The 114692-nt window shown below is 40.7% G+C and overlaps 7 protein-coding genes across 14 annotated transcripts in view; 2 read left to right on the forward strand and 5 right to left on the reverse strand.

Moving 5' to 3' along the window:
- Positions 1-10788, reverse strand: part of LOC139649247 (phospholemman-like) — a 16792-nt gene extending 6004 nt beyond the window's left edge. For both annotated transcript variants that reach the window (XM_071525596.1, XM_071525595.1), the window contains exons 1-2: positions 10631-10788; positions 1-2 (exon numbers count right to left, since the gene is read on the reverse strand). The exon at positions 1-2 is cut by the window's left edge and continues 55 nt beyond it. The gene's annotated coding sequence lies outside the window, so the exon portion shown is untranslated. The remainder of the gene's footprint in view (positions 3-10630) is intronic.
- Positions 10789-25358: 14570 nt separating this feature from the next.
- LOC139649243 (uncharacterized) lies at positions 25359-31787 on the reverse strand. The gene is made up of 6 exons (XM_071525591.1): positions 31527-31787; positions 30829-30993; positions 28901-29133; positions 27170-27317; positions 25825-25947; positions 25359-25518 (listed from the first exon to the last, which is right to left on the reverse strand). The coding sequence occupies exons 2-6, from the start codon at positions 30953-30955 to the stop codon at positions 25469-25471; spliced, it is 681 nt and encodes a 226-aa protein (XP_071381692.1). The 5' UTR covers positions 30956-30993; positions 31527-31787; the 3' UTR covers positions 25359-25468.
- A 786-nt stretch (positions 31788-32573) lies between these two features.
- Positions 32574-40592, forward strand: LOC139649232 (B-cell receptor CD22-like). 2 transcript variants are annotated; one of them, XM_071525574.1, is made up of 9 exons: positions 32574-32853; positions 33365-33712; positions 33810-34034; positions 35370-35660; positions 36295-36519; positions 37169-37459; positions 37991-38072; positions 38285-38312; positions 38396-40592. In XM_071525574.1, exons 1-9 carry the CDS (start codon positions 32769-32771, stop codon positions 38480-38482), a joined length of 1662 nt encoding a protein of 553 aa, XP_071381675.1. In that variant the 5' UTR covers positions 32574-32768; the 3' UTR covers positions 38483-40592. The 2 variants fall into 2 exon arrangements, with proteins under 2 accessions (XP_071381675.1, XP_071381676.1); XM_071525575.1 differs by having other exon boundaries at positions 38029-38072.
- On the reverse strand, positions 40047-55064 carry LOC139649235 (limbic system-associated membrane protein-like). Of its 4 annotated transcripts, XM_071525579.1 has the most exons (10): positions 54857-55064; positions 51271-51410; positions 50427-50648; positions 49221-49363; positions 48732-48823; positions 48405-48610; positions 44166-44426; positions 43591-43902; positions 42335-42437; positions 40047-41718 (listed from the first exon to the last, which is right to left on the reverse strand). In XM_071525579.1, exons 3-10 carry the CDS (start codon positions 50479-50481, stop codon positions 41652-41654), a joined length of 1239 nt encoding a protein of 412 aa, XP_071381680.1. In that variant the 5' UTR covers positions 50482-50648; positions 51271-51410; positions 54857-55064; the 3' UTR covers positions 40047-41651. The 4 variants fall into 4 exon arrangements, with proteins under 4 accessions (XP_071381680.1, XP_071381682.1, XP_071381683.1 ...); XM_071525581.1 differs by lacking the exon at positions 51271-51410; XM_071525582.1 differs by lacking the exons at positions 51271-51410; positions 54857-55064 and adding an exon at positions 52890-52975.
- Positions 53607-68224, forward strand: hpn (hepsin). Its single transcript, XM_071525584.1, has 12 exons — positions 53607-53643; positions 61240-61347; positions 61862-61903; positions 62230-62359; positions 62488-62607; positions 63399-63439; positions 63816-63981; positions 64730-64920; positions 66915-67010; positions 67229-67371; positions 67678-67842; positions 68107-68224. The coding sequence occupies exons 1-12, from the start codon at positions 53607-53609 to the stop codon at positions 68149-68151; spliced, it is 1284 nt and encodes a 427-aa protein (XP_071381685.1). The 3' UTR covers positions 68152-68224.
- Positions 68225-73128: 4904 nt separating this feature from the next.
- Positions 73129-79742, reverse strand: LOC139649233 (B-cell receptor CD22-like). 3 transcript variants are annotated; one of them, XM_071525577.1, is made up of 11 exons: positions 79657-79742; positions 79365-79418; positions 78563-78889; positions 78225-78446; positions 77051-77335; positions 76033-76317; positions 75635-75716; positions 75238-75265; positions 74512-74682; positions 74186-74295; positions 73129-73730 (listed from the first exon to the last, which is right to left on the reverse strand). In XM_071525577.1, exons 2-11 carry the CDS (start codon positions 79402-79404, stop codon positions 73667-73669), a joined length of 1614 nt encoding a protein of 537 aa, XP_071381678.1. In that variant the 5' UTR covers positions 79405-79418; positions 79657-79742; the 3' UTR covers positions 73129-73666. The 3 variants fall into 3 exon arrangements, with proteins under 3 accessions (XP_071381678.1, XP_071381679.1, XP_071381677.1); XM_071525578.1 differs by having other exon boundaries at positions 74539-74685; XM_071525576.1 differs by having other exon boundaries at positions 74512-74685.
- A 2866-nt stretch (positions 79743-82608) lies between these two features.
- On the reverse strand, positions 82609-94276 carry LOC139649253 (B-cell receptor CD22). The gene is made up of 14 exons (XM_071525610.1): positions 94194-94276; positions 93882-94018; positions 92957-93079; positions 92358-92504; positions 91636-91741; positions 90755-90846; positions 89228-89377; positions 87066-87197; positions 85510-85591; positions 85099-85147; positions 84614-84700; positions 84218-84351; positions 83276-83400; positions 82609-82882 (listed from the first exon to the last, which is right to left on the reverse strand). The coding sequence occupies exons 1-13, from the start codon at positions 94274-94276 to the stop codon at positions 83298-83300; spliced, it is 1425 nt and encodes a 474-aa protein (XP_071381711.1). The 3' UTR covers positions 82609-82882; positions 83276-83297.
- Between the last annotated feature and the right edge of the window lie 20416 nt (positions 94277-114692).

Consider the following 114692-nt stretch of genomic DNA (forward strand, 5'->3'; position numbering starts at 1 on the left):
ACCTGAGGAGAAAAGGTGTGTAAATATCCAAATACAGACACGTATGACATCAACAATAATAACACCAACGTTGTATGGTCAAATAAGTGTAATAGAAAGTATTGAATACCGTCATTTAGGCCTAAATGACAGAGTTTTGTTCTGAAATGAGATATCTATCATTTGAAAAACATGTCACATAATGTTACAAAATAAGTGATAGCACAAAATTAGAACATATATATGAGACTTTAAGGACAGAGGTCAGGTAAGGTAAATGATGAATTTATTGTTTTCTGTATTTTAAAGATACTGAATGATGAACTTGAGGTACTGGTTCTTTCCCCAAAATGTGTAAATGTAGTTTGGAAGAGGTTCTTCATATTATGTTATATGTCATAGCTGTAATCACAAATATAGTTGTTATCAAACTCTCATTTACAACATATAACTGGAATGCTTTGGCATGACAACAAAGCAAAGTTCTCCAGTTAGAAGTGGTACAACGTCTGTCTTCCACTCAGGAAATTACAAAATAACTAAATAGCTCTAGCTATAGTTTCCACTAATGCATGCACACTGCAGATTGTAAATGTTAAGAATTGTCTGTAAAGCATTGACTGGCCACATGAACAAGACTCTGGTTGTACCAACGCTGGGCTTAATAACATTATCTGCTGTCCCAATGGCACAGATGATCAGATTTAAACTGCTGCAAGGCCAGTGTGTGTGTGTGTGTGTGTGTGAGAGAGAGAGAGAGAGAGAGAGAGAGAGAGAGAATGACAGAGTACTGTATGCAATTGAGAGAGAACTGAGAGAACGAGTGTTATGAACTATACACAGGAAAAAGAGAGTGAGTTTGAGTGTTGTGTGTTTGCTGTATGCAAACAAGATAGAGAAACTGAGAGAGACTGGGTGTGTGTGTGTGTGTGTGTGTGTGTGTGTGTGTGTGTGTGTGTGTGTGTGCGTGCGCGTACGTGCGTGTGTGTGTGTGTGTGTGTGTTAGAGAGCCTTTTCTGGTGCTCCAGACTGGCTCGTACCAGCCAACAGAGTCAACAGAGGCCTGATGCAACATTTAGTCTTTCTCTGTTGTCTGATGGATTCTGAATGGACTTTTACACACAGACAAACGCTCATCACTCATACACATAGCTCTCTCTCTCTCTCTCTCTCTCTCTCTCTCACACACACACACACACACACACACAAAGACATCTGATCTAATTTAGATGGCCACCAAGTGGTTTCTCTTTCTCTCTTTTATACTCACAGCAGAGACACACACACACACACACAGACATCTGATCTGATGTTGATGTGTAGAAAGTGCTCTAATGGGGCCTGAAGAGGAGAACAAAATCTGTCTGGCTAATGCATTACACTGCTGCTACTTCAAAGCTTCATAGCTTCACTTTTCTCTTTTATGTTATTTAAATATCATCTTTTTGTTTATTACAGGCTTATTACGCCATATATAAGCTGCTGTTACACATAGGTTACAGAGTAGTGTGCGTTCATACAGGAACACACATGTTGCGGCCCTCCTGAAGTGACTACAGAATTTTTTTAAATTATTTTGTTTACTTCCTCTTGCAAAGAAATCCATGAAAATATTATTAATGTGCACTCACCATCCCAGAGCTATTTCTGTCTGTAATGTAATTCTAATCTCATAACTACAGTATAGCCAGTGGGCAATTTGTGCTCCTTGCTCCCTTCTGAAATGCTCCAAGTTGATGGAGTTATTGGCGTTAATATTGAGATGTATGGTCTTTAATGACTGGACTTAATAGTGTAAAAACTCAGAAAGGGTCTCTTATCTGAAAACTGTCCATTCAGATATCTGTCTGATGCAGAATTTACAATATTCACACTGATGCTATTCTTAATGAGTAAGGTAATTTCCTGACAACTGCAGTAACTTCCCATGCACTGTCTGAGTTGCCTGATCTGCATGCTGCAATAACTGCCATGTTGTTGTGTTTCCTGGAGGCAGCAGCAGCAGCGGCAGCAGCGGTGTCGTGGGCAGAGACAGGAGACACGCCTTCAGTAACTGAGCAGTGATTTTCCACTTACTGCACTTTTCCACTTAGAGCAATTCGAAGTGAAGAGCAAACACACCCATGTCCACTGCAAACAGGCATTTACACACAGTCACACATGCATGAATGCTCCCCACGCACGCACACATGCACACACACATTCATAGTTTGGTTGAACTCGTATTCATGTTGTGACCACAGACTGATTATTCCACAAGGATATACATAAGAAGCCTGATTAAATCTTTGTGTTGGTATCTGAGAGGTGATCTGAACACATCCTGCCCTGGTCTTGTGCATTATGGAAATATCTAGTCAAATCAGCTGGTTAGCTGGACCGGTCCAAAGCTCTCCCGAACTCCTCCCTCCTCTCAACCCAGCCAGCTAGAGTTTAGCCGTTACAGCAGTGTTGCATATGACCAATCATTCTATCCAATCATACTTTGCTCAAAGCTTGTGACTGATTGGTTGGGAAATTATTTGAATGCAAACACTGACATGTGATGTCCCGTCGGCTCTTTTGGAAAACTGACATACCTTTATGAAATCAACAAACATGACCTGTGATTACTTGATTTTGAAAAATAGCTGCTCTAATCAGAACAAAGCCGACCTCCTTATTACTGGCTTTGTGTTATTGGCTACATCAAAGTAGCTTTGTAGACTCTGTAGTAAAAGACGCCAGTCAGGATGTACTACTCCCTCTCCTTGAAGTGGTAAAATCCTTAATGTACATGGCAAGAGAGGGAAGCATCTTAAATCTTAATCTTCTCCTACTTTAAAAGACAGCAGAAAGAGAAGGCCAAACAACAAGAGATACTGTGGAGGCTAAAGGCACAAGTTAGAAGACATACGATGAAGAACCCAAATAAGATTTTAAAGACTCAGCTCCTGGAATCTGTGTCTGAAAGGCAAACTGAAAGGAATCCAACAGTGACTTTATAGACTCAGGGATCACAACACAATAAGAAGCAACTAAAACAAGGTGGATGCCTCCTCTGCTGCTGGTATTCGGAGCTTGGCAGAGAGCGAGAGAGAGAAAGAGAGAGAGAGAGAGAGAGAGAGAGAGAGAGAGAGAGAGAGAGAGAGAGAGAGAGAGAGAAGAGCAGGGCGTGGGTTTCTCTCCTGGTGCCTCTCCACAGCAACCCAACGGGAGGCAGGGGGAATGTAGAGGATGGGAAACCGGCCAACAACCACTAGAGGATGGTTTACCTCACGAGAAAGGCCCATAGAGGGAGAAGAGAGAGGGGACAGACAGAGGGAAGAGACAGAGGGGAACGGACAGAAACAGGAGAGAGAAACAGAGTCGCAGAGACAGACGAGACACAGAGGGCAAACTGAAGGAGCGGGACAAAGGAGACAAAGAGGGTGAGGAAAGGACAGCAGGAGAGAATAAAAGCTCCTATTTGAAGATCATATTCTAAAGCAAATGTTAGCGTAGGGCGGAGCCAGGCTTAGTGCTGGAGGTGTGTATTCATGGTGTCGTATTTATGGTTGTTCAAGAGGACAAACGCAGTGTCAAGAATGCTAAAACTAGCCTCCAAAACGTTTCAAGGCATGTCATCCATTTCTCTTTCCCCTGTCACTCTTTACCTTACACTATTGAATAAATTATAAATGCAATAAAATGTTCAAAGCTGACAATGTATACAATGAGCAATCGCTTACGAAAAAGTATACTCAATCGTTTCATGAAAACACAAGATTCAATATCCTGTACCACCAAAACAAGTTCTTAGGCCATAAGGGAAACTTTTTTATGCAAGAGGGAATGTACTTTCCGTTATAATTGATATAGAAGCCTTTTACAAAAATACATATTCTATTGGCACCAAAAGCTTTCATATAACACCACCTCCTATGATTATGGCCCCAGAGCCATTTCTCTTTAAGGGTAGTCTCTCTCTCCCCTGGCCACAGTTTCCCTGCGGTGCCACTTTTCCAGTCCCGCTTGGTCCAGAGATAAAGAACGCTCTGTTCTGGCCCTGTCATGCTACTCTGCCTGCCTCTGACTGTCTCTTCCTCTGTTTTTTTTATTGCATCTCTCTCTTTCTTTGACTTGTCTCTGCATGTCTCTCTCTCTCTCTATCTCTCTTCCTTTCTGTCTTTGGGACTGTTCTTCCTCTCTCTTTCTGTCTTTGGGACGGTTCTCGCTCTTTCTCCTTCTCTCTAACAGTCTCTCTTTCCTCGCTGCTTCTTTCATTCTCTCTTTGTCTCTCTCTCTCTTTCTTTGAAGGATGTCTCTCTCTCTGATACCCCCCGCCACTTCCGTGAGACTCTTAGAAGAATTGCCCATTTGTTTGAAATCACTGTTCCCCTGCTCTTCTTTTGCTATTTCCATCTCTCATCTCCTCTCTTCTTCTCTCTCTTGCCCCTTTTCTTTTAAACCTCTTCTCCCTTATTCCCCTTTTCTGCCACATTTTCCCCTTTCCTTGCCCCCTCACCCCTCTCCTCTTCTTTCATCGCCGCTTTTCCACTCACTTATCCATTCCTCTGCTCATTTCCTCCACTTAAGTCTTTCTAGGCTCTATGCCCATCTCATGTACACTGTCACTTTCTCATTTTTCCATCCTGCTCTTCCTGTCCTTCCTATCCACTAATGAGATTACACAATAAACTAGAGCGCTGTCAGAATAGCTGAGTCACTTTCAAAACTCTTTATCTATACAGTATATCAGTCAGTCAGTCAGTCAGATGGTCACTCACTCCTGTCTTTGACTCAGCCAGGCACCCACCCACTTACTCACTTACTCTCTAAATATGTTTTTATTTTCGAGTCAAGCTGCATATTCAAAATTCCCAAGATTTCAAAAATTGATGATCACAAGGTTAGGGTTAGGCTGTGAGGTTTTCCAGTGAACTTGAGTTAAGGAATAGGGTGTATCATCAACTTTTTATGTCTAAATTATGATGAATTCTGGGTTTGCTGCTTGACCGGAAATTAACCACCCACTGAACACAACCTAAAGAATTTATGATACTAACCCACATGTTTCCACATGTTTACTCCCTTCCATCCTCACTCACTGTATCTCTCTAGTCCTCAAACAGTCCTAAGTGTGGCCACCTGATGACTGTTTACTTAAGAATTTTTTTTTTTTTTTTACAATACTACTTTAGTGAAGCGACAAAACACGCCCATGCTTTAAGGAGACAAACACTCAAGCCCAAAAACAGCAGCTGGTTAGATGAGTTTATCTCTAGGCCAGTGGGTCCTAAAATGGGATCTGGGTGATAATCCAGTGTATAGGAGCTCAAGTCTTTTTGAATATGCTATGTAGGGCGCTGGATCCCAAGAAAGACATAATCCATGAACAATGGACAGCACTTCTTTTACATATTTAAATTACAATGTGCAAGTTTTACACTGCATGGGATGTTTCGGCAAATACCTTCCTCAGCGCGCTAGTGTGTTTAAAACATTTTCAGTAGAAGTTGGCTAACTGAGAAAATGTATAAGAATATCTGTTTTGATCCATGGTTTATCCACTGTCATCCCACCTATACTTTAAATAATAAAGCAAACACACACACACACACACACACACGCACACACACATACCCAGGACACCCTGACCTGCTGCTTTTTATCCATCCAGAGGAAAGAAAGCTTGACTGAGGGGAAAAAGAGATCTGTTGTTGTAGAATGTCAAACACTTCAGAGAGAGAGAGAGAGAGAGAGAGCGAGAGAGAGAGAGAGAGAGAGAGAGAGAGAGACCAAAGACAGAGAGAGAGACCAGAGACAGAGAAAGGCCACCAGCTAGCTTTAAAAGTGAGAGACATAAGTATTTACTGCCTTTTGACTAATCTAGGTGAACAGACACATACAAATACATTCATGCTTGCGTACACACACACACACAGACACACACACACACACACACACACACACACACACACACACACACACAGAGACAGGCTGCCCTTTGTGTCACTAACATTTGTCTCTTCAAATTGTCACGATAGGAAGCAAAGCCTCCCCCCTCAACAGCTGAGCAAGTGTGAGGTGATATGAGGTATGAGCTGTATGTGTGTGTGCTAAATATGGCCCACATTCCCCATAAACTACTCTACAATCCACATCCTGTATTGTGTGTGTGTGTGTGTGTGTCTAGTGTAGGATGGGCCAGTATGTATGTGTGCTTTGATCCCGGTTTCTATTTTCTAACACTCCCCCCGTCCCACCCATTTGAGTTGTACATTGATGTGTGTATGTGTGTGTGTGTGTGTGTGTGTTCCTGTATAGCACTACAAAGGCAGCTGCCTATTCTCAGTGGCATGTTTTATTCCTAAATTAGCAGCACTGGATTCCTGTGTCCAGCACCAGCAACACATCATTTATGAGCCACACACACACACACACACACAGGAAGGTCTCCGGTGCAGGAGCGTAAACAGTGTACAGTATAAACCTGCTCTGGACTCTGATGAATAATGTTCTTTTATCTCAGCTGAAACATCTGAAAACTGAAGTGCAACTCTTTCCTATCTTCACATCACCAGTCCCTGCAGGAATTTACCATTTTATGATTCTTTATTTCTAGAATCAAACACCTGGATATTTGTCTGATCAACCACATGACCCTCAGATGTATTCATAAGTTATTACAGACTGGATGGCAACAGCTACTGACAACAGAGGAGTTTCAACTGACGCAACGAATGTGTTCCATTCATTACTGTATACAGGAAAAATAAGCGACAGAGTCAGGAAGGAAGAGACAGAGGGCGGGGATAGTGAGCAGAGGCAGTGGAATGATGAAGGAAAGGAGCGAGGGAAGGAGACAGAGGGAGGAAGAAAGGAAAGTAGGGCTGAAGAGAAGGAGGGGAGCTGAGGGACATGAAGTGAGAAATGAATGAAATCAGAGAAAGAAGAAAGAAAAGAAAGAGAGGGAGTGGGTGAAGGAGACAAGCGAAGGTCTGAGGGAGGGAAAGAGGGAGGGAAGGAGAAGTGGGAGCGTGCGGTTGATAAAGAGAAGGAGAGGAGGGACGAAAGGAAAGAGAGAGAGAGAGAAAGAGGGAGTGGAGCATACTAGAGCCATGAGTCACACATGGTAACCACAAGGTTAGCAGCGAGCAGCTAGCAACAGCCTTCATGCTGCCCACTCCGAGGCCGAGAGCAGCTCAAACGATGCCTGACTGGATCAGACTCAGCAGGAGTGACGGTGGAGCAGTCATTTCATAATTGCGTTTTCAAAAGAGATACCACTGCCTCCCACCTGCAGCCAAACAGACTGTCAGGTACACAAATTTTAGAAGCCCATCTTTGACTATGGATATCCAGGTGGCTGCATAAAACTTCCACTCAATGGCATAAATTATAATATAAAATTAAACTGGTACTACAAAGTAGACTATTTCTGTTGAATACAATAATACGACAGATTGAACACCTACACTGCTAGTTATGAATGAGTGTTTCAGTGGCCTCAAAGATAGTTTTCCTCCTCCTTTCCATCCTTTGTTCTTTCATTTCTGACCTTCATTCATGCATTTTTTTTCCCTTCTTGCATTTGTCCGTGTCTTTCATTCCTCCCTCCTTCCTTCCTTTCTCTCTCCCTTTGTTCCTTCCCTCCTTCCTTCATGTCTCCCTTCCTTCCTTCTGTCCTTCCTTCCAAAAAACTCTATTAATCTTGGACTGATTGTGTGGTAAAAGCTTTTTAGAATACTATATAATAGACTTAATACATTTACAATTTAATGCCATATCACTTGCACCCTGGAGATGATTGAAGCTTTAGAGTATTGAACTGTAAGTACATTCGCTGTCAGCCAAAAAATAAATAAGGATAAGGATATGCTGGATTGGATTAAGACAAAGGTTTAGCTCCATCTCCGATTGAGCTGTAAATGAAAGTATTGTGTTTGTAAAAGAAGTGAAGGTCTGATATAAAATCAATGACTTGTTGTTGCAGTTTCTAAATTTGTGTTTGTGAACTGCCAAAGTCACAGTCATGTGAGGTTAAGTGTAAGTCTGTCTCACCTGAGAGAGAGTGCCGTCTCGCTTTGTCACTTTCCCCCTTCTGTCTCTCTCTCTACCGTTTCCCTCGCTCGCTCCCCCTGTCTTTTTTTAAGAATTGTGGTCATGTGAGGAAAGCTGATGAGAACAAGCTAAGTCTGTCTCACCTGAGAAAGGAAAGACAACTCTCTGTCGCTGTCACCCTCCCCTACTCTCTCCATCTGTGTCTCTCTCTCTGTAACCTTCTCCTCTGTCTGTAGGCTCTGCTCTCTCTCTCTTTTAAGAGTTATGGTCATATGAGCAGAGTTCAGGTGCATTTGAATCAGTTAAATGAACAATATTACACGGCTGGAGATGTGCGAGGAGGATGTGTGAAGGTCTCTCTCTCCATTCATGGCTCTCTCCCTTTGTGCATTTGTATGAAAGTGTCCGTCTATGAGTCTTTACAGATATGTCTGTCTCTGTACTTTATATCTGGCCTCTAAACTTAAAGGGGTATTTTGTCATTTTGAGATTTACCTTGTCACCAAGCAGGGAAAAAATCCTGTATGGAGGTTTTTTGGGTGTTTAAATCATTCACAGTGTTCCCAAAAAGTAGCACAATATCCAAAAATACAGTAATTCTTGGTAGTTGGAGGATAAATTCTGACAATCTGAAATCAAAACTGGTCTTCACCAAGAATATTCATGCCTTGCATGGCACCATACATGCTGCCAACAAAGACAATTTTTCATTGACATGTTGCTAAGTAACCCACAAGGGAGCATTAATCCAGAATGTGAGCATCTTTTTTATCGTCCTGTCATCAGGCACCTGGTCAGGTTTCTGGATTCTTACACTGCTACCTTGCTGCACATCCGTGGGTGCAAAGCCGGCTCAATGGAAAAATCCACTCTCAGATACTCTTACATAATTCATACTTAATAATTATTTACTTTTTTGTCATAACCACTTTTTCTCAACCTGCTTCATCTACCTCTACATTTCCCAGAATGCCTTTCAACACCCCCCATGAGTATTGGTGTGTGTCTATGATCACGGCCGCACCCCTTATTCAACATGCAGCAGGTCGTTCGGTGGAGAAATTGGCATCTCTGCCTCTTCTACGGTGGGTTTCTCCCTGTATGTAAATGTGGAGTCTAGAAACTTCTGAGGGACTGACACCAAAACCTGATGCTTACCATCACACACAGGGTCTTCAGAAAGACACAGACTGATAAAGGTATAGTAAGGCCTATATCCTATTTATTTATTGTTATTTTGATGTGAGAAGGTTGCATATTGCAGCTTAAGCTCTTTCAATCTACAGTTTTTTAATTGTTTTAATCGCTCAAAGCATTTTTATCAGACTATTGTGCTTCAACAAACAGCAGTGAAACAGCATAGAATCAGTGACACTGCGCTCCATTATCCAGCACATTTTATTGGACAGCATCTGTATCTGTCCTTGCCCCCATAGTCACCTATCTGTCCTTGTGCCACATAGTAGCAAACTCTTATCGCCACAGCCCTTATCAGCTGGCCTTTCACACACACACACACACACACACACACACACTACAGCAGCTTAGAGTATGTCAGCATCAACGTTGACGCAATCTACACTATTTTTTCATGAGAACGCAGCCATTTAGTCACTCAAAAAATTTACACATGGAAGTATTGCAAAATACTGTACGTTAAAATGGTAAGATGATGATACAACAGGTGATATTACCAACAGCAACAGGTCTTCACGGGCTGAGAAAGCCCTGGTGAGATCATGTGTGCTAAGGGAGTGCTAAGGGAGTCATGTGTGCTAAGGGAGTCATCGCCTCTACTATCTAACAATCTTTCCTAAAGAATATAAGGTAAGCTTTCCTAGAGAACCTAAAGAACCGATGAAAAGGCTTATTCTACACCAGCAGGCCGCCATTCCTATAAGTCCCACAAGCAGGCAACATCATGGACCTCATTTGTCCTCCTCATAGGTTCAACAGAAGAGGGAATACAGTTTTTCTTAGTTTATCTCTGCACCATATGTTAGGCCTGAAGATAGACCGAAGATATAAGCACACACAGTTACTTCATATCGAACTCCAAGCCTACTAGACTTTAATGAAATTGATTAAAATGTGTGATCAAAGCCCGTGACGCAAGACTATCTTGGGCCATTACGCACACTGGCCCGCGGGCGCGTGCCGTTCCATTGTCTTGGCACTGGTGGGCTCGAGGAGAAAAGCCATTCGTTGTGGACCGGATGACATTATAGCCTTTTGATGTGCCGTTATATACTTACATATTATCACATATTTCTACAAATGACAGATATTGCTCTAAAAGAATTAGCAGCTAAAACGCTGTAGCCTTTTTGAACACTATTGATTTTTAAGCAATGGGGTGTATGGGCCAGCTGAAGAAATACAGTGACCTACAAAGGAATGTTTTTTTCTACTCAAATAAACATGTTTAGATAGCACTTTGTGTCCAAAGTTAAAGATAGCCTAGCTATATTGCGCTCCTGTAGCCTAAAAAGATGCGCAGGAGCTTATATTTGGAAAAACCGAACGCCCTAAAGCAATTTCCTAAAGTTTTAAATATAAAGTAAAAAGTTGAGGAGACATTATAAATCTTCAGTGTTGTATGGACTCACTATTTTTGAACACTTACCTCCGACACGCGTTGAATCCGAATACGGGCAGGGAGAAAAACGAAGAAATCTCGCACACAGACGGATATCTGACTCAGGACCAGCGACTTTTCTCCACACTGTGCGCCAACACCCTTCCACTAGTCACACTCAACAGGTTGGCTTGGTTTTGGAAAGGGGGCTGAGTTTAAAACACTGGAGTTACAGTGTAGGAGTGAGTCCTGATCCGGGGTCGGTTTGTGCTGTCTAAGTAGCAACAGTTGAGCGCTGGAGAACCGGGGCGTGGAGGCTGATCCTGAGTCAGGGCTGCGATCCGAGAGGAGGAGTAGAGGCGAGGATTAATCTTTGCTTGTCGAGAACGAAGATGTTGAAATTTGCTGAGTTGGGCTGATTTTCTTCCATTTTGAGGTTTATATCAGCAGACAGCAATAACAAAATGACGCCACGTCTATAAGGATGGATAGGCTGCCATTACCAATGATAAATAAATAAATAAATGAATAACTGTAAGTGTACTGTTTAAACTCTAAGATCAATAATTGCCCTGTGAAGTGATGGAAACTAAGATCATCAACACTGTTGAAGGTTGTACAGCTGCTTACACATGCATAAAGTTCAGAACTGCACAATGCCCCTGTGGTCAGTAAATAAATGTAGATCTGGTTATAAAGTACAAAGCTGCCACAAACTCTGTTGTGAGAGTTAAGCTTAAAAATTACAATGCAGTAATGTCATTGGTCACTTAATTTTAAATAAAATCATTCACTCTCTATACCTGTGAAAAAACACCACTAAAATATAAAAATAATGTTTAGAATAGTAACATTTATTTGGATTTTGGATATGCACACAATTTTCTTTTCTAAAATAGAAGATTGCTGTTGTTCTAATCTTCTCAAAGTTGAAATGTCTGACCACAGTGATAATCTAACTCTACAATCCACCAGACAGTAAAACATGCTATGAAAACAGCAGGCGATTATGATTGAACAACACATCATGTTCTTGATAATGCACCATACTACTACTGCATCATCATGAAAATAACAATACTAAGCAGCATATTACATACAGACTAACTATATTGTCCAACCTCATCCTAAATGCATTTACAGGGATACAAGGCTACTACATGTGTCTTAAATCTACTTGGTGAATATAAATGATCCTGATTCACAAATCAATACATATCTGGGCAAAATCAATACACTTTGAATACATGAAAAACATGAGGCGAGCTTGATTTATTTTGTCTCACACATGACATGCCCACTTATGAGGCTGCTTAAACATCTGGTAAGATAAAACAAGCGCACCTCACAGGCACTTCAGCTGTTTTTGTTTTTTAAATGATGCCTATTTTTTGCAGAGGTCTGTACAGGTGTGATCATGTGAGCTAGTGTGTTTCCTTCAAACCCCCCGCCACCCGCCCGACCTCCCCCACCTCTCCGCCTGTCATCTCTTCTTCCAGGCAGAAACCGGTTTGTCAGACAGGATATCAGATTTCACTGTTGTCATCCTCCACTTTTCTACAATGGAAGGTGAGAGTGGAGGGCGGGGCGGGGCGGAGGTTGGGATGGGGGAGAGAGAGAGAGAAGGTAAGAGGGGAAGGAAGTCAGTTCAAATTGTGCTCACACACACACACACACACACACACACACACACACACACACACACACACACACACACACACACACTCAATAGAGCCAGTGAGTCAGAAAGAAAAAAACAAATATCCTTACTTGTTCCTCTGGGAGCACTTGTTATCTGTTAAGGAAACCCAGGAAGTGTTACCGTGGTTACACACACTTCAATGCACAGTTCAGTATCTTCCACATGTCTAGCTTAAGTCTTTATTACCAATCCGATTATAAAACTGGCCTAGTCCTGTAAATGTGATATCTGGGTTATTCAGCAACAAATTATTAAAAACAGCAAACTTCAGTTATGGTTGAGACAAGATCAGGGCTGAAAAACAAACTCCATCACAAGTAAAATGTTTTCTTCATGGGCTTTATCATAACCTGTAAGCCCCAGTTATATATGTCCATACACTATAAACCCCTGCTGATGTTAGGCCTATATACTGTATCTGTGTGGTTGTAACACTTACACAGTACAACGCCGACTCCTCCAATCATCAACAAGCACGCGCAGATCAGGCCCGCGATTCGTAGCCTCTCATAGTCTGGGAAACAGTAAAGTTAGAGGTTATTATTTTTTTTTAGGTCTGTATTACATACTTTCTCATAAAGCAAACACACCCTAAAATTAACCGGAAAAATAAACATCTCCTTTTTTTATTAGATACACTCTTAACCTGAATGATCACATCCAAATGCTAATGAACTATAGAATCAAGAATCAGAATCACTTCACTGTGAAGGAGAGCCAGCTGTCTTTTTTATTTTAATTTCTTATGAATCCATTCAGAAGAAAAGTATTTTTCTTGAGCATGCAATCACATTTGCAGTGGCTACTTTGTTACCAGGCAGACCTTGACCAGTGACTCATCAAGGTGTTTCTTTATGTGAAGAGTCAGAGTGAATGAATGAAATTCACCACTAATCTGTTTGTCATCTGGTTTCATCAGTATGGATAAGTGAGATAGATAGATAGATAGATAGATAGATAGATAGATAGATAGATAGATAGATAGATAGATAGATAGATAGATAGATAGATAGATAGGTAGATAGATAGATAGATAGGAATTAGGAGTTAAGAATCTGTAAGTTTCTGTACTTACTGTAAACAAATGGATCTGTAGACCAAACAGAGAGGGATTACAGTAAGGAGAGAGAGAGAGTGGGTGGGAGAAGAGAGGGGTGATGTGAGGAAAAAGGGAGGAGGAACAAGGGAGGGGGAGAAAAATAATTAGTGACAAACACACTAAGCACTTGTTGGTCCACATTGCCAAGTATTGGAGCAGAGAGTTAATCATATTTAAAGCATAAGTATTGGGAGGAGGAGTTAAATTTGGTCTTTTTAAAGCTGAAATTCTGGGATGGTGGCCTAAAATTTGCCCTTTTGACATCTTATTATCAACAGTGGATACATTTAACATTAAAAAATCAAAATAAAAGGCATATAAACAAACTTGAATATGGGTCTCTGTTGGCCTGCTTGTCAGAGCAATGTCATGCTAAAAAGACACACTGAGGTTCACTATCCCAATACTGCTGACAAAAGACAAACTGTTTTGCTGATGAAGGTGGATTTATGCACATGATCAGGCTTTTGTTATGGAGACACAGAAGTCTGACAACGTGTCTGCTGTCTTGACAAACCGGTTCCACAGCAAACCTATCTCAGAACAAGATGAGATGAGAGCAGAGCTTTGGTCTTACTTGCTTCAGTTTCCGTGATAAGGGCAAAGAGCACTGGAGGACAAAGAGACAGAAATAAAACAAGTTATTTCACAGAGAGTGTGAGTCGCCTTCTTTGACGATGTATTATCAAAGGTTTTGCTTGGTCCCTGGGTCATGAAATGTTTTCCTCAATTACAATAGAGAAAAAAAGCTAAATCTGGAAATGTTTGCAGATTTTTGCAAATATAAGATTTTTGGAGGTGTGTGTGGTCTGGGAGAGTGTCGAGTGTCAAGCATCACTGTGGTGTAAATTGAATTATAATCAGGGATGTAGTGAATTGTAAACCCACCTAAACTCAGTTAATCCACACTTTTCAGATGACATAAATTTACATGATAGAAATTCACAGTAGACAGTAGCACCTGTCTCATGTAAGTTACATGAAAATAGGGTCTTTTCAGGACAACAAAGTAAATATATTTTTAATATTTCAAAATCTACCTGTCTTTTTTATTTTGGCCTACATTATATCATCTTATCATTAAGGATATATTATAGTTGTAGAACCTATTTTTTATATAATTGGTGTTCTGTCAAAATGTCATATCTCCAACTTTTTTTTTCTGACAGCTGCATTGTCTCCCAGAGAACAGGAAATGATTCATGACCTTGAGACCAAGCCAAACCAATGGTTAGAGTATTATAAACCACCCAGTGTTTCTCAATTGCTGAAAAACTGACTTTTTAAATGTTTCTGCAGGACACTGATAACATGAAATGATGTATATTTGTATGGTATCTGTTCTTGCTTTTATTTACCTGCCATCAGAGCCACAACAGTGAAGTGTCCCATCTTCAACACAACTGAGAGAGACAGAGACAGAGAGAGAGAGAGAGAGAGAGAGAGAGAGAGAGAGAGAGAGAGAGAGAGAGAAAATGAGTATGAGGGAGAGTGAAAGAGGAAATGGGAGAAGGGGAGATATTTAGTGTGATTTTCTCATGTTCAGACTAAAAGTTGGACAACTTCCCCAAATGCTTGTTCATGACTTGCTGAACTGATCATTGCAGACGGAAGCATTGACCTTAAACAGTCTTCACCTCCTAGTCTCTTAATCAGATGACCTGACGTCCTTCTTTTCCCCTCAAACTCACTCTTTCTCCTCTCTTCTCTTCCCTGATTCCTTCCTTTTTCGTTTCCTCATGTTTTCCCCTTTCTTTTGTCTCACTCCCTTCCTCCACCATTGTCCTTCTTCCGTCCTTTCCTCTCCTCCTTCCTCCCTGCCCCCCTCCCTCAGCCCCCAACAGGCACACACACACACACACACACACACACACACACACACATACAACACAAACTTCGCCCTCTCCCCAGGAAGAATGTCCTTGCGGTGTGAGGGAGGTCAGTATCTCCTCAGCAGGGATGCATTCTGGGTGTTTGGAGAGTAAACAGCGGATCATTTTTTGTCATGGGGTGAAACCCTTCCAGAAAGCTTTAGAGAAACCTCTGTGGATCTGTCAGTTAACTTCATCACATCGGGCTAAATGGTATCATGTTCTTTCGATAAAGATGTTTAGTTTAACTCAAGCGCTCAAGCGTTTTTATTTCTTTCACATTCAGCTGTTCATGATCAGCTGACTTTGCCACAACCACCGTACAACTTTTATATAACATCTACACCATTGTAATACAACACATTTTTGATACTTTTTATACAAATGCATTATAAATTGTTTTTAAAAATGTAATGTGTATAGCTATAATACTTTTTTATTTATTATTTATTATTAAATTGTTAAATGTAACAACATTCTCTGTTTGGTTGGTTTCATGGTTTATCATGAAGGTCAATAAAGACCCATAATCAGAAACCGACAGTTTGTTCTTTTGCCTTTTTCTTATCCATGGATGTGAGATCCATATTATAGCCATAGATACAGTATATATGTAGTAACATATAATAATAAGTAATATATATATATACCTACATACCATAGATTAGACTACAGCATAAAGACAGTACTTTGTCAACTGATGTACTCATTGTTCCTTCTTATGTAACTAACCAAATAAAAAAAAACATATTTTTAAATCATTTTTTATTTCTGAATTTAGAATATATACTAAGTGTATGGGAAAATTGGATGAGTGTAAAAGGATAGCGTTTTCCATAAACAAGCTCTGCACAACATCCAGCCAACTTCTCAACAACCTCTTTGTAACTCCTAACTAACCTTGGGCGCCCTTGGGCCTGTTAGATCCACTGTGTTTTGGAAATCTAATGCTTGTCCCGTCTCATCTGCTCTGCTTCATTCTGGCTAGAACTAGTTTTCCTTCCCCAGATATTTTTTTTCCCCTGTCTGTTATTGAAACCCAGCTGTCTAATAAAGAGGGAACAAGAGTCCTGGTTTGTTCTTTTACATGCTTGATAAGTCTGAATAGAAGATGAAATACTTGCTAGATACTTTGTTACAATGTTTCTGCATTAATCTGTTTTCTATATTAATCTGTTTTCTATATTCATACGGCGATGAACTAATCCTCAACCATTAATCATCCTTTGTCATCCCTTGGGAGGTTTCCAATAATAAGACGTTAATGGACATTAAACTGAAACAAAGATAAAGAAGAGACTATTTATCATTCTGTTGTTGGTACAAATCTTCCTCCATTGCCTCTGTCCTTGGCAAAAGAAACTAAAGGTCATTGTAGCTATCAGTGTGTATGACATCAGTCAAGGTCAAACTGGCTGCCGACCATTTCCCACCTCTCTCATGGCACAACTGCAGCTTTAGGAGACAGTGCTGACAGGCAATTTTACAGACAACTACGAACTACAACATATTTTCGTAATAACTGTGTTTATTATAGCCAACTTTGTTATTCAAAGTAATTTACCTAAAAATGTGGCTTTGTATTGTCAACTGAGCAGCTCTAACTTGACACCTCAATCATTTTTCTTCGCCAGGTGCTTGCATTATTATGAGGAAATGTTTCTACATTTGTTAAAAATATCAAAGTATTATATTATGTCATCAACAAAACTGCCACTTTGCCTCAAAAGCAGGTCACTGTGTGCATGTCATCGGTCAGGGTCAAAACTGGTAGAGTCCAATGTCCTTCAACCCTCACCAATGTCCCTTCAAACCACTCTGCCTACTTTACTCTCCCATTAGCTGTAACACATAACAGAGCGGAGTTGGAGTTCTTTAACGTTTTTTTTTTTTTTTTAACTCAATTTGATACAATTTAAAAAATGTTCTCTTGTCTTGCGAACCAGGCTTATTAAAAGATAATAAAATACTGCTCTTGCTATGTCAGGACCGCTGCATAGAGAGAATACAATGGAACATATATAACACAAAAATAGAAACCCTATTGAGTGGATTGAACATTGCCTGATGCTGTACAAATGTACAGAGAGATAAATTGGATCAATATGACTCACTTCTCATCAGTCTCTTCAATCTTAATTCATCAACACAACCATATTGGATATTGGACATGCTTTAATTCTAGATAGCCAGGAAGCCTCCAAAGCAATTTAACAACTCCATTAAAACTCAATTTATGGTAAATTCATCAAATGACCTCTACAACCCACAGAAATTATATTTTTGTCAACTTCAACTTCAATCCAAAACGTTATGAACTCTGAAATCTGAAAATGTTCTACATGAATACTGACTTAATGAGAATTTGGGCCCTTACACCCAAGTGTTACAAAGTGACCTTAACCCCATCCTCCCCTGCCCCACCCTACCTGTTCTTACCTGATCTGCAGGTTCAGGTGTGGAAGTTTGTGAGAGAGAGAGCAACGTCCAGCGAAAGTGCTGCTTAAAACTATCTCTTTATTCTTTTACCTGGATAGGTAGTGCCTGCTCCTCCTCTTTGTTTAGGGTATAAACTTTTGTGTGTGTGTGTATGTGTGTACTGTATGAGTTTGTGAGTGTGTGTGTAGTGGTTGCAGGGGGTGGCGTGTGTGTGTATGTTTAGGAGACCAGTGGCACTGTATGTTATTCCATAAACATTAGCGTGTGTGTGTGTGTGTGTGTGTGTGGTGTGTGAGGGAGGGAGAACTCATTTTTATTGCTATAGGGAAGCCACACTTTACAACTTGATAGTTGTGTTACATACTTAATTCACACACTGACAGGCCAAATCAGATCAAAAGTTAACCGTTGCTCGTTTGCTCCATATTCATCTTTTATTGTTAAATTCATATTACGCTACTTATGATTCAACAGCAAAAAAAATGTTAACTTTCACTCACTGTTCCAACACTAAGAATATTGACAGTACATAACGTTTTTTACACAAACAAAGTCAGTGTCACGCATTGTCTCTGTTGGTACTTCTGCAAGGCCAGAAGCCAGAGGGATATCAGTAAGAAGAGGCGAATAACTAAGATAAGATGAGATGTTCTATCTCTGAAGAGTCCTGAACAGATAAAGTAAATACATCTCTCTTTTTTCCTAGGCGCAGCCGAGGACATCTGGAGGCAAATTCAGGTCAGTCAGTCAGTCAGTCAGTCAGTCAGGTAACGCTTAGTGAGATGATGCGCTTCGTCAGATGGCCTCTAGAGGGTGTTTTGACTGTGAGATCGATCTCTAATGCACCTGATGTCTCATCACGTCATATCTGTAATTTGGAGATGTACAGACAGCAGACCAGCAGCATTGAACTCAATCCATAGAGTCTCCAGTGTGAAAACAAAAGTGAAACTTAACAATCCACAGTCAGTAATGGCGATTGGCAGACAGTAACTCGTCTTCGCTGCCCTACAGACTTTAACGGTAGGTGACGTCATCTTGTGGTTAAGTAACAGTGGAATTAATAGTTTAACTGTGTCGCAGTGCTTTCTGGACAGGATCTGTGCTTGTTTTACACAAGAAGAGCTGGGCGAGAGAGAGAGGGAGAGAGAGAGAGAGAGAGAGAGAGAGAGAGAGAGAGAGAGAGAGAGAATGAAGAGGTCAAAGCGTGTGTGTGTGTGTGTGTGTGAGAGAGAGAGAGAGATGCAGGAAACAAGAGCATATGGACTCCAGCCTATAAATTCTTTCTGTCTCTTTCTCACTCCTTCCTCCATCTCTCTTCCTTCACTTTCTTTCTCTCGCTCTCTACTGACTTCCTACCCCCCCCCCCCCCCCCTCTCTCTCTCAATTCCATTCAATTCAATTCAATTCAATTCAATTCAATTCAATTCAATTCAATTCAATTCAATTCAATTCAATTCAATTCAAGGAGCTTTATTGGCATGACGTACATGTGCACATGTTGCCAAAGCATAGATTCAAACATAAATGATGTCTCCCCCCCAACCACCATCTCTCCCCCCCCCCCCCCCCCCTCTCTCTCTCCAGGTATCCCAGGTATCCTCCACCTCTCCTGTCCCTCCAGAGTAGAGAGCTGTGTGTTAGTTTGACGGCTGACAGTCCTTGTCCTTTTACTAAACCCAGGCAGGAGGGAGGGATTTTATTTGTCTCTCATGACTGTGATTCATTCTAACTGATGACCTTGGCTGATTGGGATACTTTTTTGAATTTTAGTCTTTTAGTCTTTTTTCTTCACATTATATTATGCTTGTGTGTGTGTGTGTGTGTGTGTGTGTGTGTGTGTGTGTGTGTGTGTGTGTGTGTGTGTGTGTGCGTGTGTGTGTGTGTGTGTGGGGGGGGGGTATATGTGTGTGGGTATCTGGGCAGATTTGTAGGTGTTTCTCCTATGTGCACATGTACGTGTAATGCATGTGTGCATAAATGTGCTCGTGAATGTATGTGTGTGTGCATGTGTGTGTTATCGCCACAGTGGTGATGTGTTGCTATCTGTGACTATTTATACCTTTTCCAGTCACACAGTGGCAGAGCTGCAGCATATATCAACCTCTTCACACATAATACTGTAATGAGAGAGGAGATAGAGAATGGCAGAGATAGAAGAAACTGAGACATAGTTCAAGGAGTGTGTGTGTGTGTTTGTGTGTGTAAGATAAGTGATAATACAATAATGTGAGAACAGATAGAGAGGCATGTGTGTGTGTGAGAGAGAGAGAGAGAGAGAGAGAGAGAGAGAAGAGACAATGTCTGTAGCTTTGTGGTTTTATGGATTTATGTCTGTATGTTTGTGCCGGTGTCTGTCGATGTAAAACACCAGTTGCCTGTAACATTGTTTATGTGAGGTTAAGTATGGGTCACATTGTTCCATGTCAGTGGCGTGACACACAAGAATAGATAGAGAGTGTACTCGCTGTGGTATTTCTTTCAGTATATCTAAGATGGCTGCCAGAGAAATTTGATGCTGTTGTGATGGAGAAGAAGCATTTTCTGATTTGTGGACAGTGCATGACACAAACTGCCACTGCAGCACTCACTGAAATGGCACCTTTTCCATGGCAACACATCATCTCATCTGCGCCAATGAGCATTTCCATGACAACATTATCAGGCATTTTACGACATTCATCTTTAAATGTACCAGTCGAATGACCCTGGGCCAATATAATGTATTACTATTCTCGTCACACGGGGACCCAGCAGCAGCAGGCTGAAAGCCCATTCGAAGCCCTGACACACAGTTTAGGAAACAGGAGTCTTAAGTGATACAGTTAAACTAAGTTAAAAACTGATAAAATTAAAATTAAAGTGGACTAAACAGCTTTAAAATGTAACTAGGCCTAGTACCTGTTACATTGGCTTGTATCGCCTATGAAACAGATTGACATGACAAAGACCAGATTTACACATGAACTGTTGCCATTAACATGCATGTTAAGGATTTAGAATTTATTTCTATAAGTAAGGTTTAATCTAATAAAAATCCTAAAGTCTAAATGAAGCTAGAATACAATGAAAACGGATAGCAATCCAATCATCCAAATCTCCTGAGGACATTGAAACCAAAGTGTAAATGTAACAATGTTAGTAGTCCACATAGAACAAATACATAAGTGGAAACAAACATCTTATAAGTCATTTGGGTTGTTGTTTGCTTTTTGGCACTTATCATATTTATATGTGGCTCTCCCTGTTTAGACAGTGAGATGAAGATCTATGCTGCAAGGAGTTAAAAATGTTGTGTGTTATGTAAATTAAGCTTTTCTCTCATTGGTCCACTATGGATGTGGAAAGTTTGGTTTTTGGGCAGTTAAACTAATCCTGTTGTTATTATCTCCACTGTCACTGATTTAACTTAACATGTTCAACTTGTAAGTCTTTAACTTTTATCGTAACAGTTTAACCTCGGTTTTGTCCGGTATTGATAAGTATAGAATGTCAAACTGATTCGGTGTTAGCTAAAGGTCATCTTGAGAACACAAACCTCACAATGTAGGTTATCAGTGGACACACACGCATGCACGCACGCACACCCACACACGCGCACGCACACACACACACACACATTCAGCAACACACGCCTGTCTATTGTGGTGGTTTTCAGTGTGTTTGTCCCTAAACAGCAGGACTAAAGGGCTGAGAACAGGTTAGCTTACATAGCAATGTGGTGAAATCCAATCACTCGGTAGATAAGAGATTTTTACCAAGATATTAAAAGATTTTAAGAAGTTACTCTAACGTTTAGAAGGTAAGTGAGCTCTCTATAGTTCGCTGTGATTCAAAACACTTGACACTTGTGTTCTGGCTGCTCCCTTAGAACGTCATATCTGGCATGTAGGGCCTGGTTTATTCTGGTTACTATGGGTTCGGTTGGCCCAAAATGAAACAGGTCGGTTTCTGGTTGGTCCCCACATGACAAGAGTGTCAGTATGATCCATTTAGACAAAGTTACAGGACTGGTCTTAATTTCTTGTTTGGGTCCCAGGGAAAGGGTGACTTCTATACACCATATTATTTTCTAATGCAAGTTAATAAACTGGCGCACTAAATGTGACCCAACATGTACCCATCATTGTAACGCTTCATATTCAGCTGTATAGCAGAACCATGAGGCGAGCAGTGAACTGAGGAGTAGCTCTGCAGCTGAGTCAACACATTGCTCCATACCACCTCTGTTGTAACAACTAAAAGACGAGAGAGAATTCTCTCCTGCTGATTACCCTGTCTGTGTGTGTGTATGTGTGTGTGTGTGTGTGTGCCTGTGCCTCTTGCTGGCTGTCCATGCTGTTCTAACAGGTGTCACAACACACAGTCAACCAGAGGACGAGGACCCGTTAAAAGGAACACTAAAGTCCAAGGCAGTCAAATTGTCATGTGACATTTTTCAGAGCTTAATTAGTTGAATTCTGATAAAAAGTAGATTGTGTTCATTAATAGCATTTCTTATTTAATCCTGCAGGGTCAGCTTCAGCCTGTTACTGTAAATGAGCGGGGAAAATGTCAGGTTTTAAAGTGCAAAAGGATCAGATCTCATGCACTGGTAAAAGCCGTTGTTCAGTTGACAATCAAAGGGATTATTCTAGGGAAAAAATACAAAAACTTGAAAGATGAGATTCATCTAGACATTAAGACATCTAAGATTTATCCACACTCAGTTCCTGGTTTGACATTCAACTTTTATTCGGTCAGGGGAAACACGCTGAGAACAAGCTCTTATTATACAGGTGTCACTGTGAACAGGGTGAACAGACAAACAAGGAAACAAGAACAAACAAGAAACAAGAACACACTGATATATACTTTATACATGTATAAGATACTTCATCATTAAAAGTCAAGAATTTAAAGGAAAGCACGGGAAAAGCAGATATCAAAAAACATTAGGAACAATATAAAACACAAACTCAGAGTTTATATTTAGTAACTGTGACTGAAGCAGTAACTGAACTATGACCTACTTTGCCTCTATGTAAAGACAATTGACTTTCTAACCACAACAGCATTAGGACCACAATTAATCATTGTATGCATGGAAACCAAGGCTGGTCACTTCCCTTCCAATTCAATCAATTGAAGATGACAATTTAATTGATTACACTGAAAGTGAATTAAGCTCTGATGGAAACTAAATGCAGCTGTAACAGACAAGGTAAAAAAAAAAAAAAGTAAATTATCCTTCATAGAAATTTGTTGTAGGTCTATATGTTTCTTTTACGTAAAGTGAATGCTTTGCTCCATGAGGTTACAGTGGTCGACTGGCTTGTCATCTCCTCTTTAAGTGCTTCCCTCCAGTGGACAAACTGTGGAACTGCCTAAATGGGCATGATGAGCATGGTTGGCACCCCAATGTGCGTATTTTTCCTCCTCTAATTTGTTGAGTACAGTTGTACAAATTTGTTAACCACAGGTAACAGCAGAAAGAAAACACATTCAGGTATATGGAAAAACAAAGCAATTAAACTATTCTTCATTGTACTGGGGATCTGCTGGGATTCCCTCAAAGACCCATGCTTCCCTAAGTTGCACTTTCAGAACAATCAATAGCATAACCTGCAGGAACACCTCACATTTTCAGCTAACCTTTTATAATATGCGGCCAAAAGCTATAGAACATTAAGTTAGAGAAATTGTTCCAACTTTACAGACTACAATTACAATTACAATTTCACATTTGGCAGACGCTTTTATCCAAAGCGACTTACACATGAGATTTGCATACAACACAAGCAAGTATCTAGATAGGAGAGAACAACGAGAGTAAGTGCTATAGAGCTAAGTTCTGGTCCAACAGGACAAAGGTGCTACGAGACAGTGCAACAAGCGAAGTTCTGGTCCAACAGGACATAGGTGCTACGAGGGAGTGCTACAAGGCAGTGCTATGAGGTAATGCATAGAGTGCATCAAATCTTTTTTTTATTTTTTTTTTTATTTTTATTTTTTTTATGAAAGGAGGTACTCACTAAAGAGCTGGGTCTTTAGCCTTTTCTTAAGGATAGAGAGGGATTCTGCGGATCGAATGGAGTTTGGCAACTCGTTCCACCATCGGGGAACCACAGAAGAGAAGAGTCTGGCTAGAGACTTAGGGCCTTGCTGTGGTGGCAGCACCAGGCGCCGCTCCATGGCAGAGCGTAGTGAGCGGGAGGGAGCATAGACCTGAATGAGGGAGTTCAGGTAGGTCGGAGCCGTTTTGGTTATTGTTTTGTAGGCGAGCATCAAGGACTTGAACTTGATGCGGGCAGCAACTGGGAGCCAGTGGAGGGATATGAATAGCGGAGTGACATGTGCTCTTTAGACTAATTCTACACCTCAAATCCTTCCTTTTTAAAACTAAATACAGTATCTTGCTATATGCACAAATTGATTGACATACAGAAAACATAAACAATTTACACCTAAAATTAATTTTCATTCACAACCTATAGCAATACAAACAATTTTACATATTATATACAAGACATTTAAGGGTAGTGCAAGGGCAGCCACTGCATGGATTCACACAGGGACAGACAATCAGATTTTTAACGCTAAATGACCCCAGATAAAATCTTTTCACTACTGACTGAAAACTCATTAGATTTTGGTCACATTTATCTCGCTCACACCTAGCCTGGTGCACTAAACTGGCAGAAGTGGGGATGGCAGGATTAAAAAATGCAAGTATCTGATGTAATAATTTTTGAATGTCAATACTTGACCAATACTATGTGTCATACTGTAAGGCTGTGTGACCGGTGTGTGCAAGGTAAGCTGGGCCAATTAATGAGGGCAGAGCAAAGAACTGAAGATGTTTGGGGTCACAGTGGATGAAAATCAAATGTTTGCTGTACCTGTGTATCCAGCCTCTGTCAAAAATGTCATCTCCAGGCAGGCTCGAATTAACACAGTGTGGTGCCCTAGGGTGACGTCACTTGAAGTGCCCCCCTCCGTCCACTTGACACGCAAAAAAGTTAAATTTACTATGCCAATAAAGATCATAAATTTACAGTAACTTAAACAGTACAGGCACAACACACATACTGCAGACAAATGTAAGACAATGTACTAACCAACAAATTACTTTACACCATAGATTGACTTGAGCCTACAAATGCCATTTTAGGCTTTACACACAGAGCTATACTGTATCAAATTTGAATGCAACTCATATCAAAGACACCATGCTAAAATCATTGTTTCCACCATACATTTTTAAAGGCCTGAATGAAGACTAAATGCCAAACCATTACAGAGCATGACTAAAAAAAATCATAATACAAAAAATAAAAAAAATCATTACACAGACATCTAATGCAACTTCAGCACCACAGACAAGGCCCCACATACCACAAAATAAGGCAAGCTCAATGTAGCAAAGAATCCCTTCAGGTGAGTTGATGTGACAGTGGGAACTGCAGAAGGTGAAAGGAGCAGCACATTGAGACAATGGGATGGACCTGGACTTTTGTCCAGACCAGCCCACCACAATCACACAACCTGTCAGCTCCGTGGCTCTGACTAAACTGTGCCGGTTATTTGATGTGAGTTTGTTTAATGTGGCCCGGCTTCCCGGTTGGGTGGGGCTCGCGTTTTTAAGCACTGCAAACCAATCACGATTCTTTCTCTTTATGCATATTCTTTTTTTAGTATCTTTTTTAGTATTTTAGTAATTAAAAAATTACAAAGCATCATCTTCATCATCTGCTGTGATCAAATCAAAGTCTCTCTCAGCTTTGCCTCTCTTTTTAGTCCTTTGTTACTATTGTGATAACATCATCGTCTTCTTCTTTTCCTCCTAAAGGCACAAAGAGATCATACATCACTTTTCTATTTTCAATCTCTGTTCAATCTATTTATCTCAGCTTTACATTTCTACACAAGAATAACTATTACTGTGTGATTCTTTGTCATGAATGGCTTGGTTTCAAGATAATACAAATCTTATAAAGATTATATGCAAAGATGATAAGCTGGAACTACCAAACTGGAACTACCAATCGGTTTTAACGAGGAAAGATAAGAATGCTCACAACGGAAACAAAAATAACTGAATACATTTCAAAATATTAAGGTATCCTTTTAAAAGTGAAGCACTACTTACCGAAACACCTCTGGAGTCTCTCAGATTTCCGCAGCACAGTGTAAGATAAACCGAAGACCAACAGGATTCCAAAGAAGCCTCCGATGGCACAGCCAATGAGAGTGGCAAAGTTATTGCCATCATCTAGGACAGGAGGAAATAGGACAGAGGGGGAAGGAGAGAAGTGAGGGAGATGAGGAGGAAAGGGTCAAAATGCTCAAAATGCATGCTGACGTAAGTAATGCTAGCATGGCAGCATGATCACATCATTTTTAGTATCCTATTCATATCCTAATTAATATTCTAGGTCAATATTAAATGAATGTAAATATGTTAATATTCCCATGAAATACTTAGGCCTATAGATTCAAAATGTTATTTTATAATGTTAGGAGTGTGAACTGGTCAAGATGAGCTCTAAGACTGCTGGTAGCTGAAGTTCTTCCTCAGTGTTATGAGGAGTTTTACAGGTCTTTGAATGATTGATGTGTCCTGGGACACATACAAAAATGTATTATACTAGCAAAAGAAAAAAAAAAAGTAGTAGTTTCGAATCAAAAGTAGTTTCTTATGTCTATAGAGGTTTATTAAAAAGGTTTATTAAAAGTTTTTAACAGAAAAAATGTATCAATCAATTTATAATACTCATATTTGCCCAAAATCGCACTCACGCCCCTTTGGCTCCAAGCCCTCGATATGTGCTTTGCATGAGAGAGATTATTTTATCCATTAAATAAAGGATATATTCACCATTATCAGAGGTAAAACAAAACTCTTAAGTGAGAAAACATTTACCAATTTAATTTTTCATTTAATTCAAATCAAACTATCTTCCATCCACATGTTTATCTAGATATAACTGAGCCAAATGTGACCAAAAGGTAGAGGTACGGCTGGAAGACTATGTGTTGATATGTACTAGAAAAAAACTGTATTTCATTCATAGAGGAGCATTTCCAAAGATGTTTTGGTAGGCTTGCAAAACCTGAGAGACCTGCTTGTACCAACGTCATAATGACAAACAGTAACTAAAGCTGTGTCTTGGCGATTGCTATTGTATGCTATCCTGTGAGTATTTACTGTCCATGGGTTTCACTCAGAGAAATGTATGTATATTAAAATGGACACATGGAAACGCAATGTGGCTAATGTAAACTGGCTGCACTGAAATGAATTTGTGTGCTGTATCATCAGCCTGTTCCAGGTTGATGTCCTGTGGTTTCAGGCAGTTCTGATCATGATGCCAGGTGAGGACAATGGTAAGTCAGTCACACTTTAGTTTCAAAGCTTTGCCTTTATTGCTTCTAGGATTCAATGTTGTTAAATTTTGATATGAAGCAGAGGAAGGGGATAAAGGAGTCGTCACCATAAACATGCAGGAAGGCGACGGGTGCATCCGGGTGGCCCGGCCGCCTACATACGACTCGTGTGGAGTTGTCAGAGAAGGAGGTTCCCCTGATGGTCCACACAGCCAGCAACTGTCCATTCTCCTCCGTACAACTCCCATGGACAGCCTGGAGAGAGGGAGAGGAGGGAGGCAGAGATGAAGAGGGGGAGGAAGGAGAGGGGAAGAGGGACAGAGAAATGTAGAGAGAGACAGAGAAGGGAATGGAGAAGGGGGAACAAGAGGAGAGGACGAGGGGGAGAAAAGAGAATAAAATGAATATAGAAGAAAAGAAAGAGGAGAGGAAATCAAATCAAATCAAATCCTTGTTCTAAACCACAGACCAAGCCAGGTAGCACAATAGACAATGTACATTAAATTAGATTATTGGCTTGGGTCTTATATATTATGATACACTATACCCTCTATGTGATTCAGGGTCACCTGGGACAGATTTTAGAGAAATCTGACTCTTAAGTACAGGCTCACCTCAGCATGGTTGGCTGATAATGTTGTATAATGTTGCTGCTGCTGTCTGTACGTCGGTTTGGTTTTTAGTAATTAAGAAAAAAGAAAGCCTTATGTTCACATAACACACCCTTCATTTTTTGAGTTATGAATAAGTTACATAGCCCCCAGAAGCATGAAACTTGCTCTACCAATAAAGGACCATGTACAATTCAAGTAAAATCATTGAACCCATGAAACATGCAACAACAACAGCTCTTTCTAGTGTGATGGTCAGAGGGCAGTTAAGAGCTGGTGTATGTATGTGTGTGTGACCAGAGATGGGCAAAAATACAGTAAAATGTATCTAGATACAAAATACAAATACATGACCATTAAATGTATCAAAATAAATGACAAGTTACTGGTGTGAGCAAATGTATTTAATTAAAATTAAAAAATACCTGTCATTTGTATTTTCAAATACAAAAATACATAGGCCTACACTGAAACATAATTGTCATTTTCCTTTAGGTGTCTATTTGACAACAAATAATAAATCAAGCATGAAGCCCCAAACAGCTGCCTTGCATAAAAGAAAAAGGACAACTAAACCTTATTTATCTAAATATTTAGTAATCTTTTTTGCCTCTTAGTGAACATGATTAATGAACAAATATTAAGTATTTAAGTATTTTTATTTTTAAGTGTGTACTTTTCCTTAGATTTCAACAGTTAGCAAATCACTGTTTACTCGCTTTCCGTTTCTTTTTAGTTGCTTTTGAGTACAACTAATTTAACTCATGTAGTCACTCCCAGCTGGCACATGCATCAAGCAAGTCATGTGACACATGTCCATAGGATCAGTCAAAACAGGGCTGCATCTCAAAACTTATGGAAATCTAAATATTTGAACTCCCCATTTCATTTAGTCTTACATATAAAAAAAAGTTATTTAAGTATTTTAAATACAAAGATTCTACGCCTAAAAGTATCTTGCTACAAATTGCATTTTGTTTTTTTTTCACTCAGGTCAAATACAAATTACAAAATACTAAAAAGTAATTAAAATACATATTTCAAATACATGTAATTTAAATACTGCCCATCGCTGTGTGTGGCAGTAAGACAGTGTCACCAAGGGAGAGAGGAGGAGAGAGGAAGATAAAAAAGAAGAAGAGCTAGAGTGAAATACAGAGAGAGAGAGAGAGAGAGAGAGAGAGAGAGAGAGAGAGAGAATGAAGAGGTCAAAGGTCACCGTCTCACCTGTGGGATATCCTCCGCTGCACCTCCAGGGCAGGTGACACTGTGGTTGCCATGACTCCCATAGAGCGTGAGTGTGAGTTCGGACGAGGTGGGTGACACTCCGCAGCGAAACACCGCAGGCTCCCCGACCGCCACGGTGATGTCAGCCGGGAGTGTGCTGTAACTGAGAGCTGCAGGGCTCGGTGATGAAGCGTCGGTGGTGTTGTTAGGGGAAGTGCTGGTGTTGTTCTGGGCTGAAAAAGTGATTGGGTATTGTGTTGTTGTTGTTGTTGTTATGTGTGATAAAGAGATGGAGGAAGGGGGAGGGAGGGGGGATGTAGGGACCAGAGGTTTAGACAAAAGAGCGCAAAGAGTTGAATCAAATAAATGACACAATAGACATAACATTGCATACATTCACAGATCATCAAAAGCACCATTATTACCCAGTGTAGTTGCTGCCACTGAATGAATTAAAAGAGCCAAAGTTATGAATTGGAATGTAGCTTGAAACAAAATGTCTACATAGGTCTGTTTTATGAGTTAAGTTTTGTGATCTTCTCCTCAACAATCACCTATCACAGGATTTACACAAAGATCTGATTTTTAACCTATTAACCTATTGCCTTCCAATACAACTTTTATCATCTGGTCATCATGCCAGGATGCATTAAGTGACTGGTCTAGACACACAGAGTTTCCTCACATTGCTATTGGGTCGTCAAAACCAGATACTGAAGTGGTTCGCATTGTGATCAGAATCCCACATAGCCAGGAAGCAATCCAGCCACAATGTGCATACAAGCAATGCAAAGAGGAGAAGGAGAGGCAGAGTGGGAACACACAGATTTAAATTACGTAATATTGAAGACACATAGCAACCATTTCCAGGCCAAACAAAAGCATACAGTATTCTGATGTGATCTCATGACATCCGACCTTTAGAATGAGATCTCAGAAATCCAAATGACGCGCGTAACCGTAGCCAGACAGAACCCACGTGGAATCTGATCTTTCCCTTGTTAAGACAGCCATGAAAAGATCAGATAGAGGCAAACAGGTAAATCTGAGTTTCTCCCCGTGGGTAAAGGTAGCCTCAGACCTCAACAGGTCGTATCAATGACCTAGACATTGTCTACAACATACTTGGGTGATGAAGAGCTGAGCTTTTGTTACATGCTGTACCAAAAACAGATACCCGTCCTTGTTGTGTAGTGTTCAGAAATCAGGATCGCCACCTGAGACTCAAGCATTCACTAGCTTTCCTCAGTGACCGTAGGCAAAGTTCCTCCACTCTCTTCTAAACATTTGAATATTCTAATGACTGGCTACGAGTGTTTCCCCCAGACAATTTTCTTGATAGGATGGAAAGACTACAGAAAGAGGAAGTAGACCATGAAACACTAAAATTCTCAATTTCAACAACTGGGATGGTGTGCATCCATCTTTTCCTCTTATTTGCTCATAGATTTGAGGTGGAAAATATCTAAAAATGGCATAATGGAGAATGCAGGGTCAAGCCTAAGGATATCCAATAGATAGTGTCCTCTAATTCTTGCATTTTTTACTTTGTGTTTACTGTAATTAATAGATTACATTGCTTCCTCAATGGTAGAAAATGTTCCATCACCCTGGGATTAAGCCAAACCAAAGATATCATATTGTAAAATGTCACAAAAAGACAAGAGCATCAATGAAATTTCAGAAATGACAAAGATGTTTCCAGAATTGATGAGGATAAGTTAATACACAGGACATTATAATAGCCGCTGGAAAAAAGTCTTTTCGTTTTTTAATGGTACCCCTTTTTTTTAGGTCAGCGGTATGTGGATGTTTGAATTTTGGGATCTTGTATTTAATGTGAATATGCACTGAGACAATTCCTTTCAAACTTTGAGCAAAATAGAAACAATAAATGTTGAATCTTAAATCTTGAGTCGTTCTCTTACCTGAGGTGGGTGTGGTGAGCTGGAGCAGAGCCAGCAGCAGCATGCAGAAATCAGAGAACTTCCTCTTCACCTCTCCTTTCCTCCTCTTCTCCATCCGCTCTGCACTCCTCTCCCCATTCTCTGCCATTCTTCTCTCTCTCCTATTCCATAGGTTTACTTTGTAGTCTGATAAAGTTTAACCAATAAAACTTTACTTCGGGCAACTATAAAGGACTACAATACATGTAACAGTGTATGGGTGATTACGTCATGTGTCCTAGATTTCCTTTACAGATTGAAACAGTGAGATCGAATCTAAAATCTGTTGCCAGCACCAATCTGAAGGCATTTAAACTGCAGTATTTCCACTATATACAGGCTATAGTGGCGCCCCCTCGCAGCAAGGTTCTCCTCACCAACCACAACAATAAACAGAGATTATATGCATTGAGTACCTTTGAGTAACTTTGTAGGATAACAGCCAGTAATGTCTGTGTTTTAAAAGGGGCAGCACCGCAAACTCCTTTGAGCTTTGGATGAAAAAAGCTGCCAATACTCTGAGAGATGCCAATATTAGGGCCTGTAAACACAATTTTAAACCTAGGTCTAAAGCCTGAATGGCTCATTGTACGCGGTGAGATGAAATGAAGTAAAAAGTTTAAAAATAAACTTGAAATGTAAAAAAAGCCATTCAAAACTAGGAAGTCATGCATACTGACCGTAAAATGAATTGGAATTCCCCAATTGGTCTGCAGGAAGCTTCCTTATTTAAAGATGACACTCTGACGACACTCTTTTCAAGACAAACCTTACAACTTGTTGAAATCAACTTCTCAGATGCCTCAAGACAAGACTTTCTCCAAACTAGTAGTCTAACATGTACCTACTGTCAATATCTGCACAAACAGTGAAGAAGCTGTTAAACGTCTCCACAACCTCAGACAGTGCTGACTCTCTCTGTTGTCTCTCTCTCCACCCTCCCTCTCCCCAGCCAGGTGAGGAGTCCAAAAAAACAAAAAACAAATGAAGGAATGTGGACATCTTCCTGATTTACAAGAAAGTTTCCTGAGAAGGAAAATATTTGCGAACAGGTTGAGCGGGACCGGCCTGAGCCAATAATAGCACTGGGAGAGATGTCAACCAATCATGCAGGGCCTTTCACTGGCTGAGAGAGAGAGAGAGAGTAAATCTCTCTCTCTCTCTCTCTCTCTCTCTCATATTCTCCCTCCTTTCCTTTCCTCTTCCCTCGCTCTGTCTTACAGATTTGAATATTTGAGTTACAAAATTTCACTTCCAAATAAGTCCACCAAATATTACTTTCCTTGTTTTTAAAGGTCAAGCTCAGGTTGTCTTGCTTTTTTTTTTTTATTGCATATCTGTTGTAGGCTACTGTGTCTCCACTGTTGCTGCACCACTGGGAGGAGATTTTGCTATTTTCAGCTGTATGAGTTTTAACACGTGCCTCTTCCATTCAAGACTTGTTCGACTGCAGTTTTAGAAATACACGATGGGCAACTTCTAACACTATAGTAAAAATGCAGGATTATGCTTGAATTACCAAGTAGGCATGTGGTAAAAGCCCTGAAAGATTAAGGCATGTACATACATTTGCAATATTGATTACAATTTCAGTTGGAATATGCACCCATGTGAATGTTTGCGATGCTGTGAGCTATGAATCCTAATAGTAAAATCTCCACTGCAGTAGGTAATTGAAAAAAAACATGAAGGGACTGATATGTAGAGGGCTGAAAGGTGGTAGTTGAGGTGGAAGGCAACACATGCTTAATATAGGATAGGTGAATGCTAGTGGAGGAGGATGGAGGACTTCTGTGAAGACTACTACTAAGTGCTAAGACAGGGTCGACACAGGAAGTGGAGAAATCTCAACCACAGCTTCCTCATTTCTACAAAACGTTTCTATTTTTCAACAGCTCATAGTTGCCATTCTTGTCTATGTAATGTATTCTGTGCTCAAGGGTTTTGTGTTGATGTGGTTCCTGAAGGTGACCGTTGTAATGCTGCTGATTCTGATCATGAGTCCAGGTGAGCAGACTGATTTTTCTATTTCAGTTTCTATACAGAACCAGAAATACAGAAGTGTAAAGATGACAAAAAACAGACAAAAGAAAACACTGTCTTTTGTAGGCTCAGGGAAGATAGACTTAGTTGTCAATTTGTATATGAAATGAGCTGAGATGTTTACGCCTGAATACTGTAATGGACTTTAATAATGAATAGCTTTGTGGTTTCTGATGAGTTCACTCAGAACAACTGTAGTTGAGTAACTACAAATCATCCCCAGACCATTCTCGTACTCTTGTCATGTAGGGACCCAAAAACAAACAGTCCCTTGACCTCTTTTGGGTCAAAAAGTTTAAAAAATACTGGATGATGATCTGGATGATATCAATTAAACCTTATTTGCTTATCTGACATTTCCGCTGTTGTCTTAATATTTTGTCGTCTATATGACAAATTAAACTGATATTTTAAAGACTAATGTCAATTTATCAGTTTGGCAGATGACATGGCATTTTTCATGGTCTTTCTGCAGGAGTGGTGGTTGGTGATGGATTTTCAGTGACCTTTGAAAATCCAAATCCTTGTGCTTTGCGGGGCTCATCGGTGGAGTTCAGGTGTTCATACGAATACCCGGATGGTGAAGTGGTTAACAAAACCTCATGGTCCAAAGGAGCAATAAAAGATGGCAGATGGACACGCACTGAGCTCTCCAGGCTTCCTTCATATCAAAGTCGAGTTGAATACCTCGGCGACCAACAGCACAACTGTAGCCTGGCAATTTATGACCTACAGGACAATGACACCGGATATTATTACTTCAGGCTTGATACGCATGATTACGGATGGCGCAGTAAAGGATCGGTGTATCTGTCTTTAGCAGGTAGAATTCATTGATATTAAGTGTAACTGTGCTTTACTGAATTCAAGTTTTAATATTTTCAGAAAAGTCTCTGAATATCTGTTTCTCCAATGCCCAGAACTGACTGCCAGTGTGTATCCTGCCAGTGTGAGAGCAGGAGGGAACGTGACTCTAACATGTAAAACATCCTGCACACTGCCTGCCACCATAGTCTGGTTCAGAGATGGACAACCAGTAGACAAAGCAGAGTTTCATGCCAGAGCAGAGGATGCTGGGAACTATTCATGTGCCATTGAAGGACAGGAATCAATGAGATCAGACCCTGTGGCTCTGGATGTTCTGTGTAAGTACATTTATCACTACATTATTTGTTAAGATACACTCTTTGTTTATGTCCATTGAATTATATGGACATACTTTATGTCCATTGACTTATACTTAACTGGTTGCATTCAGGGATGAAACGCAATTTTTCACTGAGGCTCTCAATATAAAATTAATGTTTATATTGATCAAATCAAAAGTTTGGTGTGAGTAATCTTTGTGTCACAGCTGATGGTCAGTTCTACAGTACTTCTCAATCAAGCTGTAACATGTGGATTAATTCTTAATCATGGGAATTTATGTCATATGGTGCCAAATCTAGCTGTGCCAAAATCATCTGTCTAAAGAAACAAAAGTGTATTTTTTTTTAAATAAATTTGAATTCAGCATGTACTGCTAAACCATTTTCTCCAAAAGTTTCCTCTTTTTGAGTTCTGCTTTTTCTTTGTATATCTATCTATTTCTGTAATCAAAAGTACTCAGCACACAGTTTGAAAGTGAATTTGTGACTTGTGTATTGCGTCCAATATGCATATATGAAGTAGATTCTCTCTAATGCATGTGCTGGTGTAGGTGTAGGAACAGTTGACTGCTTAAGAGCCTCAAATAAAAGAGTTCTTGACAGGGAATGCAATTTAGTTGTCCATTTATTTCCTCCATTCAACTCATGGTTTTCTGCAGTATAATCAAAGAAACAAATGCATAAATCAATAATCAATACAATAAATCAAGCTATCCATAAATGAGGTAGAAATGTAATCAAACGTATGGTGACAAGCATAATTCAAACAATAAACTGTCAAGAAGGAAACTCACATTGTCAGTAATGCATGAGGGAGGCAGGACTGGAGAGACCTGAGTGCCAGGTCTGTCTGCTCTGAACTGGCAGAGTGTTTGGTCTTCACCTGAGCACACCTGAGCACACCTGGAGTCCCTTACTCCAATCAGGAGGGTTACGTAAGAGGTACATTGTCTCTAAACCCTCTAGGGGCAGTGTTCCTCAGCAGCACAGAGGGAATTCACAATAATATACATATTAAAAAATCCAACTTTATTTACATAGCACCTTTGTACACCAACACAAGTCAATACACTTTTCATAAAATAACATACTGAATTAGTAGAAACAAACATAAATAATAATAAAACAATAAGACATATATGTATGTTATTGTCTTTAAAAAAAAAAGTATTATTATTATTATTCTTTGTAGTATTTTTAGGGCTGCAGATCAAGCTTTCCAGTCTCCCAGACAGAATCATTGTCCATCATACAGAGTTTGAAACTTGTATAATAAATACAGTCTATAATTGAATGTATATTAATAGTGCTGTGTGTTTGATTTTTCCTCAGATCCACCAGTGAGTGTGTTGGTGGAGGTCAGTGGTCCTAGCAGCCTGGCAGAGGGCAGCAGTGTGAACCTGAGCTGCAGCAGTGCTGCTAACCCAGCAGCAGACAGCTACACCTGGTTCAGGAGGACCGGCTCTCCCGGCTCCAGCTCCCTGCTCCAGGTGGGGTCAGGACAGGTACTGTCTCTTCCCTCTCTGGAGCCGTCCCACACTGGACACTACCTCTGTCAGGCCAGGAACCCACTGGGGGAGAACAACTCAACTGAGCTGCTGCTGCTGGTGGGCATGACACAGAGTGAGTTTGGAGGGGAAGGATAAGAGCAGGATAAGAATGCTCTTCATGATGTTTTGCAAATAAATGTAGTTTATTAAAAGTGTATTTATTGAATGAATTTGAAGACTAACTCCTCACAATACTGGGGCCTGATTGGCTGACATTACCAGCCCCTCTAGTTCAAATGATGTAAGGTCAGGTCAAATGCTGTAAACTGGCTTGGTCGGAAAGATTTTAGCAATTAGTGAGGGGAGCCAATCAGGACCAAGCCCAGCTGTGATGCGTTGACTGGAGTTGACCCAAAGCGTCATGTGTTAAAAAGGATGGATTTTTGAAAATGCAATAACTTTAAATTTATGCAAACAAAATACAGTTTAACAATGTCTTCATTAAACATCTCCGACAACATATGTGTATAAATAGTGGAAGATTTCAGTTCCTAAAATAGGGCATCCTTGGGTTAAATAGTAATAATGTAATAATGGCAATAAAAAAGTAATAATGGTTAAATAGTACTTTCTACTCTGTCTCTGACTGTCTTTAGCAGGTAGAATTTGCTGATATTAAGTGTAACTGTGCTTTACTGAATTTAAGTTTTAATATTTTCAGAAGAGTCTCTGAATATCTGTCTCTGTTTCTCCAATGAATCGCCCAGAACTGAATGCCAGTGTGTATCCTGCCAGTGTGAGAGCAGGAGGGAACGTGACTCTAACATGTAAAACATCCTACACACTGCCTGCCACCATAGTCTGGTTCAGAGATGGACAACCAGTAGACAAAGCAGAGTTTCATGCCAGAGCAGAGGATGCTGGGAACTATTCATGTGCCATTGAAGGACAGGAATCAATGAGATCAGACCCTGTGGCTCTGGATGTTCTGTGTAAGTACATTTATCACTACATTATTTGTTAAGATACTTTCTTTCTCGTACAAGCTGCATTGACTTATACTGAACTGGTTGCATTCAGAGTTTGAATGAAGCACGATTTTTCACTGAGGCAAGTTTGGTGTGAATGATCTTTTAGCACAGCTGAACTCAGTTCTACAGCACATATGAATCAAGCTGAAACATGGTTTAATTCATAGTCATGGGAATTTATGTCCTATGGTGCCAAATGTAGCTGTGCCAAATCCATCTGTCTAAAGAAACAAAATACTTTTTTTTTTGTTTTTTGTTTTTTTCATAAATTTGAATTCTGTATGCACTGCGAAACTATTTTCTTCCAAAAGATTCCTTTTTTTTTAGTGACGTTTTTTCTTTGTATCTGTATTTTCTGTAATCAAAAGTACACAGCACACAGTTTCATTTCAAAGTTTTACTTACTGTTCTGTAAGGTGAACTTGAGTGTCTTAAAAGTGCCCACAAACAAAATGTATTATTATTATTTGTAACATTTTTAGCAGCAGATCAAGCTTTCCGGTCACCCAAACAGAATCATTGTCCATCATACAATTTTGAAACTTGTATAATAAATACAGTCTATAACTGAATGTATATTAATAGTGCTGTGTGTTTGATTTTTCCTCAGATCCACCAGTGAGTGTGTTGGTGGAGGTCAGTGGTCCTAGCAGCCTGGCAGAGGGCAGCAGTGTGAACCTGAGCTGCAGCAGTGCTGCTAACCCAGCAGCAGACAGCTACACCTGGTTCAGGAGGACCGGCTCTCCCGGCTCCAGCTCCCTGCTCCAGGTGGGGTCAGGACAGGTACTGTCTCTTCCCTCTCTGGAGCCGTCCCACACTGGACACTACCTCTGTCAGGCCAGGAACCCACTGGGGGAGAACAACTCAACTGAGCTGCTGCTGCTGGTGGGCATGACACAGAGTGAGTTTGGAGGGGAAGCTACTTTGACTGACACAACAAAAAAATTTCAATATACTGAAAATAATGTTTTAAGGGCCCATATTATTCAGTTTCTTGATTTTGTTTTCAAATATACTATGGCTCAGGATAAGAATAAGTCCTAACAATACTAGTCCCTGACTGGCTGACAATACCAGCCCCTCTAGTTCAAATTAGGTAAACCTGCTGTGTCGTCAGGTCAAACGTTGCAAACTGGCTTGATTGGAAGGATTTTAACAATTAGTGAGGGGAGCCAATCAGGACCATGTCCAGTTGTAATGTGTTGACTGGAGTTAGTCCAAAGCATTAGGTGAAAAAGGCAAAAATGCAATGACTTTACATTTAAACACAAAAAAGCAAATTATATCAATGTCTTCATTGAACATCTTTGACCATACAGTATATGCATACAAATACAAATAGAGGAACATTTGAGTTCCCGTAACAGGGCCCCTAAATAATTGTTAATTTATTTATTTTCCACCCTGTTTTACTCTGTCTACTCTGCTCCAGCTGACCGTCTCATCATTCTTGTTGGTATTGGAGTCAAGGTCTTCGCAGTGCTGGTGCTTCCAGTGATTATGGCCTGGGCCTGGTAAGTGACTGTTTATACACAATTGATTAAATAGCCAGTTTTCATTTTGAATCAGAGGGACATGGTTAAATGATTCAGTCGTGCAAACTAGCATACCTCAAGATATTCTGTTTTGTACTAGATTGTTTGTTTATATTATAGTGAATAATGTGAAGTGTTGAAGAGTTTAGTCTGCCTCCTTTAAAAAACTTTGTCTCATGTTGTTTTGAAAGGAGGAAGGATTCTGCTGCGGACAAAGAGGTGAGGAGGACTCACTTCTTTTTAAATCCGCTCATTACATTTTTTCACATCGAGCCTAATGTTGTTCTGTTGTCACGTTTCAGGAGTCCAGTCCAACGTATGAAAACATCAGTGGAAGCAAATGTTACGGACAGGACAGCAGGGTTATAGAAGAGGAAACTACTGCCTAATGAAACTAGAGTATGAGGACATTCCATTAAACTAAAAAAATGACTTGGCACATATAAATGTCTGTGGTCTGTATGGTGTAACTCCACATGTGACACCAAGAACAGCTTGATTTTGAATTATAGCTAGCTTGCCAGTTTGAAAAATGCTGCAAATTGTACCTCCCACCCATTCCTGGTTCATGTCCATGTAAACACTAGATTATTGTTATAATTTATATTATGCTGAAGACAAACATTTCAGCACAATAGAACTGTATTTGTATATACTGTATAACTCCTCAATAGCAGTATATTAGTATTAATGTATTGCAACATTTATTTGGTTCAAGTCTCAAAACTATCTTCACTCCTTAACCAATCTTGCAACAGAGGACATTATTATTTATTTTTATTGTATTTTAAAGGCAGCCATTGAGCATCATAAGTTCTTGCAGTGTTACTCAACCGTCTGCTATAAAATTCTCCTCCTTTTCCACCAAATCATCTGTAAACATAGATCAGTTTTCCCCAAACAAACATTTGGTTTAACAAACACTGGATGCTATTGCCCCATCAAAAATATTTAGCATATTATTATCATCATCATTATCATTATTATTATTATTATTATTATTATTATTATTATTTAGTAGTAGTAGTAGTGGTAGTAGTAGTATTTCCAAAATTATTTTTATTTCCAATAGTGTAAATGGTTACTGTGTTACCTCTGAGCCACCACAGTCATCTCCTAATTTGAATTATCCTCTAACAAACTCATTTTCAGTTCAGTTTTTATCATGACCACAACATCCACACTGAAGTTTCACTTACATCTGTTACTTTTATCGTCCCAAATGGGAGAATTTGTTGACAATACATTTAGATAGGAGAGCTTGTTTTGATTCTGCAGCAATTTTCAGAGGGAAACTTTAATTTCCTATTCTTGTTTCATGTTTATATTGAATATTCATGTTTATTATTATTTCAGACCAGTGTTACTGGTCTGAAAAGGTTTCAACAATGTTCTGTGGAATGAGTGGTTCACTGCTGTTGTGATAGATCTGCTGCCCTCTAGTGTTAAAAATGCACAGGCACACCTGGGTCTGGTATACTGAGAAAATCCTGACCAGTGATAGAACTACGTACGTATATGTTATGAGAACTGGCATTAAAAGTTCAGTAAACATCCACTGCCATCAGCAGTTGAAGATAACTTTTTAAATTGAAGGGCACTTACTGTCTATTTGGTTTCTAACACTTAATGTAGAACAATGGTTTAAATGCTAAACGTTTCCTTTTGGACAATAAAATTTTACCTGAAGGAGTGTACGAGAAAATGCATCATTCCATTTGTCATGAAAGCTGATATGGGACTATAACTAAGGGGACACCAGAAAATTAGTGTAAAACTGGAATTTCCATATTGGAATTTGATATCAAAAGCTTTTGTATGATGTAAATCCACATTAATGTGCACATATTGGAAATTGTCATGACATGTAGATATTCATATATAATAATGACAACATTTTGTACACAGCATACTGCATTGCAAGGTGGGAGACCCATTAACTGATTTACTGACAATTTGTTTGCATTTTAATTGGCATTTTAAAAATGTAAGGTTTACTCAGCCATAGCAATTTTTATAAATCAGATCAAAATTTGAAAAAGGCTCTTGAGACAAAGTTGAAATCCAAGTACATTTTCGTAAATGAATGTCCTGGTGTCAGAGTCACTGTCCTCTTGGTTTTCACCCTCAGGCTCTGGTCAGTATCTTTGTGCCTTATCACACTGAATAGTTTACCCCAAACCACAGAAATGTAAGCTAATTTTAAACAGCAGTTAATTGGATCATTATGACTTTATTTTCCATCATCATCATCACTATCATGTCAGTCCATGTCAGTGTGTCTGACATAGACATTGCTCATTCTTGGGTGGATGTTGTTAAAATCCACTAAAAATATTACTGCTAAAAATAGCTCCTGGCTTTATCTGTGGTCTTATTACGTGATGAACCCAGGAAGTCATAGTGAAATTCACAGTAACTGTTGACAATAATATAACACTGTCGGCAGGCATGAAGAATAAGCTCCACAGTTCTGAACACGGAAGTTTTTCTTTACACTAAGAACAAAACAGACAAAAAATTGCACTGTTTTAAATATTTTTCAAGGGCATCAGCACCATAGAAAGGTACAATAATTTACTGACACATTGTATTCAATGAGACGGGATAACAGAAGATTCCCAGTCTATTTTCTGTGTCCATGCAGTCCAAGTTTTTTTTTTTCTGGAAACCTGAACAATGCATTTCCAGGACATCAGTCTGCAGGAGTACTGACCTTGTCCCACAGCAGAAATGTATTTGTGGAAGTAGAAACAGATATTTTTTTTCCCAGGTCTTAGCCACTAAATGGCCACAAGCTAGTAAGAGTTACTCCAACAGTTTTTCATTGCTTCAGTTCGGCTGTTAAAGTCCAATTAACTTCATCTCACTTCACTCCAGTTCAGTTCATCTTCATTTAGCTCAGTCCAGTCAAATCCAGTCAAGTCCAGGATTTTTTCCAGAAGTCCAGAAGTTTTTCTGTGTGTGGCATTGAACACTTCATCAGTCTGGCAGGTTTTCATGTCCGCCATATGATCTGCAGGGCCTTCCGCATTGTGTGGATGGTGTCATTGTCAACAATCTTGAGAGTTTTTGATTGTGAACATGATTTCAGTAGTAAGGTGTAGCAAACTAAATAAAATAAAAAAGTAAGTTGAATTCCTTCTATGTGCAAAAATAATTGGCCAATAAAAGGATTTTGATTCTGATTCTGATGTACATCTTATTTAATACTGGTTTCAGGGTCCTACAGGGTTTAAAGGGGTGTGTGTGTGTTACGTGGCATACTTGCTGTGTTGGATCTTGCACTCTATCAATAGCCTTGAGACTGTACTGGGCAACAAGAGGCGTGGATGGAGCGGGACAAGTGTGACAAAAAACACTGTTGAAAAAGGTCAAGGATGCTGAGTCAGCCTACTCTCAGTTACTTAAATGTAACAGAAAGTCTCTCCTGCTTTTTTACTGTGAGTCTTGGGTCTTGCAGTCTTGGGTATGTTTCTTGTCTGTAAAGCACTTTGAACTGTCCTGGTATAAATTGTGCTGTATAAATAAAATCTGACTTGACTTGACCTGCAGTGTCTAAGGTGCTGTAGGATTTGTCTCAGTGAGAGTGTAGGCCTGGTGACTGGAGGCTGAGCGCCGTCTCCTGAAAGGACAGACAAATTAATCAACATAAACCACTGATATTTACATTCTTTCTTTCTTTCTTTCTTTCTCCTAAATTAATTTTTTTTATTAATAAAAGAATATTCTCTTTAACATAAGACATTTATATATGGCTATATCATTAGATTTGGATTTTTTGGTAGTTATATCTACAACATATATTAGCATAAGCTATAGACACTGGTTGGGCCAGGTCATTCTGGGGCCAAGCACAAGCATTTTTTCTGGGCCTCCCTCCCTGTTGCCTGTTGGAAACCCATATCTGTAACATTAATTTGAATTGAATTTGCCATCCCTCAAACCAGGGTTTGTCTTTAGTAAAACAGTGATGTCACACGATGTCATGGTGACAGGCCGACCGTCTTCCACACCTGTTTCTCATCACATATTTAAATCTGAATAGGTGCTACTTAATCATAATAAATCTCTGCCGTTCACAGCTGTGTCACTTGAGCCACTGACAACTGAGTCAGAACTAATCTGTTCAGAAGGCCTTACCTGAAATACTGATAGAATAGATCACACAGTGAATTATTCATATTTTAAATGCATTTCACAAACTCTTGACTGGTTGTGGGCTAAGCCAAGCAGCTCACCTCCTGATGATAAAGGCCACTGTGCCCATGAGAATCAGTAGGAGAGCGACGATCACTCCAACAGTCAAAACTCTCAGTCCTTTCGAGGCGAAGTGGCTCCTTGCTGCAGTGGACAACACAATACAATATAATACAATATGTGCCTGTGAATGGATATTTTAACATGAATCATATTTTATAAGTAGGTTAAAGGAAAATCATGGTAGAAGCTACAATTTACAGTTCTAGTTCATGTGATGCTACTTGGATATTATGTCACAATATAGGAAATGCTTCAAATTCCTGTCAACTATTTGGAAGTTCCTCCCTCTTAAAGCCAGACACCAGCAACACTTTGTCCTTTTATGCCCCCCCAACCCCAGATCTGTACTGCTTACATGTTAATTACCAGTTTCTGAAAATGTTACTATATTATCACTAATTTACCTAAATTTTGCAATAATTTCTATCACCTTAGTGTGTCAAGTTATTTATAATATCTATTCCCTTAGCTTTATTTATTGCACATTACCATGTCCGTAATGTGAGCTCTGTGATAAATATCAGGCTAATGAGCTGTAATTAGCAACTTATAAATTAACATGTTGCCACAAGACTAATTCGTTGGTGGATGCTCTTTTAACCCCTTCTGAAATTTAAGGAATTAAGCAGAAAAATGTTGGTCACTGAGTTTTTCCTCCTTTCTGGTGAGTTGTGTCGATACGGGAGAAACTTGTTCCTGTATCAGCATGTTGTCTGCTGAGTGTCTAATGATGAAGGTTTAGGATGTGGGAGGAGCAGGCTGGGCTGGTCAAGAGGTTGTTGCAACCAAGATCCTTCACTCAGACCTAGTGGGGAATTTGTTCATATTTACCAAGGAGGATGTGGCAGACTTCCCCTCAGATGTTGCTTAAAATTTATAGTTATCAGCGTGGATGAATTTAAAAATAAACCAATTTTGAAAAATAATGTAGGCTTGAGCCCTGACTGCTGTTTGACTTGATTCACAGAATATCATATGAAATTAGGGTGCATTACTTGCATTACAGGGTACATTACTTACTTTGCTCTAACCGTAAGGGGTGTTGGCTGTAAATGTGTAACAACAGCCTTATTAACTTCAGCATGGTGAGATGCCCAACATTATAAAGATCAGCTACCACAGAATCTCAAATTAGTCACCAAAGCCCATGGAGCAGGACTGTGGAGTGAACATGGCTGTAACTGAAAACTGCAACATCCAAATTCTCTCAGTCACCGTCTCTTCATGCACCCACCTGAGGCTGCAGTGAGCATCACATTGTAGTTCTGTGAGCCATGTCTGTTGCTTGCTACACAGCAGAACTGCCCATACTCCTCCATGGTGATGTTAGCAATGCTGAGTCTCTGGCCTGTTCCTCTGGGTGTAGCGAGGGATTCTGCTCCTTGCTGAAAGTTGATCCCCGGTGTAGCGAGGCATCCTGGGCCCTGGTACCAGGTGTATGTGTGCACAGGCGGGTTGGCATCACTGCTGCAGGTCAGAGTCACAGGAAGCCCCTCTGGTAGCTCTCCAGCCGGCGAGACAGAGACAGTTGTGTTTCGAGGAGGGTCTGGAGAAGAAGGAGTGGAGATGGATGGACAGATGAATTAATGGATGGCTGAATGCATTGTGAATGAATGAATGAATGAATGAATGAACAAAAGGATAGATGAAGGAATAATTTGCACATTTAGATTGGTCAGTATATTTAGATGTGAACTTAGAATGAACATTTAACCTGTGGATTTGCTTGATGGAAAATAACACAATATGTAAACCTCATTCCACATGATGTGTTAATCCGAATTCGAAAAGGGCTGAACCTTCACTTACACTGTACATCAATGGCCATCGCTGTTGAGTTTTGTGCTCCATCTCTAGTCTGGACCTGGCAGTAGTAACTACCAGTGTCCTCAGCCTTGACATCACTCATGCTCCAGACCTGTCCATCATGTCCAGGGGTGGCGCTAGTTCCCTTGTACCAGCTGTAACGGGCGTCTGGATTGGCTGAAAGGCTGCAGCAGGCCAGCTGTAAGGCCACGCCCTCAGTGATGTCACCGCAGGGACTCGCTGACACCGCCACTGCACTGGAGTCTGGATAGAGAGATTAGGAAAGAAAGAAACCAGTTCAAAGTAGATGCACTTGTAAGCTTTGTTTTACTATTGGTCATTAGTGCTAATGCTTATACTGTCTACAGCGTTAGGCTAAGTATTGGGACAGTGAACTTAAGCAAGTCTTTTTTTGCTGCTGACTCATTTATAGTGTAATATGGATTTATTATTAAATATAGACAGTCAGTTTTTGATGGTGGATCTACAGCATGCTTGTGGCCAAGAAGCAATTCTACAGTGACATTAGTTCACAACAATACGTGTCCACTTATTTGACTATATCCACTATATTTGATAGTAGACAAATGTTTATTTGAATGGGTTACATCAGTGGTGTAATTGTGTCTAAAACATTGGGGGAGGGACCAACTGAAGGTCGGGGGGCCGGGAAATGTTACTAATTTTAAATGCATTTCCTGCAATTTTACAGACTTTGGCATCACTGTTGAGCTTTCTTGAATACAGTAAAATATAGACTAAATCACCTTCACCAAAAAAGGAAAATGCTAAGTGACAAACTATTGATATATGTTTTGAACACAATTTTGAATTTTGAATTTTCATCAATCAATTTCTTTTACAGTGTAATGTGTCTACTTGGAAAAAAGGGTAATGACATAAATCCGGCCACGGAAAAAGGAGACTTACAGGGAATTCTTCACACAAATATTGCAATTATTTCCTATCAGACATTGTTGGATAAAATGGGCTACTTTGACAGTTTAACTCTATTCATATACATTTATTATTTTTTTATTTATTTTCTGAACACATACCTAAGAGGCATGTGATGTAGATTTTGACTTATTTTACATACATTAGTCTTGAAAAGTTGCATGCAGTAGGTTTGGAGTAGGTTTGTAGATGCATGCATCTACAAACCTACTCCAAATAGAAATAAAGTTCTACATAATAGGCTAAATATCATTTCGAATACGTAATCCAAACTCATTTTTGGCATTCAATCTGCGGCATGGCTCGCTATTTCTCCTCCACCAATTAGAACACGGCTTCGCTTCGCCATTCTAACTGATTACGACATCATTGGATGGAGCTGGACTCTGCTCTACCAATCAGAGCCTGTCTCAGCTTCATACCTTACGATGGTAAGGTATACTCCCCTGGGTGCTGGTACAGCTGTTGCTTGGACTGCGGCAAAAGGCTCTCTTTGGGAACCTTTTTACACGGTCCTCATTTCAGACCAGTAGCTATTGGCTTGATGGGCGTGTTTGGAAACTTTCTCTTATATTAAGTTAATAGTTCACTGAAATATGTTTCTGAGAGAAATGAGGACCCTGTAAAAACAAGCCTTCAAATTATCAAAATCCTGTCAAAACCGGCACGAGACACCGAGAGATGGAGCAGGAGCAACAGATTGGTGGTGTCTCTCACGTCTCTCATGCCATCATTTTTGACAGTTTGGACCAGCAGGTGGCGTGGTGGCTAGCAAACGTGGTTTGTTGAAGAGCTGGTGGTTGGTACAAATAGAGGTGGTTTGCCTCCCGCTGAAGCAAGCCCGCCAGCCAGTCCAAAAATGTTTGATTTTTGATTTTGTTTGGACCAGGTGTCATGGCGGCTAGCGAATGAAGTTCGTTGAAGAGCTTGTGGTTGGTACAAAGAGGCTCGGATCCCTCTGAAGCCAACCTGCCAGCCGCTCCAAAGGTGTGGTCTGGTGGCAGCTAGCAGCTAGCAGCTGCATGATCCCCTCGATACCAATGATAACAAGAACGTGTTAGTTTTCTAAAAGCATTAATGAACTTCTAATGGTTCAGTATTGTTTCTTGCCCACTGTTTGACCCATCACCTTCCAGCTACAGTTGGATGGGAGGTCTAGTTCGCTATGCTGCGTCCTTTGTGGCCTAACCACAATACTGTGTGGCAATGCTGCATACAGCTGCACACTTGCACAATTATATCCTCAAGAATATCCGTTGAACTGTATGAATGCCGTGGCCTTTTATGGTTGCTATCAAGTACAGTACAATGTGCTGTGATTATATGCACCGGATATTTTCTACTACTATCTTCTACTCAGACTGAGGTGAGACCAAAAACATATTTCCAGCCTTCCTCCAACAATAAACTTCTATTCTATTCTATTCTATTCTATTCTATTCTATTCTATTCTATTCTATTGTTTTGTTTGCTTTGTTTGCTCTACAGGTTGCCAGTAGTTACCAGGGTACTGAGGATGAGTCTATGACAACAAACAAGAGAGTGACTTCCTGCAAAGATTTCTCAATAATTACCAAAGCAGTGTCTTTGTAGTGGAACGACATTACCACTTCCCTCCACCATCCACCTTCCCCTACACAAACAAAATTAGACTCACAACAATGTTCAGCAGCAGGTTACCTGTCTGTACCTCACAACTTTTGCCAAGACTATGATTCTTTCCAATAGGCTCTAATATCACAAATTGGTCCAATTCCCCCTTTTTTCACAACTCGGTGTTGGCAGATATGATGTGCACTGTCATGTTTGGCTGTCAATGAGTTGACTAAGAAATGCAATTTAGAAATTGGTAAGAAAGGTGAAACTGGTCCTTGACTTTATAAAGGTGAACATTATCAAGCTGAGTTCATACAGTATTTATATTTAGTCACTGCTCAGTTTCAGTTCTACTTCTGAGGAACAGTAAAGTGTGTCACAGACATACTGTAGATGGGTAGAGGAAATGGCACTATTGTCTCCATACAGTGGGGACAGACAGACAGACAGACAGACAGACATATAAACTGACAGACAGACAGACGGATAAACAGACAGACAGGCATATAAACTGACCGGCAGACAGATGGACAAACAGGCACAAAACCAGACAGAACAGAGGAAAGACTGATGGGGGATGTGGTTTGTTTACTCATTCTGTGACAGACTGATGAACTAACCACAGGGCTGACTGAGCATCTATCACCCTCTAATCATACTGTGATTATTTCTGTATCAATCTACTGAGCCTCCATGTGTTTCCATTTGCTCTGTTCCTTCTGCTGGAACTCACTGCAACCTGATTTAAAACTGACAAAACATTTCTTTCTTTAAGAATTTGACATGATTATGAAAGATATAAGGAGTGGTCTCTGCCTTGTACTTTATATAAGTGTGGCCCGGTTGGACTGCTACTGGACTCCTGCCTTTGAAAAATCAGAGAGGCCTCTGCTAATTTTGTACAAGCCTGGTCCTCTGAAATTTGAAAGAGAGAGAAGCACATTTTCTTACCATGAAAGGATTATCAGAAGGAGAGACAAACAGAAACAACAGGCAATAGTTTAGGATGGGTGTAAAAACCTATCCATGTTTGCACTTTGCTTATGTAGAACATTCTTAAGGCATGTTTTGGACTAGCACCTAGTTATATTACTGAGCTTTTATTCTATGAGCCCAAGTTCAGCCTGAAATACTCGCCCAGACGGAAGAATAAGGCTCTGGAACGACCAGCCAACCCGATGTTCTCCTTGTTTAAACACTGTAAGAATTTCACTGTCCCATAGCACAAAATAACATATCATACCATAATGTATCGACAGGAGTTTGATAGGGTTGTTGATCAATACCAATGACTCAGCAATTACTTCGCCATGTTCTTAGATTCCTGACTGTAAAAACTCCCTTTCTGGCCCGTACTCTATGATTTGGAAGAACCCTCCACCAGACTCCTTGCATTTCAACTGCTCAAAGATGGAGGACAGTGCTATGAGTGTTTGTTGTCAAGCCAAAAAAGCTAATTACAGAGGAGCACTGCATTGTGATATGTTGCCTCACTAGACCAGAGAACCCATCGATGTTGTTTCAATTCCTACTGGTCGCCAATAGAGGTCTATAAAAGTAACAAATTACTTAATGCCCCTTTAAGGCTTTCTTTAACCCTATTCTGTTTGTATTCTTGTTTTAATTCTAAGCCATAGTTTAAATAAAGGTTATCAAGATGATGACGATGATGATTATTATTCCTCCTACCTGCCACCAGCAGCTGTACACCGCTCTGTTCTGGCATCTTCTGTGTGGGGTGGCTGGTGACGAGGTAGAACACGTAGCTTCCACTGTCCGACGGTCTCAGCTCAGAAATCCTCAGAGAACAGTTCTTGGTTCCTGGTTCTCCCAGGTACTCCACTCTGTTCTGGTAGGACGGATCTGGGAGGATACCGGCACTGTGGAACACATATCTGACAGAGGGAGAGATGCATCAACTGTTCATTTCCTCTGATTGTCTAAACTCTAAACTAAGAATTCTTTGCAAAAATTATTTGATGCAGGTCTTTTCTATGTGTGTATTATCATTCATACCTTGGCGTGATACAGCGGCTCTCTCCCAGACACCACATCTCAGACAGAACGTTGTACTCTTGCTCCTCCACTCCTGCTCCTCCCCCTCCAACCTTGATCCCAGTAAACAGTAAACAACAAGGACAGTGGACACTTTCAGATGTGAACAGATTTACAGGACCAGAGGAACTGTCTGATGCAGCAGATTAACACTGGAAATGTATGCAAGCAGTTGATAGGTCAGATGTGAACGTGGCTCTAGATGTTTTCAAACCACTTCCTTTAAACTGGATAGCAGTGAAATAGTTTACTGCAGTTACACTGCATCAATCCACTAGCTGCTGATTCTCAGTACAAGTGTTGAGGTTTTATGTCACATGCCAGAGGCTCACTGACTTCCGTTCATTCTGAACGCTGATTTTACCTCCTTGTAGAGAATGTCTTCCGGATAAATGCAAAGAATTGTGGGATACATTGGGACTGCTGACAATGCGGTCTTTATTTAATTACCTTGGCAGAGAGCTGCCCCTCTCCCCCTGTTTCCCTGGAGCTCTGGGGGTAGTCATAGGAACAAGGGAGAACCACAGAGGAGCCAATCACAGCACAGATAGGACTGGAGGGGAGCTGAACTGACCAATCCCCAGCGAGAATACCTGAAGCGCGGAACACATGCACAACACATTACTATCTAAATCAATTTTAAAAGAAGAAAAAAATAAAATAAGGCTTAGTAGCTTGTACTGCACAGAAAATACAACTCTCACCTACAATTTGCACACTCCAGAAATGTTGACCTTATGAACTATTTTAATCTTGTTTTCAATCTTACTTGAGAGAAGTGAAAAAATGTGCTTGTGTGGTGAGATAATTCACTTTATTTGAATACAGTGCCATTATCTTGAAACACGTGGTGTGATGAGCCTTATTTCAAGATATCAAATTGTTGTTGAATTAGCTCACATCACTGGCAGAATTTTTCACTTGTTTCAAGAAAATGTGATTGTAAGACTGAAAACAAGATCAAATGAGTTAACATTGACATTTTGGAGTGTGCACACATTATAATTAATGTGACAATGTGTATTGTATTTTGTGGACAGTACAACTTATTTGGGCATGACAACTTTTTCTTTTGAGATATTACAATGTTTAAAAGTGAGGAGTGAGAAATGTGTCTGCTCAGTAGGTCCTGTGTTTCCAGTAACAGTCAAAACTCACTGGATGCTTTCTAAGGGTGGCGATACATTAGACAATATTTAGGACAATATAACAACAACAGATAACAAAGTAAGTCATATCGTCAAATATTCAAATGTTTCATTCCAACAATACACTTTGCAACAAGATGTGGCAACAACGTTTAGGCAACTCCTTGAGTAGCCTCCTTGAGTACCTACTTGAGTAGAAATTAAGTTGCCAAGTGGTTTGTTGGAATAAGGTTTGTAAAGTTATTGCAATATTACAGGACAGTCATTCAAAATCATACAATGACAGAAAGGTTAAAAACTCAATCAGCAACTGATTAATACCAGTTTTAGTGGCAGCCAAGTTATCTCCATAATCCTGTTCCATCATCATTGCTAAGCACTGTAACTGCTGAGTTTAGGCCAGCTGATCTTCTGGACGTCTCACCATGTGGATCTTATGGAAGGAATCGTTACATATTTGCAGGTCACACATCCTAGATCTCCCTCTGTTTACGGCTCTGGGTCTTACCTGTCAGAGAGAGTGCCAGCAGCAGCCAGCATGTCCGTGGCACTCCTCTACCCATCTCTCCGTCGTTCTCCTCCTCCACTCCTCTTCCTTCTGTCGTTGCTTCCTTTTTCTCCTTTGGTCCACCTTTCCTCTCCTCTCCTTTGTCTACAGGGTGACTCTCTGGCCTCTTGTTTACCAACCTGTCCTCTTCTTCACTCAGCGACCTGTACGCCTCTCCTCCTCCTGCAGAAGAAAGAGTTTTGTGTCTGTTTTTCTTACTTCCCTTTTCTGTTTTTCTTGCCAACAAGGAACTGGTGCGGTTACTGGTGTTTCATATGTAGCAAAGGGAACTTGCAACTTGTGAGAGACGTATGACCTTCTTTGTCTTACTGTTTCAGTGTGTGTGTGTGTGTGTGCGCGTGTGTGTGGGGTGGTGTGGTTTGGTTAGGGTTGGGGAGGGGAGGGGAGGGGTGGGGGGATGATCCTGATGATGATGTTGATGGCATCCCTGTTAAACTTCCCTTGCTGAGAAACTTGCTCTACCAAAACAATATTATTGATTATAATATTGTTAAAACAATATTATAATTTTTCAACTGATCGGATTCCATTGAATCCCTATCAGGCTGTGCTTTATTATTCACGTCTTGGGGATTGGATTGTGTGATTGTCACCTAGCCTATACCTAGACTGCACTATCAGACAGACAGACAGACAGCAGGTCTGATGTCCAGTTTGGCCAGTCAGTAACGTTACAATTTGACGTCAGCTGGACCCTCCTGGCTGCGCAGTTGACCGCTCAGAGGACAAGCAGGACCCAACTACACCACACCACCCGGGAAACTGAGGATACATTTTTACAAACTTGTTTTTTATTCGCTCAGTCCTCCAAATGTTTCTCTCTTTTCCATTAGAAGCGGACGCCGGTGGTTTTGGTTGATTGAAACGACTGAAAGTGTCGCTAGAACTTCTGTTTTTTTTCCTGCTTTCCTCGGGGTCAGTAACCTGTGAAGAGAACAATAAAGGATTTACTGAAAACTTGGGATTTATCTGTCGTGGGGTGTAACGTGGTGTTGTTGCCTATTGCCAAGGCCGAGGCGAATACTTTATGTTCTTTTGTCAAAGCGGACTACAAAATAACTTTTCACTGGAAGAGGCCTGGGCTACACCTGCTGCAGGAACAAGACAGGTGAGTGACTTTGTAAAAGGCAACTTCCAAGAGTTTAATTTGCCCCTTAAAAGTCGCCGTACTCCACTACTTTATTTAAGCTGTCATATGAAAATAAAAGATTGGTTCAGTAGTTTTGGTTTTATGAAATGTACAAAAAATGGCTATGCTGAAAAGAAAATACCGCATTTGCTATGCGACTTCTTAGATAAATCGTTGAAATTCAGTATTTTTCAGTGAAATAAAATAATTCTAAATCATTTTAATTATTTAAACCATTTAGTGAGACGTGCAAACGTCAGCTGCCCTTTGGTTTGTTGAACCTGTTTAACCCATCTCTACCCCACACTGCTATTTCATGCTTTTGAGCTGCAAAGGCCTGAAGTCTTTAGTAAATAGGCTTAACCCTAATAACTTACAACCATGCAGATACTGTATATAGCCTAACGCTGTATACATTTCAGTCATTAATATCAGTAACCCTACGAAAAGGAACTAGGCCCTATATTAAATGTGAAAATGATACAAATATCATAGCAACATTTGACGTGCCTTTATTAATGTTATAGGAATATTATAGGAATATTATAGTGATGTTTCATTGTGGTTACATTGGTCACAGAAACTATGATCTCATGTCTCAGTCGTGCTGTTTGGTGGAGGGCAGCGAGTGAGTATCGTGACTGGTTTAACATTCGTTGATGATTAATCGATCAGCAGGCAGCTATCTGTGCATGGGAAGACTTGTTCATCAGGGATGAACTAGATCCAAATATTAAGTAGAGTATATCATGGTATAGTGTAGTATAGCATATAAACCAGGACTGGGTTCAGTCAACTGAGTGCAAATTAAAAATTAATGTAGGCCCTAATGATAAACGTTTGGCATTAGATGAATGAATTACATATCAGGACCCCAGACCACCAAGGGTCCCTAAAGCCCAGGTTTTTATAAATTAGTATTTAGATTTTAGTTATCCCCTCTTATACACATTTGCATAATATCTTCAGTAGGCTAGTTGTAGGCCTACACTGATAATTTTTTATTAGGCCTATTGTTTGCTAGACCTATGTGATGGGATGGATCCCTTAACTGGGTGGTGCTGTGGGGCAGATGAGGGTGGGGGGACATAAATTGAGAATGCTCTATTAGTGGCATATTGCACTTTTTGCTCACATTTTGAATGAACTGAACAGAGAGTCAATAAACTCCTGCTCTGAAATCAGCTTCCTCATGTAGGACTTATCAAGGCTGAAAGAGAAATTAAATAAGAATTCAGAATCATCAATACTGTATTATTACAGTCTGAAACTACCATTTCATCAAGGGCAACTGTGGGGTTTGAACTTGATTCAAGGCCGTGACCGGAGGGCGGGGGAGGCAGGGAGGAGGGCAGAAATGGTATCGGCTTCTATCCAAGTGAAAAGATCAAAAAATCAACTGGGCATCTCCGTGAGATTTTAGGGTGAATGGCATTCAAGTCCCATTCTTGAGAAAATCAATTTTTTTTTATTGAAAAAGTAAATGATCACCCTCACATTACTAGGTTATATGGGAAAATGGAGGGGGTGCACTTATGGTTATTTTAGATAAAGGAAGCATTAACTCACTGAAAAGTGCAAAATAATGAGAATCTATCTATCTATCTATCTATCTATCTATCTGCTTGCTTGCCAGCTTACTTCAGGCATTTAAACTGGGCATGAGGTATGCATAGATGAACTATGCGTCACTCATTGTGCTCAGGTGAGGTACTCTGACTTCTCCTGTCCCATTTTAAAGGATTCTGTTGTAAGATGTGAGAATAATTCAAGGGAGAAATTTATTCAAAACATCTAACTCTAACCTAAAATGTACCTGGTGACACTGTTTTTTTGGTGACAATTCAACATTATTTCACCGTGCAAAAGGGATTGCTGAGTCCACCTGCCCTGAGGCGAAAGGAAAGGAGGAAGGAAGGAAGGAAGGAAGGAAGGAAGGAAGGAAGGAAGGAGACTGTTAATTGACCGTTCTGCCCTCCGCTTCCGGAAGAATGTATGCTGAGAAAGCTGGGACAGACGGAAAGATGGGTGAGTACACATGTCACACACCTGCCATTCTTCATCACTCACTCTTTAATTCCCCTCCCCCCACATACACAAGCGCACACACACACACACACACACACACACACACACACACACACACACACACACACGCGTGCACACAGTCAAACAATGTGCTTTGCTGGCCTGTTTTCTGTATTTGGGACCAGACATCAGTCGACTTGGCTGTTAACTATTAACTGGTTTGTTCATCGCTGGCTGGCGAATACTCTCTCTCTCTCTCTCTCTCTCTCTCTCTCTCTCTTTCTCTCTCTCTACTTTCATATAATGTTTTCTTTTGCAATTATTTATGTTTCTTTCATTCAGTAAGAGTAAGGCCCAACCAATATACAATAGGATTGTGATAGCAATGTTGATAAAAAATTACCAAATGCCAATACATCTGCCAATAATGCCTGAAAATCAGTGGACAATTTGTTGAAATTCAAGAAAGTGGTGAGGAAAGTTAGCATTTCTCCTTAAACCTATTGTCAGCATGAGGAATGCATTTGATAACATCACTATCCAGTTATTACAATTACACCAATAACAACACACTCTGTCCTGGCATGCACAAACAACCCAGTGTAACCCTCAGCCCATATAATGTTTTCCTACCTTATTCATCCCCTCATAACCTGAAACGCACTTTTCCCATCATCATCATCATCATCATCAGTGAAACAGCACATATAAAAGGCAACCAAAGAATCCACTTCTCTCCCTATGTCTTCCTGTCTCAGTTGTTTTTCTTGGCCTCAGTTATCATATAGTGTTATGGCATACAGAGTGCTGACCAGATTTGCAGCTTTATGGCTTTTAATGAGTTTACTGTCCGTCATGATGTTATGGAAGGAAAGATAAGATTACTTTCTTTCGTTTTTACTGTTGTCCTTGAGCCATTTGTGTCAATATGTTCTGTGAAACTCTGTGAGTTTTCAATATATCTCTGTTCCAACATCACCAAGACAAACTCTTATACATTTTTGATGTATTTAGTGATTAAAGTGATTCTAATGTTTTATAGAGGAGTGTCTCGGAAGCATGTGTTTACGTTTTGCAATGGTGGTAAAACTTTTTCACCAGAGAACTGCATTTTAGCACTTAGCACTCGAGGCTCTGGAGGCTCGTCTAACAAAGTTTACCCTTTTCTTTTAGACCATAAACCTACTAGCCGACAGTATTGTATGTAACCTACCTTATATTGCAGAGACTTGGGAACTCAGTGACAGCATAACATAGCCGGTCGCCTCGCACAAAGTAAAATTATCTTCAGTTGAAAATCATCATCATTTAGAGAGACATTTCAATCTCCATATGTTCCCTATTCCTATGACTTAACAAGGTAAACTAGAGTCTTGGTTTTACAGTTTCTTTATTGTCTGACTGAAGGGAGTCCGCCCAGAAGCAAGTGTCTTGGTGTGTATAATTACAAGAGAAGCAGAAGAGTCTAGGAGTGGCGTGTGTGTGGTGTGTTTGCACGCGTGTGTGTGTGTGTGTGTGTATGTGTTATGATTAGATGGGATTTATGACACACCTACAAACTGTACATGTGCAAACAAGCACAGAAACACTAATACGACCACACACACACACACACACACACACACACACGCACATGCACACACACAAACACACAATTGCACATGCACACACAGATACACATGATCACACAGCTTAGAATATCTTTCCTTTGAGGGGGGATAAATCAATTGATGTCCGCTGTGTGTTTGTTTTTGATTTAACTTCTCTGTTATGACTACGGCTGCAACACATTATGACTCATATCACTTGTGTGTGCGTGTGTGTGTGTGTGTGTGTGTATGTGTGTATTTATGCGTCTCTAAGAAAGACAGAAAGACTGTTAATCAGTCATTGTCTGCCAGTTACCTTTAATAGATCCAGTATTAGCTCATGCTGTTTCTGCAACTGTTTCTTTTCAACTTACTTTTGGCTCATTCTATTCTAATCACTCCCAGGTTCAATTTACTTGCAATTTACGTAATTCACTCTATTTGGGATTTTTTTCAAAATGCCATTTTGAGAAACTTTTTGCCAAAGAAGATTTTCTAACTATCTAACTTATCAAGGGACTGTTGTTAGCAATTTGAGTTTCTGTTTACATTTTTAAGTTTCTGTTTACATCTTTAAGCGATTACAGGTGTGGAGCAATAGGGCAGCAGCAGTGTTACTGTTGCATGCAGGGTCTGCAGTAAAAACTGGGACTTCAGTGATGACATCCTGTATATAGTCAGTCCACCTGGCTGAAGAAAATGTGTAGAGCTCCCAGGCATGAAATACACCTTTCCAGCTAGTTAATGTTCATACATGTAGAACATTATCACTCAACATGACAGATAACACTTTAGTGTAACACAAAATACAATAGATACAGGTGGAATATGGCTTCTGTATATTCTCAGTCCTACCAACTTTCACTACTACAGCAGTGGTACTTTTAGTGTACTTTTACTACAGCGATTTCAGAAGAATCCTGCATTACACACCCACATTACATACACACACACACACACACACAGAGGGGGAGGTCTTAGGTAGAGACATGGACAATAGAGTCTTTGTTCTCTGGAGTACTGTGACGAGGGGGAAGAGGGGAGGAAAGAAAGAAGAAGAGAGGAGATGGGGAAACGGGGAGGAGGGGAACAGCATGGCAGGTAGTGCTGCGTCTGGGTTAGAGCAGTGGTTCTCAACCTTTTCCCCTTGTGACCCCTCAAAACGAAGCGATGCCTACTCGCGACCCCCAGTGTACACAGTGAAGAACAGTTGAACCAAAGAATGATTTTCCCTTTTCAGGCTGTCTCATTTGATTAATTATCAGAGGAGGCTGAGAAGCTTAAAAATGCTTAAAAAAATAACGCTTAAAAAAATTACAGAAAAATCTGACATGATAATACATTTGTATAGTAGAAATATGTTTCTTTTCCTATCCCATAAATCATCTTGCGAGCCCCTGGTCGGTCCTGACCAATAGGCTGAGAACCACTGGGCTTGAGTTGAGGTGGGTGGAGGAAACATTGGGGTATTTCCTGGAACCGCCATCTGAAAGAATGAACACAGGAGCCAGGAATGTCCCTCTGATAATATGTACATTGGCTGTCTAATGTTCACTGTTCACATACTCACCAAGTTCACGTCTTTTTGTCTCTCGCTATTTCCTTTTCTCTCTCTCTGTCTTTGCATCTTTCTTGCTCTTTTTCTCTCTGACCCTTGGCCCCTATTGTTACCCACAATCCAACAAGCCAAGGAACAATAACACCATTAACAAGCTTACTGGACTTTTGGGAAGAAAGCAGAGGAAGGGAGGGGGGGAAGAGAGGACAGGTACGGAAAGGGGAAACGAGAAGGGCAAGAGAGGAAAGGGAGAGATGGGTAAGGGGAGGAGGAAAGGAAAGGTGGGGAGCGGTCAAGAGGAGAAGATTCAGGAAAAGGTTTGAAAGTTAAGGGGGAGGGAAATGCGGGAACAAGGTACAGGTAGAGTTGGACAGACAGAGGTAGAGGTGTAGAGGAAGGGAACAGATGTGCGGAGATGGAAGAGGCAGAGTTTGAGATGGAAGGTAAGGTCTCTAGATTATCAGGTCCAGGCAGCTATCAGGTTTCTTCGACAACAACATGGAAATTCGGCAACCGTGGGACCATCTGGGACCGAGCAGGCTTGCTGGTTCTGTAGGACACTGCCTCATGATTTATGGATCTTATTGGAGGGAGAAAGAAATGAGAGAAATGGAAGCAGATGGAGTTGTACCTTGAGGGTCAGTTGGGGGAAAACTAAACTAATGAGGTGAGGGAGGGAGGCAGTTCTAGAAAGAGATTAGTGCCAGTAGAGATTGTATATGAATTGCAGAAATTTGAATTTGTCGTGCCCCTATTGAACTGTTAAATTTGAAAAAATTTACATCAGCCAATGATCTAGCTTTCTTCTTCCCACTTAGTGAAAGAGTTGCAAATTGTGTGCTAGCTACTAGGACACTGGGCTGCATAGGACGTTCAGTAGTTTGCTTCACCAATTTGCTATCTTGCAGCTACAGCTGCGTTTAAAAGCAGTGTATTGAAGCGTGGCAGGCCTAGTTGTTTGCAACATCGTAGCAGGCAGCAAATATTTGGATATTTAGCAGTGGTAGTGTAGCATCTCACTAAAGTTTGTTTACATGCCTGGTCACTGCAGTACAACAACAATAATACAATACAATACAACAACACATGTTTTCTGAAGAAATTAGTTAGCTATTAGCTGTTACCTAGCTAACAGGTCGCAGCTATAGGCTGCATGTTCACATGTTTCTAGACAAAAGCAAATTTTAGCTTGATTTATCAAGTTGATATGACATTCACTAATAAAAAACAAATGACAAGATTTGCAACGCTTTCACCAAGTGTATAGAACAAGGCTCAATCATTGGCTGAGGAGATGAACAAGGCATAGTGTCACCTGGCTTGAGGTTGGCTGAGTGAAGAATGGGACGGGGCCACTGTTAGCAGGTGGCGCCTTCCAGTCGACACTTAGGGAATTAAAGCACCGTGTGCCCGGATATTTGTTGTTGAGTCGAGAAAACTGACTGAATTGCAAATTGCAGTTTGAAATTATTGTTAAAAGTTAAATTTAATAATAATAATAATAATAATAAATATCAAGCCATTGCATTCAGTTTCAAATTGTGCCATGTATATTCAATTTTTGAGTTCATTTATCAACAAACATTTTTTTTTTAATTCAGTGGTTCAATATGAGCATGGGAAATTAAAAATCTGCAAGTCTGCAATTCAAATACAATCTCTGCTGGCACTAACCTCTTTCTATAGACAGTGAGAACAGTAGAGATGTGAGAGGGGAGAGAGGAGGGAGAACGTGGAGAGAGATGGGGGCAGGAAGGAAACTTGGCATCTGGAATGTTTTCTCTGATTCGATAGGGAACATTTACTTCTCATATACTGTTCTGCTGTTGTTCTTTGGCACACACTACTGTTTTAGCAGTATTATCCCTCCAGCCCTGACTCTCTACTGCAGTGTGATGAAGAATAGAAAATCCACTTTAAGAGAGCGCACATTACAGGCTGTCCTACACCAAAAACCATTGATACATGGCACTAAAGACTTTGGGTTAACATTTTAATTTCTTAGTATACACACCTTCATTGGAACTCAGGAGTCGTCAATCTCCAACATGAGCTGCCCACTATCAACATTTTCCCTCTGCTATCAATACTGATCAACAGAAATAGGCAAAATTATTTTTTAAAATGTATGAGCAAGGGCACAGAATAAAATAAAAATATCTGGAACTACTTTTCTTTAAAGTGGCCACTGGTTCTTTGTCCCCAGGTCCAACTGCTCACCCCAATAACAATGTCATATCCACCTTTAAAGGGACAGTTCACCAAATAACGTTTGTTTACACAAATACAGTCAAGTTTAATTTTCATCAAATAGATTGACTGGTTCAGGTTGTTTTGCTCAGTTGTTAGCTTCCCTAAGAAATCATTTTTCTACTCTGGCTGCATAGACTGACATCTTCCACTCACACACTGTTCTCACCTTTCTATTTTCACTACAGAGTCTGAAAAAAACAACAGAGTAGCATGATGTAATTTACTTTTGTAGTCTCCACCCTAAACCGTGCATGAGGCAAGATTTACCGCTTTGTGACCAGACTTAATCTGTCTGTGTCAAACATGTTAACCCCAGCCTCCTGCTTTTGTCTGCCCTGTTGATCTAGCTCAGATGCTGATGACGATGATGATGATAATGATGATGACTGGGTCATTGTGTAAAACTGGTGGGTTGTGGGAAATGAAATGAGCTGTTTTTGTAGTGATAAGGAATGTGACTGACAGTTCACATTTTTTAAACACATTTTGTCTGTGCACGTTTGCTAGATAGGGAATGAATGTTGACTAATATTACTCTTAATCTAAATCGCTCTGGAGTAGAGCATCAGGTCGGCCTAAAAGTGGAACCAATTAAATGGGCCAAAAGTGTGATAACAAGGCAACACTGGAATGAATTACAGATTTATTGATTAGTTTGGAAATGGTGGAAAGGGATCTTAGCGGGGAACCAGGGATGCTCTGTTGATGTTTGGGATGGGAGTCTTGGTGTGGCGTCCGCTGAGCTGAGTGACCCCTAGGTAGACTGGAAGATTGAGACAGAAAAAAAAAACAAATAGGGAGCATGTTGGATTAGCTTACAAAGTGTGCGATCTAAAAATCCTTCCTTTTTTCCCCTAGTCACCTCCATTTCTCTGCTGTCATGATAGTGAAGGAGAAAAAAGAAGCAGCTGCTTAAAACACTTCTTTAAAACCCTTCAGTACAGGATGTTCTAGGAAATGAATTACATGATTGTGCACCCAGCATGGCCAAATAAAATGTAATGCTTCTCACGATGTGAAATGACTTGATGATGAATGAGAAGAAAGCTACTTACGACTAGATACTTACTTACTAGATACTTACTTGGCAGTTGGTGAGAAGTTATATTTTGCTAGCATGAGCTCTTCTCCTCTCCTCTCCTCTCCTCTCCTCTCCTCTCCTCTCCTCTCCTCTCCAGTAATTAATGTTTTGGTCTCACACCTTATGGTTTGATGATCTGTGAGACAGAGATTAGGGATGCGGCTCGAGAGGCCAAGGGGATTGACTTAATTACAGTGCTATCCGCCACCTGAACATTGTTTTTCAGCTTTATTTATCCAGGTTAGTCACACTGAGACCATGGCTCTTTTTCACAAGTAAGACCTACAGCAAGCAGGTTACTAGTAATAATAGTTAATCAAAGCATTGACAGTTTCCAATAGATTGCTCTTCCATAGTGCTAACTACCTCTGCTAATCAGTTCACTCCAATCTGTGGGTCAAGTTGACAAACTCTGCAGAGCAAGGATAACAGGGGCAGAGAGGGACACACTCAGGACAACACACACACACACACACACACACACACACACACACACACACACACACACACACGGACAGACATGGCACCATATCCCAGTTCCCAGTTTAAGAGTTTGTTCTCGCTTGGTGGAGAAATGCTAGACTTTAGACTATTGATCTAATCGGTGTCATTTGTACTTTTCAGATTTTGCCAGGAAATGTGCTGTTATGCTATTCCACTGGCATACAGTCAGGAGGATAAGCATTGGGACAGTGTGCAGAAATTGGTCTTTTTTGCTAATGTTTGTGGTAGAATGAGTCAAAAACAGAACTAAATCAAAAGCTAACAGTATGTGCTTTTGCTAACATGTTTGTAAAGTGTAAAGTTTGTAAAGTCTACAACAAAAAAACAACAAACAAATCTATATTTAGTTTGCTGTTGTAATATTTACACTTTTGATTGTATCATCTAAATCTTCTCTTCAGCGATCTGCCCAGGTTGGCGTGTAATGTTATGTAATGTTACATCTGTATGTGTGTGGGTGTGTGGGTGTGTGTGTGTGTGTGTGCAGCTGTATACGTGCTTTTGCATGTGTGCATTCATATCCATGTGTCTGTTTGTGTCCATGCCTGTGTGTACATACATTCATACATCTGTGTGTGTGTGTGTGTGTGTGTGTGTGTGTGTCTCTACAGGCAGCAGGGGAATCTCTCTGACCTGTGTGTTGACCCCCTGTCGGGTGGTTGGGGTGTGTGTGACGCTGATGACCTTGGGAGCCATTGGAGCTGCTGTCTGGGCCGTAGGTTAGACAACACACACACACACACACACACACAGGTTTGGGAAGGCTAAATCCATTAAAGATCGCTGGATGCATACTTATAATTGTAATTATTTGTTATGTAATGCACTGGAGTATTATAACTACATAAAAACATAATAACAACATGATAAGATCCCCTCTAGTTACTTTTGTACTGCATTGCCTCCAAAATACATAGAATATGAAGATAGATCATGAATTTCAATTTCCAGGCTGTAATTTGAGTAGTGTTATGATAATCTATCATTCTCAACTCTTATCTCATGATGTTTGTATACGTACAGTCATCTCTAATCCAAAAGCATCGCTGTTCTTTTTTTTATTTTATTCAGATTACTGCAATCCTAGGACATGTAATGACTCCTCCCTGCTTATAGACATACAGCCCTATTCTGTTTTGAGTTCTCATTTTCATGAATCTGGTGATCAAAAACTCTTTGTGTCACACTGATGTTTTAATATATACCTACTGTTTTGCTCTTCGCCCTCTGTAGTCACATACTGCAACATGGAGGAAGACACAGGACTGTATGATGGTGAGTGACAGAGCAGAGACTGATGGATTCAGAACCTGTTCACATTTTTCAGAAAAAAAAAGAGAGAAAGACACAGGAGAGAATGTTCTGGCAGGATTCAGTTATAGACCACATGTGGTTCAAGGGGAGAAGGACTTAAAAAGTGAACTGGGCACATTCATGGTACTCTTTTAATGAAGAGGCTTTCAAGTTTCTAACCAGAAAAGTGCCTTGGGGCTTCATTTTGTTCTAATTATGCAATAATTACAACATCAGAGACTGAAAACAGGGGTGTGTGCCTTTGTACCAAGCTTGTTTTGAAAGTAACCCCATCTCACCCCCTGCAGTCCAGGTGAATTCAGCTGACCAGCATCTTCGAGTGTTTGACTCCGCCCAGAGGAGGTGGCGTCAGGTGTGTTCCTCTTCAGCCAATGAGCAGCTGGCTAGCATCAGCTGTGAGGAAGTGGGCTTTGTCAGGTGAGATGTTTTACAGCAGAAATGTACTATGTTTTCATGCAGCCTAGTAATATATCAGCAGGACTAACGTGTGTGTGTGTGTGTGTGTGTGTGTGTTGTGTGTGTGTGTGTGTGTGTGTGTGTTTCAGTGTGGTGAATTACTCCGTAGCGTCAGTCCCGGAGGCCAGTAGTGATGGAGGGGAATTCTTCTGTGTCAAACAGGAAGAGCTCAGCTACGGCAAGAAAATCAAAGACTCATTGTTCCCATGGTAACACACACCTGTCTGTCTGTTTCTGCACCTGTCCCGAGCTGCAGGTAGACAAAGTCTGCTGCCATGCTTGGCGTTTGTCACATTAGAGCATTTTTGGCTAGAACTCAAAGTAGATAAGCAAGGATATGAAGACAGTTTTGTAAATCTGATTTACAATTTATGAACAAGTAAAATTAGCATTGGTCATTCTTCATATAGTACTTGTGAGCCTCTCACTTAACGTTTAATTTAACTTAGAAGTACTATCCATGCCTGACATTTTTCTAAATACTTGTTTACACCATTGAGAGCCTGAAAAAACTTTCAAAACTTTGGAGGGTTTTGTCTCAGAACTTAAAACATTGAACAAGCCAAAGCATCTCAGTGTTTTCTCTACTTTAGGTACAAGACACATCAATTTGTCTGCTTGATCTTGCTCTTCCAGTGTGGAAAAACACAAAATGTAATTTGTCAGAATGTTTCACTGTTTTCAGTAATTTTTCTCTGATGCTTACTCACATTTTCCACCATAATGATCATCTGTCTCACTCTCATTCTTTCAGTTTCTGTACTTTTCTATTTCTTCTATACCTTTCCGTGGCAAACCTGTCTCCCTCTCACCAGTCTGTCTTTCTGTCTTTTTGTCTCTACATGTAACTTTCTAACCCTGCTGTCCTGTTTGTTTCTCTCACTGTCTGTCTTGTACCTGTCTGTCGACTCAGAGTAAACTGAATAGTAACTTAAATTCAGTTTGAATATTTGTTTTTCCACTGTCAGCCTGTTGCTAACTCCGTCTGTCTTTGTTTCAGTGACTGTGAGAGCAGGGAGGTTCTCACGCTGTTGTGCCAAGGTAAGATCTGAGCACAGATCTGCATTCATTCTCTCTGACACACTGGCACACTTTATACTTCTACCTTTCTCTGACCTCTGACCTTTTTGCACGTACTCGCCGTTTAACTCTTCCATGAGCTCTTTATTCTTTGGGTCAAAGGGATTTCTCCCTCTGTATCCTGTCTATCTCTCCCTGTTTCTATCTCTCACACCCTCATTTTTACTTTATCTCAGTTATTTTGTTTTCTTGTGCTGATTTGCTTCTCTTTCACTCACCCACCCTCACTCTACCTACAACTAGTCCTTGCTAGTCCTTCCTCTTCTATCTTGCCTTTTAATTTTTACCTTAGCACTCCTCTCTCCTCCCTCCTCACTGTACCTCTCTCCCTCCACAGACTGTGGCAGGCGTAGTTTGACGGAGGACCGTATAGTGGGTGGTGTGGATTCCAGGCAGGGCAGCTGGCCATGGCAGGTCAGCTTGCAGTACGATGGAGTTCACCAGTGTGGAGGATCCATCATCTCAGACCGCTGGATTGTCTCCGCAGCACACTGCTTCCCTGAGTAAGAGGCCGGGCTTGAATTTACACAGCAACCACATACAGTATATCTGAGTTTTAAGCATGTGCGGGACAAACTAGATTACTTTTAGATGTCTTAACAGGGAAATCAGATAGCCGTGAGGAGATTAGATCTGTGCCATGAAAGGTTAAAAGTGAGATTTTAAAGACACTTACTCAGATCAACCTTTTTTAAATAGAACACAATGACAATAAGCACGCATTTGCAGGTGTACAAGGGGAAAAATAAAGAAAGACTACGGTAACATATAAACGTATAAAATAGATGTATGCAGGCTCAAATGCACACACACACATACACAAACACTCACACACACACACATGCATGCTTGGACACAAACTTAAGTTACTTAAATATGTATTCAGATATGTACTGTAGATAACAGAATAGTTGACTAATATTAAAACTTTAGACTGAGACTTGTAATAACCTGTATAGACAATTGTAATAAATACAAGACATCTCAAATCAGAATCACCGTTAATGTCTGTAACATTATTTTAGACACATTGTTTCTCTGATAGAAATCAATGATCGCATTTGAATTGTGACCTAATATCAGCTTCACAGCCAGTGATTTGCATCAAAATCCAATAATCCTCATCATAGGAATGTCCTGGTATAAACCTGTCAACTAGGTCTAGGTGTTTGGGGTGGTGGGTGTTGAAAAAGCTTGAGATTGACTAAACTAGAGTTAATATATCTCCCTGTCTCACTCCCTCTCTGCTAGACGGTACCGCTATGTGGCTCGCTGGCGTGTGCTGCTGGGATCCATCTACAATAAACCAGTCAACGCCAATGTGGCGGAGGTGAAGACCATTGTCTACCACAGCAGCTACCTGCCCTTTGTAGACGCTAACATCGATGACAACAGCAGGGACATCGCTGTCCTGGCTCTCACTCAGCCGCTCACCTTCACCGGTAAGACACAGAGGCACGTGTGCAGAAGCAGGAGCGCACATTAAAAAACAGACACACCTAAAGGAACACACACATACTGTACAAACACACCCATGTCTGCACACATATTTGATTGCATGATGATGATGAGAGGTGATGGGGACTGGCAAAGAAATGGAGAGAGAGGGAGAGTTGATCATTATGGTAAATTGGCTGCTTCAGGTTTCATGTTTCAGCATGAAAACATGTTTCAGCAAGAGTCAGCATGACAAAGGTTCTTTCTGTCCAACATAATTATATCAGGACAGAACAGGATGTAACTGACTCTTCCCTCTCTTGTCTTTCTCTGCCGGAATCCCAGGGCTCTTATTCTGAAATATCAGCACTGTAATAATGAGAGGGATACAGTGATTTTCAAAACGATTCATCTGTCATCTCTCCCTGGTTACTGTAATCCTGTGAGGCGAGGGTAAAGAGGGTAAAGGGGTGGGGGGAATGGTGCATACAGGGTGGATTTACACAGGTATCAAAGGTTTGATTTGTTTCCAACTCTTTGTGCCATAGATTTGCTCCTTTCCTAGGAGGGAGAGAGGGAGAGAGAGAGAGAGAGACACAGAGAGAGAGAGAGAGAGAGAGAGAGAGAGAGAGAGAGAGAGAGAGAGATACATTGGTCAATAACCTGATCGACCTTGCAGATATATTGTCATCACTTTGTGCTATGGCTATGGGGCAGTGAAAATCTGGCCCTTTAAAGCAATGTTTCCCCCAAACATATTTCTTAGTGTGGTAGCATTTGAACCATGTGACACGATGTGACAAGATCCCTTCAGTGAAAAACAGTTGGTCATGTCTGACATCTAGTGTTTGGCACACGTGATTACAATCACAGCATGAAGTTCACTGGAGTGAAAATAAAGGAGGTGATGGACAGTCGAACTTGGAATACCCCTTCTGTTACAATAAGCTGTTACACTATTATTGTTAGCGGCAGACCAGCAGGAAATCATGTGGTTTCCAGGTCCCAAAAGTGAAAATGAGATATAAGCTCATTTTCACTCTCTTCTTCAGTCTCTATGGTTTGGAGTCAGCTGTTTCACTCTTGTGTGCAAGTGTGCCTGTGTGTGCTGTGCTGATATGCTTATGTGTTTTATGTGTGTTCATGTGCATCTGTGTTTGTACATACAGTACATGTTTGTTTATACACATTGCATACACCATTGACACCTGTAGCAAACATGTAAATAGGCATTTTATTAAGTTTGCAGATGATTCTGTCATGCAGGAGGCTGAGGCTGTCATGGTGTGAATTCTTCCTTGAGTTGAATGTTGTCAAAACTAAGGAAACGGCAACTGATTTGATAGGATTACATGCTGTTCCCAAACCCACAGTAATACATGAAATGGATATTGAATTGGGTTATAAATATCTGGGAACTGTTGCGGATAAGAAAGTTGCTTTTGAGACAAATGCAGATTAAATCTGTAAGAAGGTACAGCAGTGTTTGTGTCCCTACAGAGAATGAGCTTTTTTAGCAAATGTGGTAAAATGGTGACCTTGTTCTATTCAAGTTTTATTGAATCATTCTTAACCTTTTCTATTGTAGCCAGGTTTAGCAGCATGAGCTAAAACAGATTGGGTGCGAGCCAGTCTAGACTAACTGAAATCTTTGAGAAGTATAAAAGGCAGGCCAATATCGTTCTTGACTGTCCCGGTCAGGCCACACAGCTGATACCTTTGGGTGCCACTTTAGAGTGTGTGAACTTAAGAATAAAATAAGCAGGGACTCATTTATCCCAACTGCAATCTATCATGCCTATATAAGAGTGTTTTTTCACTGATGAGTGACTTTATATCTCGCCATATTGACCTACTGACTCCCTGTCTGGCCTTAACAATCAATGTTTATCTGTGTGGTAGATGTTGCAGTGGTTTATTTTGTGTTTTATTGCGCTTTTATGTTTTTATTGTGTTTTTATTTTATATTTTTACTTTGGACTTGTGCCTGTGTGTGTAGAATACATCCAGCCTATTTGCCTGCCAGCCTATGGTCAAAGACTGATCGATGGACAGATGGGAACAGTAACAGGCTGGGGAAATGTAGGATACTATGGTGAGTCTATATTTCAATACCACACCACACACTAACCTGAATTGCTTGATAACATATAATGTTGATGTTGCTGTCTGTTGTTTGCTCTGTATTTTATCTGACTTTTTAGAGACAATGAATTTAATTAATTTCCCACTGTAGGATCAATAAAGTACTATTATCAAAACAATACCAGCACTACTTGCAGCTTGTAACTGCGTAACCTTCCTCCCTCCCAGGTCATCTAGCGGATGTTCTCCAGGAAGCGAATGTCCCCATCATCAGCGATGCCGTCTGTAATGCCCCTGATTACTATGACAACCAGATCACCACCAGCATGTTCTGTGCCGGCTTTGAGAAGGGAGGTATCGACGCCTGCCAGGTCAGTGTGTGTATGGATTTGTGCACTTTCATCTGTGTATGTTTGTGTGCTGGAGTGTGTGTGTGTGTGTGTAGGTTTTAAAATGTGAGTATGTTCTCTGATGTGTGTGTGTACACCTGTAATCTGAATACATGTGTGTGTCTGATCCGTACTTTTTTTAACTATATGTCTGATATGTCTTTGTATCCCTTCCTATTAACAAGTGCATTCCTGAACCCCATATGTGCGCCTGAAATGGGCAGTTCTAACGTGTGTGTATTGTTGATGGCTGTGTGTGTGAACTGATATAAATGAGTGTGTTTGCAGGGAGACAGCGGGGGTCCTTTTGTGGCAGATGACTGCCTGTCGAAGGCCAGCCGGTACCGCCTGCTGGGGGTGGTGAGCTGGGGAACCGGCTGTGCCATGGCCAAGAAGCCTGGTGTCTACACCAGAGTGTCCCGATTTCTACCCTGGATATCTACTGCCATGAGGGTGAGGGACTGGGAAAGATCACATGCACACACACACACACACACACACACAAACAAACAACCTTGCTAATTAAACACAGTATCCATGCAGACACACATACACCTGATTGCTGGCTCACGTTTTGCAAATACACTCACACATACAGACATGCACAAAGTGATCAGGTTTAGTGTTACATACTTCCTTTAAGATTGGACCTGAACTGTCCCACTCGTGACCTTTCAAATGTGTTCAGCAATTTCTCCTCTCATCTCTCCTCTCTAGAACTATCACAACTCACCAGGGGTTCACAAGCTGGCGCGGACATGAGATTGCTACACCTGTTTTTCCACTTTTCCTACTCTTGGAAGACTAAGGATGGACCCTGAAGAAGTCCATGGGGGATGATTTCATGGGGGGTGAAAGAGGATGGCATCCCCTTCTCAGCATGGTTGCATGTATTCCCCTTTTTACCTATAGATTTAAGATATAGAAACGTGTGTGGAAACTATAGAATTTACCCAATTAGCATCCCCCTTGTTAAATTGATGCAAAAAGCCTACAGGCCATCCCATCCTGCACCTTTCCAGAGAGATACACAGAGCTCTTAAAACACTTTACGTCTTAAGCTCATGCAGCACATTATTTAGTAGGAGTACACTTTGAACACTTTGCACGCAATTATCGATAAAATGCCAAATAAAGGAATTAATGTCAGAACTCACTATGCTTGACTAAAGATGATGATGTTGCAATATGAGATTAATGTATTTTTTTCTTTTACTTTGGTATTTTCCAGCTGCATACTATTTAGGTAGTAGAGGTGTGCAGACGTGGCACTATTTATATCTGTATCTGTTCAATCATGATGATTATTTGCATCTGTTTTGGATAAAATCAGCAGGAAGTAACCTATGCCTAAAAAGGTTTTATGGCACATTTAGACTATGACTAACCCTGAAACACACTCATTAACCTGTTTTTAAATTGTTTTGAAAACATTAACAAGCTGCATTTCAATGAGCAACAAATACCTTAGAAAGTGAAAAGTTGCACATCCAAGAAATCAAAATAAGCTCATTGATGTAATAATGGACACAGAACAATTGATTTTAACATCACTAATGTAATACTATGATAATATTTTTGCTGTTACAAATGCAAAACAATTTCATACAAACAATTAGGTTCATGAACGTTACCAGAACTGTAATAATCAATGTTATAAGCTATAAGTTAGAAAAAAGTTAGCTGTAATTGCATCTGTAAAAACTCAGTTTCGTCTTTAGCAGTCCAGATGTAATTGCAATCAATAAAGGAAATTAATTTATACATGGTATTCCTTGTGGAGAGGTGAGGTTTTTCCCACTTCCTTCAGTTCCAGACTTCAAACAGCCAGCAAGTGGTAGCTCGCTCATAGCAAGCCACAATAATTGCAGTGTGACTATGTGCTTAGTTTTATTGTCACAGGAAATTTCTATGAGGAAGTTAGGAAATAAGTGATGAGCCCTAATCCAAGTACCAGGAATGGTAGCTCTTACACTAGCTGCATGAAACAAGGAACTCTGCCTTAGCTCAACAGCAGAGTCCCGGGGCGAACAGGCTGTGTGTGAGGACGAGGTGCAATAAGGACAATATCAACTCATAGAGGAGGGGATAGGGCTGCTTGGTTATAGAGCTTAACTATCACTGTCACAACAAAACCACCTGATAATCCTCCGCTGAGGAATTAGTCAACTTAAAATGTCATTTTTAATCAGATCCGCTAATGAAATGCAGCATTTTCTGACAAAATCAGTTGTATATCTCCCAGTACAAAAATACATTTCCTGCCCTGATGAAGTAGTTACTCATGAAAAACAAAAAAAAGTTATACTCGGCATTTTTAGATTCTTTGTGCAAGAGAGACTACAATTAGTTTTTTTGTTTGCTTACAACTACAAAGTCAAAGTTGCTGGGCAGGTTTTATAGTCACATGATTACAGATCCTCTAAAATGTTACTGTTAATGCTAGTGAATAACTTTGATAACATTCCTTAGTGAGTTTTATTTTCAAGCCAAAAATCCTTGTGTAAGAGTACAGCACATATCAAAGTTTTAAAATAGTGAGCATCTCATTTTAGAACAAAACTGCAGTTACTATTCACATTTTAGGTTGTCGTGATGGTAGATGTTGCATTTGTGATACATGTGAAGTCTTGTTATATGCAGTAGTCTGCTGTAGACATTGTTGTGATTATTGATTATTGACACATTGTCTTTATGGGCATTTTTATGTTTCGCTTGTTTGTTTGGCCCAAGACACAAACTATGAAAGAACAAAAAAATTACCAAATGTTTAAGATGAACTGGTGAAGTTGAGACTCAGTTCAAATCAGTATTTTGTTGTTATTTTGTAAATACTAGTCAATGTCTTTTTTTTGTTGATAGATGTTTATATTAGACATGTTACAGACGTTTAAATGATCCACAGATTTTAATGCCAAGAGTGCAATAATAACCAAAATCATGTTCTCAGCAAATGTAATTTTTCACAGCACAGGTTACAATGACATTTCCTACAATTACTGAAGTTCAGAATCCAAGCACATAAATCACATGATTGGGAAGGCAGGAGAACTGATAATGCTTGACACATCACAGATTAGGAAAAGGGACAAACTCTTCTCTTTTGTTTCTGACCAGTCGACACAGTATGAATGTTCGCTGATTACGACCCAAGGCCCAGGACATTGGAATAACATTTAACCTAAATTATATGCTCAGCGATCTTCCCCTTTAGTTCCCGAGGGCATATTTCACATGTACCACAAAGATTTCTTTCAATAGTTTATCAAGGGATGATATGGATTGTTGTTTATTGTATGGTTGAGATGAGGGTGGTGTCTGCCACCAAAGAATAAAAAAAAAAAACTTTGACAAATTACAAGAAGACAGTAGATTTACACTGTGTTCACACAGGGAGAGAAAACTAAATCTTTTGTGGGACCGATGTGATCTTTTCACTAACAGTCTAAACAGACAAAGATGGTTTCCACTTGGTTTCTAGCTGTCATGTTTCCTCCCTGTTTGGACGGAACTTTTGTGTAAATGCAGCCATAGAGTCCCACAGTGCTTACAGCCAATCCTCCCTTTAAAATAATATGTACAGTATGTATGTACATTTCTATCAATTATGATGTGTGCTAGAGGAAGAAATATTATTGTTACTGATTACAATGTTATTCATTGTAAAATGTAAATTGTTGCATTGAATATTGTATTGAAATAAAGCCTTAATTTAAGAAGTTTGTGCCATTGTCATTGTATAGAGTGGGACCACATTTACTTTTAAAAACTGCTAGGTCCAAATAGGTAACGCTTTATTTTATAGCCCACTAATTACGGTGTAACTAGTTTGCAATTATGGGGTACTAATAAAAGGGGTAACAATTTTGTAATTATGAGAGATTTATAAGGTGATTATGGTGTAACTATTTTTGTAATTACTGCATACTTAAAAAATAATTACAGCATTACCATAATAATAATTTTCTGTTTTTTTTTAACAGAAAACAAGTGGTATAATAAAAGCAAAATGGACTCTCAGTGGAAAAACAGACACATTTAGAATAAATACTGATTGTTAGTAATAGAGGTATAGAAAATGTTAATGGCCAACATATATTTACTAATACCATTACACTTTCAGACACTATAACAGTAGTGTGCAAATAAATGTATTCAAATAAAATGATTCAGTTGTTGATTTCTGTAAAGTGGATATGAAGATGACAGGAGTTCAGGAGTGGACTGCAGGTGAGAGGGCAGTCAAGCAGGGCTTTGGCTCATCTGCTTCTGTTTGGCAGGTCTGTTGGAGCAGCGTCTCTGCTGTTGCAGCCATGTTGTCTGCAGATTTCTTCTTCTTCTGCCAGAATAGGCAGGATAGCCAAGAAAAGAAGCCATGCTTCTTCTTTGGTGTTGTTGACAGACTGTCTTTGGCACTGGAACTCTGAGCTCCTGTAGGTTTGACCAGTTGGACGAGTGAAAGTGTTTTTTCCAGGGTCAGACCAGACAGATCCTTGGTGTCCTTTACAGTTTCAACCACAAGGCTTGGTGGGGCTTTGACCTCAACCTGGATGGCTGGAGCCTGGGACTCCTGAAGCAGGCCGGTTGATCCTTCCTTACGGTGAATCAGGGTGTCTTCAGCAAGAGAGACGAGAAGAGCCTCCTCTGAGGTGGAGATATTGTCAGGTCCAGCAGAGAGGACAGTGACTTTTGTTCCCTCACAACATTCAGGTTGATGCAGGACAGTGACAGAGCTTTCAGCAGCAGCCTTAGTCTGTGCACAAGAGTTGACCGTTTCCCTCTTGATGATAAAAGGACATTGTTTGTCCTCCTTCTCCAACTCCTGGAGGAACAGCTTCAGTTTAGAATCAGCTCTGACGACTGGCTCCCATTCATCAAGATGATCTTGAGTAGGGGCGTGGTGTGCAGCGCAGGCAGCCATAAATGTAGAACTCACTGTTGAGGAAGCATAGATGTGCTTTTCACCAAGTTCCTCCTCCTCCAGGAGGACTGAGAGGAACTGCATCAGGTGAGAATCAGTGCTGCTGACAACAGGTTCCCATTTGTCAAGCTGGTCCAGAGTCGGCCCATGCTGTGGGGAGCAGTCAACTGCAAATCTAGAGAGATGTGATGAAGCATAGAGGAGCTCCTCACCAAATCCGTCCTTCTTCAAGTCAAAGTGGGATTTGACCAGTGGCTCCCACTCATCCAGGCAGCCCAGAGTGGATCCACAGGGTGAGCAGCAGTCAGCCACAAATCCAGATGTGTCACATGGAGGAGCGTAGAGGTATCTCTTTCCAACTGCCTCCAGGTGGTAGTCATCGTCAAAACCAAAGGGGGAGTGCTGAAGCAGCCTCAATCTCTCAATGATTTTGAAGTCGTCAGTTTGAGCCTCATGGGATGGAGTCTCAACAAGGCGGAGCAGGTTAGACTGAGACTCAACATGCTGAGCTGGGTGGATGGATGCTCCACCTAAAGCTGTGTCTTCGGTCATGAGAGGAGACTCTTTCTCTGTGGGAGGAAGGACTCCTTTGTCCATATCCAAGAGAAGTTTGCATGCTGATGAAGCTGCACTGGCTATTGGTTCCCAGATATTGAGGCTCTCAAATCCACAAGCAGGTTTGGAGCCGAGACCAACAGCAGACTGAGGTGAAAGGTCACACCCGAGCTCAGCAGGAAATCCAGAAAAACTAGAGGCTTCAGCATAAAGATAATGCATAAGTTTAATATTGCCACTTAACAGACAGATGTGGAACAGCCTGAATACAGATTTTTTTCCCCCAATAATTTATATACTATAACAAAGTTTAGTAAAAGTGCCCAGATTATTAGGTTTTCAGTAAGTAGTCCAAAATTCATTTCATACAAAAATGACATTGGTCCACCTCTAAAAATGGAAATAAACATAATTTTAATAAACTTTAATAAACATTTTAATAAACAAAATAACTTTCTTATTAAAACAACTTTTAATTTTAATCCAACTACAAATATCATAAATACAATGTGTAATCTACAAAAATAAAATGTAAATTTTTTTCAAAATTTTGAACCAGTTACAGTTGTGATAGTAGGCTTATGGTTAACATTGCATAAATTACTGTTTAAACAAAGAAAACAGAGGGGAAAATTCATCTCCCCATTTACTATCAAGACACATTAAACATAACAAATCTCAATACTATTGATGCTGTAGACAAGATATTGACGGTTCCATGATAAGCTTGAGGCCAAACCTGCGCAAATAAAAAAATCTATTTCTTGATTGTATTTTGGACCCATCAGGATTCCACCAAACTCAGCTGTGTTTAGTCACAGTAGCGTAGATCACAGAGTTGTCTCCCTCTCCTGGCTTCTCGAACCTGAGGAGACAGTACAAATTTAGGATAGAATATCAAACACAAGAGAACTGCGTCCTTTGGGGTTGTGAACGGTGCTGACCTCCCTGCACCAAGTGTCGTTCCCACTGGTGTAAATCCCAGGGGTGCAGGGGGAGCGGCTGTAGATGTGAATTACTGACAAGTGTATTTTGTAAAGTGTCTGTCCTGTCTTGCAATCTTAACCTATGTGTCATGGGCATGTTTTTTATTTTTTTTGTCATTGCATCAGCATATGATTTCAATCATTAAACTGTATGGCAATATTTCATTGAATAAATCTAACTTATTAATAAATGTACAACACTTTAGGTCACCTTTGCCTAATTTGCCATCATTCTCACTGCTACAGAAAGGTAAAAAGAAAGAAGCATGATACTTAATTAAGGGCTTTACAAATAAAGTTAGCACTGAACCTTTACTGTAACTGGCCAACCTACTGGGTGTGTTGGTCCTGCAGGCTGTTGTCTGTGTGATGTGGAAGCCTGGTTTCTCTTGGTTTGATTGTCACTGTAGAGTAGACAACCTCCTCTCTCCAACTGCTGGGGTCCTGAGAGGAGAGGAGAGGCGAGGAGAGGAGAGGAGAGGAGAGGAGAGGAGAGGAGAGGAGAGGAGAGGAGAGGAGAAACACAGTGATCAGCTCTCCTCTTTCCACATAACACAAATATACTCAGATAATATGAAGTATTTATCTAAATAAATGTGTTGTGTTGGAGCATGTTATGTTGTTTGCATTTGAACATTCATGTTTTAGCTCCATATTTACATCGTATTCGTTTGAAGCAGTCCTAACTTTTCCTGCCTGTCCTGAGTGATCTGAATTCCTGCTGGGGGAAGGAGTCGAAAAGTGATCGATGTTGGCGTAAAGAGAGTCAGGCTTCTCTGTATTGGCTGAAGAGTCAGAGCCCCTCCCACCGGGCCTGGAGTCGGACATAGTCTGCTGGACAGGAGACAACAGAAGTCAGACAAAAGTTAGCTGGTGAACTGTCCCTTTAAAGTGTCATGTCAGTGGGGAACTTGTGTGTGTTTTGATTCCACTAAAATCCCTGTTTTTGTCTTGTGTGCAATGTCATGACCAATTCATAATAAAGGCAACACGACAGGTAACTAGTGTGACATTTTCTCTTCTCAAATTGATTGGTTGGACTCTTGATAAAGTACCAAGACTGAAAATGATGTTGAAATTTGAGTTTAAAAACCTGTTTTGAAGGTCTCAATGGTTTGTTTGTGTGTATCGTTTGTGGAAATGTTGTGAACTCATTGAAAAAAGGTTCATTTGTAGGGGCAAGACATACTCTTCAAAAATGTAAGTGCCTTTACCTCTGTTTAGTACTCTCAAAAATAAAGTCCTTGGTCTAGGATTAAATCAGATTTGTAGATACAGCACCACTGATAGTAGGAATTTTAAACAGTATGTGCATCTATGTTCCAATAATAATGTTGAAAGGAGTTTTGATTCACTATTTAAAGACTTTGCTTTAGGTGTACTCACTTGTTTGTCTGCATGTTTCTGTTTCTTCCTACCAAGACAATCACAAAAAAACCCCCACAAAAACGTTTGAGTTACTTAACATATCAAAGATTGAAAAACTCACACAAGATTTCTTTTGTGGCCTCATATTTTAGAGAAGTTATTTTGTAATAATGGAAAATTCACTGCAACGTGCTACTTCATGTGCAGTTCCTATGACAACATCAGGCAAATTTACACAACATTGGGGTAAACCTTCCTTGCTCCATTTAGTTTATACAGATTTTTTTTGGGCAGTTGCTGATTCTGCGAGCTGATACTTTTGAGTCTTCTAACTGTAAAGAGAGAAGGTGCACAAACAAGCCAGTGTCTAACAGTAACATCAACTCACTCATTCACTCATTCAAACAAGACTCACCGGAACAAAAGGACAAGTGCGACCAAAAATATCACAAGCACAGTGACTCCTACTCCAGCTAAGACAGGCAAAGCTTGGCTGGCTGAGAAGAAACACACAGTATAGGGTTAGATTACTGTTGGTAGATTGGGAGTATTTGTCAGCATACCAGTTCTGCAGGAATTCCTGCAAAATGGCAAAAATAAGCAGTTAGAAAGAACAGCCTTGCCATATTCAAAGCAAAAATAAAGATGAAATCTGGACATTTCCTGAGGGACTGGGCTAAGATGCAACTGAGTGCAATAAAGATTAGCCACTTAGCTCTGCTCAGTTGAGGATACAATAAACTAGGAATATTTAGCAGCTCATTATAGTAGGTACAGTTGAAATCATTATTTTGACAGTGAAGCCACACAAACCCTTTTCCTGCATCAGTAGCAGCAGCTCAGTTGAGTTCTCCCCCAGTGGGTTCCTGGCCAGACAGAGGTAGTGTCCAGTGTGGGACGGCTCCATGGAGGGAAGAGACAGCACCTGTCCTGACCCCACCTGGAGCAGGGAGCTGGGGCCGGGAGAGCCGGTCCTCCTGAACCAGGTGTAGCTGTCTGCTGCTGGGTTAGCAGCACTGCTGCAGCTCAGGTTCACACTGCTGCCCTCTGCAACACGTCCTGCTGGATCCACTGATACGGAAATGTTCTCTGGAAGGTCTGATGAAGGACAAATACTGTTAAGGAGTTCTGTTCCAAAATGAGCTAACCAAAAGTGACACTTACAAAATAATTGATACCATTGAGACTATATTTAACTCCATTTTGTATAAATACATAGATGTGCATGTAGAGTTTTGGAATAGAACTCTTCACCATCGCATTAACTTTATTTGAATAGTCACAATTTATCCATATATATTCCAATGGCATCAATGGTGGAAGTCAATCATTCTCAGCTAGTTGAAATCGCAACCTCAGTGCGTTCCAGTAGTCCTGGAAATGTGGCTTGAAAGATTTAATTTGCCCAATGCAATACTGTTCCCCATGAAGCAGCTTATGTTTTGTGAATGATATTTGGCAGCATTAGCTGGCTAGTCAGCATATAATGTTACCAACTGTAAGTGCAACTTTACAATTAAAATGTATATCTTTAACCAGTGACCACATAGGTGTTTTGATGAATTTAAGGTCATGCAATGCTGAAAAAGTAACTTGTATGTATTTTATAATTCTAAACATGTTTAACATTATGCTGTGTAGCATTTACAGTGAATACCACCATGCTGATGTGATGTCAGGTAAGTGCACCTCAGAAAACTACTTTTCCTCGTAGAAAGTCTGAATTTGCAACATCTCTGGAATGCAGCATAAGGAGTACTGGCACCACAACATCACAGTTTGACCAACAGATTTTTACTTTTCAAAGTAAGGAAAAACAGATAATACTTACACTGAACATCAAGGTTTAAATTGGCAGACTTGGGAAATGTGATGCCATTCGAGCTGATATGATTCGAGGCTCGACAGTGGTACAGTCCACTGTGGCTGGGCTGGATGTCAGAGATGATGTGGTTCTGCCCTGATGCCAATGGAGTATCTTCTGTATCCTTGTACAGAGTGTATCCCCCCTCTGTCACTGCTGGGTTGGCATCACTGCTGCAGGTGAAAGTCACTGAACTTCCTTTTACAACATCTCTTGATGGACTTACTGACAAACTGACTTTCCTCGGACCGTCTGATAAAGGGGAGATGAGGTTGTTAATCACACAGAGTCTCAGCAAAGAAATTTATTCTAAATTCTACTGAATATATACGGGTGGAGTCCGCTACTTTTCAGTTATTATGCCGCTGCTCTACTGTACTTTGACTACTTGATATGTCTTCATTCTGATGTACTGACAAAGAGATAATAACATAATGGCAAAGAAACTAATTTAACACAGACTACATCAAACAACACACTTGTCTGTCATCATTTATCTCAATCACATTACAACCTTGCACCATTACAACCATATTGTGTTTGTTTGTTTTATTAATGTCAAGATTTGCTTATTAACAGGTCAGTGCTGTCAATATCTCATTAGAACAAGCTGTATTTCACTCAAGTTACTCTTTAACATGAGTCTGAACATTCCCATGTTCATTGAAATATACTGGCCCAGTCAATCCAGGTGAAAGCCATGGTCCCTTATTGATTTCCTGCCTAATCAGCTTCAGTCATGAAAGGGAGACGTAGAGGAAGGGGAGGAGACCGGTTACAGAGGGACTTTTTGGCCTTGAGAAAACCGAGACATTGCAAAACTGGATTTGTGTAACTTGTCTGACAGAGATCTTCCCAGTATTTTGTAAGAAAATTCATCATATACAGTGTTTCCTCTGTAATTTTATGTAGCTGTGGTGCTTGGGGGGATAATTCTAGTTTTGTCCCTTATCTGTCGCTGTTTGGGTCTAAGTTACTTCTAAAACATTTGGACTACACTTATTTTAGTTCTAGATGATAAGACTACATTAAGAGACTAAATTACAGTTTGGTTGCACATTTTCTCTAGCAGTGGTGGTAATTCTCTTGACACAGGAAACTGCCACCACTCACATACTCACTATACTCACATTGTACTCACATTCAACATTCAGAGCAACGGAGACAGATCGGATTGCCTCCCGTCCTCTAATAGCACAGTGGTAACTCCCAGCATCCTCTATGCTGGCCTGGAAGTTTGGATTGGTTACTGGTTGTCTGTCTCTGAACCAGACTATATTTTGTATAGCACAAGCTGACGTACAGGTCAGACTGACCCTCTCTCCCTCTGTCACACTGGTCGGCTTTACAGCAGCAGTCAACTCTGGTCCAGGAATAGAAGCAGAAACAGATTGGCTTTAGTAAAATCATTTATGCTCAGGAGAGACCTTTGACCATTTTTTTTTACTCAAACCTAAATTGTCATCACTTTGTCATTACCTGTTACAGACAAAGAAAGGTATTTTCTACTCATCCACTGATCCGATGTTGTCTCAAACATAAAGAAGTACGCTCCTTCATCGGTGTCTTGTAGGTTATTGATCCTCAGATTACAATTACTCAATTTGTTACCTAGGTATTCAAAACGGCCTTGATATGAAAGGGCAGTTAAGACCCACCGCCCCAATGCATATGTCCCTTTAAACCATGTGACTGAGGTGACTCTCTGACCTCTAGGGTAGTCATATGAGCATTGTATAACTACAGATTGCCCTCTAAAAGCACATTGACTATTGAAGGTCACCCCCCAGGGTCCACTCCAAACACCTTTGGGAAAAAAAGGATAAGAAATGTGTCACTATTATTATTACTATTATACATTATTATTATTACTATTATTATTACTCATATACAGTCAAATCAGCCAACAAAATGAATGATAAAAATCTGTAATAAATATAAGATACAATCAGATTTGTTATTAGTTATTATTTTACAGCTCTATTTGCCACATGATTTGGTAGTACAGAGCATGCATGCAATCAACTACTATTCTATTAAATTTATGCTTGTCTGAAAATAAAACGTTTGAGGTTAACTGTGACAGAAAATAACGTGATATATTGTATTTCAAAGTTCGAAGCAGAACCTGCAGAATCACTTGATTACATCTTGCAAAGCCTAATGACAACATATTAAATGTTAAAGCCAAAAGTAAAGCTTAAATAAAGTCTAGCCTACAGCCACCACATATTTCCCAGCAATGTAGAAGCATCAATAAACACAAATTGCATTTCTTCACCTGGCATAATTACCAGAATCACCAGAATCACACTTGCCATTGTTTGACATCAACCTGCAACATGATACACAGGATACATCTCATTAATGTATGTCTGGGGGGAAATTACATCACAAATGACCAAAAAGAGCGCTGTAAACATTGTCAAAAAGGTTTTGTGCCTAGAACGAATCGTCTCTCTTAATTCTGTCATTGATCTAACACTATCCCTCAATGTAACTGATACAGTAATATCTTTATACCTGCTTATCAAGAAAGTACATTGTCAGTGTATGAAAGTAGCAGAACTCACCATAAAGCAAGCGGATTTATTTTCATGCAGATCGCTGGAGGCGACTTTGTGAATGTGGAGTGAAAAACAGAAGTAGGGGTGAGAACATTAAGCTGATGTCCCCTCCCTTACTCTTCAAGTCTTCACACCTTCAGACGATGACACAAAGTTTGAAAACTTCATATAATCTGATCCAAACATGCCTGGTCCACCTGCAGGACAGCCAACTCAGCATGCAGCAGAAACACCACCAGGAAACCACATGAAATGGCACATGCCCATGTCAGAGTGAAACTGTTCTATGACAATGTTGGCTACTCCTTCTCCTTTTCCTTTTCCTTCTCCTTCTCTTCCTCCTCAGAGCCTCATCTCCCTCAGTTGACGGCTGCAGCAACTATTACTACTGTGATACATCATCTGATACCCATCTGTGGTGAAAGCTCTACTTCTGCCAGATGTGCTTTTTATTTGGTGATAAGAAACTTTGTCCAGCAAGTCTGTGGGATATTTTCAGAAACAGATGGTTTCACAAAGTCAGCTTTCTAACATGTTCTATTTTTGTCCACAGGATGGTGTCACTGGACCGTGCAACAGATGTGTTATTAGTTTGCAAACCTCCAGTGGTTGGAGGAGCTGGTAAGAAAATACTACTGTGCCTGATTTGTTGAATAAAAACCAGGTTTAAACTGATGCTATGATTTCATGAATAGATCTGTTTCCTCCTATAGAGGTGCTGTCTTTCTCTCTACTGTCTCTAGAAACCTTTAACCTTCAGTTCTGTCTACTTTTAAGTGGCAGATGGTCTCCTGTGTGTACAAAAGGTGTCATAATCCTTGGACCAAGACAAACCATTGAAAATGTATTTATTTTTAATGGCAAAAATATTTGAGCATCAGGGAAAAAAACATTTTTCTTAACTCAATGAAGATGGAGAGTTTTTTTTTCTTGGACAAATATCCACCATTTGTTTTGAGTAATAAACAGGCTTCAGTGCATCATGAATTGTCTCATGAAGTGGCTACTGACCATGGTGGCACCATTTTGTTCTGCCCAATATTGTATCAGGACATGGGTTAGTTTGAATAAATAAATAATTAATTATATAATAATAATAAACAAATACATATTTTTGCCATAATAAACATTCTCAAAGCAACATGGTCGTATAGAAGTATAGAACTAATTGTGTAAGATTTAAAAAATTATAATTTAGAAAAGTTGACAATTCTGATTTCACTTTTGAAAATCTGATTCCCTATGGATGTCAAAATCACAAAATGTGATTCTTTCCACATTTACAGTAGAATATGTTGGATTTTGGCAAGTTTATGATATTTTAACAAATTAAACCAATCAAAGTTTACTCAAAGCCGAAAGAGGATGTGTCACCATATTGACTCATGCATTACAGCAAACACTTCCTCTACACCACTCAAACAGAGCAAGAGTTACACAACACCATTTAATTAAAATTTAGTGCTCTGGTATAACTGACGATTATCTCTTCCTGAGTTACTTAGGATCTCTATATAACATTTTTAGGTTGATGGTCAGTTTAACAGAACTGAAATCAATTGATGTCCTTTTAACTCTATAATGGCTTCACTAAGCCACTTTTATGTATGTATAATATAATGTGAAAAAGTTTCAATTCTGTTGTGTGACGAATACAAATACATTTTGTAGGGTCATTTGCATTGTGTGTATTTTTTTTGGGCATTTGTGGTGCCCCATATTGGTTGATTGTACGAAGGAAGCGTTCAACCCTTGGGCCAATCAGTAAATAAATGACAAATTTCATGTCATGAGGTGTGGGAGATATGAGTGCTTCTAACATTTTCATTGTGACATGTAGGTCTAATTTTAGCGCTCTGATTGGGTCAATCAGTGTAATTTTGAAAATTCTTAAAATATGCTGAAAATGCATACAGTGAAAAGATCTTGTTCGTAGATTAATTTTAATTAACAGGTCAAGAACTATTTCAATATCAGTAGTGATTTTGAAAGACCGAAAAAAATAAGAATCAAAAAGAATATGCAGTGAAATAATTTACTGTCAGTTTAATTGCAATAATCTTTATTGCCTCCATGTTAAAACATGTTTATTACCAGCAAATTATTATATTTTTGTCCTGAATATACCAAAACAAATTCCAAGTAACCTTGACTGATATGACATATTAAGTTAATATGGCGTATTTGGTTGATTTCCTTTCAGAGCCACAGATCTGAAGACTTCATGGCTGCCAATACAGGGAGAAACTACATGGAGGGTAAATTTCCATGTTAATACTGCAGTGAGAAAAAGTCTGTTCTTTTCTTGTCTAAATGCATCCAAAGTTGTTCACTGTATTCCTCTGACCTCACTGGTGACATTCAGGTTAACATAGAGTTTCCTCACCCTCAACACTCACCTGCTGCTAATGTATCCATGCTGTCTTGTTGGTGAGTTTAGTTAGTTTTCTGTCTTTTTTTTTTTTTCAATGTAACAGATCACATCATGTGATTTACGTTATTGCTAGCTTGCTTCTTCTAAATCAAGAATGGATGCAAAACAGAAATAAATGTTGCAGAGTCATTATTCAAAATAAGCTGGTTAGTTAGCTAAGTAGAACTGATTTTACATTGTTAAATATACTGTGCTGAAATTCTGATTGCTCACATACAGATGTATCATTTGTAGATGTCAAACCTTTTACTGCAAGTTTTTTTCCACTTCTAAAACTTCTTCTACTGCATCACAGCGTCACATTGTTATACAGAGAACTTCTTTAGAATTCAAATGTTTACCACTTTTCAGTGGTCAGAAGGTAAAAGGGATCATGTAGCAACCACTCATTCAAGAAGTATTTATGACTTTTGTGGCAAAATATACCTAATCAATTGTACTTTAATACTCTGGTTAGGAATGCAAGCAAAATGGCTTAAAATATGAATGTGATTGTAGACTATTTGTAAAGCATTTCTGCTTTACAGTATTAGTCATCATACAGTGGTAGGATGACTGGGAAAAGAGGGAATGACATGCGACACAGATCAGGAGCTGGACTGAAGCAGCAATACCACAAGCTGCCTTCACGGTCTGGTGAGCCACGGAGCTTCCCATATTAACATGTCCAATCTGGTTCATCCAAAGGCATCATCAGAGTTCACAAGGATCAGTTTCCTGGCCCACAATCCTCTCTGGTAGTCGGGCGAATGGGAGCAAGTGATTGGTTCTCTTTAGGAGGGTTGATGTGTTGCTCAGCTAGTGAGAAGAGGGGAACATTTATTAGAATAAAATGACAAAAGAGTAAAGTAGAAATAAAACAGAACACAAATTAATGGTTTAAAACACAGCAGAATAGACTAAGAATATTTTTTACGGTTATTTCATTTACCAATACTGGAAGATCTTAAGTAATAACAAAACAAAAAATTGGCATTGGTGGTTGAGTGTTACTTTGCTTTGGTTCCTCATTCCTCCTCATTCCTTGTGAAAAACTGGGTGATTTTGACACTCATGCATTTCAGAAAATGTTACCATAGTTACCATGGTCTTTTATGCGCGCTAAGATCATGGAACTTATCCCCCCCTTATAATCACAGTCATGAGGTTTTCATATGACAACAATAGTATACTAGTTGCAAAGTGTCCTACCTGAGGGGCGTCCTGCTCTCTCTCAGTGGCGAGGCTGGGCCAGTAAAGTGTAAACAACTTTGGAGGAATCCTTCGGTTCTTTATCGCCACCCAGAGGCAGGTGGGTGACCTGCACCTGGTCCACACTGAACCAACATCAACAACAAACAGCAACAACGTAAATTAATCTGGACTTCTGTGCCTGTGTCTGTATCTGTCTGTGTTTGTATCTGCTCTGTCTCCGTCGCTCTCTGTCTCTCTCTCTCTCTGTCTCTCTCTCTCCGTCTCTCTCTCACACACACAGTTGTGTTAATGCACTCGTAAGAACAGCAGTTTCATTTGCTGCTATAGGTGTTATCATTAAAAAAAAAATCATCCAGATTGCTCCAGAATCATTTTTGGGTAAATGCTGTTTAAGATGAGCAAAAATTGAGACCAGAGATCGATTCCACTCTCAGAAACAGAGAAGAAGAAGGGGCTGGAGGCGTCACTTAGCAGACCGAGAAAAGACTGGAAAGAGACAGAGAAGACTAGGAGAAAAGCCAAGGAGCGGAGAGGACAGAAAGAAGACAGGAGAAGGGAGCGAGAGGAGGAGGGGAGGAGAGGAGAGCAGGGAAGAAACAGACAAAGGGGGGAAGGCGATGACAGGAGGAGAGAAAAGAAGGAGGCGAGAGGGAGGCAAGATGAGTGCGCTGATGTAGATGTTGTCGAAGTTTCTGACATGCGAGACATGAAACAGTACACTGCTGCTGTGGTCAACGGCCATGTAGCTGAGGGAGACAGATGATGAGCGGCAGATGGAGACAGACAGATGTGGAGAGAGAGAGTTGCAGAATAAAATAGAAAGAGAGCAAGACAGACAGAGAAAGAGGGAAATAGATCAAGTATGTAGAGGAAAGAAAGAGGAAATAAATAGAGAGAGCTAGAGAGAGACAGAGGCAGAGAGAGGAGGGTGGAGTCTACCTGGGTATCTTAGAGTAGTGGACAGTGATGTAGTTGGGGGCGGGGCTGCGGCTTTCGGCTTCTGTGATTGGTGGAGCATCCTTCAGAGGAATGATGGCGGGGTGGGAGCTGTCACTCACCTCCTCTGGCTCCTCCTGCACGCACACGCACACACACACACACACACACACACACACACACACACACACACACACACACGCACACACACACAGGCACACACACACACACACACACACACACAAAGGTGCACATCAAAATACAAATTAAGAAAATGAGATTATGCATAATATATGGTATTTTCATAGTAATGTAAGACTAGGGTTAGCATGTAAGTATCTTTAATCATTATTTGTGTGTTAGGTGTGTGTGTGTCTGTGTGTGTACTTTGTTGCGTACTGGTATGTCGGACATCTTGCCCGTTCTCAGTGGCAAGGTCTGCTGGGCTGACTCATAGAACAAGGTGTCAGCTATCAGTGACGGACGCTGGGGTCACAACACACACACACACACACACACACACACACACACACACACACAGTAGGGGAAAGAGTGAAAGTAAGGATTGTTACTGTAATATTCTGTAACAGACAGGACAACGATGGAACATCATGGACGACTACGGAAACTTTCAGGACTTTAATGTGAGATCCTGGCTGATTTAGTGTTAAAAAAAAAGAGTTAAAAATTGGTGTGTTTTTGAATTGTCAGCTATGAGCTACACCAAAAAAGAGAGAGCTGGAGCGACAGAAACAATTAAAAGCATATTAAGAATCAGAAAACAATGATCGCTGTACCTTCTTATATATACCAAAAAAGAGAGAGCTGGAGCGACAGAAACAATTACAGGCATATTAAGAATTAGAAAACAATGATCGCTGTACCTTCTTTACATCTTCTGCTGACTCCATGTCTACTCTGTGCATGTTCTTACTGTGGAGAGACACAGAGGACAATTATTATTCCTGTTACCCAGTGTCGACTGATACCATGAGATGAACGTGAATGAACAAATAAACTGATGGTATTGTACACTACACTGTGCCTCCTATACACATCCACAAAACTATTCAATAAACTGATGCTCAAAAAACAGCTAAAATTAAGACAAAAAGCTCCACCTAGTACTGTATATTCCTTCTGACCTCAGGAACCAAAGCAAGCTGTAAGAATTGGGGCAAAAAGTGCGTCTCACATGGTTTAGTGGCCCATGCCAGCTTTTAAGATGTGTGGGAGGATAAAAGAAACGCATCATACAGTGTGCTGTGTGTCTGTAACAGTGTACTTCCCGTCACCTGATCATGATGGCCACGGTGAGGGTGATGAGCCCAGCAGACACGCCCACCGCCGACGCCAAGGCTATTACCTTCAGACGACCTGCCAATGAGAGACCAGGGTAAAGATTATCATCAGCATGACTGCAAACATGAAGGAGAGAGAAGAGATCATACATGTGGCGACAAGGACAGAGAGAAAAGATGAGACGCCTAAAAAGAAATACAGCGAGTTAGAGAAGTAGACATAAAAATCGAAAAAGGACACAGGAAGGATAGGAATAGAGAAAGTGAAAAGGAGAAGAGGGGAGGAGAGACATAAATAAAGAGAGAGCGAGACAGACACATAGGTCAAAATTAATAGTATCGCAGTCACGAGTCGAGCCGGTTGTGCATCATCTTGCAGATGTCTAGACTTGTTTCCAATTCCGATTTCCAAACCGAACTCCAGTCCTGCAGTTGTCTAGACTTCAGAGTAGTTTTCCACAACACCTCATCACCTCCTCCGCTCCTCTCATAGTGAGAGTGCTTTACATGAGTCACTGTGACTCACAGAAAAACAGTCAAAATTCATGAGACAATATACGAGGACCAGACCGGGTACATGCTGCGATAATGGGAGGGAGGTTTCATCGCTCACTGTGTCAAACACACAGGATCCGATGTGAAATATCTCTTCTGTTACAATCTTAGATGAGCACTTGGGAACCTTGACTCCCTTCACAGCTTTTTGTGTCATTTGTCTAAGATAATGATAAAACTAGATGTAAAAATGGAAAGAGGGCAAGTATATATCACTAAGTATGTCACACTTCTATAAGTGTGACATATATCTATTGCGTCTCACACTGTGACTCGAAAAAAGCAGAAACAGTCATGAAACAATCCACTACTCTAAATGTAGGGTGTCAGGGAACACTTGCAGCCAGCGGAGGTCAACCATTCAAGCAGAAGGCTTCCAGTGTAACTTTAAATGTACCTTAGACACCTTAACAACCTCTAAGATGTCACTTTTTTTCTTAAAGGTTGCTCTGCTGTTCTACAATACAGCTTCTGACGGAGAGCCTCTCCAGCCTGCTTGCTAGAGGCTATAAATAAAGTTATAATCCACAACATTTTCATAATAAATGTCCATTTTGCTACTCTCCACTGCTGATTGGTATAACACAATAGTGATTCAACATATACCCAGTTCATGAAAGCTTTTACATTTTCTGTTCAAACACCTGGTGTTGTGTAGCTCTTTCCCAGGAAAAACTCTCTGCTGTTCAGGAAGTGATGCGTTTTACATTTGCGGCAGCAACAGCAATTTGTTTGAAATAAAAATAAGAACTCACTAGTTAACCAATGCAGTGGTAGCCACCATCGCTGAACAAGCAAAGAAAAGAGCGCCACCTACAGAAAGTCAAACTTCCAAGGAAAATCCAAGGAAAAACGTCACAGTAGTGGACACACTGTTTGATTGACAGGTGATCTCTGGGAAGCGTAGTGCAGAAACACAACAGCAATGAGCGCTTTGCAACAAAGACCAGCAGTTAAGGAAACAGATAAGGAAATGGCCGTCCTTCCCCCTGTACCTCTGACTCGTACAGTGAGGACGGGAGAGCTGTGGGCTCCGATTCGATTCCTGGCTTCACAGTAGTACTGACCACTCTCTCCAGGACCAACCTCTGAGAAGGTGTAGATAGGACCAGACCTGGTGCCCCACACTGGAGCAAAGAGGGGAGAATAAACACATTCAGACACACAGACAGACAGACATACAGACAGACAGACAGACAGACAGGTCAATCATGAAGTTGGGTATTTTGTAATAGATAGATATAGTCTTTATTGTCCCGCAGGAAATATGTTTTCCCAGCCAGTACATGCACAGAAACATAGATAACCACATCATATAGATATACATAGAGATACATAAACACATACCATTCATCTGTATCCCAGCACATCTTCATATATCACATTCACAGATAAGTCTGTCATAGCACTGCCTTGTAGCACTGCCTCGTAGCACCTATGTCCTGTTGGACCAGAACTTAGCTTTACAGCACTTACTCTCGTTGTTCTCTCCTAACTAGAACCTTGCTTGTGTTGTATGAAAATCTCATGTGTAAGTCGCTTTGGATAAAAGCGTCTGCCAAATGTGAAATTGTAATTGTAATTGTACAAGGTCAGCGAGGCAGTTTGTTCAGTATAGCTATGGCGGAAGGGACAAAACTTCTGCCAAAGCGCACTCTTCTCCATTTCAGAGTCCTGCATCGACGGCCTGACGGCAGTAGTGTGAAATATGGATTGAGGGGGTGATCGGTGTCATTCACTACTGTGAGTGCAAGGCGTGTGATGGCTCTGTCATTCATGTCTGAGAGATTGGGTGTAGGGGAGTGGATGATTTTGGAGGCAACATGTGTGATCCTGGTAAGTTTTTGTTGGAGATGGTCAGCATGGTGTAGAAACAGGGGGAACAGTACAGCAGGATGGGTTGGATTATGCTTTTGTAAAGTAACAACAGGAGGTGGGGGGCAACAGAAAGTGCTCTGAGCTTGCGGATGACGTGGAGTCTCTGCTGGGATCGTTTATGGATATCAGTGATGTGTTGATCAAAGCTGAGTTTATTGTCTAAAGTGAGTCCAAGATATTTGAAGTTGTTGACCTGTTCTACTGTCTTGCCGTGGATGGAGATGGGGTTCAGTCCAGTGAGGAGTGTGTTTGGTGTGTTAATGACCAGTTCTTTTGTCTTTTCCACGTTCAGTTGGAGGTAGTTGTCCATGCGCCATTGTGTGAAATGAGAAATGGAGTGTTGATAGGCTGTGATGGAGTTATTGTCATTAAGTAGTCCCAGTATGGCAGTGTCATCAGAAGAGTATTTGTAGTAAGTGGTGATGGGTGAAGGGCTGATGCAGTCGTTTGTGTAAAGAGTGTAGAGAAAGGGGCTGAGATCTCTATATTTCCTTGTGGGAATGTCCACATACTGGTGGAAAGAGGACAGAACACCATCAAGTCTGCAGTTGTTGAAATCACCCACAATGAACACCGGGGCTTCAGGATATTTAGCCAGCATGGAGCTAGCGCTCTCGGCTACTAGCTCCGCTGCCATTCTGGTGTTAGCGCTGGGTGGGATGTAAACACAGCCGATGACTACTGTGGGGAATTCCCTCGGGAGATAGAAGGGGCGTAATGACAGGGTCAGCATCTCCACGTTGGGTGTACAGACTATGCTGTGGGTTTTGATGTTATTACACTACCTCTTGTTGATAAAGATGCAGACCCCACTGCCTCTCTCCTTGCCCGACTGACTAGTCCTGTCAGCCCTTACTGTGGAAAAGTGATGGAGACTGACCTCGGTGTCTGGGACGGTCTCGTCGAGCCAGGTTTCAGTCAGGGCGATGATACAGGTGTCTCTGAAGGCCCTCTCCACCTGGCACTTGACGTGTAGTAAATCCATTTTATTCCGAAGGGAACGTACAGGTGAATGTATAGGTGAGTGGACTGTAGGCGCTAACCTCTGGTTGTAGCGCTGAGCTGTTATCAATAATCCATAGGGTTATGAATACGATCCAGAACACCTTGTATAGATCCAGCATCTTAGATGTTTGGCTAGATAATACAGACTAAGATGATCAAGACTTTCAACTACAAAGAGAAAAAAAAATACCTAATGTGGTTCCACTAATCCCTAGTGGAACCACATTAGACCAATAAATATAAAGATACACATGGAGTATCATGTGATGCTGACCTCGTGCGGAGCCCCCATCCAGGGCGAGGCGGTGCCATGTGAAGTTGTCTACTGCTGGGTTGGCCTGACTGCTACAGGTCAAGGTCAAAGGTCGACCAGCATCCACGACACTGGAGGGACGAGCCAGAACTGAGGTGTTCTTAGGAGGGTCTGCAGAGAGAAAGAGAGAGAGAGAGAGAGAGAGAGAGAGAGAGAGAGAGAGAGAGAGAGAGAGAGAGAGAGAGAGAATGTAAATTATGTTACCACAAATTCACTTTTGGTGCCCCAAAGTTTTTCAAAATATGTGTCAAATTTTATGATGATTGGACAAATGGTTGTAGAGTTATGAAAGTTTTTGTACTTAGCCATGCACTTTGTTAGGTTAATTGGTTAATTGTGGTCATGTTGTTTATCTGACTGGGTGTGTTTTTAGAGCATTTTTTGTATTAGGTGTGTTTGAGCTATAAAACAATGTTGGGGTTGATAAATCATAAAGTGGCAAATCCAAAAAAAAAAAAAAAAAAACTTCAAAAAATTCAAAATGGTGGACAATCCAATATGGCAAACATGGGTGGTCCCAATGGCAAAGGCTGCATATGTATACTGAGTTATGACCTTTTAAAGCTGAACATTTTTGACATTTTATTATAGCACCAACATCTGGCCAACTTGGGTGGCTGGCCTTGCCTGACTATGGGTCAACATAGGAACCATAGCTAGCCAAAGAGAGGAGAAAAGTATAGGAAGAGAGAGAGAGAGAGAGAGTGAAAAGAATATAGATAGGAAGACAGAGGGAGAGTTTGAGATACTGATATCATCTGTGAGAGAATAATCTCTCCAGGACAGAGATGGGACAAAGACGAGAGAAAGTAAACAAAGGCACCGAAAGAGAAGAGGTAGCTGGAAAGACAGATGGGGAAAGAAGGAGAGAGGAGAGGAGAGGAGAGGGTTTTGGTAAGTACACAGACAGAGACAGAGGGGGATGGTACTGGACTGGAGGTATTGTTTAGCAGACAAAGGTGAGACTGCACACTGTGACACAGTCATACAGCCTGAGCTAAGCGTCAATATTGATAACAAACACTGATGTCAAATGTTTTGGTCAACCCTAAACTGGAAAATAATTAAGACATTGCTTGGAGATTGGTCCCCATATAGTACGTATACATTTTGTTGGTTCCCTGTTCTTGTGACAATGAATCACAATTCACACTAGACAATGATTTAGTTAAGTCTACCAACTGTCCTCAACACCAGTGTTGGGGTTAATTCATTTTCATTTCACTCAGATCAAATGTAAATCACAACTGCAATTTACATCATAATGGTAGCTTTCATTTTGATAATATTACCAGCTTTTGAGGAAAATTCACTTGTTTATTTGACTGAAATTGCAACCCTTGGAACTCCAAACCATGTCACACACACACACACACACACACACACACACACACACACACAGCATCCTCTACTTACACAGTACGGTGAGTGTAGCAGAAGGGGAGGTTTGGTATCCTAGTCGGTTCCATGTAGTACAGTAGTACTGACCAGCATGGTGAGCGCGCACTGATGGGAACGACAGGTTCTGGAAGGTTCCTTTGGCCCAAACCTGGTCACCTAGGATACGATACCACGCATACCTGGAGGAAGATGGATGGTGATGATGATTATGATGAAGATGAAAATGACTCACAATAGGACTGGGCAATAACTCAATATTATCATTTATTGTCTTTCAATAGAATCGTATTGTGAAAAAAATAATAGAGTTATCATGATACACAATTCTGTTGTCTAAATGAATGATAAAAAGCAAATATTAATTAAAATATGAGATCTGACACAAATTAGGGAATATTCTTTAAAATATTCTGCCACCAGTAGTAGCAGAATGAACATCAATTTGATTATTCAACATGTGATTTTGCATACAATAATTTCTTAAGATTATTATGATTATGGTATGAATTATGATTATTAGTTGACATTAATTAATTAATTGACTGACATATCACCCAGTCCTACTTCATTATACATAAGATGATAGTGAAGAATAGATTCATGTCAATGTCAAGGTACCTGCATCCCTCACATCCAGGAAAATAAAAAAAAAAACTTGGTCACAAAAAAAAAAGAATAGAAAGAAAGGAAGAAATTAAGATTGTTCAAAAGATAGATAGATAGATAGATAGATAGATGATAGATAGATAGATAGATAGATAATTTCAAGATTATGACAATGACAAATAAGATAATCATGATAATGATGACAATAACAGCAATTACACTGATAAGGATCATGATGAACAAAAAGCAATGTTAATTAAGGCAATGTTAAAAACTCCATCCAACCCCAGCATCACTTGTTTGATTGATTAACTGGAAGAAAACGTTGCCTCTTAAAGCTAACAGGCACAAAGTCTTCATACCTGTTGACAGGCGGGTGGGCGAGGCTGACACAGCTGAGGTTGACATGTGAGCCTTCTTTGATGTCACCTGGAGGACTGACCAGCACCCGAGTGTTCTTAGGGGAGTCTGGACAAGCAGGCGGACAGAGAAAAAGACAGGAGTATCATAAATTACAAGGTACCCAAGTTCCCTAATGGCATATGCCTAATACAGTTAACATTGTTTGCATTGTTTGCATGTGTCAATATGCCAACAAAACATTGACATCACTTGGGGAAAGCAATTTATTGCTTTAAAAATAATCAAGAAAGTTTTAAAACTTGTAAAATTGTAAAAACAACTGGAAGCCAATGTTTCAGCCCAGGACTTAAAATGAACAGTCTTGCAATGGATCCCACACCCATTAAACCATCCTTGCACTTTCTTCTGACTCATAGTTTTAGAAACAGCAAAGTATCAGTAGGAAAACTGTGGTGGTCAGCAAACAGGAAGTCAGTAGTCTAAATGGAATTAGTATCACTTCCTGCTCAGACCATATGACAAATCTGACAAAACTAGAGTTTCAAACAGAGCTGTTGGCCAATCAATATAACCCAGACGAACCTCTAACAGACTTACACAACACAAGTAGGCCCATGATGGGTCCATTTTGGGTTCCCAACCCATAGTTTAAAAAACCTGACCCCGACCCTGGTTTGAACACTTTGCATGTGATACTACAGAAAAAGCATGACAACCTTACATGTTACATTGAGTAGAAGTGGTTTGGAGCGGTCCGTCCCCAGGGAGTTTCGCGCTACACAGAAGTACTCGCCTCTGTCTGTGTGTTTGAGATGGGACAGGAGGAGCTGAGGCCTAAAACTGTCTGGGATACTGCCACTCTCCATGTCTGGAACACGCACACACACACACTCACACACATTACCAGAATGAATAATCCATTTAAGTCTGTGTGAGGACTGCCAACTGTGTAAGAAAAGATCTATATACTGGACACCAAAACATTTCTTTCTTCTCACAAAGGGCCTTTAATTCTATAAGAATCTACCAAAACTCAGTAAAGTTTATAAACTGTTGATGAGTCTCTACTGTATTAGCAAACTCTAGGAAGTCAGTATCCTAATCTGATTCAATAATTCATCAATAGACCTTCAGGTGCCCAATCTTACTATACTGTATAGGACACATGATGATCCCTGTGCCAATGCACCACTGCAATTAATGTTCTCCATCCAATCCTTTAAAGCACACATTCATCACAAAGATGGTCAATGTACACATTGATCGGTCAATATACGGTCAGCATATATATTGATACACAGAAAACATGGAGTCCTGTACCTTTGAACCAAGCAAAGCTCTCTACAGGCGGAGCTGCATCACTACTGCAGGTCAGAGTGACCGACCCCCCCTCTGTCACCTCTCCTACTGGGGAAACCGCTATGGAGGTGGAACGAGGACCATCTGGAGGGGGGGAGAGAGAGGGAAAAAGAGAGAGAAGGAAAGAGAGAGAGAGGGAGAAGAGAGAGAGGGGAGAGAGAGGGGGAAGAGAGAGGGAAGAGAGAGGGGGGAGAGAGAGAAGGGGGGAGAGAGGGGGAGGAGATGCTTCAATGGTTGGATGTAGAAATTGTGCAAATAAAATTGTAACTACAGTATACACTGTACACACACAACTCTATATGAAAAACACTTCATATTGATCAGAGCCATTAGCAGGCTTATACAGTCTCTGATCCATTTTGCTGAGACACTGCAAAGGATCAGACCCTGCATTCACATGCTTTTGAATACATCAGAAAAAAATAATTTCCTACTTGGAAAAACAACATTCAAGTCTGATGATGAAGTTGGAAAGTCAGGGAAAATTTTGCTACCCAAGTTTCCAACTTATGACTCAACGATAACCTTTAACCTTCTCATGGCGGAAAAATCAGAATAATGCACTCATGCATTTAAAATCTACTTTGTCACACACCTGATATGCTTTCTCTCTAGCTCAATCCCTGGTGAAGAAACTGGTAGCAAGTGCTTTTAAAAAGCAAGAGCCAGCCAAATCCACATTGTTTGTTCATCGTTTGTCTTCTGGGTTTTATTTTCCAACAAAAAACATGAATGCAATGTTGTTTTGCAGCCCACTTGGAAGTCCCAGATGTTGGACCTTCCCACCAGCATGTGAATGCACCAGGATATAAGTATATATCGCGAAAATGTTGTGTTTTGTTTGGCTTAATTGGATGATTGCTTGGTTGATTGATTGATTACTCACGTCCCAGAGCCAGGGATAGGGGTGGGGACTGTACATTCTGTGGTGGGATTGGTCGACAGGCGTAGGCTCCGGCATGCTGTTGGTCGAAGCGGGTGACAATCATCCATTTCTCATAGGAGCCGAGGTTCAGCCCGTTCCTGCGTGCACAACATAACATATGATATCTAGAACACACAGAGTTACATTTTAATTCTCATAACAGCGCCCAGTACAGACACTGGGGGAGCCCACAATACATACTCACATATTGTAGTTTAAGCTGTACACACATAATATACATGCATGCATACAAACACACATACACACACGCACCTGTACAATGCAAGGCTCCTTCCTGGAGCAGCACATCCGCTGGCCTGGCAGCCTAGAAACACAGTCTCTCCAAAGGCAAACATGTTGGCTGGCCTGGCTGGATGCACTTGGACCTTGAGGTCTGAACACACACACACACACACACACACACACACACACACACACACACACACACACACACACACACACACACACACACACACACACACACACACGCACACACACACACACACACATGCACACACGCACACACACACACACAACTTAACCATTAGCCTTGACTAATGGAGTGATTAACTATTAATATCATAATTAGGCTGGACACACCTTTGCCTGTTACCTGGAATCATTTTTTTCCTCATTAATTTTTATTATCAAGTACAAGTTCTGTCATTATTGAAAGACTGGATAATGTACTTCAGTTTGATATCACATTCTCCTGTGTAAAGAAGTGAAATAGGACCTAGCCTCTGTTTGAACTATATAGGCAGACTTACAGTAAGCTGAATTTAGTAAACTCTGTTTTAAAAAACAACAGAAATCAACTTACTAAGTGTTTATTATATTACAGACATGTTATTTTCTTTCCCCGTGGCTCCTGTTCTCACTATGACATCACATTGCAAATGGAACATGGATGATATCGTTCTGGAAGCAATGGGCATAATTTGACCACTACTACTCAGACACACACTGTGATCTGTTCTCTTGGAGTTATTACTTATTACTCAGTTACTTAGTTATTACTAGTTTTCCCAAGCGTTACCATGGCTGATCGAGAGCCAAAGAACAACTTTTTTCAGTTCCGGAAGGGGGACAAGAAATGGCACCACAGTCTGCACGGCTCTGATAATGATGCTGATGTAAGTTTGACCTGCTCTTACTAACGTTATGCTCTGACCGTCCTGCTGTTCACATCTCAAAGTCTGCTTTCATAGAAATTTTCCTAGAAAAATATTCTCATCTTTTTAGTTTTTGAAATAAACTTGCTCAACTCTGTAATTATGCCATATTATTATGTTTTTTATATTGACATTGTAAGTTATTTCAATAATTGGAATTGGTTTATAACAACTGTAATCAGTCAACACTGTCAGCTGAGTCTTAACTGTTTAAACTGAAAAACTACACGTTGCATTACAGTGTTACATGCAGAGCCACTCAGGACAGGTGGAGTCACCTGACCTCAGTGAGCAGGAGGCTCTGGCTGCCAGAGCAGACAGGATGTGTGCCCGGCAGGAGGCGCGAACCAAGGCTGTTCTGGAGAGGGTGGGACGCTCCTTCCAGCCTGAGCGGCCCCCTTCACCTCGACCCTCAGTCCTCACGAGGATGCAGAACGCTGTTCTGGCCCCCATGAGGAACCTGGTCCAGAACAAGTGGTTTCACCCCACTGAGCCCATCCAGACAAGGACCAGCAACGGTGAAGCCAACATCCCTGCTCCTCCTCCCACTGGCTCCGTGAAGGACAACCAGAGGAAGAGGAGCGTCAGGATGTCGGCGGGACGAAGGACGTCCAAGACCCAGAATGTCCACAGAGGTCCCGAAAGGGGCGATGAGGATGAATTCTGGTCCATGATGGAAGACGAGGCCACTCGCACTCATCTGAGGCAGGAGGCCTGGAAGGTGGCTGAGCTGATAGCCAGAGACGGGAGGCCCAGCACCGCCAGGTCCACCGGCTCTCTGCACAGTTTGGACCGTGTGGACACAGAGACTCCCGCTGAGCTGCGGGGCTATCTGCAGGTCAGGAGCCCTGCTGAGGTGTCCCGCTCTCAGCCGGCTCACACTCCCACTCCTCCTCCTGCTGCTCCCACAGCCAGGAGGAAACTGTCCCGTCCCGGGAGGTTCCTGAAGCTGCCAAAGGCTGCCAGTGGAGCAGGTGAGTCTCTCTATGCACATACTGTTGCTGTGAACTTCTACTGAAGTGAATTCCCACCCTTCCTCTATTATAAATGATTGTTTGACTTGCTGTAATCCATACATTTCTCCTACTTTTGATTCATACATTCTCCTTAACATGTCTTAGTGTTGGAGTTGTCAGCTTGCTGTGTTTACATAACCTCATTAGCTATATTCATATTTATATTCTATGTTCTTTTCTGTATCCCATTACCATTTGCTGCTACAGCAAACCAATTTCCTCAAACAGTTTATTAAAGTTTCATCTTGTCTTGAAGTCACATGATGTTATTGCACAGAATCACTGATTTTGTCAGCACAATTCCTCAGGTGGAGAGAAAGAACTAGGTGAAGATAGATGAATGTGATGAATGGGTAGAAAGGTGAGTGATGAGCGTCTTGCTCCTAATCTGAACAGATAAGCAGGCAGCCACCGAGCCAAGGGTCCAGGTACAAGATCAGGATCAGGATCAGGATCAGGATCAGGATCAGGATCAGGATCAGGATCAGGTCCAGCAGGTCCAGGTCAATTTGCAGCCCCTGGCCAACCCTGAACAAAGCCTTGAGTTGAGCTTCAAACTGCTCAGCTCAGACGACTGGTGAGGATTTTACTGTAGAGAGTTAGAGAAAGATTCATGTTTTGATCAAGATACTGCCAGGGGCCAGCAGCCTGTTGCACCAGCTGAACCTCCAGTACACTCAATCTTCAGTTAGGGTGTAAAGTCTACACTAAATGTTCGGTTGAAACCAGTTTGACACTAAAGCTGTGTCTTTGTTTCATTGCACCATGTAAGGTACATCTTCTAGCAGAGCATTAAGAGACCACTAACCAAATCATTGTCATAGACCGTGATGTTTTCACCTTCTGTGTTCGAGCCAAAATCAGTTTCTCCTGTCCAAATGAACAGCAGTCTAGTTAATGTCAGCTAACTTACAGGGTAGTGAGAGAAAAAGAGGAAATGAACATCACCAAACGTCAGCAAATAGGTACCTTTTCTAGTACAAAGTATTAGGATTCATTTTACAGAAGACTATTTCAGTTGTTGCAACTGTTAAATGTTTAATAATGTGTGAACTCAGACTTAGACTAAGACTCAGCATTTACGTTCAAACAAGCCCACATTTGAACTTGAGTTTAACTGCCAGGTTTGCAAGGAACATTTGTGTTGTACTTGAAGTCATGTAAAGTACAATTCAATAATTCTTGTCACTGAAACACAGGGAGAAGAAAATTGATGGCTTGACATCTGTTCGAGCGTTGGCACAGCACCACTCAGCAACACTGGAGGCCAAACTTCATGAAGTGTGTCGGGCCGTCGTTGAGGAGGTATTGTTGCCGTTTGCCTCTTTGGCTCTTTCTTTGCCTCTTTGTCTTTGTGGTTCATTTATTTTTCATTTGCGTGTGTGTTAGAAGTCTAGCCATCACTTGTGATCTTCATTGTCGCTCTCCAGGTGAAAAACCTGCGCTCTACAGTGTCCCGTGTTGCCATGGCGACCCTCGGGGACCTGTTCGTTCACCTCCAGAGGGCCATGGACTGTGAGGCAGAGGAGACGGCCCGCATTCTGCTGCTCAAAGTGGGCCAGTCCAACGCCTTCATCCAGCAGCAGGCCAACCTCGCCCTGGATGCCTTGGTGCACAACTGCTGCCCCGGCAGAGTCATGATCGCTCTGCTGAATGGAGGGCTGAGGTAGAGAGTAGAGAACGGCTGCATTCACTTTATCACAATTTATTAAATGAAATGAAACAACATGAGCTTAGTCACCAGCTTCTGTAAATCTCACATCCCCATGTCTTTGTCCCTCCTCAGCCACCGTAGTGCTGCAGTGAGGGGGAGTGCAGCTCAACACCTCCACCAGCTGGCTGACGTCCTCGGAGCCACTCGACTCCTAACAGGCAGGAAGAACTTCACCGAGCGCTTCCTGGTTGCTGTCAGCAAAATGTCTGAGGTGGGATGACTGAACTGTAAAGTTATGCATTTAGGTCACGAGGTTCAGAAATGCATTTTCTTATGATTTGTGGTTTGGGACTCCACCATGAAATCATGTTTGTTTGTTTAACCTTTTAGGAATCTCAGTTCCACTTATCTGTGCATTGTGCTTACACTCTAAAGACAAACGGTAAATGAGAAGTCAATTTCTCCACAGGCACCACGGACGAAACATCCTCCAGAAACTTGCCCTCCATGGCAGCTTCCCAAAATTGTGGGCGAAGACGGTCCCTCAAAAAGACAGAGCTTTCCTGGACACAGTCATCAGGAAGCTGACTGTGAAGTAGAGTGGACTTTCCCTCTGGGTTGATGAGAGGAGCAAAGACATGTGTTAAGCGAACCAACATTTGTAAACAAATGACACGCGGTCCTACGCAGTTCATCTATTGAGAACATTTCCGAGAGAAAATTACTTCCTGTCAATCACATTGTCACGGACAACAATGGAGTAACAGCAGCGTATTGCGATTGCGATAGTAGCTTTGATTATTATGATTTGGTGCTGCAACCAAATAAGAACAGTGGAGTACAAGCACATCTCGAGACGTGTGAACAATGTAGGATTGCTTCACACAATTCAGAGGAGACGTACAAGAGGGTACCAAAGGAGAAGGCGGGCCCTAATGGATGCCTACAATATGTTCTCCGTGTACTTATTACACAGAAGACGAGTGAGGTATTTATTTAACGTTACATGAATTAGGGGCTGTTCACACCTAACGTGTGAACATAACGTCACCTGACGTTAGCTGAGCAGCTGCTAGCGCAGTAATCAGCTGGTTAGCACTTCTAGCAGACAATGTTGTGGAACAAGCAAAGGCTTACCAGATATTTCCAATACATGTCCAGTATATACTGCCTTTATGATCGCTGTTACAGTAACGTAAATTCACAACGTCCTATTTCTCCACCGGCACTTTCACTTTCTCCATATTTGTTGTTGCTATGGGAAACGGCCAGCGTCTCCTTTCCTTTTCTTTTCTCTCATTTTGCTGCTAGGCCAAGTGTCAACATCCGTTTTCAACCCACAATGCACTGTATTTTGGTTTGCTTCCTATATTAGGTCCTATATTAAGTCCGATTACGTTCTCACCAAAAGCGAACTGAACCGTGGTTCACTTGGAAACGGACCGAGTCAAAAGGACCATGGTTCGCTTGTTTGGTTCACACCAGAGTTCGAATGTTCTCACCTCTCCGAACGAACCAGACTTACGGAGTAAGCGCACCATGGTTCGATTAAAACGGACCAAACTGTCACCCAAACCCATAACTGTCACCCAACAACCACGGAGGAACTTGACATGTTGATTGTGTAAAAGTATTTGTTTTTTTTTTTATATTTTATTTTGAGCTTTTTACAATATACAAACGCACAGAGAGAAATTTAAGAAAAAAATTAATTGCAAGAATAAAACACAAAGACCTGTATAACATGGATGACCATTAATCATCCGTGCATGCTAGAATAGTCCGTGTCAACAATGTCTGTAGCTGCCAGAACTGAATGTCCACCAGATCCACAATTGTCCTGAGGTCAGAGGAAATCATACATAACCATGGTCAGAAGATGACCAGTGAATATGCAATGGAAAAATAAATGCAAAGTAGATTAGATCAAGATAAACAAATTAAATGTACAATGGGGCATACTCATCAGGGCACATATAGACCAACACATACACAAGACCCATACATCAAACACCACGTCCCCTAATATGATCAATGAAGGGTCCCCAGATCTTCAGAAACCTTGAGTGAGAATTAGATGTGGAGTATCTTATCTCCTCTAAATACAAACAGGAAACCATGTCATTAACCATGTCATTCTGGCATTACAAGCCCAATAATAATGTCGAAAGACCGGAAGCGCTAAGCCTCCATCTGTCCTGGGTTTTTGCAAATGAGCTTTGGAGATGCGATGGGACTTGTATGCCCAGATCAACGGCTTTTTATATTATTTTAGATTATAGATTCCAAGGTAAGAAAAATGGGTATATTTTGAAAAAGATACAGAAATTTAGGGAGTACCACCATCTTAATAGCATTCACCCGACCGATCATAGATAATGGTAAAAGCTTCCAATTTTCAATGTATTTTCTGAGCTTCATAACCATATCTAGGTAATTGAGCTTGAATAAATGCTTTGGATTCCTGGAAATTTTCAGACCAAGATAGACAAACTGATCAGTCGAGATTTTAAAGGGCAGGTTGTTAAGAAAACTTGAGTTTAAATCATCAGTAAGGGGCATAAAGAGACTCTTTTCCCAATTAACAGAAAAGCCTGATATCTTACCAAAATCCCCAATCAGACTTGAAGAGGAGGAAGAGAGGTCTGGACGTCACAGGAATAAAGCCTGATTGATGAGGATGTATGAGGGAGCCAATATGTTTATTCAATCGGTTAACTAAAACCTTTGCAATTATCTTTTGGTCGTTGTTTAGAAAGCTTAAAGGCCTATAAGAAGCTGCATTAGTTCCATCCCTATCTTTTTTCAATATAAGACATATGTTTGCTTCATATATTGTGCCAGGAAAAATTCCAGTTTTTACAGAGCAGTTGATCATTCGAAGCAGCAATGCTACTGTTTCTGAGTGTGATTAATTTGATCCCAAACCCATCAGGGCCAGGAGCTTTACCATTAGGAAATGAACGTATTGCAGATTTGATTTCTTCCAACGTAAATGCAGTGTCCAGCTCCTTTACGGCATCTGTGCTGAGAACAGGCATCTCTACAGCATTAAGAAAGTCTGCAATGTCAGAATTAGTGGCTGTGGATCTAGAAGAATATAAATGTGTGTAATATTCCAAAAACCTATCATTTATTTGTTTTGGATCTGTAATCAATTGCCCAGAACTGGAACAGATTTTGTGAATTGCCCTATCAGCCTGCATGTTTATGTTTTAGAAGCTGAATGTGATATGAATATCAACATAAGCCCTATTTGGACGGGGTTAGTTATGTGCTGCATACATTTGGATGTACAGTCGGGGGAATCGTCGTCATGAGCAGTCGGGAAGGAGGAGATCACTCCAGGAACAGCAGGAGGATGGAGATTTAAATTCATCTGACGTGGCTGAACACCTCAACATTGGAGTTGTTGGCATATACTCAGAGTAAAAATAGATCTGAATGGGGTCGGGGCATGGTTGATGGGCTGGGGATTTGGATGGATATAATATTCACTTGTATTTACTAATGTATATGTAGGCCTAATCAGTAGAATATGTAAAAACAGTGTAAAAGTATGTATGAAAATGTCCAAGTTTAGTATTATGTTAGTTCAGTAAGTGGCAGGTTAATGTAATCAGGGCAGTAACACTCCTGTCTGGCTGGCTAAAAGGCTTCCCAGTTCAAGCTGGGGATGTGAGAAGTGAGTCACTTGTGGTATAAAGAGGCTTTGGATTGTCAATATCTTTTTTTTATTTTTCTAGCAACATATTACAGTGGGGTCACATACAGAAAGTGATTTGGTCCGAAGTTTCTTTTTAAAACAAAATACATGTTAGCTACATCTTTTACGGGTATTTCATGCTGAAATATAATGTACTAAATTCAGTCTTCTACGTTTTAGTATTGTACGTCATATGAGGCCTTTTTCCTATGGTGAAGACGGGGATAAAGGCTACGTTGAAGTGGATCACATCCCACCACTGGAGTCTCTGAGGAGGGCAAGAGACCAGCCTGAGTTTGATTCAGCTGTTAATTATTCCAGTGCAAATGATTGAGAGCAGCAATCAACAAGACTAGTGTGTTGAGAAACGTACATGTGATGTTTCACTCCAAGCCAAGACAAGTCACCATGACACTGCAGTGTGTGCTCTGCTGCTCTCAGTACTCTGCTGGTACATCTTTCAGGTCAAGGCAACTGGCTTCATTCAGAATAAAATGGTGTTCATCTGTGAAGGCTTTATCAAAGTTCATGTACACCGATAAAAGACGGATGTTTTTAGAGGACTGATAACCTACACATTCAAAAGTGCATTCAGTAGCATCCATAAGTAGCCTGTCTTCAGTTCAGTGCAAGACCTGAAAGGAAGCTGAACACTTGTGAATGACTGGAGTGTCCCCTAAAGATGCAGAGAAACACTTGCACTAACCATTTCACTCTGCACACCCCAATATCCGTACTGCTCAAACTCAAATATATATGACAAGAAACAAACAACCTGCCGCATGGTGCTGAAGTCAAATCCATCCAATCTGTAGAACATTACTAAATCGAATAAAATATGAACAGAATTGATTCATATTGGGTCCAGTGTATACTAACTCTCAGAAACAGCAAATGTAACTACGCTTGGAAAGGCAAAATGAAACAGAGCTAATCATTCAAGGAAACTACAGGCAGAGGTTGGCGGTATAGTGTTGAAATGACAAGTGTTTGATTCAATGTTCATTTAATTCAGTAAGAAAATGTGCACTGAATAAAGAAAAACCAGGGTGCAGGGTGATAGAACGTTAACGTTGTTGAACGTTGGTGCAAAATGGCCGCTTTATAGAGAAGCCCTCCCTCTTTGATTCTAAGGATTCTGCCTACTGTTCATGTTTTAGATGCTCCAAGATCAGTTCAATATATAGAGTGGAATGAGACTTCTTATGCTATGTGGTGTACGTTTCTATGCAAATGAGAGCAGAATTTTTTGGCACGGTGGCCCCAGTGGGAATCAAACCTAACCCTGGCTGTTAGTACCACGCCCAACCCAGACACACACACACACACACACACACACACATACACACACATGTTTACTCCAGTGTATAGCTCTTTCTTGTCACTAGCAGCAGGCTAACATGTCTAACCTCATCTACTCACTGTGCTGAGTCCAAACAACATCTGCTCAAAGGTTTAAGAGGAAGTTCAGAAACACTGGGTGTTCAATGCCGTGTGGTACCATTTCACATCAAACAAGCAGGATACATACATCCATATACAACTGCTCCATTGACATAACTTGCGTGTTACAGCAGCTTTTTCCCCCACCCTTAGACAGGTGAGCTCACCTATCCAAGGGTGGGGTGAATACCATTTCAAAGAAACTTGATGCTATCTGTTTCAATGGAACAGTCTAATGTCACAGTACCTAAATGTTTTTTCAGAGAATTTCATCAGAATTGTTTTCACAGGAAAGTTTTTTAGCACATGGTTTATAAATACTGCTTCAGATGCCTTTCACCTCACCGTGAAGCATATTTTCAGGGAAGCTGGACCTACCTGTAACAGCTAGAGAGATGGTGTCAGGTGAGGTCCATCTCCCCTGGGGTTGGTCTGTCTCAAACCTGAAGTGGTACTGGCCCGCATCACTCAGCCTAACACCCCTAATCTGGACTGAACAGCTGGAGTAGCTGCCCCCGATGTAGCTGGAATCCAGGATTGGCTTGTTATACATTTGTACATTCATTCACAAATCCATTCATTCAGTAGTTTTCTGTCAATTTGTGCATACTATGATTCTCTGGTTATTCATTCTTTCATTCCTTCACATTCTTGAAATATCACAATGGTATTCATTGATTCATTGATTCTGTGCCATTACATCATTTGTGTGTGTGTGTTTTTCTTACCGTGTGCGTCCACGGTAGGACAGGCTGATCAGGTCTGGGTCAGAGTGATGGGTAAACTCCCTGCGACCCTCTGCAGACACACGGAACCACATGACCCGCCTCACTGTGTGGCCTATAAGTTAAAAAAAACAGTAAATTCAAAAGCATAAGACTAATGCAAAGAAGACTGATGGTAACAATGATGATGGAGAAACAGAAGAATTAAAGAGTAGAAGAAGAAGAAGAAAAATAAGAAGATAATGAAGATGATGATGACAATCGAGAAAAGTGAAAAAAAAACCATCAGTATCAAGCATCTCAGAGTAACAGTTTAGGATCATTTCTGCAACTGCAAAATAAGTTGGTTTCTAGCATTTGAAAGGGATGCTGGCTTCATCACTGCAGATTTTTTAAAACAAAAACTGTAAACTCAATACCTAATATTTAACAAAAGAGAGATAACTACACGTGCAAACTGTTTTGTAAGCAAACATAACATAATTTTGGTAATAATGTCACTTTCTCAGCGTAAGCCAAAATCTTCTCAAAAGTAACAAAACATTGCAACATAAAAACTGAAAGTTAATACATTGGCAGGATACCTGATGGGTAGTCATAACGGCAGGGCAGAGTGACAGTTGTTCCTGCCCACACACAGATCTCCCTCCTAGAAAATGACACACTCCACCTGCTTTGGCTACCTGCAGGACACACACACACACAAAGACACACACACACAGTCATTGAGATGTATGGCACAAATACACAGGCACGCTCACAAGTCAGTTAGTAACGTGCACACATACACAAAAAGCACATCGCTGTCAGACCCACCAAAAAACATGAAATACATGCAAAGCACCCAAGGCCTTCCAAGAGCATCTTTACACACAGCTGTCTTTCCATACTGCAGCTTTCCACCATCTGCTCCAGTGTTTATTAAAGACTGGTTCGAGAGCCAAAGGTTGGGTTCGGGAAGATCAAAACAGATCAACAAAATTTCTAAATAAACTAGCATCCAAAGCTACTGGCTGTGTTATATTCCCAAAGTCCCCAAAATATAAGATATGTTAGAGTTAGGGAATAAATTATTGGAGACTAGAAGATCAGCGGCCTAAAAGAAGGGCACATTTTGGCAGGCGAAAAAGAAGAAAAATGATTCCGTCAGTGTGTGGATCCTCGGAGAAAAAGTTGTAAAACCACAGATCCACTCAGCTCAGCGAGTGACACATAAAATGGAGCACTGATGATGAGGCTTGATGTGCAGCAGTGGTGTCAGCCTGTGCTGCTAACTGCCTGCCTGGCTGACTACCTTGCACAAAAGCCAATCAATACTTCCTGTATAAATAACCTGAGCGTAAAGGCAAGGGCACCTGGCTGCTGAACCTTAGATGTATAATGGATCCTGTAGGTCAATGATTCATTTTTCTGTCCAACTGTTGTCACTTGTCATATGTGTGACACCTTTTTGAAGTGAGCAACATGGATGCAAGACAAATATCTGACAGTAAAACAGCCTGCCATCTCATCTCTCACCTCTTCTCATATGCAGAGAAACACTGAAGTAATAAAACGATACTTGTTTGATTCAAAATTGCACATCATGATGACAAAGTTCTAATTTATGATTTAGTAAGGTGTTTTTCTTTACCTGGTAAAGCTGTTAGGATGGTGCCCAGAACTAACGCACCTGCCAACATCTCCGCTGACACAAGCTCTGTAATGTCACCGGAGAAAAGGAGAGAGAGGGATGGAGAAAAACAAAAGGGGAGAGAGAGAGGGGTAAACACAACATTTATCCTGCAAAACACCATCCTGATCAAAATATGATGCACTCACCTGTTAAAGTATCTTCATTCACCTAGGTCAGTCAAATAGAGCGGGGCTTCTGAGACGCGTGCGGTGCAGAGGGAGATTTTTACAGAGGTGAGAGTTGCATGGTGATCAGAATCGGATAGCAAGAGGTGGGAGGAGTAGGGAGAGAAGGACGAGGATGAGGAAGTGGAAGTAGATGTAGTTGTTTTTTTCAGTAGTTTCAACTGCCCACCATCTTCCATCTTTTGAAGGAAAACTTTGTCTTGTTGCTATTTTCAGGCCTATCACTCTTTCCACTTCCCCCTCTGTAGCTCACTGTGTTTTTAAAGGTCAGTGAGCTGGTGACTCAGGTTTGCTACTTTGAGTTACTGTGACAGTAGCATTTCACTTTCACTAGCAATTGAAAGTAATTAATCTGTAGTAAGTAAAAGTAAGTAATCAGTAATCTGTAGCCTTATTGTACAGCAAGAGATGGAAGGAGAAGGAGTAGGAGGAGGAGAGGAAGGAAGGCTCAAGTGGAGGAGGAGGGAGAGGAGGAGGAGGATGGAGACACTTTCCACTTTGAAAGGAGCTAAAGTGCATCAGAAGTCCAATCAGGTGATCCTAAATTGAATCAAATATTGGAGGCCATATTAAAATATCATCTTCCTATTTTCTGTATGGACATCAAGCAAATACTTAGATACTAGAATCTCATTCATGTTCACTCTAATTGTGGGTCTTGCCAGTCTCATCTGCCACAGCTATAGTCAGGTTCAAGACCTTGAGTCAGAAAAACAACATTACTCATTCTTGTTTTTTTGTTTTATTTATTAATTTGGGCCTATGTATGTATGTATGTAGCCTAGGTATTTAGTTAGTAAATAATGTCAAATTATTCTCTAGGCTGGTGCAATCCTTACACTTGTGTTTAAAATGATCAACGATAGAGACCATAATGAATCAAGCCCTCTTTATCTTGGAGTAGAGAACAAGCAAAGGGCTCTTGAACGTACATCAAGCCAAACAGACCTCCATTCAGTGATCTTATCCATGGTTCTCTAAATGAGAGCCAGATAAGCCTCTGCCACGACATTATCAGAATCAAGACCCTTCTGTCAGAAAGATGGCCTTTTCCTCTCACTTTTTACTCTTTAAAGTGTGTGAAATTGCTAACGATATTAGTGCAAACTTTGTACAGGTGATTAAATGAATTATTAAAAGACAGGCCTGCATGATTAATTTGTGAAATGAAGGCCTACTGACATATATTTATATATAAGTCAAGCAGACATCGACTCAGCAGCCCAGATGTCCTCTCATCCATGGTCTAATTGAGAATTGCTGGCAGAGAAAACTACCCACAACCAGACGTGGTGAGGTTCGAGACCTCTCAGTCAACTGTGACCACTTAGCCTGATGAGCCTAAACGACTTTAACATCCTACCCCGCGACGACTTGGCCAATAGATGTCAGTTTAGCGTCACTACTTGGCCAATTGGCTACTTACCCCGGCTTTGACCCTGGAGTAATGATGATGTACAGTTTAACATTTCAGTCAATCTCTATTCACAGCCGTCCAAGTCGGGGAAAAGAAGGGAGTCTTAGTTCAGGGCTTCGGAGATGATATCTCTATCTACATCTGGAAATGAACATTGACGTTTTACTTATTAGCCCACTGATCAGGGATGATTAGGAGACAGAAAAAACATAAGGGATCAGCGCTGGAGATAGGAAGCATGAATCACCCTATATCCTGCCGGGTTTCTTAAATTAAGGTTCAGGATCCACGGGCCTCTTTTTGGTGGCTCCCCACATGACAGTTGTAGGGATGTTAGCAGTTGTGATAAGTATAATGTTAATAGATGGTAGTTATGCATATAGATTTTTGGGCAAGCGACAGTAAGTTCCTCATTTGGGTTCTGAAAAAGTTTTAGAAACCCTGACCTGCATAACACGTTTTTTTCTAAAACATGACTGCATCATTTCCAGCAGGGAAGTTGAGCGTGAGTTTGAACCTCAATCATAATGAGAAGCAGAAATACCGTGGTTGGTAAAGTTACCTTCAAAATCTAATCAAAATCTGCAGGATGTGAGGTTAAATGAACAGTATATTCCAGCTCACAGATTGGTGGGTTGGATTATGGGTTGGGACCCAAAATGGGTCACAGGCCCGCTTCTAGTGGGTCTCCACATGACACGAATGCTAGTATGATTTAATGATCCTGGATCCCAGGAAAAAAAAAAAATCCCATTTGGGTCCCTGGCTGAAAAAGTTTAAGAACTTACACTCTCCATACATACAATATTTTCCCCCAAACACTGTGTGTATTATTCTGAGTGAGGAGAGTGGTGGGGTTTGAGCTTAACCTGTAACCACAGAATGACTTCAAAAGGATCACGGCACACTAATAGGTCAAAGCCTGATGTAATCTTAATAGAAAACAGACGAGACTAAACGAATGAAGAGAAACAGATGGATGGCGCTAGATTAAGTGTGACTGACCACAAACAGAGAAAGAGAGGGAGAGAGAGAGAGAGAGAGAGAGAGAGAGAGAGAGAGAGAGAGAGAGAAAGTTATGAGAGGAAGGCAAGAGCAAGAGAGCAAAAGAGACACACAAAGATAAGTAACAACGCTAAGGGGAGAGAGAGAGAGAGTGCTAGGAAACAGGAGCAAAAATATGAGAGTGAGACAGCAAGAAAGAAAGAAAGTGAGAGGAGATGAAGCAAGAGCGGCAGAGAGGGGGAGTTAAGAGAAAAAAGGTACGGGAGAGAAGGAAAAGAAGAAATTGGTGGGGGTGGGGATTAAGAGAAAGGTATAAAAGAAACTGAGCACAGTAAATGAGAGTTAGGTATGTGAGAGAAGAGAAGAGAGAGAGAGAGAGAGAGAGAGAGAGAGAGAAGAGAAATGGAAAAAGTGGGAGAGGGAGGGATGGAGAGAGAAACGTACGACGACGTATCCAGCCCTTAGGGTAGGGAAGGTATCCATCCATTGACCGCAGCCTCCAGGCCAGATGAAGTGTGACCGTCTGGTGGTCAGACTGGACCTGAAGATTTTCCGCTGTTGCAAAACACTTCCTGCCTGCTGTTTTCATGTAATCCGACCGCTCACAGTTTGCTCCCCTGCTAAACTTTAAGTTGTACAATATGTTAGTTATATGTTATTCCTATGCCCGCAGATTAGAGTCCTGGCTCTTCCAGCGTTGGAAGCGTTCCACATTAACAAATAATGATTGGACTGTCCAACACGTGTTAGTCTTTAAATTGAGTGATATTCTCCGTGGGGGGAAGTCTGGGCAAGAATGATGATGATCAGAGCTGCAATCATATCTGACAATGTGATATGTTGTTTTTTAGGAGCTACAAATGATGACTTGAGGAATGGGATTTTTGCCCAGACAGTCACTGGAAGTAGCAGAGAGTTAACTAAAGAAAATAAAGAGAAACAAAGATGTTTGTCTTGTGGTGAGATGAAGCAAGTTTCTTCTCTGGTGAATTTTTGAGGCAGGCTTATCTGTCATAAAACTGATCGTCACATCACATCAATGAAACACAGAGTATTTAGACATTTAGACACTTGACTTTCACAAATCAGCCAAACCAAACACTTCATGATTTTTTAAAACTCCTAAATCTTTGAAACCTATCGGAGTACTATTAAATTTACCCTGGCTTCGCTCATTCCTGTCCCATTCACAAACTCTGCTGGGTCGGGTTTCTGCTCCTTGTCTGCCAGAGACCTGTCTGTGGCTGCTGTGGTATTCCACGGTGAATGAGTCATGTCTGGTGGTTATTATGGGCAGGCGTTTGGCTCCCCCCATCTCTCACCCCGTCTAGTGGCAGGAGACAAAATTACAGCTTTTTTTGAGCCTTGTCCAAGCAAGTTAACTGAGATCAGATTCCTATCTAACCAGGCTAGTTGACTTAAGTAAACATTCTCAGTAGAGTAACAACACATTCTTGTTTTAACTTTATTCTAAGTTGATTAATAACACACTCCGGTTTTGACAATTATGGATGAACACATTCTTATTTAACCATTGAAGCTGAAAAACACGCTCTTATTTAACTGCACAAATTGACTAACAGAATTGACTGTTTTTACTTAACTAGGCTGATTGAATAAACATACATTCATATTAAACCAGGCTAATTGACAAAAAACAAGCTTGCTGACTAAGTATATTCATATTTAGCCTGGCTAGTTGATGACTAATTTCACGAAGAAGAACACCTCCTTGTTTCACCAGACTAGCTAACCAAGAATACTGTATATTCTTATTTAACCAAACTACTTGCCTAAACTCTCATTCTAACTAAACCAGGCAAGCTGACCAACAATACATTCTCATTCAACCAGACTGGCTGACTAAGAAAACATACCTTTGCAGCATAAGCCTGGGGACAGTAGTTTCACTGGGAAGGATTGTTACACCAACACACACACACACACACATACACACTACAACAGCTAGACCTTTATACTGTTTGTCACTGATTAGTTAGGGGTTAAAAGCCTTGCTCAAGGGACCACAGACAGTAAGTGGTGCGGGAGAGAAGAGCGCTCCTTGTTCATGTCTTCTGTCCAGATTTTCCCAGCTGGTCTTTATCTCAGCCTACAGTGGCACAAACTTTCTACTGAGTGCCAATTGAGCCCCCCCCCCCCCCCCCTCTCTCTCTCTCTCTCTCTTTCTCACTCTCTATTTCTTGTGCTCTCAAATATGAGTAAAAGCCATTTCCTGGTCTTCAGATTGAGAGAGAACACATGTGCGTCTCCTGTATGTGTGTGAGACAGGCAGAGTGTGGGTCTGCGAGTGTACTTGTGTTTGTGTGTGTGTGTGTGTGTGTGTGTGTGTGTGTGTGTGTTGCCGTTGGTGAGCGAGTGTGCATGCAGTGTGTGTGTGTGTGCTCCTGTGATGGTTTTACCATGTGGAGAGTCCCCGTATGGGACTGAATGAAGACGGATATGAGGGAACCTGTCAGGTCTGGGCTACTGTCGGAAACCCTCCCTCCTATTACGGCCTCCTCCTCCCCCTGCTCTTCCTCCTCATCATTCTTTAAAAAAATTAACATATGAAGATAGTACAAGAGAATTAGGTTATATTTAATAAGTTATTGGGTTATATTTAATGTTATTGCTTATACAGTCTAAAATAAATTAACATTTTTTTGCAGCCACTCATAATGATTTATCCATCATTCAGTGTTGTAATAATCTAAAACAAATTTACGTGTATTGACATATAGGCTACATATTCATATAAAGTTTTTAATTTTCATGAAGAACATTTTGATACCAGGACTGTACTCATGGGCGGCGCTAGGGCATTGCGCATGGGGAAGCTAAAATTCCCAGGATTTTCAAAGGACAAAATTAGGCAAACCACCTAAACAGCTCGACTGGCACTATGGAATAAGAAAGGCCACATCTTGCCATGAAATATAAAATTAGAATCAATGCATTAAGCTCAAAATGATCAAAATTATTACAATTGTCGCTGGTATGGCCAAATTGAGATAACCAGTAGAATAATTCCATTAATTATTCACACAGAAGCAATGCTCACCTCAGACATCTACTATTCTGAGGTCAGTTTGTCTTTACCAGTCAGAGATGTTTCTTTTGTTATTGTTATTTAATAAGAGCATCACAGCATGACAGAAACGTTTGTGTTATGAGCGTGCGCTTTTGGGCTGTTAAGGCCCATTCACACCTAGAGTGACAACTATAGATAACTATACTGCGCTCCATCAATCCATGTCATCCATCGATGGATAGGTCTCATGAAGGTAAAAGGTAATTGTGGTCTGTACTGGGCTAGATTAGGGGGTTATTCTTACCAATATCTGTCATCCAACAGTTTGTAGGATATATTTCAGTTGATGAAATCGCTATATCCATCCAAAGGCGGCTTGACGATGTGGTGCGCATTTTCAAAGCGCTGCACAATTAAGCACACCTCAACCAGTGTACCTTGATATTGCACAACCAGCATCAGGCTCTTGCCAAATATGTACACAAACCTCTGTGGTTGTGGGCACACATGGCATGGCTATTCCGCGCAGCTTCCAAGTTTCTACAGTGCAACTCATCAGGAACACAGGAGACGGACGGTGACACTCTGGAGACGCGCTGGACACAGGTTCACAGCTCCATCCAAACACCCCACAACAACTGCATGGGTCGTCTCCTTCCTTCCAACAGGTTTCCCAATAGTAGAGCCTGCGGCATGCCATTTTGTAATGTCATGACTAGTTTTAACCGTAATAAACTGTAACATCCTTAGCATTAAGCTAGCTTAATGCTAGCTTTCCATGTACAACATGGAAAACGTGAACGCAAAAAATGACACAATTAAACGTGAGACACTCGCTGAGAAATGCGTATTGATTCGACATACCGGTGACATGGTTTGGTTAAAAAATAAAAACATGACAAAACATGGTACGGCAAAATAAGGCGAGTCAAAGTTAGTCAAGCTAACTTTAGCTCACCTAACGTTAGCTTACATAACTTGGATGAAAACGGAGAAGATTTGTTAAAATATGAGCCTTTACATTACTGGTTGTCCATGAAGATTTGTGTTTTTAATTAACATCCACACCGCCGACATGTTTTGAGGTGAGTTAGCATGTGACAATGACACCAACTCCGCTGAGAAATTGCTCACGTGTTTTGCGTCATCGATCGGTTTTTGCAGTCGGCGACTATAAAGCATTGTCGGAATTCTCCGATCTCATATTTATACTGAATATTGGCCGATTCCGACTGCTGGCTGATCGATCGCGGCATCCCTATATAGAGCTGTTTAAGCTTTCTCTGGAAGCCTTCGCATCGCATTCAGTCCCACTGTGAGACAAATTTTTCTACCATTTCTGAAATAGCCCAACATCTTACTCAATGTACACTTATGCATGTGTTTGACAATGATCCAACAATTAATTCTTACTGAATATTTGGGCTTGCTGAGAGAGAAAGGCACAAGGTCAAGTGATCAAAACTTCATGTTTTTATAACTATATAAATAGATTTCCATTTTTCTTCTACAAGAGAGTGTTACATCTTTCCCTCTCAGCATGCTATTTTGGATTTAAGGTTGCATCGCTCCTTTTTGTTGCTTTAGCATGGATGTCTTTTTCAACAGAGGTCAAAACTCCAGCAACACTTGTAGTATATAGAACAACTTTATTGTTAGACCAACGCTGACCCTGATGAAGGCCACAAGCCGAAACGCGTTGGTCTAACAATAAAGTTGTTCTATATACTACAAGTGTTGCTGGAGTTTTGACCTCTTTAGACTTTTTTCCCTTCTCCATGCACCTTGGAAGTAGGTGAAGTTGTGCCAGAAACCCCAACTCTACTGTCTTTTTCAACAGTACTGAATATTTGAGCTTAGATATGATATTTTCACGTCTTTCATTTTCCTGGATCACTTATGAAATTTCCTATTTTTACTTTTTATTTAATGTTTTTAAGAAAGGAATGAATGAATGAATTTCTTTATTTGACCAGGACAAAGTACAAAGAACATTAACCTTATAAAACAAGGAGAGATGTAATGTACCAGGTTTTAGCAAATTGCTATTTTCCGCCCGTAGTCCCTGGGCAGGTAAGTAGGCATGTAGTCAGTTAAATAAAAGTAATTCATGACTCATTGTGTTTTCCATTTAGCTGGGCTGCTAACAGTCATCGGGGTACTGATGCATGTGACCAACCTAAGGAACCGTCATCTGACTAGGGACAACATCCTTGCCATCGGTCAGGTGGTCCCCACCCTCTACCGCCGCCTCACCGGAGAGTCCAGTGGCTATTCTTGGATTTACCATGAGGGGGCCTTCCAAGCAGACCTGATGACTTCCCCCTTCGTCTGTCCATCCCAGGACCACATGGAGAACACACCACTAGGTAGGGATGGGACGATATGCTTATTACCCAATACAAGTCGACAATCTCCATATTGTTGCCATTCCCAAATAAGCTTCACAAAACAGTAGACATTCTGTCTAAATGATTCTAAAATGCTGGTGTATTCAGAAGTTATGAGACTGATGGCTGTCTATTGGAGACTTTTTAAATGACTATATTCAGATTAACACCATATTCACCACCATATTCAGATACACCACTGCCACCTATTTAGCTAACGTTACAGTCAATCAAACAATAGATGGCTACATATTCCTTCACGCTCCTTGCCATGCTAGGTAGCAAACTTTACACTATAGTAATTTAACATTCAAAGATGTATAATGAGAAAATGACAATGATATTTCTGTCTGTTTACAAGTTAAATTCACTTGAACACATCAGTTCTTCTTTCCCAACATTTTCACAACCTGCCAGCTCCGTGGAGTGAACTGTTTGTGCCTGTCATTTGATTGTGCATTTGTTTAAAGTGGCCCGGCTTCCTGGTTGGGTGGATTTTTTTTTTAACTAAACCCCAATCCCAAATCTGTGGTGTAGCCTGACATCTAATGGTGAAAAGTAGGGTAGATGGAGGGGTAGGATAGTAGATGTCAGGTTTCACCACAGATTTGGGTTCGGGGCTTAGTTACTCTGTGATTTGCCTGAAGGGCCAAACACTGCAGAGCCGGCAAACTTTGGTGTAATTGTTGACAGGGATTAGTGGGCAGGTGATCGACATTACTGGGCCCGACATTAATGGGCCCACACACTCATTTCTATGATAGGGGAAACACTGCAGCCACGAAACGATGTAATAGGATAAAAGTTCAATGACAACAAAGTATGACTGCAGAATTATGTTTATTTCTGAACCACAAATCTTTCTAGCAATGGCATTGGCTTGCTAGAACCTAAACAACACATTTAAAAATGTCATTACAAAGTGCAAATAATAATAAATAATAATAAATAAATAATTTTGATAGGAAGCTTGTGAAATTGTGATGGGCATGCCGTCTCATTTGTGATTACTACAACAGACTAAGATATAGCTGATATTGCGATTTTTCTGCCCCACGATACGTATTGTAACATTTTTGTATTGTGATATATTGAATTTCAATATACTGTCCCATCTCTAGGTCCATGGAAGCACCGGCATCTGTGATAATGTCCACAGCAACCTCCACGTCTTCAGCTCGCTCCCTTGTGACACCAAGCCACCCTGACAAGATCGAGCCAGCAGCCCTGATGGCAGACCCCAGGAACCACATCTACCCTATGGAGGTGATTGATTGAATTTATTATGGGCAAAAAAATAATCAAACATGTTAAAAGACTTACATTGAACCCAGAGGATGCCCTGTGAGA

The sequence above is a fragment of the Centroberyx affinis genome, unplaced genomic scaffold (genome assembly GCF_046629955.1).
Source record: "Centroberyx affinis isolate AG114_WGS23_722 - 3 ecotype Tasmania unplaced genomic scaffold, CSIRO-AGI_Caff_v1 ptg001306l_1, whole genome shotgun sequence".
NCBI lineage: Eukaryota > Metazoa > Chordata > Actinopteri > Beryciformes > Berycidae > Centroberyx > Centroberyx affinis.

Bases quoted from the DNA above. Each gene is read 5' to 3' on its own strand.
- LOC139649243 (XM_071525591.1), bottom strand. From the start codon at position 30,955: ATGGCAGAGAATGGGGAGAGGAGTGCAGAGCGGATGGAGAAGAGGAGG. The intron at 25,948-27,169 runs GTGACGACTCCT...CTCCTGTCCTAG, and splicing joins CGCCTTCCTGCATGTTTATG to ATGATGGCAATAACTTTGCC. The intron at 25,519-25,824 runs GTAAGTAGTGCT...TTGTGCCTTTAG, and splicing joins GAGACTCCAGAGGTGTTTCG to GAGGAAAAGAAGAAGACGAT.
- LOC139649232 (XM_071525574.1), top strand. From the start codon at position 32,769: ATGTATTCTGTGCTCAAGGGTTTTGTGTTGATGTGGTTCCTGAAGGTG. The intron at 36,520-37,168 runs GTAAGTACATTT...ATTTTTCCTCAG, and splicing joins TGTGGCTCTGGATGTTCTGT to ATCCACCAGTGAGTGTGTTG. The intron at 38,313-38,395 runs GTGAGGAGGACT...GTCACGTTTCAG, and splicing joins ATTCTGCTGCGGACAAAGAG to GAGTCCAGTCCAACGTATGA.
- LOC139649235 (XM_071525581.1), bottom strand. From the start codon at position 50,481: ATGGGTAGAGGAGTGCCACGGACATGCTGGCTGCTGCTGGCACTCTCT. The intron at 48,611-48,731 runs GTATGAATGATA...TCCCTCTGTCAG, and splicing joins AGCCGCTGTATCACGCCAAG to ATATGTGTTCCACAGTGCCG. The intron at 42,438-43,590 runs GTGGGTGCATGA...TGTCCACTGCAG, and splicing joins GATGCTCACTGCAGCCTCAG to CAAGGAGCCACTTCGCCTCG.
- hpn (XM_071525584.1), top strand. From the start codon at position 53,607: ATGTATGCTGAGAAAGCTGGGACAGACGGAAAGATGG. The intron at 61,348-61,861 runs GTTAGACAACAC...CGCCCTCTGTAG, and splicing joins AGCTGCTGTCTGGGCCGTAG to TCACATACTGCAACATGGAG. The intron at 67,011-67,228 runs GTGAGTCTATAT...CCTCCCTCCCAG, and splicing joins GGGAAATGTAGGATACTATG to GTCATCTAGCGGATGTTCTC.
- LOC139649233 (XM_071525576.1), bottom strand. From the start codon at position 79,404: ATGGCAAGTGTGATTCTGGTGATTCTGGTAATTATGCCAG. The intron at 78,447-78,562 runs GTAATGACAAAG...TTCCTGGACCAG, and splicing joins CCTTTCTTTGTCTGTAACAG to AGTTGACTGCTGCTGTAAAG. The intron at 75,717-76,032 runs GTTTGTGTGGCT...GTTTCTTCTCAG, and splicing joins GCTACTGATGCAGGAAAAGG to CCAGCCAAGCTTTGCCTGTC.
- LOC139649253 (XM_071525610.1), bottom strand. From the start codon at position 94,276: ATGTTTGCCTTTGGAGAGACTGTGTTTCTAGGCTGCCAGGCCAGCGGA. The intron at 94,019-94,193 runs GTGCGTGTGTGT...TTGTGCACGCAG, and splicing joins AGGAGCCTTGCATTGTACAG to GAACGGGCTGAACCTCGGCT. The intron at 92,505-92,956 runs GTACAGGACTCC...TGCGTGTTCCAG, and splicing joins GAGCTTTGCTTGGTTCAAAG to ACATGGAGAGTGGCAGTATC.